Source organism: Callospermophilus lateralis, chromosome 3, assembly GCF_048772815.1.
Source record: "Callospermophilus lateralis isolate mCalLat2 chromosome 3, mCalLat2.hap1, whole genome shotgun sequence".
NCBI classification, from domain to species: Eukaryota; Metazoa; Chordata; class Mammalia; order Rodentia; family Sciuridae; genus Callospermophilus; species Callospermophilus lateralis.
The window spans coordinates 73,077,015-73,221,193 of record NC_135307.1 but is presented as its reverse complement, the minus strand read 5'-3'; the positions used below and the strand labels follow the sequence as shown (position 1 = coordinate 73,221,193).

General features: G+C 34.5%; 2 protein-coding genes across 3 annotated transcripts; one reads left to right on the top strand and one right to left on the bottom strand.

The window, feature by feature from the left end:
• Positions 1-46,389: 46,389 nt before the first annotated feature.
• Exoc5 (exocyst complex component 5) lies at positions 46,390-117,823 on the bottom strand. The gene is made up of 18 exons (XM_076850444.2): positions 117,564-117,823; positions 98,117-98,211; positions 96,913-97,060; positions 95,154-95,348; positions 82,450-82,514; positions 80,036-80,064; positions 79,212-79,321; positions 77,372-77,416; positions 77,140-77,280; positions 76,128-76,210; positions 74,961-75,170; positions 71,731-71,878; positions 60,830-60,938; positions 56,542-56,662; positions 55,257-55,343; positions 49,608-49,716; positions 49,195-49,410; positions 46,390-48,581 (listed from the first exon to the last, which is right to left on the bottom strand). The coding sequence occupies exons 1-18, from the start codon at positions 117,588-117,590 to the stop codon at positions 48,393-48,395; spliced, it is 2,127 nt and encodes a 708-aa protein (XP_076706559.1). The 5' UTR covers positions 117,591-117,823; the 3' UTR covers positions 46,390-48,392.
• Positions 117,824-117,928: 105 nt separating this feature from the next.
• Ap5m1 (adaptor related protein complex 5 subunit mu 1) lies at positions 117,929-137,118 on the top strand. Of its 2 annotated transcripts, XM_076850445.2 has the most exons (8): positions 117,930-118,319; positions 122,372-123,017; positions 127,409-127,636; positions 129,249-129,388; positions 129,887-129,972; positions 130,060-130,178; positions 133,337-133,433; positions 135,838-137,118. In XM_076850445.2, the coding sequence occupies exons 1-8, from the start codon at positions 118,246-118,248 to the stop codon at positions 135,918-135,920; spliced, it is 1,473 nt and encodes a 490-aa protein (XP_076706560.1). In that variant the 5' UTR covers positions 117,930-118,245; the 3' UTR covers positions 135,921-137,118. The 2 variants fall into 2 exon arrangements, with proteins under 2 accessions (XP_076706561.1, XP_076706560.1); XM_076850446.2 differs by lacking the exon at positions 133,337-133,433 and having other exon boundaries at positions 117,929-118,319.
• The last annotated feature ends 7,061 nt before the right edge of the window (positions 137,119-144,179 follow it).

The window sequence follows — 144,179 nt, the reverse complement described above, 5'->3', positions numbered from 1 at the left end:
CTAAAAAGATTCCTATATGTACAAGAAATAAAACCAAGAATCAGTAAGTGGGAGGGCATCAAATTTAAAATCTGCACAGCAAAGGAAACAATTATGAATGCGAAGAGAGAGCCTACAGATGAGAAAAAAATTCTTTGCTAGCAATTCTTTTTGACAATGGATTAATATTGAGAATATATAAAGAACCAAAAAGTGTAATACCAAAAGCCAAATAGCCCAATCAATAAATGGGCAAGTGAACTAAACAGACATTTCTCAAAAGAGGAAATACAAATGGCCAACAAATATATGAAAAAATGTTCAATGTGCTTAGCAATCAGGTAAGTACAAATCAAAACTACACTGAGATTTCATCTCTCTTTAATGAAAATGACTGTTATCTATAATACAAATAACAGTAACTGCTCTGAGGATGTGGAGGAATGTACGCTTACACATTGTTAGTGAGTTGGGAAATCACTAGGAATGGAACTACCATTGACGCAGCTATTGCTTTCTTGGTATTTATCCAAAAGAACTAAAATCAGCATACTACAGTGATACGTGAATACAGATGTTTATAGCACCTCATTTCACAATATCCAAGTTATAGAACCAGCCCAGGTGCCATTCAACAGATGAATTAGAGAAAATGTGGTAATATATATCTAATGAAGTTTTACCCAGCCATTAAGAAGAATGAAATGATGTCATTTGCCCCTAAATGAATAGTGCTAGAGAACATTGTGCTAAATGAAATAAGCCAGACCCAGAAAGTTAAGGGTTGACTAACAAAAGAGAGAGAGGGGGGTGGAAGGGAGGGGGAAAGAGGAAAGAGGAATTTAGAAAGGTGATCTCATCGCTGGGAGCAATGACACATTGCCAATAATCCCAGCAGCTCCAGAGGCTGAAGCAGATGGATAAGTTCAAAGCCAGTCTCAGCAACTTAGGGAGGCCCTAAGCAAGTTAATAAGAAACTGTCCCAAAATAAAAAATAAATTAAATTTTAAAAAATGGACTGGGATATGCTCAGTAGTTAAATGCCCCTGGGTTAAATCCTTGGTATAAAAATACAGGTGATCACATGAAAACAGAAGGGAAACCAATAGAGTAGAGAAAGGGGATCAAGAAAGAGGGAAGGAGAAGGTTCAGGGGAATGAGATTGATCAAATTTGCTCACTTTAGGTCTATTATGTGCACGCACAAATAGGCCATAATGAATCCCATTCTTATGTATAACTATAATGCACCAGTAATTCTTTTTTTTTATTTTAATTAATTTTTATTGTTGGTTGTTCAAAACACTACATAGTTCTTGATATATCATATTTCACACTTTAATTCAAGTGGGATATGAACTCCCATTTTTACCCCGTATACAGATTGCAGAATCACATCAGTTGCACATCCATTGATTTACATATTGCCATACTAGTGTCTGTTGTAGTCTGCTGCCTTTCCTATCCTCTACTATCCCCCCTCCCTCCCTCCCCTCCCCTCCCCTCTTCTCTCTCTCTACCCCCTCTACTGTAATTCATTTCTCCCCCTTATATTTTTCCCCCTTTCCCCTCACTTCCTCTTATATGTAATTTTGTATACCCCTGAGGGTCTCCTTCCATGTTCATGCAATTTCCCTTCTCTCTCCCTTTCCCTCCCACCTCTCATCCCTGTTTAATGTTAATCTTCTTCTCATGCTCTTCGTCCCTACTCTGTTCTTAGTTACTCTCCTTATATCAAAGAAGACATTTGGCATTTGTTTTTAAGGGATTGGCTAGCTTCACTTAGCATAATCTGCTCTAATGCTATCCATTTCCCTGCAAATTCTATGATTTTGTCATTTTTTAATGCAGAGTAATACTCCATTGTGTATAAATGCCACATTTTTTTTATCCATTCGTCTATTGAAGGGCATCTAGGTTGGTTCCACAGTCTTGCTATTGTGAATTGTGCTGCTATGAACATGGATGTAGCAGTGTCCCTATAGTATGCTCTTTTTAGGTCTTTAGGGAATAGACCAAGAAGGGGAATAGCTGGGTCAAATGGTGGTTCCATTCCGAGCTTTCCAAGAAATCTCCTTACTGCTTTCCAAATTGGCCGCACCAATTTGCAGTCCCACCAGCAATGTACAAGTGAACCCTTTTCCCCACACTTGTTGTTGTTTGACTTCATAATGGCTGCCAATCTTACTGGAGTGAGATGGTATTTTAGGGTGGTTTTGATTTGCATTTCTCTGACTGCTAGAGATGGTGAGCATTTTTTCATGTACTTATTGATTGATTGTATGTCCTCCTCTGAGAAATGTCTGTTCAGGTCCTTGGCCCATTTGTTGATTGGGTTATTTGTTATCTTATTGTCTAATTTTTTTAGTTCTTTATATATTCTGGATATTAGGGCTCTGTCTGAAGTGTGAGGAGTTAAGATTTGTTCCCAGGACGTAGGCTCCCTATTTACCTCTCTTATTGTTTCTTTTGCTGAGAAAAAACTTTTTAGTTTGAGTAAGTCCCATAGAGAAAGCAATCATGAAATTCATATGGAAAAATAAAAGACCCAGAATAGCAAAAACAATGCTAAGCAGGAAGTGTGAATCAGGCGGTATAGCTATACCAGACTTCAAACTATATTACAGAGCAATAATAACAAAAACAGCATGGTACTGGTACCAAAACAGGCGGGTGGACCAATGGTACAGAATAGAGGACACAGAGACCAATCCACAAAATTACAACTATCTTATATTTGATAAAGGGGCTAAAAGCATGCAATGGAGGAAGGATAGCATCTTCAACAAATGGTGCTGGGAAAACTGGAAATCCATAAGTAATTCTTTTTAAATGTGAAGACCAATATCCAGCAAGCTCAGGGCTATGGGTCTTCTGACTCTGGGGCTATGGGTGGCTGTGTGGAGAATGCCTATGGGAAGAGAGAAGGGCGGGTTCAAGGGGCAGGGCAGAATAAAGTACAGTAAAGTTGGAAAAATGTAATTCTACAGGTCATTAGAATTCTTACTTTTTAGTGGATTCTTGATTATTTGATCTAAATCGAGGTTAAATGGTGCCAAGTGATAGCTAAAATTTACTGTTCATTAACCATGTACTCTGCATTGTTTGAAATATTATACACACATTAATTTATTTCCTCACAGAAGCTCTGTGAGGTATATGCTAATTTCCCCACCTAAAAATGGGGAAAATAAACTAGGCGAGGTGGCGCACACCTGTAATCCCAGCTACTCAGGAGGCTGAGGAAAAAGTATCACAAGTTCAAAGCCAGCCTCAGCAAAAGTGAGGCACTAATTAACTCAGTGAGACCCTGTCTCCAAATAAAATACAAAAAATAGAGCTAGGGATGTGGCTCAGTGGTCAAGTGCCCCTGAGTTCAATCCCTGGCACTCCACCCCCCAAAAAAATAGGGAAAGTGAGGTACAGAGATGTTTAGTGACTTGTTCAAAGACCACACAGTCAGTAATGAAACAGATTTGAAACCCATACTGAACCACATTGGTGCTCCCTGACACGATGGGATGATGTAATTATACACAGCTACCCATAATCCATTCCTCTCCTTCACATTTTGCTCACTTTAGGCCTTCATTTTAGGAATATAATTGATGTTTTCTAAGGAAAAATTAAATATATATATATATTATTATTATTAATTATTATTATTATTGGTACCAGGGACTGAAGATTGAACCCAGGGGCACTTAACCACTGAGGCAGCCCTTTTAAATATTTTATTTAGAGACAGGCTCTTGCTGAATTGCTTACAGCCTCCCTAAATTACTGTGGCTGGCTTTGCACTCACAATCCTCCTGCCTCAGCCTCCTGAGTCACTAGCACTACAAGTGTGCCCTACTGCGCCCAGCTACACTATTCTCTTTTTCCTCACACAAGTGTGAAATTAGAAACCCATCGCCTTCCTCAGAAGTAAATAAAAGTCTACATTCCATGAATGTGCGTTCCTTTTTGATTTTCACTGGCTCTAAGTCTAGGATTTTCCCTAGTGACTCTGACTTAAAGAGATGCTCAATGATCTACCAGCTTAAGGTCTCTTCTATTAGTATGCAGGCAATGATGTCATTTTCTTGGAAGCATTAAAGTTCGAGCGTTTGGGAAAGTTTACTGTATACATCAATAAATAATAATAGTAATTGCATATTTATCCACCGGGCTACCTGGAATATAGTCGTGTGATTTTACTCAGCATTCAGGGAAATGCAAGGTTCTCATTTTCTCTCCTTTTTGGAAGGAAGCATACTGCTGAGATTATTAGAGAAAATGCAAATCTCCTGGCTATTTGGGAAGGCTCCAAAAGAATGTAAGTGAGCAGTTGTTACCAGCAGTGTTTGGATGAAAATGTAAAATCTTTGTCTTTAAAAGTGTTTATTTAACTGCAGAGAGTTTACACAGCTTGTGGAGAATTATAGTGGAAGAAATTACATTTTGCTTCTACCATCATCGGTCTTCTTCACCTGCCAATTGTTCCCACTTCAGTTTGCTGGGGCATTAGTGATACTTAAAATGATCAGAAAGAAATACCAACATTTTTTATTAAGATGGGGGAAGAATGCAAGTGGCTCAGAATAAAGAGTTTGCATCCCTCCCAGCCCCCACGCATTCGTAACAATTTCTTCTCAAACAAGTTTGCCTGTCAGATTCATGATCCACTTTCTACTCTCCTTGCTAATGAATAAGGAAGATCAAGTTCCTAGACCCACTGACCCCTTGGTGAGCACAGAGTTTTATTCCCTGTAAAGGCTCTCTAAATATTTGTTGAGTGAGTTTTTAAAAAATAAAGTATTGCATGCATTAGTGATCAGTTGGTGACTAATGAACCATTCATTAAAAGATTTGTTGAAGTTCTTTTGGGGAAAATCCTATTGGTGGCAGACATAAGAGAATGAATATTTAGGTTTCTTCATTACATTCTCTTGTCTCCTTCTCCCTAATTTTTCACTACTTCGAGCCAACCCAAAAAATTAGTACCACAGATGCTGCCGATTAACAGCAGGCTAGCCAAAGAGCACCAGAATCGCCCCTTCGTTCTGAGTGATCCAAATCAAAGTCATAATATCCCCTTTACCACTTTGTTTTGCTGTGAAGCCCAGGAAAGCATGTCTACTCCTTATCCTGTTGAGATAATAATGTGGCCAAAAGGAAGGACACCAATATAAAAAGGTGAGTACATTGGCAGTTCCTAAAACAGATCATAAGATTCACATGGGGGAAAACTAAAAAAAAGTTCATGGCTCACCCTTAAAAATATCCAAAGTGAGTCTTGTTGAGTCCTGGGAACTGATGCTATTAAGACCCTTCCCCAAGTGATTTTTGAAATCTGTCACACCTTGGCAACTATTTCTTCACATTGCAACTTGTGGTCTCTAAGGAACATTCAAGCACATGTGATATTTAGATTCCAAACATGAATGCAGGAGATATGGATGTGTTCTAAAGAATATATGTGGTTTCCTGTGGAGCAGATGCCTGGCTGACTAAAACTCTGATGATGGGATTCTTGATTTCATTCATCTTATGTTGATTGTTCTGCAGTGGCCTGGAAAATAACGGAGTTGTTTTGAAATAAGCACCTTTATACTCTATCAAGGTCAAACCTTTTACTTGATGTACTTAACTAACCATGTAAAATATTACATCAGCAAGCCTACGAGGCACTTAGAGATATATTCACATTTGCATAATGTCCTCTGTAAGTTAGTCTTTGGTCCTTAAGGGTGTTTAGAATAACTGCATGCAAGAATATACTTAATCCAATCTCATTTTAGCTTTTGCTCTTTTAAGATTTCAAAATTAATAAATCCTCCTGATACTCCAAATTACCATGAGCTTTTATAAGCATAACTTTGTAACTTTAACCCATTTATGAACATACCCCACAGGCAAATGTACTAATGAATAAGAAATAACATTAGAAGTTTAAAAGATGGTCTCTTTATGAAGTAATGTAAGAAAATCCTGTTAGCTGGATCAAGTACAAAAGTGCGATTTCTTAAAAAATAGAAAATCCGTCACAAAATTACATGTAATTACAATAACCAAAGGATAGAAAGTAAGAATAGTTGAAGTACCATGCATTATTTAACTTAGTACATGTTATCACTTGCTTGCATATGGATGAAAGCAGGAAAAAAAATAAATTGACACAAACTCCCGCCTGTAGCTAAAGAAATTGTGATATTTTGTACCTGACTTCCTTGTATGTGAATTCTTGACCAAACCTATCAACTCACCTGATAGGTAGGCTATGCTTCAAGCTCCTTCAGTCATTACCAACTGGCCCTCTCTCTTCTTTCACCTGTGTCTCACTGCCTACCTTATTCTAAGCTAGCTCTAGAATAAATCTGTGTTAGCAGTCTCCTTCGGAGCTGAGGGAAATATTAAAATTAGTTGGGTCTACAAAGTAGACCTCCTCCTTAGTCTGGACAACAAAATTAAGAGTCATTATCCTGTGTACACTTAGATGTAAATTTCTGTCTTCCAAATTATTTTGTAGTGATTTTATTCAATCTGTTGCCACTAAATGCTACATTGCAAAAAGTCCTATCATATATACCTCTAATTTACTGACTAGGATGGTGTGTTTGTGTGTGTGTGTATGTGTGTGTGTGTGTGTGTGTGTGTGTGTGTGTGTTTTTTCAGGACTGGGGATTGAACCCAGGGCTTTGCCCGTGCAAAGTAAGTATTCAGCCACTGCACTGCAGACTACATGCCCAGCCCTGAATTTTTATAACTTTTAAACCTTTAGATTATAACATCTATGGGTCACTATTTTACTCTGACTTGGGCCTCTCAAATGATATGGGCAATCTTGGATTCAATATGCATTAAGTAGAAAATCTACTTAGGACATGGGGAGCAAAGGGAATGGAGATGTTAAAGATAAACATGATTATAAATCAGGTGATCCTCCTGATTAGCGGAGGGAAGCTGAAGAGGGCAGCTTGTCCATTATGCTGATGAGTATAAGTGACTGTAATCAATCATAAACCTAAAGGAATTCAGAATTCATACCATAAGTCAGGAATGATGGGAGGATGAACTTGGCATCTCCGAGCATTGCCTCTGGGCCCTCCTAGTGGGGGCACCACGTGTGGACAGTCCCTGAAGAGCAGCGGTGGAGTGAACAGCTGCTCTGTTGGGTGGAATCAGGTTTAGGTATTACTACCATGGACAATCCCAGAGGGATTCTTGAACCGAGATTTCAGAAATATAGTCATTATTTCAGAATAACCAATTCACACCAGGGGTTGTTAGAAGCCAATATTATTAAGGAGAATCTCTAGATCTGTTCTTTGAAAACCACTTCCTTTTTTCCTGGCTAGCCTGCATACCTAGACATTGTCCTATGCTATGTGCACCTGAGTTGACCTCATCTTAATTTCCTTATGTTTTGTGTCTATGCTACATTTTTCTCTTAGGTTATTCAATACTTAAGACAAAGGGACCAACTACTCTATTTGGCCTCATATCTATGACTCAACTAGTCATTTTTCCTCCCTCATCATAGTCACCAGGGGATCATAGCCAATGGCTATCATGGCAGTTCAGTGACTTTCCAGTGGCCTCAGTTCTACTGGTCTGCCTGGTCTCAATCTCTTTTGGCTCTGCCCTACATGAGCCCAGTCTGGATATTGGGTTAGCCTGCTTTCTGTGACAAAATACCTGAGATGCTCAATTTATGAGAAATAAAAGTTTATTTTGGCCCATTTGGAATCAGAGATTTCATCCCACCATCACTGAGCCCTTTTGCTTTGGGGCAGCACAGTAGTACATCATTATGGGAGTGTGTGGCAGAGGAGGCCTGTTCATCTCATGGCAGCCAAGAAGCATAGGTTCCCATTTCCCCTTCAAGGTCACGCCCTCAAAGACCAACTTTCTTCCATTAGGACTTCCCTCCTAAAGTTTGCAGCACCTCCTAATAGTGTCATGGGCTGGGGACTAAGCCTTTAGCATATGGTACTTCAGGGGACACATGAGACTTGGGGGTACATCTTAGATCCAAATTATAGTAAATATGGTACCTGCAGATTTGAGTGAAAAAAAAAAATGGAGAAGATCTTAGCAAAGAACTATGAGAAAGACCACCCCCACCCCAACATATAATTTAGCCTTTTCCTTTCTTCCCAATTCCTCCCCACCCCATCCCCAGCTACTGCCTGCATCTCAGTCTTTAGGAATCTTCTGGGGTTGAAGCAATGCTTTCTGTAACTCTGACTCTCATAGGACCTTCTTCCAAGGTTTTTAACCCATGAATAGATAGGTAGTTCTTCTCATGATATGAGGCTAAGGTTTAGCATTCCTACCACTTACCACATTCAATTTGTTGTCTTAAAAAAAATTCAGTTTAAATTAAATAATCACATCTGGGCTGAGGCTTATTAATGTAAATATTCCCAATCTCCAGTCACCCTCCCTCCCCCAGCTACTTTCTAATTCTCTAATCATATTTTGGCCTTTTCCTAACCTGTCTGGGATCTCTGTGAAACAGAATTCAAGAAACGAGAAGACCAGAAATGGACCTGAGAGAAAGAGGAAAATGGACAAGAATCTTGCTAATGGGAATCTGGCTTCCATTACCTTCCTTTGCTGTTAAAAATCTAGGTGATAAGTAAGACCAAAAAGAAATTTTTTAAAAAATGATGAGCTATTTAATTGGTCTATACAATAAAGAACAGCACTAAAGGGGAGGAAAGGACAGAGAGAGAGAAAAGACAGTGCTAAATACAAAGAAGATTATTTTTGGAGAAGGGTTGGTAACTAGAAACAGATGCAAAGTAGGGAAGAGGTGAGAGGAAAGGGGGATTTTTGTCACATGTGAAACATACCCCTGAAATGTCCTTTAAGTGACACAGGAAAAAATCGGACTTCCCTTCATTTCTTGTGATGGCTGGACTTCTGAGAATGGAATTTGACAGAGAGACTGGGCTTCTAGGGCCTCAGTTTGTATTTAAGCTGAATAAAGAGGTAGGCCTTTGGTGGGAAGGTATTATCAAGAGACATCTGACATTCCACAGAGGAAGGCTCTCCAAACACAGGGAAGGTCAGGGACAAGGGCACAGAAGTGGGTCTGGCCACAGTGAACATCTGCTTTGGCCTAGAGATGTACTGCCAGCCCCACTGGCAAGCTCACTTCTTTTTTCCTATTAGGGATCTTTCAGAGCTCACTTTAAATGTTCATTTCTTACTTATCCAAAAGGAAAGACATAATTTTAAAAAGATCCTCTTTTCCTATCTGAATGTTCTCTAAGAGAGCTTGCAGCATTCTATGGCCATTCATGGCCCAGTGGTGGATCTACATGTGTTCTTTTTGACTAATCAATGTGCTGATTTTTTTTAAAAAAATTGCATTTTTTAAATGTATAGGGATATTTCATAATTAAAGAGTTAAAAATTGAAAGCATTTATTTCTGGTATGTTCACAAATAACTGAAATTCAAAGTGGTGGGAAAAGAACTGGGCTCAGTGGCATACACCTGTAACCCCAGGGGTTTGGGTGGCTGAGGCAGGAGAAGGGCAAGTTCAAAGTCAGCCTGAGCAAAAGCAACTCTGTGAAACCCTGTCTCAAAAAAAAAAAAAAAAAAAAATACAAAATAGGGCTGGGGATGTGGCTAAGTGCCTGAGTGCCCCTGAGTTCAATACACCCCACCAAAAAAAAAAAAAAAAGTGGTGAAAAAAGTGAAAGCGATCTTTTCTTGATCATCTCAGAATTGGAGAATGGCTTCTAAATTGGGAGACATCTAGGTTTTCATATTCACTACTCACTCAGTAAGGAACATTTAGAAAAAGATTGGTTCAAATTTAGAACTACTCTCATACATTTAATTTAAGAAAACTCTGGAAATAATTTATCAAATACTATTCAGTTTCATTTTTCTGATTTTACTATTGAGATGCATTGAGATGTGTGTGTGTGTGTATACACACACACATACATCCCTAGCCCTTTTTTTAAATTTATTTTGAAACAGGGTCTCAGTAAGTTGCTCAGGGCCTTGCTAAGTTACTGAGGCTGGCTTTGAACTGCGATCCTCCTGCCTTAGCCTCCTGAGCTGCTGGGATTACAGGAGATGCATTTCATATTTTTAAAAAAAATGGTCTACATATTTGCTTATAGTCATGCCATGTTTATTATTTTAATAAGTATGTCTTTCTATACATCAGAGAGCTTGAGATCTGATTCCAAAACAAGGGTCCTGACTCTGAACAAGAACTCATCAGTTTTCATGAGGATGTAATCCCTCCCTAGAAGTAGCTCTGGTTTAAGTATGCCAGATTTAGGGATAAACTCCTTTTTGGTCAGTGGAGAGGGTTGAAATTTTAATCAACTCTTTTCTAGCTCATAGAATCCCATATGGTGTGGGGTCATTTTGGACATGGGAATGCTTTGACACTGCACATCACTTTTATTTCTCCCCCCTGCCCCCCAAAGGAAACCCACAACATTGCCTGTTTGGGGAGCAGCTTTTGGTGGAAGCTGCTCCCAAGAGCCAGTTGATATCTGCTGGCAAAGCCACCCGAGCAAGTCACGCGTGAGTAGTCTTCTTGCTAATGTTTTGGCATGTCATGATTATGCACCGCTAAGTCTTTGTCAGGAATAAACCTGTTGCCAATGTTTGTTGTTCATGCCTGTTGTTATTAATTTTCTTTCTCCCCCACCCCTATAGCAATCAGGCAGTGTTGTAAATGGGAAGGAGAAAGTAAGGGAGCTGTCCTTCCCATGTGCTCACAAGACCAAAGGGCAGTGAGGAGCCGGAGAAGGGGAGAAAGCTGTTACAAACCACCTCTGAATGAGAAGATCATTGGCATGAATTCTAAGTCCAAATCTGTTGTCCTCTACCACGGCTGCATTGATATCACTAGGGGAGATGTATAAAGACCGATCTAGGCTCCTCTCCCATGTTTAAATATGTCTAGGGATTAACTGAAGCATCAAAAGAGTTTTAAATTTCCTGAGGTGATGCCGTTGTGGAATCAAGATGGAGAACCACTGTCTTGACTTAGTGAACCAGTCTGATTGGTGTCCACTCTTTAATCATTCCCTGTCTTCCCCTCAGGCTCACTGAATCGTCCCCTCTCAGATGTCTTAGGATCATATGACTTTAGAGCCAAACAGGGCCAGCAAGATCAGCTAGTCATTTCCTCCTAGAAGGCCAAGATGTGACACAAAGAGCACCAGATCTAAATCCAAGGATTACAGTCTCCTGCTTGTTAGATGAACTATGGCCAGTCATGACATATCTCCTAATCTCCTTTTTCTAAGTTACTGGGTTTTTGAGAAATCCCATTATGCCCATTATGAAGGTACTATCTCAGTTTCAGGCATATGGTAATGCACAGTAGCTTGGTATGCATTTTTTTTTTTGTTTTGTTTCTGTTTGTAAGGATCACTGCACCCCAAAGTGGTTAAATAATTTCACAGAGCCCTTTCTATCATATTTGATACTGTCAGCTGTTTTTTTTTTTTTTTTAACTTGGGTGTTGTTGGGTTTTAAAATCGGATCAATTGAAACACATCATTTTAACTCTACTCATTGGTTATTTTTTGTTCCCTTCACCATTACCATGTAAACACAGATACAAACTTAGTTTACGAGGACCTATAATAAAGAGAAATGCAGAAATATCAATGCTGTCTCAGGATTCTGAGGCTGGGACTGCTCACTAAATTCCAGGTTTGAAAACGTCCCACTTTAGAGTCCCAGACAATCTACCTACATCTCCTCTACTATCTCTTCCATCGACAAAATGGAAAAATTCCACCAGAGATTAATTCTTGCCTGCATGGCACTTTAAAGATTAAATTGCACTACATGAAAAAGCAAAGCATTAGCCATAGGGAGGAATAGGAAAATCACCAAGAGAAGAGGTAATAACAGGTGAATCAACCAGAAGGTAAGCATTTGCTAAAAATGAACTAGAACTTAGATTTTCTGTCTTGATCCCTGGAGTATCTGTAGTCTGCCTGATTGAGACTTAACTAAAATTAAAATTCCAGGCAAAGCTGTTATGTTTATGTGAAAGGGCCAGCCCATTTTAAAAATTAGAAAATCAAAGGTAAGTTCTTTGGTGAACATTGGGCTGTCTCTCGGTCTTCCATCTCTCAGTTTTTGATCTTCACATTTAAATATGTTATAGTTGACAGTGTCCTGAGTCATGTATGAATACAGATAAATGCCTACCTGTGGAAAGCGCTTTTTCTTAATCATCCAAAATGCTCCCAAGCCAATAAGTAGTTTAAAAACAGAAAGTACTAGCCAGGCATGGTGGCACACGACTATAATCCCAGTAACATGGGAGACTGAGACAGGAGGAACACAAGTCTGAGGCTAGCCACAGAAACTTAGTGAGATGCTGTCTCAAAAATAAAATAAAATAAAATAAAAGGGCTGGGAATTAAGCACTCCTGGGTTTAATCCCGAGTAAACACCCCCGCCCCCCCCCCATACACACACACACACACATACACACAAATGGAAAACCTGTCAGGTCCCATTCTAGACTTTTGTCCTTTGCTGCCACCCAAAAAGATCCCAAAGTTCCCCAAAGCGTATCCTATTTAGGTCAAATACTTGTTAAATCAAGTACATGTTTTCTGGAAAACTACAAAATCAGGTAGGACAATGTTCTTTACTGGTATTATAAATTGTCTTTCCTAAAATACCTTTTCTATCCTTTGAAGCAATGAAATGTCACATTTCCACAAGGCCTAAGCCTAACATTTTTCAAAACACATTTGCTGTTACACCCTACACTGGACAACTCTCTCCAATTTTGAAAAGTTTAAAAACAAAGTGGTAAAAAGCAAACTTGGACATGACAAAATGAATGATTGGCTACCGTGGTCTGCAAATGCCATTGCTAAACACCAGTGAGTGGGAAGGAGGGATGCTTGGAAGGGAAAGGGGAACCTGTGAGGTGGTTCCATCAGAAAGTAGGGAAGCCAAGGGCCGTCCCCACATTCCAGTTGCCCTGGGTCAAGCTAATGAAATGCGGGCCAACCATCTGGGAGATTCCTGGAATCACCTCAGCTTTCCTGGATTCCCACCCGCTGCAGGTCCCAGAATCCTCCCCTGTACATTTAAGCTGGAGTAGACAGCTGTCACCAGGTGGCACCACACTGTAGCCAGGACCTGGATGGATTTAGATGGCTCAGACCCCTGGAACTCCCAGATGGGTGGCGAATTGGGCAAACTCACTGTGGTCGCTTTATTAATCTTGTACTGTGACATCAGATTTTAAGGAAGTGGATTTTTTTGGCCATGCTTTTCCTATGATGAAAATGTTTTGTTCTGCCTCTCATTGTTCTCAACTCCATTCAGTATATTTTTGAGTTCGTTTATCTCAGAGCCCAGCAAATTGCAAATCCCTGAGAAGAGCAATCATGTTGTCTGTAGCTTGTCTACCCACAGAATCCAGTGTGATATGGACGAAGGGTGGACAGTCAACAATTCCTGGTTTCGTGGCATTGTTGAAGCTTTAATACAGAATGAATGTCTCAACATTGATTTTCTTAACTGCCTGGAAACAAACCTGTCTGGCCAAGTCAGCTCCTCACACACAGGAGGCTCCTGCATTTGGCTCTATCATTAGCCAGACCTTCAAGATACAAAAAGTATATTCCTTTACCCGCCCCCCACAAAAAAGGAACAACAAAAAAAAAAATCTTTGTTAAAAACATCTTTATGATTCCATTGCTTGGTTATAAACACAACTTTCTACTTTTTCTGGTTTTCTAGTTTTCCACATAGCTAATCATTAACCCTCTATTTTTCCTCCTGATGCTAAGTGAATAAGGAAATAGAAACCATGCATACACACACACACACACACACACACACACATACACACACACACAAAAAAAAAATACACACACCCTAGTAGTGTGTCCTTCCCAGGAGGAGCCACCAGCCTAAAAGTCTGGAATGTGCTTGGCTCTGCACCCATCACAGCAAGGCATTAGGAATATTGGATTTAGTGTTGTGCGTCCACAGATATAAAATTAGGCCGACAGAAGTCTGGACCTGGGCCTCGCTCCATACTGATCACTTGTAGAGCGCCGGTAGCCAAAAGGGTTTGGAACGGTTGTCTCTCTACAGATGCTGCCATTCATTTCTGTGGGAACAGGACCACTTACATCTAATTACAGTTTCTGCTTAAATTAACAGGACAGATATGACAGCAAAAACTTCTTCAGACTAAGTGGTGGGGAGACCTTTCGCTGACACAGCTTATGAAGTAGTTGGCTTGCAGCAAAGTAATGTCAATTTTTAAAAGTGATTTAGCATTCATATGATTCCATCCAGCAATTTGTGGCAGCCAGAGAAAAATATGTAGGGTGGGGGCTGGGGCCATGGAGTGAGCTCGTAGGCACATGTAGCATTCTAGAAAGAAGAACAGATTGTAGGACAGAGGAGACAATTGTAGAAAACTTTGGTTATTTTACACAGCACAATCACACAGCTCGTAGGTACTGGAACTGGCCCTGAACCCTGATGGCTGAATCTCAGAGCACTTTGTCACTTTCAACCTTGATTGCCTCCAAGGGATCCCACAACCCCTAACTCAGGTGGAAAACGTCACTACAGAAAAGATTCTGTGCTTAATACAGGTTTGATGGCAGTTCCACTGGCCTTCCTTCTAGCCAGTTGACTTATGCTCTGGGATCCAACATGAATTGACTCCTCAGGATCCTACAGATCCCTAAACTGGGTCACTGCATAACACACAGGATTTAGTCATTGTAAAAGTCTGCCTCCAGCCAGGAAATGGGGCTGGGCTGCCTTTGAGAAGGGACAGCCCAGAAGATGTGAAATTCAGGGTTCACAGAATTTGCCTCTGAGCTGCCATCTCATCTGTGTTTATACCGTGTTCCATCGCTCTTTCAGTTTACAAAACCTCTGCTGTCCATTCACCTGGCCTGTCAGTTTGACAGAGCTTATCAAATTCCAGCCCTTGCTCCATCTCTTCATGTGGATGGAGCAACGTAGTGAACAGCCACTTTGGCAGGCACATTCTGAAAGCCAAGGATGCCCACATCCTGCTCCTGTGAATCTGCCCTCACTTGGAGAGACCAACCCCGAGTCACAAACAGACACATGGTGGATCTGGGATGTTCGTTCTAGTTGGAGTCTATCAAAGTACAAAAGGGGAATCGGTCACATTATTGGTGAAAGTAGTCACTGAAAACAAAGTTTGAAAAAGTCACTGTAGGGTTTCATGGCAGATTATCCGTGGGTTCTGCATGTTTGGATTCAACCAGTTATGGACAAAAAACATTTGGAAAAAAAATATTGCATCTGTACTGAATATGTAGAGGGTTTTTTTTTTCTTATCATTTTTCCCCTACTAGTACATATAGAAACAATTTATACAGAATTTATTTACATTATATTAGGTATTATAAGTAATCTAGAGATAATTTGAAGTATTCAGAAGGATGTACGTGGGTTATATGCAAATACTATGCCAATTTGAATTTTGGTAACCATGGGGTTTTGGAACCAATCCCCCACAGATACTGAGGCACCATCACACAGATATAGATACTTTAGATTTATAGATAAAATATAAAATGGAGATATATATATAAATGTGTACATAGGTAAATGTATTTTTTGTTTTGAGGAACATTCCCCATTTAGAAGTTGTATTTTAAAAGGAACACTTAAAATTCCTCTTAATCACTCATTCTAATTCCCAATTTGAGGGCAGAGAATCCCCTTCTAAAGGTATAATTTTGAAGATTGGATCATAGGAGTTGGAATTGTGGAGTGATCATTTCTTATCTATAGCTAATTAGCCTTTTTATTATTTTTTTCAAATATATATATATATATTTTCACAGTCCAGAAAAACAACAAGATCAGGAGTCAGCAATCCATGACCCAAGAGCCAAAATGTGGCCCACTGCCTGTCTTTTAAATAAAGTTTTATTGGCATACAGCCATGAAGAATTGTTTACATATCATCTATAGCTACTTTTGCAGTACAACAGCTGAGCTGAGCAGTTGTGACCAAGAACTCTTGGTACCCCGCTAACACCACCAAAAAACTAATGTATTTACTCTCTGACCCTTTATCAAAAAAAAAAAAATGACAATCCCACTGTAGATAAATAATATGGCACAACTTGCAACAGATTTTAACCACCCAAAAGAAGTTTCTTGATAGGTCTATTTCAAGGCTGGCAGAAACACTGTGCCTGATGTGTAGAATTCAGGACAGACTCTTCCTAACTTTGTATACATATGCTGCAGTGAAATCATTGAGAACTCAATCTCAAATTCAAATACTATGACATTTTACCGGTTAACTCTCTCCAGCAAATACTCAAAGTGTTAAATAAAGTCATTCTCTTGTCCTTGTCTAAGACTAGCAAGGCCTGTTTGATTTTAATAATGAAAAAGAACTGAAAACAATTCCTAAGGTGAATTGAATATCTTCATGTTTTTGAGGGTGAAGAAAGAGGAGTTGGGGGGAAAACAGTGATAACAATTTATTTCTCTTTAAAGCAAAAAAATACTGCTTCCAACTAATTTCAATAATTGCTCATTTAAATAGCTTTTGTCTGGCTAATAATGAGACAGGTCTATAAGTTAGTGGTTTCTGCTTCTTCAAAATTTCTTCTACATCCGGAAATTAATTTTGAAACAAACATAATGAACAAAATAAAGCACATGTTTGCCTTTAAATTTGAGGAGGATAAAAAGGGGAAGCTTTCAAGCACATACTATGCCAGTGTTGAAGAAATTAATAAAGGAGGTGCTTGGCTCAAGACTATGAATAAAACCAGCTTTGAAGGCTAGAGCATATACAACTCTATCCTCTTTTGTGTCCAATTCTCATTTGTTCATTTTACTCTTCTTTTAACAGGTGATATTTATTAATGCTAGAGCATTGTTTGACCTACTCTTTTGTCATAGGAGTGAGGGAGCAGAATGAAACCAGTGTATCTCTATTAAGGAACTTAGTGAATATGGCTAACAGTCCTATCTGATGTTCCTTGCTTCAAGGTACAGGTGGGGAAGAAATTGGGCTGGGAATCACAAGCAGCTATTCAGGTCTCATCTCCACTACCGTTTTGCTGTGTGATCTGGGATCAGCCATTTGCCTACTCTGCACCTTAGCTTTCTTATCTGGAAAAAAGAAAAAAGAAAAAAAAAAAAAAAAAAAACATAGATCATGAAAGAAACCTAACACCTACCATGATGTAAAGCTGCAGCAACAAATTAGGTAGAGGATGAAGTTAAAGGTTTCATTTAACATTTTCTCCCAGGAGAGTGTTACCTGTTTTCAATTCACCAGACATAAATTGAGTGTCTTCCTATTTTGCGCAGCAGTTTCACTAGAGAAGACTCTGATTGGTTGGGACATACGGAGATTGGCATTTGGCTCCTGTCCCTCCCCAGCCCTGATGCTCAGATGGGGCTGGTTCAAGTTCTTATATTCTGTAGGAACACTGAGGCTTCAAGGAAAAACAATGGAGGTTGGGAAGAAGGGAGGCCACATCCCAGTAGCCTCCAATCCAGTCTCCCCCACTGGGCCAAAGAAAAAAGAGGCAATTATCTGGGTGAATTTCAGAATTATTGTCACTGTCTTGAAAATTCCAGACAGTCCCCAGACCCAGAATCATCTCTTTTGATATATGAGACAGAGTGAAAAAGTCACCAAGGTGGTGCCAACAGAAGTTGGCCAAAGGATGAGTTTGCTGGTTCATGTTTACTCAGTACGCAGCAGCTAGGTATCAAGTGTGCTCTGGTCCTTTGCTTGAGACCCCGTGACCATATTTCAGTCAATATTTTCAGCCCTCACTTATCAAATTTCGTGGGCAATGGTGACAGAAGAAAGGCTAAAATGAAGCAAAAGCCACAGATCACTGTCTCCTTGCTTTAAGCATGTTTGTTTTAGCATTCAAGCTTTGGAAAGGGCTGATTGCCACACAGTAGAATCTTGAATTCACATTTAACTAAAAAGGGATCTTAGTCTTGGAATTACAGAATCTTAGAGGTGAATTACATTTAGAAACCACCTCTGAATTTACAATTCCTGAATGTCTCTAGCCATATCAATTAGAGCCTGAGAAATAATCTTTTTGGACTTAAAAAAAAGGAAAATATTTTTCTCATGCCTCCCTAATGTGACTTCTCAGATATTAATATCAGAGTGGTGATCACAAGCAAAATAAAGAGAATATCTGTTACCAGCTCTTGGTTAAACAGTGCCATGTCACCCAGCTCCCCAGCACATTTTGAAAGCAAAAAGTGACACAGAACCCTACTTAGTGAATATGGCCAACAGTCCTTCAGATAGCCACTCCACTGGGTAAAGAAAAAGTGATAGAAATGGAAATTTTAGCCGTCAGCACACTGGTACTATCCTCCTTCAGGCCACCAATATGCGTTATGATCAAAGGAAAGGCAATTTAAATTTGTTGGGCAGAATTTTTTTTTCCCTTCAGCCTATGGGCAAGGCTGTTTTATTTGCTTGACCCTCTCTAGTCCTAAAACTATTTATGGTCAGATATTACCAAACGTGTGAAGAGCCACAGAACAAAATTACATTTCTTTTAACCAAGGGTAGGGGAAATAAGTTAATTTCATGCTATTTCTTGAGGTCAGATAACAAAATGCACATTTACCCAGGAAGAGAAATCCTAGGCTTTTCTTCCCAAAGTTATGAGTCCTGAAAGTAAAAGCAGCTGAATCCAGGAAGTTGATGAAGCAAAGCTCAGAGAGGACAGCTGCCCAGGAGCCTCTGCAGCCAGTCAGGATGCTTTCAGAGCACAGAGCCAGAGACTACAGCAACCAGCAACGTTATTGGCCATTAGGGCTCCTGCAGCCATCCTGTGTGTGGCTCCGAGACTGTGGCCTGCAGCTGCTGGACAGTAAAGGCTGCTGAGATGAGGCCAGCCCTCAGGACAGCACGCAGCATTGGGGACCCTTTGCATTCCCTTCCCCACATTTTAAACATCATTCCTTGCAGGAAAAGGGAAAGGGAGGAAAAGTGGGGTGAGATGGTTTATGACATCAAGAAGGAAGTAAACAACTGAAATCATCATGGGGTGCTGTTGAGACGTGGAGGAATTAATCCATTTCAGAGCTGGGAGATAGACCTGAGGGAATATGTAGTCAAACCATTTTTTACAGTTGTGGGAACAAAGATTCAGAGGGTTGACTTGCCCAGGACACAAAGCGAATTGGTGGCAAGGCAGGACTCAAACATGTGGCTCTGCCCATAGGTCAGTCCTCTTTCTACTAAATTGCATTGTCCCGAGTTCAGGAAGGAAAGAAGGGAAAGGCTTTCCACATAAATAATATTCCAATTAGAAACAAAATTTAATTAGGTGGACCGTTTCTGATCTCTGCTCTTTATATGGTTCCCTCATGTCTAAACCTCTGAATGGAATCCAAATTATGAATCTATTGATGGGAATATAAATTAGTATAGCCATAATGAAAAGCTGGAAGTTTCTCAAAAAATTAAAAAGAAAATTACCATACTATCCAGCAGTCCCACTTCTGGGAATTTACCCAAAAGGTTTTAAATGAGTATGTTCACAAGATACCTGAACATTCCCAAGTTCCTTGCAGCACACTTCAGAATAACCAAGTTATGGAATTATAGGTCATCAACAGATGAACGGTTAAAGAAAAGGTGTTATACACACCCAGTTGAATACAATCAGCCTTAAAAAAGATAATTTCTGTCACTTGTGAAAATATGGATGGAATTGGAGAAAATTTTGCTAGTAAGTCAGGCACAGGAAGAGAAATACCAAATATCCTCACTTATATTTGGAAGCTAAAACATGAACTTCTAGAAGCAGATAGTTGAATGGTGGTGACAAAGGCTAGGGGCTGGAGGGAATGGGGAGATGACAGTTGAAGGGTACAGAGTCTCTGGCAGCAAGAATAAGTTGGTTGTGTGTGTGTGTGTGTGTGTGTGTGTGTGTGTGTGAGAGAGACCTATTGTATAGCATTGAAAATATAGTTAATAATAATGTACATTTCAAAATTGATGAGGGTAAATTCTGAATTTTGCAGCCACAAAAATAAGTATTTGAAGTGATGGATGTGTTAATTAGTATGATTTAATTCCATAACATAATCATAATCATAACATCACTTTGTACCTCATAAATATGTACAATTATACTTACCCATTTATAGCAAAGATGAATTAAATTAACTAATTTTATAAACATGATTCATCAAATCCATCTGTCACATCCAAGGATCCAGGTAAACAGGACCCACAACTTGTCACTGCTTCTCTGGCATCCCAGCCATCCTCTTGGGAGTAGATTTGATTCCTGAACTGCAGAATTCCAGAGAATGCCTCACTTTTTGTCCTACTCTTGTCTTCCAAATAAAGCTCAATTCTCCAAGCGATGATGACAGTGAAGTTACTTAAGAGAACACCTGGAGATCATCTGTACTTCTCGGGAACCCAAGAGAGAACACAGGTGGCCACAGCTTGCAAGGTAGCTGACTTGGGAGATCAGTGAGCATCAGAATCTCCTGGGGGAATTGAGGAATACAGATGGCTGGACCCTTCTCCCAGAATTTATATCTTGGGAGTTCTAGAAGTGAGTCTATTTATTTATTTGCATTTTTAACAAGATCCCTAGAAGATTTTGATGCTGATAATCTGGGGAACCACACTTTGAGAATGGCCGTCTAGATCCAGACTAGGGAAGTCTCAGAGCAGAAAAGGACAAACAACCTCTATATTTCCTCTTGAATAGTTTTTATACATGAGATTCCATTACAGAATACTGAGCCAATACAGCTCTGGCTCAGAGTTGCCTTGGATTGATGCTTTAGGAGACTCACACATCCCCAGGGAGTTTTGGATCAAGAAAGAGTACTTGAAGGGCAGAGATGTTGGTGGATGTACCAGTAAGATGATGATCTCGAGAGGAAACTCTGGTCCTATATTCTCAAAAGCCACACGGCTTTCTCTGATTATCAGAGGCAGAAATGACTTACTCTAAAGCCTCCTACCCTCAAGGACAAAGGCCCCAACCCAACAATTAAAAAAAAAAAAAAAATCTGTCTAATGTCAGATTCTGAGGCACAGCATCCAATAAATGAGGTTCCCAGAGGCTGGTGAAGGTGACCTTTGAGCTATGGTCTCAGGCAGGCCAGAGGATGCTTTCAGCACATCCTGCTGAAGTGATGAGCAAACAAATAGGCCAACCCTTTTTCATGCTACACCAAAGAGCTTTACAGACCTTTGCTGTGGACTGGATGGATGAAGGAGGAGAACCCCTTGCACAGCATATGATAGTTGACAGAGCAATAACTTTTACATGTACTCACATTCCATAGCATTAGTATGGTTCCCATTTTACAGATGAGGAAATGAGATTTCCCCAAGGTCAAAGAACTGAGATCAAACCCAGGTCACACAAACTCAATGCACGATGCCACAGCGCCTCTCAGAGGCCATGGAGCAGAGGCACAGCAGCAGCAACCTGGAAAACGGTTCTGAGCAGGAGTCAGAACCACTAAGAAAACTAATTAAGATTCTTCATGCCAAGCAAAGCAGCAAAAGAGCAGGGCAAGGGGCAAGCTGTTTGGCCAGCAGATGGTGAAGAAGCAAACAGAAACAAGATAAAATTGGATTTAAAAAACAATTTACACAGTGATTTCACAATATCAGATTAAAACATTTCTTTGAGAGTATTCTTGAAAGATCTTACATAAATTATCCTGCAGGATCCTAAAGCAGACCCCTCCCTTGCCACTGTCCCATAGGCATATTTTAAGACTCAATTTTACTAAGGTTTTCATTTTAGGGTTATCCTGGAAGAACCATGACTCCTGGACCCTCAACAGCTTTGGAAAAGGTGGTCAAGTTCTGAAATCCAGTGATGTTGAGAATGCTTATTGAGACAGCTTTAAATATGTATTCATGAAGATGCACTTTTCGCATAAGCTCATTCTCCTCCTTGCTTCTTATCTCTCTTGTGTCCTGGGTCAGGGCCAGCCTTAGGCAAACACAGAAGTTTATTTTCAAAACCGCCCCCCACCCTCGTTCCTAATCTGCACTCCCCCCTCCCTGCCATGTTCCTATAACAACCCCAGGTATTTCTTCCCACCTCCCTTCCACAGAGGACTCAGATTTCTGTCCCTTCCAATCAAAATCTGCCCTCCAGAAAGGATATGATCAAATTTTTCACACTCTAGACCAGTGGATCCCAATATTCGGCTGCACATTAAAGTTGGCTTTCAGTTTTTTAAAAATATGTGAACGCCTGGGCCCCATCCTAGGCCAATTGAATCAGAATCTCTAATAGTGGAGCTCAATATCAATTATTTAGAAACAAAACACTTCTTCTAGTGATTCTAATGTGCAACCAGGGTTGGAAAATCACTGTGCCTACATTAATGGAAAGGTTTATGTTACCCTTTCTGAAAACATCTATATTTTATATCATAAAACAAAGCCTGGGATTTTTAGCCAGGTCATAAGATTGATGCAGCTTAGAGGAAGTGTTGGGGGAGAAGAAAAAACCCCTGTGTAGAGACTTCTCCTTGGAGAGGTGGGTATCCTAAGCTCTTCATCTTCCTTAGTGACCTTCGTGGGTCCAGCAATCAGAGGGTCCTTCAGACACCTGCATTTGACTTAAAATCATTCCAACTAATGATTTGCTTCTCAGATACCATGCTGACAGATTATTTTCCTTCTTACACCTGATTCCATGATTTTCAGCATTTATTTAAGGTATTAAGGTACCCTGATTTTTTTAATAGGGTAAGTGTCTGGGAGTGATTCCCAGGTCATCCTGTAGAAGAGATGGGTGAAAGATGGCTGTTTCTTTGTGGACAAGGATCATGGAGTGGCAGCTTGGTAGGATCACCAAGGATGCAGGACCTGGTTCTCAGCTTTATGGGCTCTGAGAATGAACAGGCCCTCATGCAATGACTCAGACTAATCATAACCAATGTACTCAGGTTTATTGAGATCTTTGCTAAATGGACTATTCTTGTTGACCAGCCTATATCTTAGTTCAGGAAATTAAATTAAGATCAGGAGCTTTCTGAGCAAGAATAAAGTTAGAGCAAAGGTATATACCCAAGAAGCGCTTCTTCTACAAAATGCTTTCAGAGATCCCATCTAGAGCTTCTAGAAAACCAGAGGTTCCTACATGTCAGTCATTCTCCCTTCAGCCCTTCCTCTTTGGCTTCAAAACAGAGGCCTGCTTCTGAGATTTAGACTTTGGGAGTGGCAGAAGATCAGGCCAAGAGGACATCTTTGTTGAAGGGATGTTGTCAAAGAGAGTCTTGTGTAGTCTCCTCAACCAGAACAGTGGTCCTCAAAATCTTCTCCATGTGCGAATCACCTGGGGGCTTTCAAAAAGCCTGACACCACTGGGCTTGGTGACACACATCTGTAATCCCAGCAACTCGGGAGGCTGAGGCAGGAGGATCACAAGTTCAAAGTCAGTCTCAGCAATTTAGCAAGGCCCCAAGAAACTTGGCAAAACCCTGTCTCAAAATAAAAAATAAAATGAGGTTGTGGATGTGGCTCAGTTGTTAAGCACCCCTGGGTTCAATCCCCAGAACACCCCGCACCAAAAAACAAACAAACAAACAAACAAACAAAAAACTAACACCTAAGCCACAGCCCAGACCAATTATATCAGAATTCCTGGGGGTAGGAGCCCATGGCATCAACATATCAGGGGTGCTAAAATACCGCAGAAATGTGTCAACAGTGACCTCACAGAAATGTGTTATCAGTGACCTCAGATTATTTTTTAAACTCTCCCAAGAGATTTTAATGAAAAGCCAAGTTTATAAACCATAGAACGATGTCCGTGAAAATTATCAGAATATCCACAGATTCCCTTCTTCCTACAAGGTCTAAAAGAAATCCCTCCTCTTCCTCCCCCCCCCGCCCCCATGTGTGTCATCCACTACTAGGAGGTTTCAAGAAGAGGAAAGTTTATATTTATATGTCAGACACTGAAGAGGCCTTTTATATACTTTGTCTCCTTGGTTCTGAACATGGGCTGCCCCATCCCAATCCACAGGGCTGAGCTTCTTAATATGTGTCAACCACAACCAGATGTCCTTAATTAGAAATTCAGAGATCGAGTGCTGGAATACGACGATTTTTAAAACTCCTCAAATGAGGTGATTCAAAACTGGGGCTGAGAACCACTGAGGCACATAAACCATCTGACACTTGCGACATCTTTTGTCACTTGTCATAATAATATTGCACCTCATACATGTCAGATTTCAGAGTGGACCAATCAACAATGCCTATGGCACTAATACATTTGAAATGTTAAAAAATACCCTGGAAATGTGATGCCAGTGAACTCGGTCTTGATACTGGCACTTTAAAATAAAGGACAAAATGTAACATGGTCCCATTTCCACCAAAGTAGATGATCTTTCAACATAAAGTTGAAAAAAGGGGAAAGAAAAGACAGCATCCTTGCCAGTATGACGCCTTCCCATTAAACAAATGTTAAAACCATTACTTTCAATACTCCCAGTGATCACCTGTTTTAACCCTGTTCTAATATGTGATTGGATTTTAATTGATACTATTTGTGTTGCTTGTTTTCTGGCAGACTAAAATAAAATAAAGCCAGTATTCAATATCTAATAAAGTACCATTTATTGAGCACTTACTATGTATCTGGTGACGTTTACTATAATTTTTTATTATAGCTTCTCTCATATAGGAAGAACATTCATTCATTATTTCAACAAGTATTGACTGCCTGCTGCGAAAGGAAGGAAGGAAGGAAGGAAGGAAGGAAGGAAGGAAGGAAGGAAGGAAGGAAGAAAAGGGCATTATTTGATATTGGTAAGTACACAGTTTGGAATGAGATGGCATGAATTTGAATGCCCTGTGAGCTATTGATCATATGCTTTTGGATAAGTGATTTAGTCCTTAACTTCAGAGTTGTATCCTCTATAAAATATGGATAATAATAAGATCATCATACACAAATAATTCACTGAAGCATTGGATGCAACCTCTGATAACTATTCAGTAAGAGGAACAAGCATCAAAGAGTATTATTGCTCCAATATGTACTATGTGCTAGGTGCTCTCATGAGCAAATTCATCCATCCATTTGTTTATTCATCTATTTAGTAAGTCTATCAGTCAATAAACCATTTTTTAATGCTGTGCTAGGCTGTGGGAGCTCACAGGTAAAAGGGAGACAGAGTAAACAAATAATGGAAACTAGAGGTAGTGAGAGCTGCAGTGCAGAGTGTGTGTGTGTATGTGTGTGTGTGTGTGTGTGTGTGTGTGTGTGTACCTGTGTGTGCAGGCAAAGGTTCTGCAGCACAGGAGACCTTTGAGTCACATCTTTTTATTTTCATTTTTTTCCTTTGGTGCTAGGGATGGAACCCAGAGCCTCCTGTATGCTAGGCAAGCACTGTAGCATTGAGCCACAGCCAATGATGTCAGAGTGGAAGACGAGGAGAGAAAGAACCTTCTACACAGAGGGAAAAAAATCATGTGACAAACCTGTGACAGCATAGGTTTCTAGGATGATGGCCATTGCTAACTGGAGAGGGAGTGTCTTGACTTTTCCCTGGATTTGACAGTCTAAGGAGCTGGGATTTAATTCTTGAGCCTGTAGACTTAGATCCACTTACTATACGTCTCAGAAAATCCTTGTTAAGATTTGATGTGTTACCAAGCAGTTCTTACGAATCAATTCAACAGAGCTGTAGGCAAGTAGTGTTTTCACTGCAGCAATCAGTCAATAATCTATGACCAAAACCTGTAAGCCCAAAGGCAAAAAGGAAATTTGAGTTTAATCACTGTTTTGCAATGGATATGCAGATGGGGTTTTCCTACTATCTTTCTATCACTTGGATTTGTTTTATTAGCCTTTTAATATCAAATGCATGACTCTGCAGCAAAAATGGGCTTTGGAAATGTTAACAGAAAGAGATATTATTAACATTAACCATTAGGGTTAGAATATATTCCAAATACAAAAGGATCCCATTGCTGGGGTTTCTAAAGGCAGAAAGCTCTGCTCACATGGCTATAAAACACAGGCCCAAACTGGAGCTCTTGGTGACACTCACCTCCTCACTCAGAGGCTGCAAGGCACATTTTTGATCACTTCTGTACACTCTTAGCAGAATGTCTCCTGGGAAGCATATTTGAGCCCTTAAATATGGATCCTTGCAGCACAATAAGGAAAAAATAATAAAGAGATCGAGAATGGCATTTATTTTCTTATAATACTTTCCTATGTTTTCCAAATTTTTTCTAATGACTTTTACTTCTTAGAATTTTTCAAAAAACTACATAATTTAAAATGCCAGGCAAGCACAGAGCAAGCTCTATATCACTTGGGCTTGGCATAATCCCGTCTCACTTCTCATAAACCCATTTCCCTTTATTTGGTGCAACTGTGGCAGAAACAGTACCCCCGATGCTCAAGTGCCTCAAAGGATATCCCTCTTTTGTCACTATAGTAAAATTCACCTGTTAACTTTCATTCCTGTGCTTTTTCTTTTCTTGGCTATATCTTGTTTTGGAGTTCATGATTCAACTAATTATATTTTAATAATGTGTGCTTTTAAGTCAAATTATTGTGCCAGCTGATAAAAATAATAGGCATACAATTCTGAACATTGATTTAGTCCTTAGAAAAGCTTCACTAGAAACCTCAGAGGCTTGAAAATAATTCACTAAAATTTTTCCAAAGTACTTATAACAAACTGTACAAAGCCAATAATGACAATAATTTAATCATTTACAAATACAACAGCTAATATTATATTTTGATAATTAAATTAGTATTAATATAATCTTACAGACTGCTACTTTTCTCAAGAAATTAAATTATAGGGGGAAAATGTCATCTCCTGGTCATACTCTTACACAGCAAAAAACCATTTTAATTGTAAATGTGCCTTTCAGAACCTTTAAATTTCAAAAAGATGAGAAGGATGGATCCTGTGTACTTACTAATCTGTAAATAGAGTACCAGGCCAAGAATCAATTCTGAAATGTGGCATCAATTGCACAGGCTTCCACTTAGTTTTAGTTGAATAAAAGCCCTACTAGATACGCAAATAACATCAAACTTGCCGGATTAAAGAGAGGCCCCTCATACTCTAAATCATGATTGTCAATCATCACCCAGGATTAAGGGATATATTTTAAAAACCTAAAAGCAAGCGCTTCCTTTTAACTTCTGCCTACTGCGCATTTTGGATTATCGCCCAGAAATAGTATTACTTGAAACAAGACTGCCTCCCTCCTACCATCTATGAGAAGTGCATTGTTACCATCTGCTGTCGCCTATTTGGAATAAAACTCAGCAAGGCATGCGGCTTAATGTTCAGAGCCCTTCAGCAGCCTGTGCTGTGTTTAGAACGCAGCTTCCCATTTAAATGGAGCTGATTTTCAGTTTAGTCAGTGTTTTCTCAACATTGCTGTCCTCCCCAGCAGAAAGAAGCAAATTAGTCTAAGAACTAAGACGGCCACAACATATTCACATTGTAAAGTGGAAACTTCCTTTAAACCCTGCAGTGACCAGCGAAGCTTTACTTGCAGACTCTCTAGGTTTATTCAGGTGAATAATTTCCCCATTTTGCATTTTCTCATTAGCATTACCCACTTGAGGCATCTACGTTAAGTTCACTATTACAAAACATTCTCTTAAGTGGCATATGTTGCAAATTAAACCTAAAAGATGTAATCATCAAAGGGCCTTAAAATATTTTATATGGAACAGGGAATTTTTAAAAGGAGTGTAATAGGCCTCACAAATTCATAGATTGTGTGAATTTGTATGAAAGAGAAGTTAGCGTGTGCAAATAATATTGCTAAAGTGTCCATAAGAAACTGATAACAGGTTTCTTCAGTTTGGAATAAGAGACTGAAAGTCTGAGGGGGAAAGACATTTACTTAGGTCTGTGTTATTTTGTGCTTTTTTAAACGTGAATGTATTCACATTTCTAAATATATTAAACATTTTTCAGCTATAACAAATAATGTGTTTATTTTAAATTGTGAAAAAAAAGAACTACTGGTTCCTTACATTAAAAAAAAAAATCACATTCCAGAACTAATCTTATCAAAAAATAACCTTTTAATAAGATTATTAAAACAAAGTGTTAATTTATGAAAAGTTCAGCATTCTATTAAAATGCTAACAAAACACTGAATTACAACCCAACAGGTTGCTCCATTAAATTCATTCATCCACTCCTGGCACAGACATTCCAAATTTGAACTTAATTAATATTCCTTCTTTTGGTTTCCATAGTTTCTTTTTAAACATGAGTACCAGCAGAAACTGGCAGTAACTTTACCCATATTCTCAATAATAACCCCCTCTGGCTGTCAATACATATGAAAAGGGAATTTTTTTTCCATACCCAAAAGAGCCGCCATTTTCATGTCTTTTGTTTAAAAATATGCTGATAACATTTCTTTTCCCCTGTTTTTTATTTGAGCATGCAGTTTGACATATTTAACCCTTTTTCCGCTTGTAGTTCACTTACTGCTCAGCTGAAAATGAATATTCAAGTATAGTATTATCATTCCTGGATTCAAACAAAAGCCTTCTATTTACCTTCACATAACCTCAAAACTACAAGGGTCTACACAAAATTAAGTGTCCTAAAAATTAAAAAATAATAAAAAATAATAAATCTTCTTGTAGGAACCAATGGTTTGTAAGTTTTAGTTAAATGCAGAGATTCTCATTTCTGTTCAGTTTTAACACACAAATGAAGATCTTCTAGGCCACTGTAAGCAACAAATAAATAAGAAACAACCTCCGTGTTATGGTTTGGATCCCAGAGTCTCATGTACTGAAGGCTTTTACATTCAGAGGTAGGGTCTTGGGAAAGTGATTGGATCCTGAGGATTCTGACCTCATCTGTGGATTAATCCAGTGATCACTGAATGAACTACTGGGAGATGATGGAGGCTGAGAGGTAGGACCTGGTTGAAGGGGCTGGGTTCTTGGGAGATGTCTCCTTGGGGCCCCTGGCCCCTCCCTGCCCCCAATTCCTGACTGCCATGAACTGAACAGCTTTCCCCTCTGCCACACCCTTCCACTATGATGTTTCTTCCTCAGAGGCAGCCAACTATGAACTGAAACCTCTGAAACCATCAGCCAAAAGAAACGTTTCCTCCTCTTAGTTGTTTTTCTCATGTGTTTGTCACAGTAATAAAAAGCTTACACATTCTATTTGAAAAAAAATGACATGCGGGCCCACTAAAGTGGTTGGATTAGGATACAACTAATTCACTATAGTCTAGTTTCTCAAAGGCAAGGCATTTTCTTCTAGTCCAGGGTGCATAGAATCACAGTCCTAGATGCAGTCTTGTCCCACTTCTGCCACACCTACTCCTATGTCTGTGCTTAGCCTTGATAGTCTGAAACCCTTCCATAAGTCACCACGTTTCCTGCAAAATGCTGGTAGGAAGTGGCAGCATACCAAACACCTCTGTATCCACTTCATTTTAATCTAGAATGTCCATGCCTTTTTATCCATGAAGCTGTTGCTAGTACTTTTCATCTAGCTTCTCCATCTCTGAGTACTGGCCTATTCCATTCTGCTGACTATGTCTGTTATAGTTTTTGATAAGGTTGAAAACCTTATTGAACTGGCATGAAAACCATTACCTCTGTGTTATATAAATCAGGCCTGGACCACACATCACATTGCCACTGAGGAGGTATGAGGAATGCTGGAAAGGGGGACTTCAACTTAGGATGAGGGAGTTGACATGGGTTGGAATTCTGTATTGCCATCATCTTAACCATGAAACTGTTATAATCTGGAAGATACAAATTTGCTAAGAACTTAAGAAGTATGTAAACAAAGGTCCTACTTGTGGTTACATCCAGGGGAGTTTAGGCAAGTATTTTAAGAGCTAATCAACAGAGGAAGAGCCCCTTTCAAATGGAAATTTATTTTACAAAGACTTAGGAAAATCATATTTTGAAAAATTCTCTAGTTGATAACTTCTTCAGACCTAACTCATTTTCTAATCAGATGGAGCCCCTCAGTGAGTAGGGCAAAAAGTAGTTTCTATGCCCACCTAACCTGGAAATTTTCTTTGAGCTTTCCAAACCTTTTAAAATCTATGCTCAATGCTGTTGTTAGAGGATTTTCTGTTGGCTGGAGCAAGAGTCAATGCTAGGGCTTTTAGGGATTTGTTTACATAGAGTTTCCAATGGGCCAAATATTCCTTTTCATCAAGAAGCAGAAAAGAAAGTATCTTGAGGGAGAAGAAAAGGAAAAGAGATAGACAAAGACAGGTTTTTAGGTTTTGGTTGTTTTTTTTAAGTTTGTTTAGAATAGGTATTGGATCCTTAGAGTTTGGAACAAGAGAATTACAGATGAGTAATAAACAAAGCACTTACCATATTTAGAGTTTTAAAAACAGAAACAAAGCCCACAGGATTTTAGATACCATAACAAAGATCACTGTAGTAGTTTAATCAGTTCATAATCCAAAATAGAGTTTCTGAAATCAAAACAAAGCCTGTCACAGATGTCTATCATGGGACACAGTAAGCAATAGGGATGAAAGAAAGATTATAGAATAAAGGACACAGACATGGGAGGCTTGTACAGTTGGGAATATTTGGGGAAGAGTCTACCAATCATGGTTGGCACTGAAGCAACTGTTTGGGGGGGGGGGGCTGTTTGTCATCCATGAAAAAGAACTTCATGGATCTTCACTGCTGTTTACCCCTGCCTTAGGGCCTTCAAAAGGGAAAATCCCCTACTCTTTTCTGTTTTAGTACCAAGTGAATTTGCGAGTTAGCCCTTAAATAAGTGATTGAGATACAGTTTTCTTCAAAGGATAGCAGGGAGGAAAAGAAAAAGTCAGAACTCTACTTTTTCTTCTTATTTCCTGAACAAGTCAAGCTGAAATACTGTGTCAAAATTCAGAGTCCTATTTTACATCACACTTTTTAACTCTCTAATTTATACTGAGGCCAAGCCATGTTATAGGGGGTGGGGATGGGTGGGTGTGTGGGATGACTATTTCTTTGAAATCCTGTCTTAAAATAATCCCAATTATTTATTATGTACCTAGGGATGAGCTACCAGGGACAGACATAACCTTGTAATTTGCATACTTCAAAGATTTTCTTGTTTTTCTGAAAAAAAAAAAACAACATGATAAAATTTTCAGTATACCTTGTGAATCTCTATCAGAATTGAACTTTTAGTCTGTTCCTATACTGTATCCCCATGGTACTCTCTGAACCCTTATTGGGATTCGACATTTATTATGTTCCAAACTATGTCCACTATACCCTGATTTTTAGTTCACCCTAAAGCATTTATCATTTCTTCTAATCTGCCCAGTGTTTTAATAAACAATTGTTCTAAGAAAGTCTGAGACGCATAACAGAGGGCTAACATGTTATATTTACTATTCTTATTATTGTCACAATTCTTGAACATAAGAATAGAAAATAGTGTTGTTTGCCAGAAAAATCTATGTGAATGAATAAAAGGGAGAAATAATTTTTTAAACTGATTCTGATATTTTATAGTCACTTGAATATTAAATTGTGAGAAACATATTGATATAGCATTTAATCATTTCTTAATGCATTATAAATTTATTTAGTGATTATATTGATTGGCTTTCAGCTACTAGATGCAAGTTCAATGATATCTGTGACTTTATCCATGTGCGTGGAGTAGTGCCTAGCACATAGTAGGTGCTTAATATTTCTTAAATTGAATGAATGAGAAAATAAAACCTTAAATTAGTAAACCTTTTACTAATTTACTAAACCTTAAATTAGTAAACCTTTTACTAATCTACCCTAGATTAGTAAAATCCCATGAGAAGTTTTGGAATGACTCTTCCCTGGAAACATGCTGCATTGACTCCTGAATTTTGGGCACTCTTCTGTGGAGACCAAAGAAGACAGACATCAAAGGGCTCCCTATGCACTAATATTGCTACCATTAGCTAGTTTGTTAGTTTTTAGGGGAAACAGTAAATTTAAAATGGGTCTGAATTGTCTTCATTGGTCATCTTTGAAGCTGGATAATGCTTTGAAATCTGGCGAATCAATAAAGCCAGCTTTGGACCAGGCTCTGGGGCTAGTGTAGCCCCAGAATTTCAACTGGCCCTTGAATTCTTACCTACAGGTTCAGCATGACAAAGAAAAGTCTCACTCACGGGGCTCTACATGTTGGTTCAGGTATTTGCAACCTCTTTTCATGCTATGAAAAGCCACATCATTATTGAACGTACTGCATAATTTAAACATGAAAAGTATTGATTTTTCAAGATTAAGAACAAGTGTCAGAAACTAGGCCAATCAAATTCCACAGCATGATCAATAGGCTTCCACTGCAAGAAGTAGATTATTGGGCCTTTTCAATTAAAAAAAATTTTTTTAAATGAAATAACCACTTTTTGGCAGGGGGTATTGTATAGTTTTGAGAAATTCCCTGTGGGGAAAATTATCAAGAGAGGCTCTTTTGTAACACAAAATGAACGTAAGAGTTTATCTGTTAGTCTTGGAGGAACTTGTAAATCATCAAAAATACAAAGCCAAATATTATCATTTGACCAACTGATTTTGCAAGAAATATGCCATTAGTGTTTAATAGTACAAGTGCCCATGTTCAATCCTGACTTTCCCTTTCCTTCCCAGGATGGATTTAGGATTTCTCCCTGCTTTAATTATTTTATCCATAAAATAGTAATTATAACAATAGTAGCTACCCCATAGTTCTTGTGTAGATTGAATATGAAATCATTAAAGTAGTATCTGGCACAGAGCAAGTGCTCAATGAGTGTTAGCTAGTATTATCAGTTCTATATCATAACAGAATGTTGTGATTGGCTGTGTTGGGCCACTGAAGCATTGAAGAACTGTTTTCCTAGGTATAGATTTAGTTAGGGATCTCAGTGCTTTTATATGGTGTTGTTAAAATGCAATAACTCGAGATTTAAGAATCTACTCTCCTTCTGGTCTCACCTTTAATCATTTTAAGGCAGCAAAATGAACCTTGAAATCAGGATTGAGAGTAGGGCAGAGAGTGCCTCTTTTAGACTGGATTTGGAGTACAAAAAATCTTGGAGAGTTTTATTAATGGACGTTAAATTGGCCTCAATATCTGGGGCCTGGGTCCCTGATACTGAATCTGGGGCTCATGCACCTGAGAAAAATCACTGCTAATGGCACAGTAAAGTATTTTTGGAGCTGTTCTTTGTTTCTAGCTCAAGCATCCATAAACATAGCATTATCAGTTGCTATGATCTTAGGTTTGGTGTTGGATTCAATATGTTGGATTGGAGTTATAATTGTAATATTTCTAAAATAACAACCACGTTTAGCCCAAGCAGATAAAAGCAAAAGTATACAGCACTAATATTTCTTCTTAAACTACATTGTGTGTTTCTATGTTTGGAGTATTTATAGCATGTATATGTTAGTTTAGAGATGAGAAAAGGATGGATTATAAACGTGTATTCATCCTTCTAACAAAAATTACTACAAGAGTCTTATCCTTTGAGGTCAAATGATGTTAATTATTTAACAAACACAAGCTGGAAGTTGTATTATATCCAGAAAGTTCTAGAAAATGTGGTTCTGGATTCTATCATTTTAAAAATAGCATCATTAATGGCAATGAATAAAAAAATGGAAGTAGTTACATTTTACTCAATAACTTTAATATAATGTTTTATTAGAATATATAACGAATTTTGAAATGTACAAATTGTAAATGTACTCTCAATTAATTATTAAAGTGAATACACTCACATAGTTGTTCTCAGGTCAAAAAATAAAACAACATATTAGAAGCTACTCTCTTGCCCTCCTCAGATGCTACCTTTCCTTCTCAAAGGTAAGAATAGAATTTCTGGGTATACATATGCAGTAGTAAAAAGAAAAGTTATCCAGATAGTAGTATTAACTATTCCCACTAGAAATATGAGTTCCACTTGCCTCACAATTGCCAACAGATGGAACTGTCAGGATTTCTTTTCCTCCTCCTTTTTTTTTTATTTTAATGGTATGAATTTTATTTATTTATTTATTACTAGAGTATTATAGTTATACGCGGTAGTTGGGTTCATTTGACAAAATCATACATGCAAGAAACTTGATTTCAGTCCCCATTCTTCTGTTTTCCTTCCCTCCTCCCTCTCTTTCTCTCCCTTCTATTCTACTGATCTTCTTTTCACTCCTTCAATTATTGATTTTTGATTGGTAGCTTCTACATATAAAGGTGAAATTCCCTTTGGCACTTTATATATGCATATAACATGATTTTGTTAAATTCATTCCATGTTTCATCCCCGTTCCCTTCTGTCCTCCCTCTCATTTTCCTCTATTCCACTGATATTTTCTATATATTTATGATATCTGTTCCTCATCCCCTCCCATTTTCTTTCCCTTATTTTGCTTTAGCTTCCACATGAGAGAAAACATTCAACCTTTGGTTTCCTGGGTCTGGCTTGGTGTTCTCCATTTCCATCCATATATTGGCAAATGCCATTATTTCCTTTTTCCCCATGACTGAGTAAAACTCCATTGTGTATGTATACCACATGTTCTTGATCCATTTGTCTATTGATGGGCATCTGGGATGATTCAATAATTTTTGCTATTGTGAATGGTGCTACTGTAAACACTGAAGTGGCTGTAATATGCTGATTTCAGTTCTTCTGGATAAATACCAAGGAGTGAGATAGCTGGGTCATATAGTAGTTGCAGGAATAGAATCCAGGGCCTCGGTACTCTGCCACTGAGCTACCCCTAGCCCCAGGACTTATGTGGGATGTGTAATGGTACTCATTGTGGGTTTTAACTCTGATGAGCTATGAGGTTGATCACCTTTTCATGTCTATTGGGTATTGAATATCCTCATTGTGGATCATGTTTTAGCTTTAAATTTTCTTTATTTGTGCCCATTTTATTGAATTGTTTTTCTCTTAATAATATGTAGAGGTTCTTCATATGCTTTGGATGCAAATCATTTGTCAATTACTGATATTATAAAGACTTTTTTCCCACTATTTTTTTAATTAAAGATATTTTTTCGGGGCTGGGGATGTGGCTCAAGTGGTAGCGCGCTCGCCTGGCATGCGTGCGGCCTGGGTTCAATCCTCAGCACCACATACAAACAAAAGATGTTGTATCCGCCGATAACTAAAAAATAAATATTAAAGTTCTCTCTCTCTCTCTCTCTCCCCTCTCTCACTCTCTTTAAAAGAAAAAAAAAAAGATATTTTTTCAATATCTTTAACAAAACTTTTCAAGAACTTTCATACCTCTAAATCCAGTTCCCCAATCTCTTGACCCCAGAGATTCAGGCTCTTTCTTCCTCACCTTCTCATTTCTAATTCCACAGTCCATGTATTTTCCGCCTTATTATCAATGAGAATAGGAACTTCCTTTTTTCCTCCTTCCAGATGAAAGCTTCTATCCAACCCATTGGATGAGCTGATTCCCACAGTCCCAAAGAATGGATTTCTTAAAGCTCAGGTAAGTCAACAAAATGACTAATGTTTAAGTGTAACTTAGACATTACATTTCAGTGTAACCCTATTTAAGGGTCTTTTCATGACCTGCAAAGATATTTTTGGAAACACCATAATGGAGTCATTTGTTTATGTTGCCTTCTAGAAGATTTATCATCTTTCACAATTGGGTGCATGATTCACCTAGAATTTATTTTTATGTATGACATTCAGGAGAGGGTCAAAATTCATTTGATATATATATGACAGTTGACCATTTATGCCCTTTTCCCTACTGCATTGTGTGTCATTTTTTAATCAAAAAGCAAGTGTCTGTATATTTGTGAGTCTATTTTCCTATCCTTTTATCAATGTCACACTATCTTTTCTTCCTCAAGAATATCCTATTATTGGTCTATTGCATTTCCATATAAATTTTAGAATCACCTTGTCAATTTCTACAACAAACTTGCTGATTTGGGTCAGGATTTTATTACATGTAGATATCACTTGTGGAGAACTGACTTACAATATTCAGTCCTTTGATTCATGAACATAGCCTTTCATTTAATTCCACTTAGTAATGTTTTAAAGTCTCAGGCATAGATGTCTTGCATGTATTTTGTTATCTTTCTTAGATTTTGATGTTTTTATAACTGCTTTTATGTTTTAAAATTTTACTTTCAAGTTGCTTGTTGCTGGTGTAAGGACATATGGCTAATCTCTTTTTAAAATATACTTACAAATATGTTGACGGACCTTTATTTTATTCATTTATTTATATGTGGTGCTGAGAAATGAACCGGAGTCTCACACATGCTAGGCAAGCACTCTACCACTGAGCCACAACGCTAGCCTCATGGCTAATCTTTCATACATTGCTTTTTATATTGCAACCTTGCTAAATTCATTTATTACTACAGTATTCTGTGAACTTTCTATGTACACATATCTACAAATAATGCGATTTTATTTTTGCTTTATGCCCTATTGCATTGGTGAAGATCTTAAATATAATGTTTAAAGAGAAGTGATAGCAAGTTTCCTAGCCTTGTTAGATTTTAGGGAGAAAGCTTTAAACATTTCACTATTATTTTCTCTATAAATCTTTATTTAGGGTTTTATTATACTTTGTGATAACTTTTAAAAATTTATTCTAGTTAGTTATTTATGACAGAAGAATGCAATTTAATTCATATTACACAAATACAGCACAAATTTTCATGTCTCTGGTTGTATACAAAGTAGAGTCACACAATTTGTGTCTTCATGTGTACTTAGGGTAATGATGTCCAACTCATTCCACTCTTTTTTACCCCGGTGCCCCCACATCTCCTCCCTCCTCTTTGCACTATTTAAAGTTTGTCTATTCTTCTTATGCTCCCCACCATTTCCATTATGAATCAGCATCCTTATATCAGAGAAGATATTCGGCATTTGTTTTTTGGGGATTGGTTTCTTTACTTAGCAAAAATATTCTCCAACTCTATCCATTAACTTCAAATGCCATGATTTCATTCTCTTTTAATGCTGAGTGATATTCCATTGTGCATATATACCAGTTTCTTTACCCATTCATCTACTGAAGGGTATTCTAGGTTAGATCCACATTTAGCTTCTGTGAATTGTGCTGCTATAAACATTGATGTGGCTGTGTCCCTGTAGTATGCTGTTTTTAAATCCTTTGGGTTTAGACCAAGGAGTTAGATAGCTGGGTTAAATGGTGGTTCCATTCCCACTTTTCCACGGATTCTCCATACTGCTTTTCAGATTGGTTGCACCAATTTGCAGTCCCACTGGCAATGTAAGAGTGTGCCCTTTTCCCCACATTCTTGCCAACACTTATTGTTGTCTGTATTCTTAATAGCTGCCATTCTGACTGGAGTGAGATGAAATCTTAAGAGTAGTTTTGATTTGCATTTCTCTAATTGCTAGAGATACTGAACATTTATTTCACTATTATTATGTTCTGTCACACACTTTTTAAAAAAGATACTCTTAAGGAATTCCTTTTGATTCCTAATTTGCTAAGTTTTAAAGAAAATCATCAATGGGTATTGAATTTCTTTAACAGTTTTATCCTATTGAAATAATTTCCCCTTAATTCAGTAAATATGGTAAATTCCATTGATTTTTAAATGATTAACCTTTTCTTGAAATAAATCTGATATATTTTCCTTTTTATGTATCATTGGGTTTGGATTGCTAATATTTGGTTTAGGATTTTTGCATCCAAGTTTATGAGAAAAGTTTTGTAATTTTCCTTTCTTGCAGTGTCTTTGTTAGTTTTTGGCATTAAGGTTATGTTGGTTGCATAAAGTGTGTTAGGGAATTCTCTCTACTATTCTTTGGAAGAGTTCCAATGAAATTAGTATCATTTCTCCCTATAATGTCTGGAGAAATTTTTATTGTATTTTTTCTCTTTTGCTTAAGTCTTGCCAAAACTTATCAGTTTTGTTTTTTTATCTGTTTTACTATCCTCTGATCTAATTTTTATAATTTTCTTCATTGATATTTAATTTAAAGCTTTCTTCTACCTTTTGGAAATAAATATTTAAGTAATTGTTTTCAACTTTCCTTGTTTTCTAATATACATGCTTAAGGCTTTAAATGTTTGTATGCATTACTTTAGCTGCGTCCCACATTTTGAGAAATTGTGTTAAGATTCTCTTCAAATATATTCTAATTTTCATTGTAATTTTTTGACTCCTGGGTTATTTAGAATTTCATTATTTAATTTTCAGATACATAAAACATTTTTAGTAAACTTTTGTTAATTCAACTGTAGTCATATCACACAGTGAGTTCAGTTTTTGAAAATTATTGAAACATTATGGTTTAGCACATGTCAATTTTGTAAAATTTTCATGTGCACTTGAAATGAATTATTCTGTGGTTGTTACATGTGACTTTCATTAAGTCTTATATAATCTCATCAAAAAATAAAGAATTAAAATATCTTGGAAGTCATATTTCTCTTTATTATTGAAACTTAAATATGCATTAAAATTTTATTAAATTTCAGAATTTTATTGAAATTTGTATCTATAATTTTCAGGGCTATTAAAACATTCAGTATTCTGTACATGCTATTTTGATCAAAGCCATTAGTAATCGAATAAAAATCACTTTTTTTGTTAATAAAATTCTTATAGAATTAGAAAACACCTGTAATATAAAGATGACAATGTATTTTTCCCCATTAGATTCAGAAATAAAATTACCTTCAAATTTTCTAATTCTTTGGTTAGCTAGTAAGCTACTTTAAACACTTTGTTGTGTTGAATTTCCAAATGATTAAAAAAAAAGATGCTTTCAAAATACTGTCTGAAATCCATTAAATCAAAGAAAACTAGTTTGTGGTATATCTAGCTATAATTTGTAATTACACATTCCACATATTTCTGCCAAGGAATACCTCTGTTGACTTTACTAAGATAAACATGTAACTTTGGGATTATAGTTAAAATATAATGGCAGAAATTGTGTTATAGATGTGCAGTACTTTTCCAGAAGGTAAAGCTCCACATCCTGGATGTTAAAGTGAAAGATTCTGGATTAGAATCTGGGAATGTAAAGTATTTCTAGAATATATGAACATTGTTCAGCTAGAAAGTGTGTTGTTTAGAATTCCCAGTTGACACTTTCTAAAAGATTGACTTCAAGGACAACTGGTATTACTACATTTGAGGCTACCCATTACATCCAGGCACAGAAATGCTAGGAAGCTTTTTTTAAGTAAAAAAAGTTAAAACAATTACACATTTATGAAATGATGTTACTAAAACCTCAAGATCAGTCCCCTATGTTTTAAACTATAGAAGAAATGATTTTTCTCCTGCCACAAGTTTTTAGTATTTCTGTCTTAAAAAAAAAAAAAAAAGTTTAGTTTTTTTTTTTTTTTTTTTGCATAACCTAAACCAAGTACTGGTGTAAGGGTAGATATTCTTTCAGCACTGATAGAGATTCCTCCTAAACCTATTTTTCCTACTCTATATAAGATAAAAATGTTAGCTATTCTTCAAGATAAGTTGGTTAGGAATTTTGGAATCATCTTCAATTTCTTCTTTTGCTCATCCTCCACCGTGAATAAAGCAAAAAGAGATTAAGTCCTACTTGTTTAATCTTTTAAATGTTCCCTGAATCCATGACCTCATTTTCAGTCTTGCACTATCCCCCAGGTTAGTCCTTCACCATCGACAACAAAGTAGTAGCTTGGTTTCTGCTCTCTCTAATCCACTGCATACATTCCTACCACTTGTCTTTTTCTAAAACACAAAATTTTTGTGTCATTAGCCTACTTAAGTCTTCAGAGCTTCCTATTGTCTTTTTAATAAGGCACAAATTAACTGACATACCTCTGAAGACTTAATAAATTACCTCAAACCAACTATTATTCAAGTTTTACTTGCCTTTTTTGATGGGCCACAAACCCTGAGTTCCACTTTCAACAGCAGTCTTCTCATTCAAGGGATAAAACAGTGACTAATATATAAAAGGGTGCTTCTGCCCCCTTCCCCTGTCCTACTTTGTGAAATGCTACATGTCTTTTTTCTTTCTTTCTTTCTTTTTTTGGTGGTGGTGCTGGGGATTGAACTCATGGCCTTATGCATGTTAGGCAAGCACTCTACCAATGAGTTACTTCCTCAGCCTGCCCACCCACACCTGCCTTTTTAAAGGCAGATGAAATCTAACTTCTTTTGTGAACTCAAAGAGGTACAAAATGATTAAAACATTGGCCCTGGAAGCCTGAGGATACGAGTTTGAATTCTGATTCTATCACCCTTCAAATCTATAATTTTGGTTAAGTTATTGAACTTGTCTGTCTCAATTTGACTCCTATTTCATATGAAGTTTATCTTAATATGATATTTAGCCCTCATATACGCCTTTGTCACATGAATTTTATCTTACTTATTTTTTATTTTTTGGTAGAACTGGGGATCAAACCCACGGTCTTGCTACGTCCCTGGCCCCAACATGTATTTTTTAACAAAGCCTACAAAAAAAAATCTACAGTTATTTTTTCCTTTCAATTTTATTAGCAAAAATATCTTACTGGTATTCAGTACTTAAAGGTCAGATTTCCATTCACATAGTTTCTGTTATAGCAATTAACAGTAGCAAGGAGATACTAAAAAAATTGTATGCGTTTTAATTTAATTCCTTCAAAATTTAACTTCGATGTCTTTGGCATAACACTTTGTATTCCTCAACTCAGCTTTACTAATTTGCTTGCTACTGTTGAAAAAAAAAAAAAAAGCAAAAAATAGTAGTTTCACAGTGACAAAATTGAGTAATTTTAAAATTTAGAACTTTGAATCTTTACATGAATTCTGCAATAGCCATTATCATTCCCCCAATTTGGTCCTAAAGCCAAACTTCAGTAGCTGAGCAGGATGAAGAGGAAAACCCAGTATGGATACTGAAGCTCAAGTACAATGAGAAAGGTATCACACAGGGATGGGAGTATCTTTATATATTTAAAATATGCATGTGGGCTGGGGCTGCAGCTCAGTGGTAGAGTGCTTGCCTCGCAGGTGTGAGGCCCTGGGTTCAATGCTCAGCACCACATAAAAATAAACAAATAAAGATATTGTGTCCATCTACAACTAAAAAAAATTTTAAAAAATATGCATGTGTATGAGTTACACACATAAAGCACTCTAGCTCCATCCAACAAGAAATGGGAGAAATAACATCTCAATCAAAATAAGCACATCTTACGTACAAAAATCTTGGCTTCTAATTATCAATTTCCATGAAAGGTGAAGGGATGATTCTAGAGCTGGGGCAAGACCAAATAAACTTGGAAAATCTTGTTGTGCCAAAGGTAAGACAGTGCTTTAAAAATGATGGGAACATGTCAAAAGAAAACTGGAGCAAACCAAAGAGGCTCCCACTGACCAAAGTTGGGATAATATGATACCCAGAAAAATAAATTATAAACCACTGAATAGAAAACCATGAATCCATACTGGTATCAATAAATTGAAATTTCAATTAGGAGGATATATACAATAGCTTCAAAGTACCTCCCCACAAAAAATTTACAAAGGGAAAAAAATAGTTTTACGGTGGAGAAGGCTGTAAACAAGTGATAACTTAAACAAGTCATCAAAATGAATACCATCAGAAATGGGGCAAACTGAAATCATGCACTACCTGATAGGATGCAATGAGAACACAGACTAGCATCTGCAATACTCCTGCCAAAGCACTAGTGAACTCTAATCATGGTCAAATAGAAACCCAAATGTGGGGACAAAATAACTTGCCCCAAATCAACAGGAGTGCCAAGGGTTACAGAATTCTAGGAAAGACTGAGGAACTGTTCTGGAGTAAAAGAGAATAAAGACACTACAACCTAAAGCAATATGACTTCTCAGCTGGATTCTAATAATACATTATTGGAATAACTTGTAAAACTTGAGTAAAGTCTGAGGATTATACAGTAGTCATATGTCAACATTAACTTCCTAATTTTGGTTGTATTTTGGTTACAGAGGAAAACTACTTCTTTTTGTAAATATAAAAGTATTGCTGGGTGATGCACATCACAGCAGCAACTTAACTCTCAAAGGGAAATTTTTTTTGTATGTATAGTATTGACAATCCTTCTGTAGTTTGTTTCAGAAGCTTTTCTTTAATAAGTAAAATACAGAAAACTAATCAATAGATTCTTATTATTCTTAAAGAGTTGATAAAGTAATTCAATGTGACATGCAACTATAAAAAACACAATTTTAATTATGAACTTTGATTCCATGTTTTAGTTTTGTGTCTTTAATTCTCCCAGAATTCTCATTTATGACTTTCATAATCTTACTTAAATTCACACACATCCCTACAATTATGAGACACAAGTTCATAGAGTGCTGTTCAATAGAGAATATTTTTAAAATTAAACAAAATGTATATATTACTATAAAAATGTCTCCCCCTTGTGGTAAAAACTGAAAATACATTCTACTGGAAGACACTAATAGGCACTTCGTATTTTTTCTTATAAATTATTTTCACATTATTTCATGTGAATCTCTTATGCTACCCTCTAAATAATATACTATATTTGCAAACAATATACTAGGAGGTAGTTTCAGGTGTTTTTTTTTTAGGTCAGCATTGTCCAGATTCAATTTGGATAATATCCTCTACAGCAAAAAGCTCTGATAGAATTGTCACAACAAAAGACCAGAGTTCAAAGGAATCAACGTAACCCACAGTATAAAGATTAACATGACAGGTAGACAAGAAGAGATGTCCTCATTCAAAGACAACTACCTATATGAGATTATAGGGACATAATTAAGGTTTCTTACCTCTTAAATTTTAATTTTAAAAATTTCAAAGTCCACCTTCAGAAATTAATTTCTTTGAACTGGTTCTATCCAATTTTCACTTAGCTTATTAATATAAAGATATACTGGGAAGAACATTTTCTTCATTTGAGATTTCCAATGGTGAAAACAAAGGAAGTCACTCATCTGAGTTATGAATTCAACGTAGCTCCCTCATTCCAGGTTCCTATTCCCATTCTTAACCTTCCATATTTCTTCCTATTAAGTCACCAGGCAATGATAATTCCATGTTTCACTGACCTTTCAGTGATTATAAAATAATGTAAGTGGTTTTTGAAAGTAAACTTAATTCCATTTTCAGACTTTTAAATTAAAAGTGGCTCAGTTGGATACTGTCTCTTAAACACAGTAATATAAATATTAGTATCTTGGCTAAAATGAATTATTGACAATTTTAATACATGTTGCACAGTACATATTAATATAGAAAAATACATGTTATCAGCAGCATAATGTTGACCATGTTCTAATCCATTCCACCTGCTCAAATATTAGTGCAAATAATTATATATTTGTAATGCATCACTGCTGTCTAGCGCAAATCTATGCCGTCTGAATAAATGACTTTCCTGAGGTTGTTTGCTATTTGGAGTATGATGTGATATATTCCTATTTAAATTGGCTTTGAATGGTGATGCAGACTGCAACCCTCTAAAACCACTTAGAAAACAAATAAGGTAGTATTTAATTACTTGTCTCCTTCCTACCCCCTCAACAGATATCTAATCATAAGAACTTAAGTTTCCTGGTACCCACCAAATAATAATGATAAAATATACAGAGCCTAGTTTAAAAATTAGTTTTGTTAAGCCCAGGGTTATCAGCCTAACTACTCCAATTCACCAATTAAAATTCTTAACCTCTAATGTGTCAAGTTTCTGTCCTATACATACTTGAAAAGTTATTTCCTCTCTAAATTTAGAAAGAGACATTATAGTAGCAACAAAGGGTAGAGTTAAAGCAATTTTTAAAAAACTTAACATATAATAATTTTGATTACCTAAAAATGACTTCTGATCGCTAAAACACTAAATATTTTTTTTGCCCTACATTAACCATTAAAAAACTACCAGTGCACTAAACAGCTAAGAGAAGTAGCAAGCTTATGACATTCAAAGTAGTCTGCTTTTAAACATAGTATACTGACTTCCTCTTATCTTTCAAGAAAAGCTGTTATTTTCTCTCATGTTTCAAAAAATGGTACAAAATACTTGGACTCTATATATTATAGAAATTGCTAAGCAAAAATACTGTCATGGTTATAAAAAATAATACTAAGGAAAACGTTGGGATAGACAGATTTCTGTTAGGTAAAAACTTAGGATTATATTAAAATTTCATGACTACTTTAAAAAACTCAATTGAAAAAGTATGACCACATGTTGAATATATAAAAAAAAAAAAAAAAACCGTAGTGGGCTGGGGTTGTAGCTCAGTGGTAGAGCATTTGCCTAGCATGTCTGAGGCACTGAGTTTGAACCTCAACACCACATACAAATAAATAAAATAAAGGTTAAATTCTTTAAAAAACAAAACTCAGTAGTAATTTAGATACTGATCTTGGATTCAATTTCATAATCTATACTTCAGAATGAGAGTCAAATACTGGATGAAGAGAAAATTAGATTAAGCAAAAATCATCATTAATAAATCACCATATTAAAGAACTTACTTAATATTCCATAAGAAAAATAATACATAGAACCTAACAGTAAAAAAGACTTAAGATTTAAATCTGAGCCTTTTAACAGTCTTAGACCTTGATAGTTTTTATGCCTCAAGTTTTTCACCTACCAAATGAAACAGTACCCAAATCCTAGGGTTATTTTGGAATCAAATATATACAAAAGATATAGCATTGTGCATAGGACTTAAGTCCAATAAATGTAGCAATAATTATCTTCATTATGCATTAAAATTTTTTAAATTGCTACACTCACTTCATGTAGAATTATTTAGTCTAACAATATGGGCTGGTCTTTTCTTCCAAAATAGACAATGTATCACAGATAAGCCTTCTCAAAGAGAGAGAAATAGTACAGGAACTGAAAATAGTTAATCTAATTGGATGAAAGCATCAACTGCTTTCTTTGTGTATGACAAATTCTCCATTAGAATCAGAATTCAGTATGCTTCTGGAAAATAAATATTCTGTGGGCAATGACAGAATACTTCTGCCTTAAAAACATGTTAATCTCTAGATGTGAGCTTCTATATAGTCACCAAAAAAATATGCCCTGAGTGAACCTTGCTGTCTCCAACATACAGTTCCACTAGGCATGCCTTATTTGTTTTAAGGACTTTGTGACATTACAGGAAGCAATATCACTTTATCTGGATAAAAATATTCACTCTCATAGGTGAGAGAAATGCATCATAAGGAATCAGTAAATTCTCCAATTGGAATCAATCTACTGATTGTTAATTAAAATTGTTTCACTGTGAGCAAAAAGGCTAGTAATCAAAAAGTAAGATATTTAGAAGTGAAAGAAGAAAAATGATTCAAAAAATAAATTAATCTGCTTTAAATTAAAATTTTACTTAATCTTTAAATTAACCTACTTTAGCAGCTTTTTTTTACAACAAAGAAGATCATAAGGACTTGCAATCATGATGATTGTCAAAATGAGACCAATAATTGTCTTGGAATGGTCAAACGATCACCTGTCTAAAGATCCATCTAGTTGCCAGCTTGGAAGGCTGAAGCAAGAGGACCAAGAGTTCAAAGCAGCCTCATCAATAGTGAGGCACTAAGCAACTCAGAGAAAACCTGTCTCTAAATAAAATACAAAAAAGGGCTGGGGATGTGGCTCAGTGGTTGAGTGCCCCTGAGTTCAATCTCCAGTACCCTCCTCCCACAAAAAAATAGAAAAAAAAAATTCATCTAGCTGTTGTAATTCTTCATAAGGACTCTTTACCCACTCTAGTTGACTGTCATTTGCAATATCATAATTTTACAGAGGCTAGACTTCCTACTTCTTCCTTAAATTTGTGTACTGTACTTTATAAAACATATGTTTAAAAAAACAATTTGCTGTGTTTTAGAGTATATTTTCAACTTTGATACATTACCTAGATAACACATACAGCTCATGTGAAACTGGAATACTGCAGGATTCCCCTCATTTAAGTGCTGGTAAAAGTTATTAAGTTTAATTATCTCTACCTAAAATTTTACTGTGTGTATATAAAAACATTTTATTTATTAATCATTTCTTCTGAGTCATAAATTTTGGACTATGATTATTTTGGTGATCATTATACATGAAAATACTTTAAAGATCAGAACACAAGGAACACACATTGCTTCACACAAAATCTTTTTTTTTCTTCTTCTTCTTCTTAGAGAAAGACCTTATGTTTAGGCTAAATTTCTAATCTTGGTTATATAGTCAAGTACTTTTCTGCTTTAAGAAAAAAAAAGGGGAGGGGGATTAGAAGACCTAAGCTATGAAAAATAAGGTATACCTTAAAATTTTAAATTAAAAAATAATTTATCAAATTCAGTATGGATGTCCTTAAAATATATAGTGAAATGAAATAAACAATCACAGGGAATTTGTTTATTGAGCATTAATGTTAACACTTCTAAATTAAGTATTCACTCATGAGTTTTGTCACTGTCCTCTCAATGGACATAATGGAAAATATTGCACAGAACTCAAGCAAGGAAATGATAATTAACAAAATATCTAAGCAACAAGTATATGCTTTACATTTTAAAAATTAATTCAAACAAAATAATCTGAAGTGCTTCTGACTCGGAAGTCTTAAAGTGTTATCTCGTGTTTTATTTGAGATTTTTTTTTCTTTTCTTTTTTCTTTTTTTACAAATTGACACTGTACAAAGAGTTCAAATGGCCAGTAAAACTACTGCCTTAAAAGTTGGCTTTAAGTAACAGAGGTATAATTGGAATTCACATCAGAGCTTTCTAAAATGGCAATAGTACAAGCATATGACTTTTTCTGGTATCCAAAACCTCTTTTGGCTCTCCCTTGGCTAAGGAATAGAAATCTGGAAAGCCTTTTAAAGTTACCACAATGTCCTAAAATGCTTTAATGAAAGTTGGCATACCGCATTTTCCTTGCTTACCTTGATAACACTGGGCTAAACAGAAAATGAAGAAAATTCAGTCAATAGTAACTTAAATAGTAGTTAGCTCTGGGCCTGGGAGGTTTGGTAAAGTTGACCATTCAAAATTAGGTTCTTAGAAGAAAAGCAGTTTTTCAAAATTAGGCCAAAAAGCCTATTTGAAAGAAAAAAAAATGTTAAGAATGAATTGAACATTAAAATTTATATGGTTCTAGAAGACTATAAACAACAGAATGGAAGCTGAAACACTACATATAATTAGAATGCATTCTCACAGAGCAAGTTTTAAGGCTTATAAAGTAATGGTCTAAATTTATGCTTGATCTTTAAAATTTTCTAAGTAACTTATTATGTCACCATATTAAGCCAATTTGAGTAATCATATCTAAGTAGGAATAACTTCAGAAATGCCTTGAAAAAGGACAATGAAAAAACCTAGAGACCTGAAAAGTAAACAGTATTTGTAAAGCTTGTCTCCAGACTTACAGTATATAATGTTATCTATCAACTCCCAATTCCTCTTAAAGTAGACTACTTGCATGTTTATCCCATCTTATTCAAGTTTAGCATTAGAGAGAAATCTTAAAGGATCGCAGTGTTTGCTAAACATTGTCAATATTTCTCATATGCACCATTTTCACTACATCTGACTTTTTTGCTTCCATTATAATATTAAAATAATGAATAAATATGGTCCTTTAGTTAAGGTCTTCAACCTTAAGTGAAATATAAAATAAGGTAGTTTTATTAATTTCTTGCTAGAATTGGCTTAAGATTTATTTACCAAAAAAGAAATAGTAAACTTTACTTTTACCCAGAAAGCAGATGTATTCTGATCCACTAGGTCTATGTAAAACATTTCATCATTTTAGTTTAGTTTATAACATTTTTCTTGGAATAGTACTGATGCTGTATCTTAGAAAACACTCCAATCAACCAACTATAGAAATTATGCTTAATTGTTAAACTTTCAAAAAAGGCAAAAGATTCTTTAGGAAAACCTAAAATAATTTGGTTAACAATTGCCAGTGCTGAAAAGGCCAATAAAAATTGGTGAATAAATAAATGTGGTTTTGTTGTATTTCACCCATTCTTAATGAAAAATGGGATGGTAAATTTTCAAGATGGAATATGTTAAAGAACCCGAACAGGAACACTGGTAAATTTTGTTTGCCTTCTGACACCAACATTTTCTAGGATGAAAACAGTGACATAGTTTTACAGAATTTGAAAGTTATAAAATAAAGAATGGAATTAAAATTCAACTTAACAAGAAAAAAAGCAAAATACAGCTAGGGGTGTCCAAATTTCAAATAAAACTTCAAAGGTCAGTATGGCTGCTGTTTTCTTCCAGTCATTTTTTCCATAAAATGTTGGCTGTGTCATAAGGAATCTCCTGTGCTTTCTATCAACCGAGGCCTGATGAAGTACAACACACTTTTGTTTGTGAATTCAACCTCAGCTGAAGTGTCGAGCAAGGCGGGCAGATCTATAGTCAGCACGAAGTTGTACGAAGGAGTGAAGTATGTTCTTGTCCAGATTAGCAAGTTGTTCTCCTGAGCAGACTTGCTTTAAATTATCTGGGGCAACTACCAGAAGATTGCAAAGTGCATGCAGAGTATCAAAAAGATGTAATACCATTGGAATCTGAATTGAGAGAAGGAAAAAAATAACAGTGACAAAACAATTTCCCATTTTATAATGAGTTTTGCAAATTCTTCTTATATACAGTTTTGTCAGGACTTAGGATTATGGAAGTTCAAAATATTAGATTTTTTAAGCCTCCTAAAGAGTTAAAATATTTCAGAAGTTACAAAAGCTCTACAAACTTGTGAAAGGATTTATATCAGTTTTCTCATACTATGTAATTTGAAAGACTACAACTAGTTATCAATAATATAGCACTTTTAAAAATAATTTAAATTTTTAAAATTTAGGGAAAAATGATCTGAGAGAGACATACATGAAAATAATATATATTATTTTCTTGATATGTAACAGAGACAGCATTAGTCATGGCTGTCAATAAGACCATTTGAACTATGCAACTGAAATATTACACTGTCTAAAATAAAACACACAAAAAAATATTAACATTGCAAATATGATTGGAACTATTTTCAGGCAGAAAGTGATGGATCTCATCTCATTACAATTCAACAAACATTATAAATTTCTTAATAATCATTACAATAAGATTTAAATGGCCTGACTTATGTTCCTAACCTTATTTACAAGTTTGGTATTTGTGTATACATACCTTGAAGTCTTTGGCACACTTTCTATATTCAGCTACATCACAAATTGCTAACATGCCACCCATACAACTGTAGGAATATTGTTGAAGATGCTCATAAATAAGTCGATGAAAACGTACACCGAGTTCCATTAAAACTGTATCCACATTTTTCCCATCCATGGAATTTTTAATCTTCTCCACTTGTTTTCTTACATACATACAGACTTTTACACAGGCCTGTAAAAGTTTTACTACACTTATTATGTAGTTTATGTGCATCAGTTTAATTAAGGAGAAAATACACATTGTTTTTCATTAATTTCTAAGTATAAAAGAAAAATACTTAAGGCGTAGTAAGACACGCTGATAAAAATGTTAAATAATTAACAAAACAGATACTTTTTATTAACAAATTGAACAGTTCTACTACTCACATTAGTATACTGTATCAAAACATTGTTTTCATCTTCTGGTTTAAAATCTGTTTTCTTTTGTTCTGCAGCCAAGATATGCTTCATTTGTCCAATCATACAATTTAATGTCCTAGAGAATTGAGAACACAACATATTTGATCCATTTAATTTATTCAATATTGACTTTTATTTGTTATCTGTACTAAATTTTTTCATATCACCATAAAACTATTTTGTAATTGGTAAAGTTTAGGTTTTAAAAAAAGCCAATCTAGGTCTTGATATCAAAAAGCTCATTATTTAACTGACTCCCTGCCCCAAACAGGGAAAAAAAATTCTTTGCCCAATGCTTTATGTAAGGAAGTCTTTAAGACCTTAGAAATCTGTCGCTGACTTATTTCCTCACTACTAGAGATCTTCAAAGGCAAAATGAGACAGAGAGAATGTTTAAGAAAGTGGAAAGATCAGTTTACGAATGACCAAGGTTTTGGAGAGCAAGTGAAGAACATGAGTCTCATAATCTAGGGATAATCAGGAAGATGAAGAAATTCTACTAAAGGTCCAACTGAGAAACGAGGGCATGAATTTCTAACAGTACTAGTGATATATTAATTATGTGATATTCTCCAACAGCAAATAGCCATCCAATTATACGAATAAAAGAGACCAGAATGATCCAGAATTTAGGGGCTGTGAGATAGTCATGGTTGAAGGAAGTAGACTTAGAGTAAATATAAGGCAGTAATTTAAGAGATGGACCATATGATTTGGGCACAATAATGAAAGAAGTAAAGTTAGGAAAAGGATAACAGAATGACCCAAAATGAAAAGATTAAAGGACAGAGGTCCTGCTGAGGTTAGAAAACAGGCATGAGGAGAATTAAGATGTTGGTAAAATAGGAGGTTTGAAGTTGGTATTATTGGTATTAAAAAAAAAGAAGAAGTAGGTGTAGAGTAGGGCATTTGGGTTTAAGGTTTTTATTACCAATGATAACAATCGAGTGAGGCATTTGAGTAGATGTTTAAGTGGAGAGGATTGATAAGATGAATGGTTTACACACAGAGACATAAAAAGAACCTGATTTAAGGTAAAAAGAAAAATTATGAGACAGATGCCCCAAATTCTCAGTAAATGTACAGCATTGAAATAAAAGACTGAAAAATGAAGCAACATGAAAGGAAAGATATGAGCTTCAAAGGCAAGAGATGTTCATTTAGGCCTAATGGATAGATACTGCTTTAAAATTATCATTAGGAATTCAAGGGAACGCTGAGCCTATATTTAGGGTCACACTTGAGAGACCTTCACAGACCACTATGCCTTTAATGCATTAAGTAATAAAAACACCAAGATTATGACTTATACGGAAAGACAAAAAGAGAATATTTCATGTATTGATAAGACAGGAAATATATATTTCATACACTTTTGAAAACTTAACATATATCTAACCTCCCCACTTTCCAAAAGTGCTTTTTTTTTTTTTTTTTTAAGGTATTCTGAGGCAAAGCAAGCAGAAACAAATTAATGTAAAGGGTTTAGGTTAGGAAAATACATACTTGTCAAAAGTAATGTTTGTAACATCTATAATATATATGTATACATATTATAATGATAGTGAATGAAGTTCTATTTATGTATAATCTGATGTGATCTTGACTAGAAACAAAAGATTATTTATATACTAACAAATTAAAGAAATAGGTAAATTCGTAGAAACATGTAACCTACTAAAAACAAATGATGAAGAAATTAGAAAATCTGAACAGACAGTAATGAAAAAGGAGATTAAACTGGCAGTCAAAGACCTCTCAACAAAGATAAGCCCATGACCAGATGGCTTCACTGGTGAATGTTACCAACCGTTTAAAGAATTAACACCAATCCTTCTCAAACTCTTCCAAAAAAATGGGAGCAATAAACACTTCCAAGCTCATTTTACAAGGCCAGCAAACTCTGATACAGAAGCTAGACAAAGACACTAGAGGAAAATTACAGGCCAATATCCCTGATGAACTTTGCTTAAAAAAAAAAAAAAAAAAGCCTAGCAAACTGAATTCAAAAGCACACTGAAAGAATCATACACCATGCTGAAAGAATCATACACCATGATCAAGCAGGATTTATCCCTGGGATGCAAGAATGAGTCAATATAAGCAAATCAATAGCTATGATATACCAAATAAACAGAATGAAGGGTAGACATTATGATAATTTGAAGAGATACAAAAAGCAGTTGGCAAAATTCAACATCATTTCATGACAAAAATTCTTAACAAACTTAAGTATAGAATGAATATACCTCAACATAATATAAGACATATATGATGAACCCATAGACAATATAATTGTTAACAGTGAAAATCTAGCTTTTCCCCTGAGATCAGAAAAAAAGAAAAGGATATCCACTTTTACCATTTCTATTCACTGTAGTAGTGGAAGTCCTAGCCTAAGCAATTTAGGCTAGAAAAAGAAATAAAAGACACCTAAACTGGAAAGGGAGAAGTGAAACTGCCTCTTCAGTGACATGTTACTATATACAGAAAACCCTAAAGACTCCATCAAAAAACTGCCAGAAACTGAATTCAGTAAAGTTACAAGATGCAAAGTCAATATACAAAAATCAGTTGTGTTTCTATACACTATTGATGAATTATCCAAAAAGGAAAATCCCATTTATAATAGTATTAAAAAGAATAAAATACTCAGGAATTAAGTTAACTACAGAAGTAAGACTTGTACTATGAAAACTATAAAACTTTCCTGAAAGAAAAAATAGATAAATAAATGAAAACACATGTCATGTTCATGGCTTGTAAGAATTAATATCATTAAAATGTCTATACTGTCCAAACTGATATATAGGTTCAATATATTTCCTATCAAAATTCCAGTGACACTTTTCAGAAATAGAAAAAAGAAAAACAACTCAAAAATTCATATGGAATCACAAAAATCCTGAATAGCCAAAGCCATCTTGAGCAAGAAGAAAACTAGAGACACCACACTTCCTGAATTCAACTCATCTTTGAGATAAGGGTGCCAAAGATGTACAACAGGGAAAGAACAGCCTCTTTGTTTTATGGTGCTGTAAAAACTGGTTGTCCACATACAGAAGAATAAAACTGGAACTTTATCTTCCCATATACACAAAATCAATTCAAAATGGAGACTTTAACATAAGACCTTAAGATGTAAAACTACCAGAAGAAAACATAGGCAAAAACTCCTTGACATTGGTTCTAGCAATGGTTTTTTGATAGGCCACCAGAAGCACAGACAATAAAGCAAAAATATATAAGTAAGAGTGCATCAAACTAAAGAGCTTCTTTTTAGCAAAGAAAATAACTAACATAGTGAAGACACAACCTACAGATAGGGGAAAATATATTCAAAGACATATATCTCGTAAAGGTATCCAGAATATATAAAGAATTCAAACAACTCAATAGGAGAAAAAAATCAAATAACACAAATTTTAAAAGGGCAAAGGACCTGAATAAATATTTTTCAAAAGAAGACATACAAATGGCCAAGAGATATATGAAATGTCTCAACATTACTAGTCATCAGAAAAATGAAAATAAAAAACACAATGAGATATCACTTTATACATGCCAGGATGGCTTAGACAAGAGATGCTAAGTGTTGGCTAGGATGTGGAGAAAATGAAACTTTGCATGCTAAAGTGAGAATGTAAACTGATACAGCCATCATGGAAAAATGGTATGGCAATTCCTCAGAAAATTAAAAGTAGAACTACTTTACTATATTATCCAGCAAACTCACTACTGGGTATATATTCAACAGAAATGAAATCAATATCTTGAAGACATATGTGCTCTCCCAGGTTAACTGTAGCATTATTCCCAACAGGTAAAATATGGAAACAACCTAAATTTCCAGTGAAAAATGAATGAACAAAGAAAATGTGTATACTTATACACACAGTACTAATGAGCCATAAAAAAATAAAGAAATCCTGCCATTTGTGACAACATGGATGAACCTGGAGGACATTAAACCAAATAAAATAAGTCAAATACAGAATGACAAACACTACATGATCTCATATGTGGAATTAAAAAAAAAAAATCAAACCCATAGAAGTACAGAGTAGAATGGTAGATAACAAGAACTGTGAGGGAGAGAGGGGTAGAGGAAATATGGAGTCAGGGTACAAAGTTTCAGTTGGGCAGAATTAATACGTTCTGGAGATCAAAGTACAGTATGGTGACTATAACTAATCATATTATTTTCATACTTTGCTGAAATAGTAGATCATATGCCTTTTCATTACAAGAAAAAAATGGTAACCATGTACTAATGGAAATGTTTAATTAGCTTTCTTGTGGTAATCATTTTTTTAAAAAAAATGGTTTTTTTAGCTGTAGTGGACACAATACCTTTATTTTATGTATTTTTATGTGGTGCCGAGGATTGAATCCAGTGCCTCAGCTCTATCACTAAGCCACAACCCCAACCCCTGTGGTAATCATTTTACAAAGTGCAAATATGTCAAAACTTATTATACACTTTACATGTAAACAAATTTTATCTGTCAATTAAACTTCAGTAAAGCTGGGAAAAACAGTAAGACAAATTTTCAAGATTCTTTTAAACCTATTCTCTTCAGTAAACTACTCTAAATGATTTTATAACACCTTTTCTTTTTCCAACTTTTTATTCTATTTTTTCTTCCCCTTTATTATCATATACTATATAGTCCATAGTTCTCAGTCTTAGTGTGAAGGTCAATTGCAAGTGAATTGCAAGGTGAGTTGCAAGTAATTTCTTATTACTCATAAAGTAAAAATGTTCGATATTTGCATAAGTTAGATTCTCAGTTATCTTTTAAATAAGGCTATTAAAAATCTATATTCAAATATGCTTTATTGAACAAGAGAAAGTAGAATTACAGAAATACAAACCTATACCCAAATCTTAGTACCATGGGTTTTAAAGAGTTCCAGGTCTACCATCATTATCTGTGTGGTTTTGAGCAAATTTATTAAAGTCTCCATTTCCTCATTTGTAAAATGGAAATAGTAGTTCCTACCTAATACATGAAATAATATAGGTAAAGGCCCTTATATTGTGTTTGGCATATAGCAAATGCTTGATAATCGGTAGATACTATCATCATCAATAAATATATGAACATCATCATCCCCAAAACAGATAGACTAATGTACCAATAAAAAATATAGGGAATTGAAAAGAAAAAAACCCAGACAGACCCCTTGGGCTCTGTACTATGAGCAGGTAATTATCTTCAACAAATATTAGAAGTACTTTTAGAAAATTACTGTATTTATTTAAAAGATTTCATACATAAGCCTGGAAGTTCTAAATAAATATAATACTATATATTACACACCATTTTTAATGGATTTTGTAGTTTGTGAGTATCTAGAGTGGAGACGGGGTGCTTACAAAAAATGTTTTTAATGGAATCTAGTTTAAAAGTATATCTAAATATACTTACTTTCAGAAATAAAATAACTTGGGAGTTCAATTAACATTCTAATAAGGTTAAAAGTTGTTCACAAAATAAAATCAAATGTTACAGCAAGATGGTGGAATTAAAAAAGTTTCTCTAAAAATTTTTTTTGCTGCTATAATATTTATGTAATTTTTAAAAATTCCAAAGAAAAACAGAAACTTGCCTATCAATGCCAGTATCCAATTTCATCTCCATTTGCTCAATTATTTCTTTTTTCTTCTGAAGGCATTCAGATAACTTAGGAGAAGAGCTATTGTATATTTAAAGGAGGAAAAAAACGCATTAATAGCCTAATTTCTAAGTTTTTCATATTCATATGTATACGATACCAACAGACATGATCATAAATCCAAGAAGTATAAAATAATTATTTAGATTCATATAAAAAAATTATTTACATTCATATACAGTTTATTACAGTAGTCACACAAGAAAACAATTATCCATTAAAAGGAAAGGAAGAAGAGTTAAATTTGCTATTCTCATCTCTGAGGAAACAGCCCTTAAGAATACAAATATGTTTAATTTTGGAACTGTATGGTTTAATTTATAATTAAATAGTTGGTAAAACACTCAGAAAATTCACAAGGTATCACTAGACTCTTAAGAATATAGTAAATCATTAACAACAATTTGGAGAGGAACAGCCAAACCAGTTGTATGTAGTGTCCCTAAAATAAAATAAGCAACAATAATAAAAAGCCCTGACAATTATATTTGCCTTCTGAATGCTGCCAAAATATTAAAAACACCTGAAATATTAAAGAATAAGCAACCCAAACACCATGTGAGTTTTTTGCTATGTGGCAACAGCTCTTTAAAAAGCAAATTCCCTTCAAAGTATGATTCATGGATCACAGTGACTTCATTCTTGAGATTGTTTCTGAGGCAGTCTTGGTATATCGATGTTTACAACAACATATCTAAAATTTTTCTTTTATAAGAATAGTTTCTCTTATCAATAATGGTACTACATAAAAATCGGTAAAACATATTCACATAATACATATTTCTTATTTCTCATATTCTTTAGAAGTTCATAAAATTGATATGAAGATATAAACCAGATATTAGTGTCTCATCAAAATTTGTCCTATTAATCTCATACATTTTTTTGTACATCTTTATATAACAAGCAGCTACAGGTGGATTGTGTCTATTAGACCCTTGGAAGGAGTAAATATGCTGAGTTGCATTAAGCTGTAGGGCCTCTTTAACATCAGATTTCAATTTTAGATTTAGGACAGATTAAGTCTTTTCAAATGCAACAAAATTTAATAGCACAGTAGAAAGAGAAAACAAGAATGCAAGGAAGAAGGAAAAGATCTTTTCATTTCACACCTCCATCCTATTTGATGCTTTCATGAACATATATTGTTTTTAAAATTTAATAAAACTATTCTAAATATCCTTTGAAATACCAATAAAAATATGACAACGTAACTTACCTTATTAGTGGCATAAGGTGATCATTAAACTGCTTGTCAAAAAGATGGAAAATAGTATTGGCCTGTTGCACAACATCCAAAAAATAGAGATTTGCATTCCTAGAATCTGAGGATGGAATTCCTAAAATTGAAAGACACAGATAAATGAAAATTATCTTTAAAAAAATTCATCTTAGCAACAGAAAAAAGATGTGGTTTTATATATACAATATGAATAAAAGTAACTGTTATTTTAATAAACTGGCAATGACTTTTACAAACAAAGGAAAACTAAGCTTGTTAATAGCTTAAAATTCACCCAAAGTTAAATTTTATGCCCAAATGACCATCATATTCGTGGTTTGCTTAGATAAACCTAAAAACAAATCAATCAACAATTCTTCTTGAGTTCTACCTTCTCCTTACTTTTCCTAGCTCTCTGGTGCCCCATGATTCACATGTGATATGAATATATTCCCGCCATTTTCTTTTCTTTTTGTTCTTTGGTGATATTGGGGATGGAAACCAGAGCCTTGTACATGCTAGACAAGTACGCTATCACATCCCTAGTCTTTTTTCTTTTCCTTTAATTTTGAGACAGGCTCTTACTAAGTTGCCTAGGTTTGCCTGGAACTTGCATCAGTTTCCTTAGCAGCTAGGATTACAGATGTGCACCACTGCACCCAGCTTTCCATAATTTAAAAAAAAAAAAAAATAACCAAGTTTCTTTATCTCTGATAATAGTTAAAATACTTTTTTTATTGATCTTCTTGTTCAAGGCTCTTTTTTTTAATTGTCTATCCTATATAATGTTGTCAGTAATGTGCCTAAAATTAACATTTCACTCGTTTTCTCTACTATTTCCGCAAAAATACTCAAAACCTCCAATCTCAGCAAATTCCTAATATTCAGAATGATAATCAAGCCAGTCCACTGATAAAGCAGCAGACAAAAAAGTCAGCTTGTCCTCTATGGATTTCAGTTTCCTCCTTTCTTTAAAGAATAACTGATGAATTTCAAGGTCCCTATTGTTTGTTCTTCTAGTAAACTTAAAAAGAAAATAGAGACTAAGAAAAATATCCAATATGAAGCTTAATATATAGAAGTCTTTATAGGACAATGATCTTTTCAGTTTTAATAATGAAAAATAAAAGTGTTTTTCTCCCTGACAAAAAACAAACAAAATCAATTGGTAAGAAAGCTACAGGCTCCGACACAAACTTTTAAGAGCCAAAAAAAAAACACCAACAACAGAAGTAGGAAATAGCCTTTATTATAAGACAAGAAAATTAAGGCAATATTGATGTATGTTTCCAATCCCTAAATTATTGAAGCTTTTAAGAAATATTGAATAATGAATGGAAAAACTGGAACACGCATATAGGTTGGTAGCAGTATATACTGGTAGGAAAAAAAATCTTCAGGAAAACAGTTTATATCAAAATTAAAAAGTAAAAAATTTTGTATCAAAATTTAGAAAAATGAATAAAAAAAACATGTTTTGATCCAGTAATTTCATGTTTGGGTTTTATGAAATAAAATAGTTCAATATTAGGAAAATGAACTCTGGAAGGTTAATTTCAGAATTATTATACTACAAAATGGAAACGATGCAAAATAAGATATAGTAACCTTATATGTGCTCCACAGAATTTTATGCAATCGTTAGAAATAATAGCAGTTGAGTATTAACTAGATGCATGAGAAACACTTATGCATATGAGGAATCTTCCCATTCTACAAGAAAATTTCCATTCCAAAAAAAGAATATTGCCATTAAAATGAAGATGCTAGGTTTCCATATTTGCTGAATAACAAATCCTTTATATAAGACAGATTCAAATTCATATTACTTTTTTCATTATTTTCTTTATTCTTCATCTTAGAGGTATTATTATCCCAACAAAAATTATTACATTGAGTCATTTGCAAGTGACAAGGGTTAAATATTTGATGCCAAGGGTCTATCATAATTAAGTTAAAAAATGCTTATATATAAAAAAAAAAGATAGGATAACAAAGATAAAGGCAAGGCCAGTAATGTAGTAGGTGTCTGAGAGGAAGAGTGAAGGGGTGGGTAAAGGAAGGTGATGCAGAATGAATTCTTAAAAAAATCATGTTATGTGCATATATAAATGTACTACAGGGAACTTCACCTTTATACATAGGTAAAACCAATCAAAGATAAATAAATAGACAAGTGAAAGGAAGTCTAGCAGAGGAAGGAATATGGGAGAAGGGAGAAAGGATGGGAAGGAAAAAGGGGGATGGATAAGGGGGGATCATGAACTGAAATCAAACTCCATGCACTTATGAGTTTGTCAGGATGAACCCAGCTACTATGTATAACTATAAAGCTGTAATTTAAAAAATGCTTTTTTTACATAAGAGTAACAACATGAAAAAATGGATAATGATAAAGCAGAGTGAACCCAAAGTGACTGAATTATGGCTAATTTTGGTTCATTGTTAAAAACTTTACAGAATGTCATTTTATACAGCCTATACAGATTTTCTGAGCACCTATGTAGTTTCTGGATGCTAAGGTACAACACTAGAAAAAAGAAAGGTTCCTAATGTTATCTCTACCTAGAATATTCTATCTTATTAGTATATGCTATCACTTCATTAAGCTCTCATCTTCTCAGAGATACCTTTTTAAATCACCCTTTCAGAAAAAAAAAACTTCAAATTATACTGTTCACCCTACCTTTCCATTACTATCTCTCTTACTCAGTTTCATTTTCCTTCATTGCACTTCCTAATCATTTTTCTATCTTTTCACAAGAATATAAACTCCATGGGTCTGGTAGTAATCATATAAGTGTTAAGTGAATAAATTCTGAAGTAGAGGCAAACACTAACATTTAAAACTTTCACTGTGATAAATGTTACTTTAAAAAGCTAATTCTATCTGGTTGTAGTGATACCCGCCTGCAATCCCATGACTTGGGAGGCTGAGGCAGGAAAATTGCAAAATGTGAGGATAGCCTGGGCAACTGAGTGAGACCCTGTTTCAAAATTTAAAAAATAAAATAAAGATAGGAATGTACAGCTCAATGGCCCCTGAGCTCAATCCCCAGTTTAAAGAACAGTTAATTCAATGATGAGACAATTCAATAAGCGAGACAGTAGTACTACTTCAGTTAAGGTGATCAATAAAGGCCTGAGAACGTGACCATCTTAGTTGAGATCAAATGGCTAAAGAGCCAGCCATGAGATGAGCTGAAGAAAAAAGTTTTTTGCGATGGGAAACACCAAGTTTCTCATTCCCATCCCTTAAATGTTAACTTAGGCAAGAGCCTAAGTTAGGAAAAAGAATGAAGACCAGAGTGTCTGGAGTAGTGTGGGGAAATGCAGTATGTGGAAAGGATGAATACATAAGAGGCAGATCAAAAGTCAGGCTTCTTAAAGAGTTTGTTATTGTTTTCCCTCTAAGAGTAATAAGCCACTAAAGGATCTTAAACAAGGAAATGATAATTAAACTGGCTATAATATAAAGTCAGTAACTTGGAAAGGCAAGAGTGAACACAGAAAACCAGTGATGACAAGTTGAACTAACGTGGCAACAGTGGAAATAGAAAAAAGTAAATGAACTTTTACTATTTTTTGGAAAGATACTGACAGGATTTGCTGATAGGTTGACTATCAGGGTTGATAAAAAGGAAGAATTAGGGCAACTCCTTGGTTTGGGACTTGAGCCACAGGTGAATGGCAATGCTTTTAAAGACGTGTGAGAAGAACAAGTTTAGGAGAAAGATAAAAAGAGTTTTGTTGTGGATATGCTAAATTTGAGACAACCATTGAAAATGTGGTGAGGTCAGGAGGGCAACTAGATTAATGAAGCTGTAATCCAGGGAAGAAGTCATTATTACACTATTTATACTAACCAGTAAGCTCAAAAGATGAAAAGTAAAAGAAAAAAGTTAATGTCAATCTATCCTCTTCCAGACTTATTTTTAAAATATTTTCCCTTCTAAACCTTACACCAATTTCCCAGTCAGAATGGTTCTCTTTTGTTTCTGTTCCTTGAAATTTTACAATATATAACAAAGCAATCTACTCTGCCATACATTGTAGTGACTTATGTGGCCTAGTACCTTACTTCACTGGATATAAACAATATGAGAGAACCATGTCTTTGCATGGTTTGCAGCACTTGGCAAATCCTTGCATTGTAGAAGCTCAAAATTCACTGCACTTAACCAAATTCAATGTACAGAGATGATTATACATGAAACAACATTATATATACAGTTTAAGCAGGATTAAAGGAATTTAGTAGAAAGTTTAATACAAATATACTCACCAGCAAGTCCTGTTTCCAAAGCATAATCAATATGCTCGATACATAAAAATTCCACCAGAATGGTAAAAATTCTAAAGGCATTCCTCGGTAAATCAGAAGGGTCAGAGAGCTTTTAAACAAAACAAAACAAAAATTACTCCTCAGTTCTATCTTTTAAAAAAGCCAACTCTTTTTTTTAGTGATTTTTTTTAAACTATCAAAGACACAGTATGATTCATATTCCACCTCCCAATGTCCACACACAATTGCAATGTACCCTTGATCTATACTTCTCCGGCCTTAGAGCAATGTTTTTTAAACTTGGATTGCAATGTACTAGTGAAATCCAATTGTACTTTTAAGAAATACATGCATATACACCTTATACCGTTTATATATGTGTGTGTGTGTGTGTGTGTGTGTATGCACACAAATAAAAAAACATATAGTGGGATAACATGTAAAATACATTTCTTGTTATAATGGGTCAAGGTCAAAGAGGTTTGAGAGTCATTGACTGAACAAGGGGTATTTAGTAACATTCAGAACAAAAAGGATTATTTTATTTATGGAAAATAAATTAATATATGCAGTATAAAATATGCATAAAATAATTCCATAATTTCCTGGTTTAATGAACCTTTAAAATTTAACCTCACTAACCCTCAATTTAAAATTTAACTTCACCAACTCTAAGTTTTTTCATTTGTAAGATGGGAATAATATTAATAGTACTCATTTTCTAGTTTTAAGGTTAGAATAAAACATGAAAAGTATTGTGTTTTTAACACAGCTAACATAGAGTAAGCTGAAATTTTTCATTTTCATGCTGCTCATAAATTAGTAAAAAAAACTAGTAGTTACTCTGACAAAATGAAATCTAACCTTTAAAAACTAGAAAAGTACTCTTAACTTCTTTTAACTGCTTTCTCAAATTATTTATAAATTCATTTCTAGCTTTGTCAAGCTGTTTCATGTGACCTCTCAGGGTAATGCTTATTGCAAGCTAAGCAGCCCTTCTCTGAAATGCTTGGACTAGAACTATTTGGGACTTGGGAATTTTTTGGGTTTTAGGGGAAAAAAGTGAGAGTGAGAGTGTGTGTGTGTGTATAAGAGAGACACACACAGACAGGTACATACATACGAGAGAAAGACACAGATACACACATCTTGGGAATAGAACTAGAAGTTTAAACATGAATATTTTTAGTGTGCCTGCATTTTAAAAATTTTTCTTATTTGTTCTTTATATATATGTGTGTGTGTGTGTGTGTGTGTGTGTGTGTATGTGTGTGTGTGTCATATATATATGACAACAGACTGTGTTTTGTCAATCTATACATATATTTTTGACATATTATACATATATGGAGTGTAACTTATTCTAATTAGGAACCCATTCTTATGGTTGTACATGATGTGAAATTATACTGGTTGCATACTCATCTATGAACATAGCAAAGTTATATCCTATTCATTCTACTGTCTTTCCTATTTCCATCCTCCCTCCCTTCCCTTCATTCCCCTTTATCTAATCTAATAAACTTCTATTCTTCTCCCCACACCCCTTATTGTGTGTTAGCATCCACTTATCAGAGAGAAAATTCAGACTTTAGTTTTGGGGATTGGCTTATTTCACTTAGCATGACAATCTCCAGATCCATCCATTTACCAACAAAAGTCATGAAGTCATTCTTTTTTTTTTTTTTTTTTTTTTAATATTTTTTAGTTGTAGATGGACACAATACCTTTATTTTTTTAATGTGGTGCTGAGAATTGAACCAAGTGCCTCACATGTGCCAGGCAAGAACTCTATCACTGAGCTACAACCCCAGCCCATGAAGTCATTCTTTTTCATGAGTGTGCCTTCATTTTGACTGAGACCTACCTGTCCTCTCAAAACAAGTATGGAATTTTTCACTGTGGTGTCATATTGGTACACAAAAATTGCAGATCTGGAGTATTTCAGATTTTTGTATTTTTAGATTAGGGATGCTGAACCCTAATATAAGGTCTTTTTAATAACTACCCCAACTTTTACCCCTCATTTGTCTTTCTACCTCCATGGTTAACTTCATACATAACGGTGAAAGACGAAATGCTTTACTCTTAAGAACAGGAAAAATGGAAAGTATTTGTTTTCCCCATCTCTATTCAAAATCATAGAAGTTGGGCCAGGGAATAAGGCAAAAGAACAAAATAAAAGTATCTATAACAGAAAAGTGTAAAATCGTCCTTATGTGCAGAAACATGATAGTCTATATAAAAACTTTAGTGCAGTCTATTAGAATTACAAAAGTAAGTTTAGTTAGGTTGCAGGGTGTAAGATGAATATATACTAACAACCAAGTTAAACCATAAATTTTAAGAACACCATTTATAGTACATTATGATCAAAATATATTAAATATATTAAATGGAACAGAGTAGTCCAGAAACAGACCCACAAATAAGTGGTCAACTAATTTTTGACAAAACGCTCAAAGCAATTCAGTGGAGAAAGAACAGTTTTTTTAATGAATAATGATGAAAAAACTGGATAATTTTAAAACTGAGCTGCAATCTATATTGTATATTTTGTATAAAAGTTAACTATGAACTGATTATTGACCTAAATGTAAAATCTCAAATTAAGAGTACTAAAAGAAAACCTAAGAAGTAATCTATATGACCTTTAGATAAAAATATGATATAAAAATACCACCCATAACAGAAAAATTAGATTTTATCAAAGTTAAAAATTTCTATCCTTTGAAATATTGTTGAGAAATTAAATGTACAAGCTACAAACTGAAAAGAAAAAAATCTCCAATCACATAGCTAATAAAGTGTAACAAGAATATAGAACTCCACGCCCCACCCCCCCAAAAAAACCCCAAATTGTATGAAAGATGAATGAACACTTCATCTAGGAGTAAATATGGAAGGCAAATATATACATGAAAAGATGTTCTACATTGATCATTTCATTAGGAAAATTAAAACTAAAACCATAAGATATCACTATATACACTATTTGATAGTTTCTTAAAAATATTCTATGATTCTGTCATATCACTATCAAATATTTTTGAGATCTATTCATGCTGATACAGGTAACTCCAGTTGATTCATTTAAATTGTTGTTTTTCTAGGGTATGAACAGTGCCAGTTTTCCAATTTCTCTTTTTCACTGAATTGCTTCTAATTTTTTGCCATGCAAACAATACTGTTATATTAGATATATCACTTGCACATATGAGCTTTTCTAAGGAATTCTCAAATTACTCTTCAAAATAACTATAGAAATTTTTACTCGCATTGGCAGTGTGTGACAATTCCTGTTGCCTCACTTTGTCACCAATATTTGGCGTCAGACTTATTAATTTATGTCAACTTAATGAAAATGAGATGGTATTTCTCCTAAGTTTCATTTCCCAATTAAAGAGACTGAATATCATATTAATATTTTACATTTCCTTTTCTGTAAATTGCTCATGTATATTCTTTGACTTGATTTCTATTGATTTGTATTTATATAAGTGCATAATTTATGACCCTCAATATAAATTCATACATTATACACATCAATATAAATAAAGTTCACACTGCCTCAATTCTTAATTCTACTACTTAAGAATCATGTCTGTTTCTTCATCTGTAAATAGGATTATTATAATGGTAATTATGATGATTAATTAAAAATACTCTCTCTCTCTCTCTCTCTCAAAGTGCTTAGACCAGTGTCTGGACCATGATCTGAAATCCAGGGGTAAGCAGTGCCCCATTGCCCCTAGTCCTAGACCAGTGCCTATGGATGGAGCCTCTGGACTGCCTTGGAGTCAGGAAGAAACCTGCAAACAGAGTTGTGTTCAGGCACATACCTCAACCTCAAGCAATAGAGGATGGAGACAGACTTCATCTGCTAGAGGGTAGGACAGGGAAATAAGCATAGGACTATGTCTTAGAACTCAGTAGTAGATCTACATGGTGAAACTCAACACTAGAAAGAATCCAGTGGCCTCTATTTCCAGGCAAAGTCCACAAATAGAACCTCTAAATCTACTCCATTTCCAGGTAGAACTGTAGACTGAGTGGCACAGCCTAATTTTGGACCATAAAATATCCAATCCACTATGGTAGTATTACAGCACCTAGCAGACCACAGCAGTGTGGGACTTCGTCCTGCATATAGGATGCACCAGTCTTTTTTTTTTTTTTAAGAGGGAGGTGAGAGAGAGAGAGAGACTGACAGAGAGAATTTTTAATATTTATTTTCCAGTTTTTGGCGGACACAACATCTTTGTTTGTACGTGGTGCTGAGGATCGAACCCGGGCCGCACGCATGCCAGGCGAGCGTGCTACCGCTTGAGCCACATCCCCAGCCCTAGGATGCACCAGTCTTAATGAACTGTGAACTCTGGATGAGATCCAACCTCACTGTAGCCACGATAGCTACAAGATTGCCTCCCCTGTCCTTGCCCTAACCCCAGGCAGCACAACACAGTCACTGTTTGGACCGAAGAAGAGGAAAGTGGGTTAAGTTGTGGCTTTAGGGTTAAAGGCCAGACATGGTGAGGCCCTGTGCCCGACCATGGTCCAACAATTTGGTGTACATCTGAGACTATCCTGATCCCAAATGTTGACTTTCAGGACCAGCAGGGATGGAGTACCTTTTTAAAGTACTCCCCTAGTTCACCCTTAAATAACACACCCATTGTGAATCTGGAACAAACTTGTGCTTCAGGTGCCCTCTAGTGCTAAAACAATGGTAGTAACCACAATCTCAGTAAAAAATAACATAGAGCCTGCTTAGATAGTCTAGAAGGAGGTATACAAACACAGACCAATTACAAAGATTAGACTAAATATCTGAACTTTCAATGTAGAGATAGTGCTGTATACATCAAAAACTTTCAAGGAATCTTGACCCCCCACAAACACACATACAATGAACAAAATAAGGCACCAGAAACCACCTCAGTGACTATGTATGATCTCTTAGATAAAACTAAAACAGATATTGTAAGAAAACTCAGCCAACTTCAAGAAAATACAAAGAAACAATTCAGTAATTTATCAGAGAAACTTAATAAATATGTTGAAATATTAAAAAAAAAAAAGAGCTGGGGTTGTGGCTTAGTGGTAGAGCGCTCGCCTAGCACATCTGAGGCACTGGGTTCAATCCTTGGTACCACATAAAAATAAATAAAATAAAGTCATTGTGTCCATCTACAACTAAAGAAAAATATTTTTAAAAAATTAATATCCTGGAGCTGAAAACTACAATAAATAGAATGAAAAATGTGATAGAAGACATCAATGATAAAATCACTAGCAAATCAATTAAAGCAAAGAGTCAGTGAACTCGAAACAGGCTATTTGAATATAATCAATCAAGAGAAAAAGAAGAATGAACAAAGCTTATAGGATAGCATTAAATGAAAACAATATTCAAGTTACTGGGGTTCAAGAGGACTCAAGAATGCCAAGAATATGGGGCAGGGGACGTGGCTCAAGCGGTAGCGCACTCGCCTGGCATGCGTGCGGCCTGGGTTCGATCCTCAGCACCACATACAAAAAAAGATGTTGTGTCCGCCGAAACTAAAAAACTAAAATAAATAAATATTTTAAAAATTCTTAAAAAAAAAAAAGAATGCCAAGAATAGAAAGCCTATTCAAAGAGAACTATCAGAAAATTCCCCAAACTCAGGGAAGTATACAAATATCCAGGTGTAAGAAGGTCAAAGGTCAACCATCACATTCAACCCCAAGTTACATTATAACCAAGCTTCCAAAGATTAAAAACAAAGGATTCTAAAAGCAGCAAGAAAAAAAAAAAATAACACATATAAGTCTTCCAGTCTGCCTGATATCAGACTTCTCTGCAGAAACCTAACATTTAAGATGGAAATAGGATGAGATATTCACAGTTAAAGGACAGGGGGGATTGTCAGCCAGGATTACTGCACTCAGCAAAACTGTGCTTTAGCAGTAAAGAGAGAGAAAAACCATTTCTAGACAAAAAGAGTTGAGAGAATTTATCACCATGACATCTCTATTACAAAAAATGCTGAAGGGAATTCTTCAAATTGAAGGAAAGCAATGCCAATAAGTAAGAAGAAAATGCTCTAATGTTTAAAACTCATTAGCAAGAGCAAATACACAAAGAAATTCAAAATGTTCTAATATTGTAAACTGGTGCATAAACCATTTATATCATTAGTATGAAATCTAAAAAACAAAACAAAAATGATAAAAGACACATTAAGGGGCTGGGAATACAGCTCAGTTGGTAGAGTGCTTGCCTTACATTTACAAAGCCCTGGGTTCAATCCCCAGCACCCAAAAAAAAAAAAAAAAAACCACACATTAATATGTTAAAAGATAAGCTGGGTGCAGTGGTACATGCCTGTAATCCCAGCGGCAGGTGAGACTGAGGCAGGAGGACTCCAAGATTGAAGCCATCCTCAGGGACTTAGCAAGGCCCTAAGCAACTTAGTGATACCCTGTCTCAAAATAAAAAATAAATAAATAAAATAAAAGGACTTAGGGTTGAGTGTCCCTGGGGTTCAATCTTTGGGACCAAAAGAAAAAAAAAATGTAATACAAAACGCAAAATAGGTCAAAAACTCAAAATATAGGAAGTATAGAGTTTTTAAATTACTATTTTTCTTTCTTTTCCTATCGTTACAATCAAAATTAAGTTCTCAGTTCAAAATAGCTTCTAATAATCAAAAGAGATTTTCATAAGCCTCACTGTAACCACAAAAGAAAAACCTGTAATCAGATACACTAAAAATAATATGCAAAGAATGCAAACATTTCACAACAAAGGAAGGCTATAAAAGAGGGAGAAAGAAAAAGACTATTGAAAAACTAGAAAACAAGTAATAAAATGGCAGTAATAGGACTTTACCTATTGATGATCATCTTAAATATAAATAGATTAAATTATCCAATTAAAAGAGTGAATGAATTAAAAAAATAAGACTTAACTATATAGTGTTTACAAAAAAATTCATTCATTTCTAAGAATGAACATAGTCTATAGATATCCCATACAAATGGGATCCAAAAGAAAGGTCATACTTAGATAAAGTAGACTTTAAATCAAAAGCAATTAAAACAAAGTCATTATATAATGGCTTCAATTCAGCAAAAGAAAATAGTAATTACAAATATATATGCACCCAGTATCAGAGTACCCAGATATATAAAGCAAATAGAAAAGGAGAGCTAGAATCCAATACAATAATAGTATAGACTTTAACACCCCCTTTTCAGCCAAGAACAGATCATCCAGACAGAAAATTAACACAGTAACAAATAGTAAACTGTACTCTAGACCAATGAACCTAATAGACATCTATAGAACATTCCACGCAAAAGCTACAGAATACATATTCTTTTTAAAAGTACATGGAACATTCTCCATGACAGATCATATGGTAGGCCAAAGAACAAGTCTCAACAAATTTTGAAAAACTAAAAAACACATTGAGTATTTTTTTTACAACTACAGTGTAATAAAACTAGAAAATAACAAGAAAGACTTTGGTAACTACTCAAATACATGAATATTAAATAACTGACTTCTGAATCACGAATTGATCCATAAAGAAATATAGAAAAAAATTTAAAAAACGTCTTGAGACAAATGACAATGGAAACGCCAATATTTATGGGACAGCAAAAGCAAAACAGGAATGTTTATAACAGTCAATGCCAATGTCAAAAAAGTAGGAAAATCTCAAAACAATTTATTCTTGAATCTCAAGGTACTAGAAAAACAGAACAAAACATACTCCAAATTAGTAGAAGATTTAGAAGGATGAGCAAAAATAAATAAAGTGCACACACACACACACAAATCAATAAAGAATCAGCAAAATGAAGAGTTAAAACAAAAACCTTAGCTACACTAAGAAAATGTCTGAATATAAATAAATCAGAGATAAAAATGGAGACACTGTAACTGACATCACAGACATACAAAGGATCTTAGAGATTATCACAAACAACTGTATACTAAGAGTCCATATTTTGTAAGAAACAGGTAAATTCCTGAACACATACATCTCACAAAGATTGAATCATGAAGAAATAGAAAAATCTTAACAGATCAATACTGAATAATGAGATTAAATCTGTAATAAAATGCCTCCCATAAAAGGAAAGTCCAGAGCCAGATGGTTTCAATTCTGAATTCTACCAAATATGTAAAAATATGAATATGAACATTGCCCAAATAATTCCAAATCCTAGAATTCTTCCAAACACATTATTTGAGGCCAGCAATATTTTGACACCAAGGCCAAACAAGGGCTACAACAACAATAAAAAAAAAGCTATAGGCCAATATCCCTGTTGAACACAGATGCAAAATCCTCAACAAAGTACTAGCCCTCTGAGTCCAACAGCATATCCAACAGATTATCCATCTAAGCAAGGGAATTCATCTAAGAGATGCTTTGACGCACATAAATCAGTAAATGTGACACAACACGTCAAGTGAATGAAGGATAAAAACTATATGATCATCTCAGTAGATGCAGAAAAAGCATTTGATAAAATCCAATATCTCTTCAAGATTAAAAACTCTGAACAAATTAGACAAGGTCAGAATATAATTCAACATCATAAAAGTAATATGTAAGAAGTCCACAGTTAATTTCATAATGAACAGGGAAAAGTTGAAAACTTTCTAACATCTGGAACAAAGCATGGATTCAGACTCACCATTTTTATTCAACACAGTAGTTAAGTTTGAAAAATTGAAAAATACAAATCCTCACAGTTCGCCAACAACATGGTCTTAAACTTAGTAAACCCAAAGAATCCACCAAAATATTATTAGAACAAATAAGCAAATTCAGCAGTCACAAGATTTAAAAAAAAAAAAAAGAAAGAAAAGAAAAAGATCAATAGCATTTCTATATGACCAACAGTAAATTCCCCAAAAAGAAAAGAACAAAGCAATCCCACTTATAATAAATGCAAAATAATAAATATCTGGGAATAAATGTAACCAAAAAGATGAAGGATATCTTTAATGAAAACTATAAAACACTGATGAAAGAAACTAAAGAGGACATACAAAAATGGAAAGATAGCCCATGTTCATAGACTGGAAGAATCAATATTGTTAAAAGGTCCATAGTACCCTACAAAACTACAGATTCAATATGATCCCCATCAGACTATCAATGACATTCTTCACAGCGCTAGAAAAAAACAATGTTAAAATTCTTATGGAACCACCAAAACTCCAAAGGACAAAAGCAAGCTTGAATAAAACGAAAAATTAGGACACATAACAGTACCTGATTTCAAAATATACTACCAAGTTTTATCAAAACAGCATGGTGTTGGCATAAGAGCAGACACAAAGACCAATGGAACCTAGAAGTAAACCCACACATAGCCAACTATCTTTGAATATGGTATTATGAGCACATGTTGGGGAAAGAATAAATCATTCAATAAATGGTGCTGGAAAAAATGGATACTCACATTTAAAAAAGAACATACACAAATCAACTCAAAATTAATTAAAGACTTAAGTGTAAGCCTGACACTATAACAATTCTAACTGAAAATACAGAGGAAATATTTCATGACATCTGAATGGGCAAAGATTTTTTTGGATTAGACCCTGAAAGCATAGGGATTAAAAAAAGGGACAAAAGAGGATTAATCAAACTAAATGGCTTCTACACAGCAAAAGAAATAATCAAGAGTGAAGAGACAACCTACAGGAGAAAATATTTGCAAATTATATATCTGATAAGAGGTTAATGTCTAGAACATATAAGGATCCAAAACAACAAAATGGCAAAAATAAATAAAATTAAAAATGGACAATAGGCCAAACAGACTTCTCTCAAAAGTTGTATAAATGGCTAACAGATATATGAAAAAATGCTGACCATCACTAATTATCAGAGAAATGCAAATAAAAATCACAATGAGATCACCTTTCTCAAATTAGAATAGTTATTATAAAAAAAATTACAAGTGTTGTCAATAATGTGGAGAAAAAGGAACCTATCATGCACATTATTAGTGGTAATAGAAATCAGTATAGCCATTATGGAAAACAGTAAGGAGGTTCCTTAAAAAATTAAAATTAGAATTGCCATATGATCCATTACCAAGTATACATACAAAGGAAATGAAATCATCATACTGAGGAGACATCTGCACTCCCATATTTCTTGAAGCATTATCCATAATGGCCAAGAAATGAAATCAATCTAAGTGTACATCAACTGATGAACAGATAAAGAAAAGGTAGTATATATAAACAGGGAAATAATATTCAGCCATAAAAGGATGAAATCCTGTCATTTGCAACCATGGGATAGAACTGAAAGACATTATGTTAAGTAAAATAAGCCAGGAATGATCTCATTCATCGGTGGAATCTAAAAAGGAGATCTCAAAGAAATTAAGAGTAGAACAGTGGTTACCACAAGTTGAGGGGGTGGTGAGGAGAAAGGCACGGGAAAAGGTTGGTCAACAGGTACTATGTATAGTTAGATAAAAGATAACCCATTTCTGGTGTTCTGTTGCATCCATTGCAATTATTAGGGTGACTACAGGTAATAAAAATAATCTTTCTACTTCAAAAAAAAATAGAAGAATGGTTTTTGAATGTTTTCATTACCAAAAGAAAGAAAGAAAGAAAGAAAGAAATATTTGAGGGGATATATATGCTTACCCTGATTTGAACATTCCTCAAAGTAGACATGTATCAAAATATCACATGGTACCCCATAAGTATGTACAATTTTTACATGTCAATTAAAAAAATTTTAAAAAGCAAAGAAAAAATAGTTGCTTCTAATCAGAGAATAGATTTTATCATTGTATCAACAAGGTAAAACTTAAAATAGATACACCAATCATGAGTAAAATAAATTTACAATCAATCTTACCCTATGACATCTTTCAAAGGCTTGTTTGGTTTCTTGTAAAAGATTAACCACCACTTCTTGGGATAGGAAAGTTTCCCCATGAGTATCAATACTTGGCCCCAGTGGTAAGTTGGTACGTTGTCTAATTCTTTCTTTCAAATCTTGAATACTAGTATGGACAAATGAAAAAAAGAACATGTGGATTTTAACTTCAAGTATTCTCAAACTTAGTATACATCATCAACAACAACAAAATCAATAACCGAAAAATCTAAATTCTAATTCCAAAAATTAGTTCTGTGAAAAATTTCATCTGAAAAATGAAACTTGAAATTAGGATCTCTAAAATCCTATTCAGCTTTACAATTCTAAATCAACCAGGAAGCAAGCTATTCCAAATAAGTAAATGTAAAAGATAAATAGTCCTGTTTAAAAATAAAACCTCCAAAATTTTAATGACTTTTAATATATTCAACCATTTAAAGATTTGACACATTTCTTCACTACATTAAACAGATCTGTTAAACATAATTTAGCTTCTCTTAGTGATCAAGGATTACCTGGAACATTTATTATATTGGGTATCTCTTTTTTTTTCATCCTAGACTATATATAGCTCCTGTGAACTTATTTTTTTTAAAAATGTCTTATGACTGTTCATCAGTTGTTCTCTACTGCCTTTCAGATCATGCCTCTTCTTCCTAGTTATACTTCTCTCTGGTCATTATTTAATACACAAACTGAGAAACATGAAAATGATATAGGTGTATAGAGTGTGGACTCTCCACTCTGATTGTATGGCAACCCAGATGTCATTCTGCCTTCTTCTAGAATCAATTAGGTTCGAGGTAGTTAAGGTATGGACAACTGAGATGCCACCTACTCAAGTCATTTTCTTCTAGTATGTGAAGAGCTGCAGGCTCTAAAATATTAATTTAATAGTTTTATTCTCAAATGATCCCCCAAACTTATCAATTCAGGACCAACTAAATTGTAAACTATTTGTTTTTTGTTCTCCACTCGCAACAATAACAATAACAAAAATGATGTGATTCTTAGTCAATGACCTAAAATAATTTACTCTGGGAAAAAGAGAAAAAAAGAAAAGTCAGGTATAGTGGCACCTGCTGTAATCTCAGTGTCTTGGAAGGCTGAGGCAAGACTATATCAAGTTTTAGGTCAGCCCAGGGAACTAAGCAAGACACTGTCTCAAAATAAAAAAGGCTGGAGATGTTGCTCAGTGGTAGAAGCACCGAATCCTCACCACTTGGGGAAAAAAATAAAACCAGAACTCTTGATATCACTGATATTGTTTTATATTAAAATATTTTCAAATGTTATTTTATTGGTTCTTCTTAGTTATACATGACAATAGAAGCCATTCTGATAAAATTATACAAGCATATTCTTATTCTACTTATGACCTCATCTTGTGGGTAGGCACAATGGTGGTGCTCACGGTATTTACATATATTTTCAGAGAATTATTTTAGATTTACTGTCTTTCCTATTCCTACCACCCACTTCCTTTTGTTCCCCTTTGTTTAATCTACAGAACTTCCCTTCTTCCACTCCCTCCTTTACTGTGGTTTAGCGTCTACATATCAGCAAAAACATTTGACCTTTGGTTTTTTGGGACTGGCTTATTTCTCTTAGCATGATAGTCTTCAGATCCACCCATTTACTAGCAAATGTCATAAAATCATTCTTTTTAATGGCCAAAGTATGTTCCATTATGTATATATACAATTTCTTTCTAATCTGTTGATGGGCATCTAAGTTAATTCCATAGCTTAACCAATATGTGGAAGTGTTGGGCCTACCTTTTCTTCTAGTAGATGCAGGGTTTCTGGTCTAATTCCTAGGTCTTTGATACACATTTTTTTGTCAAGTGTCTGTTTTACATATTTTAATCACGTTAGGTTTTTTTTCCCCCCCAAAACATGGTTCAAGAGCAGGATTTGGTCAGTAGTACAAACAATGTGGGTTAAAAGAGTTCTTTGGAGAAAATATTTGTGACAGTCAACATTTGTTAAGTTTGCCCAAATGTAATTATGTTCTTAAATATCTTCAGTTTTAGGAGATGAAAGACCTTTACAATGAAAGTATAGAATACTGAAGTAAGAAATTAGAGAAGACCTCAAAAGATGGAAAGATCTCCAATGTTCATGGAGAGGCAGAATTAATATTGTTAAATATGGCCATACTACCAAAAGCAATATACAGATTCAATGAAATCCCCATCAAAATACCAATGACATTCTTCACAGAACTAGAAAAACCAGTCCTAAAATTCATTTGGAAGAATAAAACAGTCAAAGTAGCCCAAACAATTTTAAGCTAAAAGAGCAATACTAGTGGCATCAAGATACCTGACTTCAAATTATACTACAGAGCTATAATAACAAAAACTGCAATGGTTTTGGCATAAAAACAGACACATAGATCAATGGTACAGAACAGAAGTCACAAAGACAAACCCACACATCCACGGTCATCTGATCCTTGACAAAGGTACTAAAAACATATATTGGAGAAAAGACAGACCTTTTTTAAAATATATATATATATTTTAGTTGTATATGGACACAATGCCTTTACTTGACTTATCTTTATGTGGTGCTGAGGATGGAACCCGGTGCATCATACACGCTAAGCAAGCGCTCTACCACTGAGCTACAACTCCAGCCCCAAAAGACAGCCTTTTTAATAAATGGTGCTGGAAAAACTTGTTATCCATATGTGGAAGAATAAAGCTAGACCCTTATCATTCACCCTGCACAAAAATCAACTCAAAATGGATCAAAGATCTATGAATTAGGCCAGAAACCAGGCAACTCTTAGAAGAAAACGTAGGTTAACGCCCTAGTACACAGGCACAGGCAATGACTTTCTCAAATAAGACGCATAAACCTCAGGAAATAATGCCAAGAGTTAATAAATGGAATAGCATCAAATGCAAAAAGCTTCTTCACAGCAAAGTAAACAATTAGGAATATGAAGAGAAAACCTACAGAATGGGAGAAAATCTTTGCTAGCCTCTCTTCTGACACAGGATTAATATCTAGAATGCATAAAAAACTCAAAAAGCCAAATAACCCAAACTCTAAACAACCTAAATGTCTACTCAACATGTATCATATATCCACATAATGCAATATTATTTAGCAATAAAAAGAAATGCTTATTGGCATCTGAAATGAAAAAAAAAGTCTTTAGTTTCAATATAATATTTAACTTTAAAAACTCACCCTCCTGTGCCAATGGATCTCTTTTGATGGTTTTTTGAATCATAATAGCGCTGTAGGATCATAGCACTTCTGCTTTTCAAATATCCAGTCTCCACCTCAATATAATTCTCCAAATAGGAAATGAAAATGGATTTGATAAGCTTAGACAAGAAAGTCTGTTTATCAGTACCTAAGTTAAACTCCATCAACTTGCTGGAAAGATTGGTGGTTCTTTTCAATGGAAAAGGGGGAGAAAAAGATTAATGTATATTTTAGGTATAACAACAATGTTAAGGAATATATATTTTACAATGTGATTTTTTTTTTTAACTTATATTAAACCACCGTTTCTTAAACCTTGGAAGAGTACTTAGAATGCAGAGTTAGGTAAAATGGAATCTTGCAAAGTAACATTATGGTTTTCAGAACTGTCAGAAACTCTAGAAAAAACTATGAGACAAATAACCAGTCTAGAAATGGCAATGGTGACAGAATGGATTCAGGAATGCTTTAATGTCATTCATCACAAGGTACCCAAAACAAAATACTGGGACGTCTACTCTCTCTGTTTACCCAGTTTTGTTTATGTCCATTTAATTTTCCTCTCATTTTTCATTTCCTATTGTTGAAGACAGTATTTTTGAGATGAAATTTGTTGTTATGGTAACTTTTAAAAACCTCCTTAAATAAAGAGACTAAAGGATGGCAACAGAGTTGGGAAAAGTCAAGGAAAATAAAGCTTCTGAAATAATGTCTTTAAGAGCAATACTACCATCACAAAAGCACAAGACAAACTCTCACATCAGACTTGAGGCTGAAATTATCATTTGTTAAGAATATGTCACTTCCTATTGTAAAGTTTAACTGCAGATAAATGTAATTATACTAATTCTTAGAGAAAAAAGTTAAGAAGTGAAATCGTTTACAATTAAAATCAGAAGCGAAATCCTTTAGGATTAGTTTAAAAACAGAAGGTTTTATGGTTCTTAGTACATCAGGATAAAGCAGAACATCTAATTCCTCAAAGTAATACGAATGCTGCTCTTGCACAAGTCTAGTCCACACAGCCAAGTATTTAATACTGTATACTGCTATCTGGTAGGCTATTATTAAAAAATACTGAATATTTCCCCTTTTTCCATTAAAAAAATAAAGTTGAATATTATTTTTTAATAAATAAAAAAGTACCTTGTATACAGATCATAGAGACTTTTGAGATATTGCTCTGCATCTGATTTCCTACATTCTTCTAACTGATCTTTCACAAAACTCTAAAAAAGAAAGTTAACATTCTATTAAACAATCATTAAATCATAAATTCTCAAAATATTTTTCCTCTAAAATTAGTTTTAAGTTCTGACTTAAGTCTAATCAACAAGGCAGTGCATAGAAATAGACCAAATCATAAAAAAAAATTTAAAGCAGGTTTCTAAATTTTACTGTTTCATATATTTGCCTATAAACAATCTATATAAATCTCGGGAATAAGTATTAAGAATTTAGAATACCTTTTTGAAACACCATTAGAGTCAATTCTTGAACAGCTTCTCAAACTGGTCTAACAAACAATAATGTCCTTTGAGAAATTAATAAGCATTTGTCTAAAATCAGATTCTTTGGTCAGTAAATGTGGGAAATGTTGCACTTTATACTCTTACTTCTAGAGAACCACAACACATGTTAGCAACTTTAAAGGCTACAAAGGTATAGTTAAAAAACAAACACTATTGAACAATGCTTAATACAGAGGTAAACATAGTTTAGAAAATATCTGAAAGTATAATGTTATGAAGAGTAAAGATTATAAATTAAGTTTCTGTTTTTCCTTTTTATGATATTACCACATCATAAAAAAAATCTATAGACTATACTTGTTATTATTAGTTGTGGTGAACACCAAAACCCAAATCAAAACAAAACATTAAGCTACCTTAATGCATTATATTACTACTACTATTGCTGTAACAAATTTGAAGAACATGCTGTGATAATACTAATTGATCATCATCTTTTCCTTCATGAATAACAAACCATTTTTTAAAAAGCATAATACTGACATTCCTTTCCCCTTAAGTAAATAGATTACTATTTCTAAGGTCATCATATAAGTAAACTAAATTAAAAATGAAATTTCAAAAATATTAAAAAAAATCACATAGTTTCTTAAGAATTATTTTATTTGTTACGATTTTAAAATTACCTGTAGTTTGATTTCAAATACATTTTGAATAAGTTTAGCCAGTACTGTTTCTGGATTACTAAAAATATCTCCAACTTGCTTGTTTACTCGTTGACAAAGTATCGCTGCATCTTCAAATATATCATTTCTCAAGTAGGCACCCTAAATAGAAGCATTTAACATAATATTTTTAATGGTTTTAAAATACAAATGAGCATAAAATAAAATTCAATAAAGTATATTGTTATGTTACCTCCTGGCACTGCTTTATATAAACATCAACACAGTGGGAATAGCCCTACAAAGAAGAAATACATTGTTAACATTGTTTGGGTTCCATTACAATAATTTCAATAAAAGAAGTGTTATAGTAATAAAGTTATGTTTTATGTCCTAGCAAATGGCTAACAGTTGTTGGAATTCAATCAAAGTAACTGTAAATGGGTGTGTTTCAATCAAAGTAACTTAATATGGGTATGCTTACCCCTTACTATGATGAAGCTGAACAGCTATTATAAAACTTTTTTGGACTTTAGATGAAAGAAGAAAGCTGAGGTAAGCTAAGTTCTTTTCAATCACACACACACACACACACACACACACACACACACACATTTTGGCAGTACTAGGGATTGAAACCAAGGCCTCACACATGCTAGGCAAGCACTCTACCACTGAGCCACATTCCCAGCCTGGTAATTTTTGCCTTATGACCATCTAGCCATCTCTTTCAACTCCAATACACATGTATTCACACATATGCACACACATGCGCGTGCGCACACACACACACACACACACACACTCAAGTACTTGAAAGAAAGTATGTGTGTATATACATATATGTGTATACTCTTCTATCTTAGTACATTAGAATAAAGCATAATATCCAGTTCCCCAAGTTAAGTAAAGTACTAAGAATGCTGCTTGCAGAATTCTAGTACAAAATCTAATATTAAAGATATCTTCTTTCCTCTCCTGGATTCAAATCTTTTCCTTTCCCTTGCAAGCATCAGATATGGCCATAAGCCATCGGTCTGGAAATCAAAGTAACTTAATATGGGTATGCTTCCATATTAAATAAAAGTGTATTTTAAAAACTTAACCTACCACAATAAAATGTGTTTAAAACAAATCAACACAATGAGATTTTTGCCTATTAATAAATTATACATTAAAACAAGTAAGGTAATAAATCATATGGTAGAAAAAGTAAGGTAATCAATATAAAGTATTCTATTGTCTTAAAAGTCATTCTCAAGTCAGGCACAGTAATGCATGCCTATAATCCCAGTGACTTGGAAGGCTGAAGTAGGAAGATTGCAAATTCAAAGCCAGATTCAGCAATTTAGCAAGAGAATTTGTCTCAAAATAAAAAGAACTGAGATGTACCTCAGTGGTAAAGTGCCCTTGAGTTTACTCTCCACAAGATCCTTCCCCACAAAACAACAACAACAAAAAAGCCACTCTCAGTACTCATTTAGATATTACAAAAATGAAAAGCCCAACAGATAGGTTATATTTTTAACATCTGATGCAATGAAGAAACAAAATGAAGGAAAAACTATTATTTAAGCACCTTTTTGCAGAGATACAGTCTCATGCTCTCTCTCCAATTCAAATTCCAGAAAGACAACTACATAAAACATTTCTTTATATTAACACTAAAACCTCGGTAGGTGGATTTCTTTTTCTATGTAATATGTCATCTACTCTTTGTTTCCTACATTCCATTACATATTCATGGTCATATTTTCTTGCTTTTGAATTAATTTCTTAACATGTTTGATTGAAAAGGATTTATTAAAAAACAAGAAGGTAAACTATAAGATATTCTTTATCAAACTATATGAAAACTTGATGTATTAATATTACTAAATATAAAATCCTTATTGAAATATTAAATTTTAATGTTTAACATTTTTATAGAGAAATATATAAAACATACAAATTAATGAAAATTATTACTTTTTTACATTTTGATGTAATTTATTTATACAACTAATAGGGGAACATCAGAAATAATAACACTGATTTTATAAACTCTTCAAAACCTTTAAGACTGATCTACATTTTAAATTTTTAATATTTACCTTAAAATGAAGTAAAACTGCTGCTACTTCCCTCATTCTGGAGATTTCACCTCTTCTTTGGGCACTGGTAAACTCCTGAATTAGTTGGCATTCTAAATCATGATATTTACCTAAAAATAAAAATAAAGTCATCTGGTTATCCTGAGGCTCTCAAAGTATCAAAATTATGTCAAGCATCTAAATTATTTACAAATATAATGTCTATGGATCTGCCTTCTTTTTGGAAGAATTACAAAAACAACATGACGTTTGAAAATACAGGTAGGTCTCTGAACTTTCAATGAACTGGCGTAACAAACAGGTAGCCAGGTTATTATAAATGGAACCTGAAAATAAACTGATTTTTTTCCAGAAACCTAGAATGACCTAGTCTAAACCATTGGCAAAAATCAAACTATTAAGGTAAGGAGATGAACAGTTATTGCAATACTCATCGTATCAGTGTTAAAAAGAAAAAAGAGCTATATTCACAGATATGTGTATGAACACAATCTCCAAAATATACTGTTAAACTAAAAATGCAAGGCCTAAAAGCCACCAACTATTTAAAAAAAATGTGTGTGCATGTAACTGTATATATATATGTATGTGTGTATATATAAATTATATATAAAATCTATACATAAATTATATAAAATTATATATAAAATAATTGGGAAGGGGGAAGTCTTATGCTGCTCGTATATCCACTCAGTATTCTTGAAGAATACCCAGGGATGGGGTAAGAGAATGGTATGTTTCACCTCTCCCCTTTTTCTATTTTCTTTTATACAATAGTTATTGTCTTTACTCCAAAAAAAGTTAATTTAATAGATTCCACTTACTTGCAATTTTTGATTTTACTTCTGAAAATCTGAAAGATAAAAAACAATGATGATTCATTAGTTGTGATAAACATACCATGCTAATATGTTAAAAAAAGGGGGAAATGAATGCAGGGGTACATGGGAACCTTCTGTATAATCTTTTCAAGTTTCTGAAAATATAAAACAATTATGAACAAAGGTTATTATAAAAAATAAAAAGATAAAGCCAGAGGGTAGACAGAATAATGACAGAAAGCACTCCTGGTAACAAAACTGAATGTAGGAAATTCAGATGGGGTATGTAATTATCATTTAGGAAACTCATACTGAAAATCAAGAGGCACTAACCCAGCCAGTCGAAAAACAAGTTATTGTTCCTATTCACATTCAATGGCATTTTAAAGTCACTAGATTATAATATTGATTGTAATAATAATTACAATAATCTGCTCCCTATTGGGATTTTTAAAATAAAGTTTTAAATTCTTATGTAAAAGAAAACACAATGATAAAATGATATATTAAGGATAAATTATATAAAAATCAATATACACTAAAGATGACTAATATAAGACTGCAGATACAGCTCAATTGGTAGAGTGCTTGCCTGGCATGCACAAGGCCCTGGGTTCAATCCCCAGCATCTCACACACACACACACACACACACACACACACACACACACACTCACTCTCTCTCTCTCTCTCTCTCACACACACACACACACACACACACACACACACAATTATTTTAAAACTAAAAAAAATAAAAAGAGCTTTATGAAGAATCCAGCAATGTGTCTAGGAGAACAACCATTCCATCTTTACAAATTCAAAAACTAAAATACCATTCACTAGAATCTCTAAATCTCTTAAGAGATTATCTAGCACAGAAAACTGACGTTGAGACTCTATGCAATTATTTGAAGAAAAAAAAAGAATGACTGGCAAAAGAGATGCCAAAGACAGACGGAGAAAGAAAGAAAAGTTTAGATAGTTATTAAAAAAAAAAAAAAAAAAGATAAAACCAAGTCATGGTAGTTGACAAAACACATATAAGGCTGTATTGATGTGTGTGGAAAAAAATAAGTCTGATTAAGCCTCTAAGGCTTCTTAGAGAGGTTAAAAGAAAACTGTAAGAGAAAGTTGGTATATAGCTCAGTAATGGAGGGCTTGCTTAGCATGTGTGAGGCCCTGGATTGTATCCCCAGCACTGAAACAATACAAAACAAACTATAAGAGGAGTATAAACTTGAGAGTTGGAGACAATGACAATGCAAATGTGTTCTGGAAGGAAAAAATACAATAAAGGGAGAGGAATGAGGGCTATAGCTAACTATTATATTGTACCTGTTTTGAGCTAAACATGTTACCCATTTAAGTAAATGGTCCAACTCTGAAATGGGATAAAGTTATAGAAGTTTTGGTGGATTATTTAAAAAATTATTACTGTTTATCTTTTATGATGATACAAAGTTGAGAATAAAATGAATGCATGAGTGGGATTCACTATGGCTGGAACATAATGGTCATATTTTAAGCACAGCAATATACCTATATTCTATCTGTACCTAAAACCTTCAAGTATCAACAAAAGAATAACAGATATATTATCTATTAAACAAAATTGTATTTCTTTCAGTCACATGGAGGAACTATTATTACCACATTTTATTAAAAAATTAGATATTTCACGGACTAATGAAAATCATGAAAAAAAAATTCCTTCTCAGAGGGCATTTTATTTTAGGATGAAATTTAAGTTAGTGATGACCCTGGGATTTGTATTTAAAATAAGAAGTCATACCCCATTTGAATCAAATGTGTGATATATGATATGTCAAGATCAATGCAATGTTTTGAGCAACGAATAAATTTCTGATGTTTAAAATAAATAAATAAATAAATAAATAAAACAAGGTTCAGAACCCAAAGTCTCTTGGAAGAATTTTATGGGTAAAGAGTTTAAATACCCTAAAATTATATATGATAATCTGTGTATATCTTAATTTTTTAAAGAAACTCTATATCTTTTACTAGCATTTCAAAGGTGCCCAAGACCCCAAAAAACTTAAGATCTTTCTTCTAGAATTAGAAAAAAGCAACTGAGTAGCCTTATGGTTGAACTCTTGTCTCTTATCACCCTGGTTCTCAAAATCCAAGATAGGGAAACTCAAAATTTTACTTCAGTCAACTTCAAAAATCTCCATCAATATTTTTTTAAAAGACAAGGGATTGAAAGTATACAATTAAATTTAGATATTAAAGTACACTATTTTTTCAATGAACTATTCTATACCATATCTTGTCTGAAGGAAACATGCAAAATAGTCTTGTTGACTTAGTGGGCAAAGAAAATCATCCAGGGACAAAACTTCCAATTTTTTCTATAAATTACACATTTCCAAATTAGTTCTTGAGAAATAAACTTGCCTATCAAAAGGTAACTCCTGGGCGATTAGGTGCAACTTCTGAATGATGTCTGCTGCCTCCTTTATCTATTAAAAATAAATAGAAGCAATAATTTTAAAACCCAAGCAATACTGTTATATTGTGTGCATGTACAAACATGTAACAACAAATCTCACCATTAGTTACAACTAAAATATACCAATAAAAATATGGAAAAAAATAATAACTCATGATATAAACACATCAATATATTTGGAAATAGTATTATCTTCCTATATATGTTCAAATCCCCTCCCTCAAATAATTTTCTTTAAAAACACACAACAAATAAAATTTTGTGACCAACAAGAATACATTTGGGGTATCACCACAATGAGCCAAAACCCAAAGATTTGTCTTTCTGGTACTAAAATTTTGATATATATTGTATGTATTTTTTTTCTTGATGCCATAACACCTTCCTAACGAAATCTGTTGTCCAAGTTTACTATAAAGAAGTTAAAATCATTGCTTGCTGAAAGCAAAGTGTAAATATCCTCTAAGTTTATACACCCAAAAAGGATAAAGATTTAAAAAATGATTCAGAACATATTGCTTCATATACATACTTTACTCTAAATGAATAAAACAGTAACAAAAATTCCTGTCATTTAGTAAGCATATAAATTTATAACACTTGTTCTAAAAGCAAAGATAAAAGTTTAACATAAAGTCACCTGAATGAAACATAGAAACATGTATAGTTTGTCAAGTTGTAAAATGAAGGCACTTAGGCAAGGGCCTCAAATGCAGATTCTGTGTTAATTTATACAACATTGTAAAGGGGAGTTATATCATGTTCACTTTTTCTTTAAATTTCAAAATACTACTAATTTTTAACCTGGCATAACTTTAATAACTGCTTTGTGATAATTCACTTTCCCATACATTAAAAGAGAGAGACAAAAAAACATGAAGGAAGAGCTAAAAACATTAGTATAAATTTTTCTAAGTATTTATGTGAAGACTAGCAAACTACTATGGATAACAACAGGGCTTGTTTCTACTTGTTACTCCAAATGATAGTGAATATAGGATTTCTGCTTCAATAGCTCTCCTCTACTATTCAGCAGGTCACTGTCATTTTCAGCCACCACTCACTCTACCCTGCTGAACATAGGTACAGGTATTACTACAGTATCACGCCTCACCATGCCATTTAGTTGCAGTAGCAGTCTATTATTTTCTCCTTTCCAGTATCCCTTCAGAAACAAAATAGCTGGTAAACAGCAAGCTCTGTTTCCATCAGGACTTAGTATTTGTTCTTTTAAGAGACATAAGCATGCTGTTTGCAAACTTCGCTTAATGTAGTATGTAATAGAAAGAGTGCTTGGTTTTACTGAATTCTCAAAGCTAATTATTTTATTAAAATTAGAGCATAAGTAATCCTTAAAATTGTAATGTATTATAGTTTAAATATGCAAAAGGTGTCAAAACCACTATCTAATAATATACTTACGTCTTATTGATTATAGAGTGAACTGAGAGACTACTCAGTTTTAAAGATAATCAGAGTCATCAAGCATTGTCTACTGAACAACAATAAGCTACAATTCTAAGATAAATGAGCGACATGCATGTAAGGACAAGGGTAAATATAAAAAAGTGCTTTTTAACTTTTACATTTTTATTGTTGTTTTGGTTTTTTTTTTCTTTTTAAAGATTTATAAAGTATAAGAAAATAAGAAACAAAGAAGTTAAAAGAAAAAGGGGGAGTGTCAGTGCAGGACTCCTGGCTACTGGTCCAAGCAGGTCCTCCAAGTGCCCGAGCAGGACCATCAGCATTAGCACCCATGCAGGACACCTGGCTGCAACCCACCTACAGGATCCAGTTGCCATTCCCGTGTGGACCCCCCATCTACCAATGTAGGACTTCCCCAATGGCCTTCATCTTGGGGCACTGCAACCACTGCCACAGTCCCCTACATGAAGTAGCCTGCACCTGGGGACACTGCACTGGGTCTGGTGACAGCCACCAGCCACAAGACTGCATGCCACAAAGCTGTATCTCTGAACACGCCTCTCAATGCCACCAACTGGCCCCACTCCACCAGACCCAACACCCCATTGCTAAAAGCAGCTGCCTACATCTTGGGACACCATTCTTGCCATCTTTAATTGGGGCAACCCCCAGCTTGGAACACGGGCTGGAGCTTAGAAACAATATCAAGGTACCCCAAAATTGTACCGCTAGCCCGGCACAGTTCCTGCAGCTAGTGGCCATTCGGTAGCTTGCAAAACTGGGTAGCAAAACCAGGTCCTGAACTGCCCAATATAAAACAATTCTCCAAAGGAGATTCTGGGTCCGATAAGTGGTATACCCTACCTCCAGGAGCTAGGCTCCTGACACCAACACTCCCACCCTAGTAATCTTCTACCATCCTGAGGGTAGAGATACAAGCAAACACAGACAACCCTATTAGATGAGAAGAGAAGCTGGAAAGATACTGATCTCCAACAAAAACAATCTTTGTATCTATCTTCGAAACTTTTTTCCTCTCTTTTCACATCCCCAACATTTGTGACACCAAATACTTTTCATGAATTAGGCTACTGAGGACTGGGATATCTGAATAGTACATTACAGTGATATTGTATATTCTTTTACCTCCTATTTTTACATTTTTATTTTTCTTAATATTTAAGTTTCTTTGTTTTTTGCACTCTACTGTCTTCCCACTTACTTGTCTACCAAAGACATCACATTCTGTCTCTTCTCCTGCTACTAACCAACCTCCTTAGATTCCTCTTGCACACTTTCTAAGATTTGATAACTATATCCTCACCTCCTACCCCCAGCATCTCATCTGACACCTCACCCCCAGTTCTTTGTCCAACATCAGAAACTGTAGGCCCTTTTTCAAACCTACTGTTTATAATATAGATGATAATTCAACTTACTATTTCTGTATATTGTAACAAAATCATAAACATATTAATAGCAGCTATTTGATTTAAGGCTGTATATTGTTTGTATTGGGATCTGTTTATATTATTCTCCCCATTAAAGGAGAGGTCCTAGAAACCTGCAGGGACACTGTTAGCCTATAAGGTAAAAACTGTAATGCTTTGGATCCCCAGTCCTAGAAGAGAACACACACGAACAACATGAAAAAACAAGGGAAGAAAGTGCCCCCACCAAACCAAGATATTACATTATTAGAATCCTTGGCCACCAAAACAGAAGAAATGACAGAGAAATGGAGTTCAGGATGCACATAATTAAAAAGTTCTGTGAATTAAAGGATGATACAAGAGAGCAAATACAGGCAGTAAAAGATCATTTTGATAAAGAGCTACAGAAGCAAATACAGGAAGCAAAAATTACTTCAGTAAGGAGACAGAGATTCTGGATAAAAAAAAAAACAAAAAAACAAATCCTTGAAATGAAAGGAACAATAAACCAAATTAAAAACTCAACAGAAAGCATCACCAACAGATTAGATCATTTGGAAGACAGGATCTCAGAAAATGAAGACAAAACACATAATCTTGAAAAGAATGTTGAACACACAGTGGAGATGGTAAGAAACCATGAGTAGAACATTAAAGAATTATGAGATAATTTCAGAATTTGGGCTAGAGGAAGGCATAGAATTCCAAACCAAATGAATGAACAATCTATTCAATGAAATAATATCAGAAAATTTTCCAAATACAAAGAATGAATTGGAAAATCAAATAAAAGGCTTACAGGAAACCAAATATACAAAATCACAACAGATTCACACCAAGGCACATTATAATGAACATGCCTAGCATACAGAAAAGGACAGAATTTAAAAAGCCACAAGAGAAAATAATCAGATTACATATAGGTAGAAACCAAATAGGTAGAAACCAAATAAGATTTTTCAACTCAGACCCTGAAAGTAGAAGATCCTGGAACAACATATACTAAGCTTTGAAGAAAAATGGATGCGAACCAAGAATCTTACATCCAGCAAAATTAATCTTTAGATTTGATGACAAAATAAAAACCTTCCATGATGAACAAAAGTTAAAAGAATTTACAACTAGAAAGCCTTCACTATAGAACATCCTTAGCAAAATATTCTATGAGGAGGAAATGAAAATAACAATGAAAATCAGCAAGGAGAGGTATTACACTAAAGGAAATAAATCAAAGGAGAAACCAAGTGAAGTTAAATACCAAAAATAAACAAATATGGGGGTTGTGCTCAGTGGCAGAGCTCTTGCCTAGAATGTTTGAGGCACTGGGTTCGATTCTCAGCACCACATATAAACCTAAATGTCAATGGCCTAAACTCAGCAATTAAAAGACATAGATTGGATTTTTAAAAAAGACTCAACAATATGCTGCCTCCAAGACACTCATCTCATAGAAAAAGACATCCACAGGCTGAAGGTGAAAGACTGGGAAAAAAACATACCACTCACATGGACTGCAGAAACAAGCAATTGTTCCATTCTCAGTTAATCAAAAGCAATAAAGATGGACTTTTCGTAATGCTTAAGGGAACCATACATCAACAAGGCATAACAATTATAAATATATGTACCCCAAACAATGGAGCATCTACATTCATCAAAGAAACTCTTCTTATGTTCAAGGGTCAAATAGACCTCAACACAATAATTCTGGGTGACTTTAACACACCTCTTCATCCCTGGATAGATCTGCCAAACAAAAGCTAAACAAAGAAACTACAGAACTCAATAATACAATCAATGACTTAGACTTAACAGACACATATACAATATTTCATCCATCAAAATACATTTTTCTTCTCATCAGCACTTGGATACTTCTCTAAAATAGACCATATGTTATAGTATAAAGCAACTCTTAGCAAATACAAAAAAAAAAAAAAAAAAAAAAACCAAAGCTACTACCCTGAATTCTATCAGATCATAATTGAATAAAATCAGAAGTCAATGACAAAATAAAAAATAGAAGCAACTCCAACACCTGGAGACTAAATAATATGTTACTGAGTAAACAATGGGTTGCAAAAGACATCAAAGAGGAGACTAAAAATTTCTTAGAGGTAATTGAGAACACTTATACAACATCGAAAACTCTGGAACACTATGAAGGCTGTTCATTACATGGAGTTTACTCCTTAAAAGAAAAAGCCAACAAATAAACACCCCATAATACTCCCATTTTTGTCATCAAAAAGAAATCTGGTAAATGAAGATTATTGCAAGATTTAAGAGCCATTAATAATGAGATGGTTATTATGGGACCTGCTCAATCGGGGATTCAATTGTCTGCTTTGCCAAAAACTTGGTATGTTTTAGTTATAGATATTAAAGATTGTTTTTTTTCAATTCCAATTCATCCTAAGGATAGTCCACATTTTGCATTTACTATCCCTGCACTGAATCATGAAGGTCCTGATCAGAGATATGAATGGAAAGTACTCCCTCAAGGCATGGCTAACAGCCCAACTATGTGTCAAATTTATGTTAACAAAGCAATCCAGCCACTTAGAAATCAAAATCCTGAACTACAAATATTTCACTATATGGATGATGTATTATTAGCACACAAAGCTAAAAACACATTGCTAGAATGTTATGCCACACTTACAAACTTATTAAAAAATTATAATCTAGAGATAGCAATAGATAAAGTACAACTAAATTTTCCAATTAATTATTTAGGAGTTCTATTATCCACAACCATGGTCCGTCCACCAAAAATTGAAATACGAGTAGATCAACTCAAATCACTTAATGACTTTCAAAAGTTATTAGGAGACATAAATTGGATAAGGCCTTATCTAGGCATACCAACAGGAGAGTTGGGACCTTTATTTGATATCCTAAAAGGTCCATCAGATCCAAATTCACCCCGAATGTTAACGCCAGAAGCAAGAAAGGCATTAAAAATCATTGAAACATATATGGAAAATATGCATTTGGATAGAATTGATATAAGTTTGCCTTTATTATTTATTGTACTACCAACAAAAAATATTCCTACAGGAGTATTTTGGCAAGAAGGTCCATTATTATGGATACATTTATCTTATTCTCCTAACACTATTCTTACTAGGTATCCTGAGGCTGTAGGACAATTAATACTCAAAGGAATAAAAGCAGCAAAGGGAGTGTTTGGAATTTCTCCCAATAAAATTATTACTCCATATACTATGAATCAAATTGATGAGTTAGCTAATGAGTTAAATACTTGGGCAATAATCATGTGCAAATCTAATGTTTCATTTGATAACCACTTACCATCTAATCCTTTATTGTCTTTTTGGTCATCGCATCCTGTAATTTTTCCAAAAATGACAAGAAAAACACCTATCGGGAATGCTCCAAATATATTCACTGATGGATCAAATAATGGTACAGCAGCAATAGTTACACCTGATCAAACTTTTACATTTTTAGTACCCAAACAATCAGCTCAAAAGGTAGAGCTTAAGGCAGTATTACAGGCTTTTGTGATGTTTAAAAATTCTGTATTTAATTTATTTTCCGATAGTCAGTATATAGTTAATGCTATAGTATCCCTTGAAGATGCTGGTAGGATTTCCCCTTCCTCTACTGTTTTCTTTTTGCTTTCCACTATACAAAGTCTAATCTGGGACAGAAAAGATCCATTCTTTATAGGACATATCAGGGCACATACAGGATTGCCTGGAGCCCTTAGTTTGGGCAATGATTTAGCAGATAAAACTACACATGACATACATATTTTCTCTACACTAGAAGAAGCTATAAATTTTCATAAAAAGTTCCATGTCAATGCTAATACTTTACAAAAGCGTTTTAAAATAACTAAGGAACAAGCTAGACAAATAATAAAACAATGTCAAAATTGTGTGACCTTTTTACCACAAGTTAATCCTGGAGTCAATCCTAAAGGATTGATACCTAACCATATTTGGCAGATGGACGTCACACACTTGCCAGAATTTGGAAAATTAAAATACTTGCATGTTACAGTTGATACTTCTTCTGGATTTTTGATGGGCTCCCTTCATGCCGGAGAAAAAACTAAAGATGTTATAGCTCATTGCTTACAAAATTTTGCCACTGTGGGCGTTCCAAAACAGTTAAAAACAGATAATGCCCCTGGTTATACTTCTACCTCTTTTAAACAATTTTGCTCATCATTTGGCATTACTCATATAACAGGAATCCCATACAATCCACAGGGACAAGGCATAGTTGAAAGAACTCATCAAACTATTAAAATGTACTTATTAAAGCAAAAAGAAGGAATTGGAAAAGGGTATATATTCCCCAAAGATAAACTTAAAATAACCCTTTTTACTCTAAACTTTTTAAATTTGGATTCATCAGGGCTTAGTGCTGGGGAAAGGCATATGTGTCCAAAAAATGTACACAAGCCCAAGGTACTTTGGAAGGATATTCTAACAGGACAATGGAAAGGTCCTGACCCAGTAATTGTCTGGAGTCGGGGGTCTGTTTGTGTGTTTCCACAGGGAGAACAGCAGCCAATTTGGATTCCAGAGAGATTAACTAAGGTCCTGACCCAGTGATTTCCTGGAGTTGGGGGTCTGTTTATGTGTTTCCACAGGGAGAACAGCAGCTGATTTGGATTCCAGACAGATTAACTAAAGCGATTTCTACAGACCAAAAAGAAGATGTGATATCCAGAACTCCAGTTTGGTTATTCTTACATCTGCGACAGAACCAGAATGCTTTTTTCAATATCTATTTTATTATTGCCCTTTCCCATATTTTGTTTTTTGAGCTCATACAGACCTAGGTTAATGTTTTGCTGATCAGTTCTATTTTTTGACTATAGAGTTTTTAAACATTGCAATGGAGATTTCACCTGTAAAAAGTTATAAGGCCTTTACTATTATGTTATGTGTCGTATGTATTATGTGTGCACACTTGTGTTTTGTGTTTGAATGTACGTATGTCCATATGTCATATATGATGAGCGCTCATGAAAAAATGGATCCAAATAATTTTTTTTTATTCACTTGATTTAAATTATTTAATTTAAATTGGGTAAACAGCTGTTGAGGATTGTTTTAAAATATGAACAAAAAAGGAGGTTAACAGATCTGTTTGTTTACTTTCACCTTTCCTTTTCTTTATATTTAATAATTCTCTTAAAGATAATGTAAATTGTTAAGAAAATTGTTTTCTTTTAGTGCCTTCTGGAATGTTACATAATTTTTTCTTTAGCCATTATTGCCAGAATTCCTATCTTCATCCCAGTGCATGAAGACAAAGATAAAACCAATCTACAGCTTCTGCAATAGCCATCACTGAACTGCTTACAGAACTTACCTGGATCACTTGTATGCATTGTGAACTCACCTATATGCATTGTGAACTATCTGTTAGTACAGCGACTTGTGGTAGTGTTGGGGTATTTTTGCTGATGATGTCATCAGTGGTACAATTTTTCCAAAAGGAGCCGTCAATTGGCTTGGTGTATCTTTCTCCCTTCTGCTTGTCATGATCGTTCAGCTAAAATTAGGGGGCCAACAGAGGTGAGGCAAAGAACCTCACCCCCCCCGCTGGTACGAAGACCTCTACACAGGTGTGGCTGTATACTGGACCGGTAATCAGTGACGGGAAAGATCCAATTACTATGGTACCAACCTAAGACAGGAGGCTGACGCCTTGAGGTCAGCTCATCCGATAACGGGTAAGGACCATATGTACTATTGGACAACCTAAGGCAGGCACGGTCTCTAAGCCACATGCTTGTTGTTTAAACAGAGAGGGGGAGATGTTGAGAGCCACAGCCGAAGGGGCTCCAGCAAACTTTCAGACTGCCAGCTGATGATTGGCTCACAGCGGCCCCAGCAACACCTAGCTGATTGGCTCCTCTGTGGAGATGCTCATTGAGCTGTTTCCCTGCCCTTTCAGACTACCAGCTGATGATTGGCTCACAGCAGCCCCAGCAACTTTTTTGTTTCCCACAAGCCACACACCCCCACAACCTCCTACTCCCACAATCCTCCTGCTCTTGAGGCCGATTGGCTGGGTCGCATGGGCGGAGCCAAAAAGTCCCCCAATGAGCAGCTCCGTGGTCTGAGAGGGCAGGGAAACAGCCCAATGAGCATCACCGCAGAGGAGCCAATCAGCTAGATGTTGCTAGATGTTGCTGGGGCTGCTGTGAGCCAATCATCAGCTGTAACAAAAATGGCATGGTATTAGCACCAAAATCAACTTGTAGACCAATGGTACAGAATAGAGGACACAGAGACAAACTTACACTTATCTTGGGCTAAGGCTGTAGCTCATTGGTAAAGTGCCTGCCTTGCATTTGTGAGGCACTGGGTTCGATCCTCAGCACCACATAAAAATAAAGATATTGTGTCCAACTACAACTAAAAAAAGCTTTTAAAAAATACTCTTATCTCATATTAGACAAGACACCAAAAACATATTGGATAGCCTATTCAAAATATGGTGCTGAGAAATCTGGAAATCCATATGCAACAAAATGAAATTAAGCCCCGATCTCTCACCATGCACAAAACTCAATTCAAAGTGAATCAAGGACCTAAGAATTAAACCAGAGACCATGAGCCTAAGATAAGAAAAAGTAGGCCCAAATCTTCATCATGTCGAATTAGGCCCCGACTTCCTTAATAAGACTCCTATAGTGCAAGAAATAAAATCAAGAATCAATAAATGGGATAGTCAAACTAAAAAGCTTCTTCTCAGCAAAAGAAACAATCAGTGAGGTAAATAAAGAGCCTACAGAATGGGAGAAAATTTTTATTACATGAACATCAGATAGAGCACTAATCTCTAGAATATATAAAGAACAAAAAAATTCCAACACCAAAAAAACAAATAATCCAATCAATAAAATAAATAGATAGCCCAATCAATAAATGGGCCAAGGACCTGAACAGACACTTCTCAGAAGATGACATACAATCAATCAACAAATATATGAAAAAATGTTCAACATCTCTTGTAATTAGAGAAACGCAAGTCAAAACTACCCTATGATTTCATTTCACTCCAGTAAGAATGGCAGCTTTTATTAAGAAGACAAATAATAAAGAGTGTAGGCGATGATATGGGTAGAAAGGCACACTCATATGTTGCTGGTGGGACTGCAAATTATCCAACAAATATGGATAGCAGTATGGAGATTCCTTAGAAAACTTGGAATGGAACCACCATTTGACCCAGCCATCCCACTCCTCAGTTTATACCCAAAGGACTTAAAAACAGCAAACTAAAGTGTAACAGCCACATCAACGTTTACAGCAGCACAATTCACAATAGCTAAATTGTGGAACCAACCTAGATACCCTTCAATAGATGAATGGATAAAGAAACTGTGGTATATATACACAATGGAATATTACTCAGCATTAAAAAATAAAATCACGGCATTTGCAGGTAAATAGATGAAGTTGGAGAATATTATGCTAGTGAAGTAAGCCAATCCCCCCCCCAAAAAAATGCCAAATGTTTTCTCTGATATGAGGATGCTGATCCATAATAGGGATGGGCAGGGGTAGCAGGGAAAAATAAAGGAACTTTAGATAGGGTAAAGGGGAGGGAGTGAAAGGGAGTGGACAGGGAGGTAAGAAAGATGGTGGAATTCAATAGACATCATTACCCCAAGTATATGTATGAAGACATGAATGGTGTAACTCTACAACCAGAGACAAGAAAAATTGTGCTCTATATGTGAACTATGAATTGAAATAAATAAATAAAAGATGAGAAAAAAACTTAAAAATTCTGTGAGTCTGTTTGCCCCTCCAATATTGCAGATGTCTATGTAACTAAGTGAATGAACTAGCAAGTATATAAAGACATTTTTCTTTCAATTAGGATGTGAAAAATTGAGAGACAGCAGTAACATCAAGAATTACCTAATTACCTGAGGGTAATTAAAAAATTTAAAGTAAAAAAGTTTAAAGTATAAACATAGAAATAATATAAATCATGTTAAAAATAAATAAAATCAATCTAAAAACGTGCTTTTCTCTAGATTTTAAATGACCACCTTCAGCTACATTCAAATAAATACACTAACTCACAGTAGGTCCGATTATCTGCATTTTGAATATAACAGGGCATAACTACACTACACCATCCATCAGATTTAATGCAAAGTAATATAAAGTACCCAGGGTTTAATTATATCCAATTTTTAATATGTAAACAGAATTGTTATTTGGTGGGGGTACCAGGGATTGAACTCAACCACTGAGCCACATCCCCAGCCCTATTTTGTATTTTATTTAGAGACAGGGTCTCACTGAATTGCTTAGCACCTCGCTGTTGCAGATGCTGGCTCTGAACTCACAATCCTCCTGTCTCAGCCTCCAGAGTTGCTGGGATTACAAGAATGAGCCACCATGCCTGGCCTGTAAACAGAATTTGGATAATATATTCTACAAGCAAGCACTTTCATAATATATGATAAATGTATATTTATAATTGGAAAACAAAAAGTAAAATATTCCATAAACTATCCAAAACTCACACCGGTGTTCCATTTCTACATATATTCTTATAAATAAAAACCACATATAAATACAAAAGATTCTGCGAGTATTTTTCAAATTCTTAAGTATCACATTTTTCTGGACATTAATTTTAGTAGTGTTAAATTCTACCACAAATACAATTCTTAAAAGTCATTCTTTAAAATAGTATCTTTCTTTGAGAAATTTTTTCTACCTTCAAAACCATTTTTCAAAAATCTCTAAAAATTATAAATTCTATAACCATACAGAATCTAACTTATACACACAAAAAATGTGTTGCTTAATTCAAAGTGATAATACTTAGCTTCAATAATACTTAGCTTTTAATATTATGTTATCTGATACTTCACAGAGTAAATGTAGAACAAGTCAGAAAGATTGTATTCAATATGAATGAGCATATATGATCTATAAAAATGTCCATTTTTCATGCATTTCAAATTTTTCCCCTCAAGAAAAGAAAGCAAGCTAAATTACCTTCTTTTAAGATTATACAATAGCCAATACCAGATACTCTAAGACTAGGATTAAATGATTATTGCTATAAAAGGGAATAATATATACGATTCAGATTTTTCAATTCTCCTTGATCCAAACTGCTTTTATTCTTTATAAGAGATCTTTATTCCAGCAATAAAAATTAGAAGTTCTGAATTCTTTTACAAAAGATATTTCAGTTTATCAACAATTTAGGTCAGATCACTCTACCACCACCCAATGACATATAACTATGTAAAGTCAAATATGATAAGGAAACACTAATGAACATAATTACCTCAGCTTTTCTAAACACATAAAATTTCACAAACGAAATCCAAGCAAACCAATTAAGAATATAAATATCAGCGTGGGAATACAGCTCAGTTGGTAAAGTGCTTGCCTTGCATGCACAGGGCTCTGGGTTCAATCCTCAGCACCACAAAAAATACACACACACACACACATATATATTTCAGAATAATAAAAACAAACTACTCAATGATTTGATCAATGGTTGTGCAACTGATGTGATTCTGCAATCTGTATATGGGGTAAAAATGGGAGTTCATATCCCACTTGAATCAAAGTGTGAAATATGATATATCAAGAACTATGTAATGTTTTGAACAACCTACAATAAAAATTTAAAAAATTTAAAAAAAAATGATTTGAAGTATGAATCTAAGAAGTACTAACTCTAGCTCATAATTAGAGCATTGTAACTAATGTGGTGATGTGCTTTTATCCTCTGATAGTGCTTACCTTTTCAGAATTTGTAAAAACATCAGATTTCAATTCTCCATCTAGAAACTCATTAAAATATTTCATCAATTTCTGAGCTTCCACTGCCCGTTGTCTAGGCGTGTTTACCCCCTCCAACTGGTCTCCAAGGTGACACACTTTGGTTGCTACATAGCTAATGTGCTCATCTAGTTCTTGGAAATGTTGGAAGGCAACCTAGGAAAAATGTGCATAAGCATAAAATACAATCAGAGAACTCACTTTATAAGTTAAGACATATCAAAACTAAACTACCAGCTAATGGCATAATGATAAGAGTATTTGCCTGGATAGTGCAATGTCCTAGGTTTGATCCCCACCACGGTAAATAAATAAATTTTTATTTATAAAAATAAAACCAAGAAAAATTAAATTAACAATAAATAATATAAATCATGTATTGATTATATAAATATAATTTACAATTTATGAACTTATTTATAAAAATAAAGCCAACAAAAACTAAATTATCGGGCTGGGGATGTGGCTCAAGCGGTAGCGTGCTCGCCTGGCATGCATGCGGCCCAGGTTCGATCCTCAGCACCACATACAAAGAAAGATGTTGTGTCCGCCGAAAACTAAAAAATAAATATTAAAAAATAAAAATAAAAAAAGAAAGAAAATTAATACAAACCCTTCTTTAAAAAAAAAACTAAATTATCGATCTCACCACTACTCTCTAACTTATGTAACTAAAGATAACAGAAAGTATGAAGTTTACAAAACCAATTCATACTCATTATCATGACATGATTTGAAAACCTTGTTTTTTTAAACCATGTTGCAAACTTTTACCCTTTTACTATTATAATAACCATATTTATTATAAATATACTAGTTAATTAACAAAAGCAAATCCACTTATTCATCCTGTTTAACAGAGCACCTGATATCATATAAAGCTATCAAGTAATGATTTTGAAAAAAAAAGAACCGAGTACAAAAGGGAACAGATGTTTGAAAAACCCCTCTTGAAAAGATTAAAAAATATGTCAGGGGTAAAAGATATTGGTTAAAAATAAAATATTTAGGGGCTGGGTTTTGAGGATTAAATAAATAAATACATGTAGTATACTTAGAATAGTTATCTAATACAGAGAAAGTCCTCAGTAAATGTTTAAAGCTTTTTTCCCTTGAATGTTAGCCTACAAATGAATAGTTCAGCTGGTAGATCACTTTCCTCGCATGCAGAAGGCCCTGGGTTCAATCTCCAGCACCAACAAAAATAAATAAATAAATATTTAACGCCTAACTTTAAATATTTAAAAAAGTGATACTAATATCTATAGTAAAATTGTCCTTTTCAGTTCTGAAAACATGAAAGACTACAGCAATTACTTTAAGGCAAAGGTAAATTACTTCCCAGAATGCTGATTCCCTTCTCCCCAGGGTACACTGATTGTCCTGTGGCAGATGAAAACTATGTGCAATGAATGTCTTTAAACTGCCCAAAGTAGAACTGTTGATAACTCAATGTGGTAGAGCAAGGGAGTACACTAAACTGTATACCACTCCATCTTGAAAAGGGAGTACCGTGATCCCAAACCAACATTCAGTAGCAGGCCAATGTCAAGAGTATATGATAACAATTCATGAATATTTTACCCAGTGGGACCACACAGGTAGAGAGAAACATCAACAGTTGTTATAATTCAACTTAACTTGTTTAAGAGCTTAGAGCTGAAAGGAAATAAAGATTTGGGGGCTATATAAATGATTCACTGTGTAGCTAAATGTTTACCTGATTGCTTTTCTGGAGTTCTTGTACCTTCTTGGCAAACTCCTTTGCTTCCTTCTGACACTGCTGCTCTAATTTCTCTACTTTCCTTTGAATCCTTTCATCCATTATCTGGAGTTCTTGAATATGATTTACAAATTCTTCTAATAATCTAATAGAGAAAATTAGAACATGAATCAATCTACTATTATCAATCAAGAGGAAATGACTGATTCATTTATAATTTTAAGGAAAATTTTAGAGTTTTTTGACAGGAATGATCATGTTAATTTTCTCTTAACATATCTTGGTAGGAATTTCTTCAATCTATAGATGGAGTCTTCCTGCAATGTCATAATTTCTTCTTTGCTTTATCTAGGTCACATAACTTTCCAAAAAACAAGACATTTGAAAATATAGCCAGTTTTTATTAACTTTTCAATGAGGTGAATGCAAACCTTACTCAGATCCCCATTAAGCTTTCAGAACAGAAACAAATTTTATAGCTTATTTACATCATCCAAGAAGGTAATTGCACAATACTATTATTCATTCCAGAGTTCAGTTACTTTGTTTCTCCAATTTACTTAAAAGAACATGTTGATCATGTTTTTATTTATAAATAAAACAATCCTTTCTAATTTATTACTAAATTAAAGAGAATATTAAATTTGTATTCTCAATAAAATTCCTTCCCTTATGAGAGTTAAAGTACTTCCCTAAAATAAAAGGAACATAAAAGTTTGAAAAACACAATTTCAATTTCTGATGTATCTTTTGGAGGCCAATTTTTTTGTTGTGGTGGTAGTGGTGGTACTACCGATTGAATCTAGAGACACTCTACCAATGAGTTATATCCCCCTCCTCTTTCTAATCTTTATTTTGAAATAGGATCTCACTAAGTTGCCCAGGCTGGCCTGGAACTTGCATTCCTCTTGACTCAGCCTCGCAAGGAGCTAGGATTACAGACATGCACCACCAGCATAACAAATTCTTTGTCAATAATGTTTTGAACAACCAACAATAAAAATTTAAAAAAAAAAATTAATAAAACAAAAAAAAAATTCTTTGTCAAAATGTATTATTTTTAGCAAACAATGGTAGGGGCATCTTTTAACTAATATCTTTTTATATAAGTGCTGAATGCCAAGAGTCATCTCTCTCTAAATACAAATTTGTAGTACTAGATTGAGGCTATGCAAAAAAGAAAAACACTTTTTTATTTCACCTCTTAGGATCAAAAGCTTCAGGTCCACCTCTAGAACCTCCGCCTGGGGTTCTCCATACAAGACGTTCAATATACTCATCTGCCACGAAAGGCTCCTGGTTTATAAAATAAATATGTTTTAATAAAGTTTCATAGAAAATGACAATATTACTTACACATACTAAAAAAGACTTCACTATGTTAGAACTTAAAATGGAATTGCATTAGTATTTGTCAATATTATAAAAATGCACCAAGTTCTTTTAATTAAGAAAAATCTTCAACAATTAGAATTGCTTAATGAAAATTAAAATATTAGAGCAATATTAACAATCAATTGGAACAACCCAACAGAAGATAAGCAAAGGACATAAACAGGCAATTTTATAGGCCAAAAAATGAAATATGCAACTTTACTAATAATCAATAAGGTCAAACATCACTTTTTTTAAACCTCACTTTTAACATTATACAATGCAGGAAAAGGTGAACTGAAATCAGTACTCTCATTATTATTAGAAATGTCAACAGGTATAATCTTTTTGGAGGACTATTAGTATTTGGTAATATTATCAGTGCTAAGAATGACAAGCAAGTTTGCTTTTAAAATTCTAAGGGAAAAGCATATATGAAAAAAATCTTTGGTAAGTTGTTCATTGTACATTATTATATGTAATACTAAAAAACTGTTTACATAAATATTCAACAAAGCCATTATTGGCAAACCTCTTGGAAGAAAAACTATACTCCTATTAAAATCATGTAAAATAACATTTAATGAAATAAGAAAAAAATCCTAACACAATATCTGATGAAAAAGCAGAATACTCAATATTTTAATAAACATGTATTATTTTTAGCAAAAAATATTAGAGCAGAAGGCACAGTCAAAAAGTAAACACTCTAATTTTTATTATTAGCAGACAACAATTTTTAGACTTTTCCACATTAACTTATACACTTTCACACTACCTTTTTCATGAAAATATCATATATTGTTTCCCCTTTAGCATATAACTTAAACTTGTAGCAGTAGATAGTATCTATAAAATTTTTCATTTTTAAAATATTTTTTTGGTTGTACATGGACACAATAGCTTTATTTTTATTTATTTCTTTTTATATGGTGCTGAGGATCAAACCTAGTGCCTCACGCATGCTATGCAAGTACTCTACTACTGAGTCACAACTCTAACCCCTAAATATTTCATTTTTAAATTGTACTTTAAATTTCATTGTTTTAAATAAAATGTTTTAAATAAAAACATTTTCACTGATAAGCATTCATTAAACAAAAAAATTTCCTATGCCAAGCATTCTGTCAGGCTTTAGAATAAAAAGATATATAAAACACAGAATGTACCCTGAGGAAACTAACTCATGGCCTAATTGGAGAAAGGAATATAAAGAATGAAATAATGAATGATAAATAAAATGTTTATAAACTTTAGTATTAATACCCCTAAGTGAATTATTAGCTCAATAGGGAGATTGGGGGTAGAAGCAAGTTGTTCATTAATTTCACAAACATTTACTAAACACAAGATGCTGGGCACTGAGAATACAGATATGAATTCAATAGCCAGGATACCCTACAAAGCCCTATGGAAATGATCTAAGTAGGAATGCCAACTAAACAAGCAATCACAGAAGTAACACAGAAGAAACTAGGATAAAAATCATGGCTAGAAAAGTGCTGGATGCTGTAACAGAATATAAAAGAGAAACAGAGGTAATGAGACTATGGGGAAGGACCAAAGAAGATTGGCCAGAAAAGGTGTTACGACAGGCAAACTCTGAGGAAGCCATGTTTAAACTGAGACATGAAGTAATGAGAAAAATCAGCCAGACAAACTTGGAACAAATAGTTTTCTAGAGCATTGAGAAAAAGGAAAAAGTAAGACAGTTCAACTCATTAGAGGAACTAAGAAGTAAACATAGACTAGATCACTGGTAAAATCTTGAGGGGGATCACAATTAAGATGAATAGATTACAATCATGTTCTTACCATCATCACACTGGAACTTGAGAGAATGGTTCACCAGTTTGATGTGATAAGAAGGAATAAGAAGATGAACTTCAGTTAGAATAAGAATAACCATCAGAATAAGATAGGAATGATATAAGAATAACCATTCACATCCATTGTCTTTTCCCCCCACTATGATGGTATTGGTGGTGTGTTAGAGTCTGTAAACAAGTCAAGATGGCACCTGGCATTTTGCCAGAGGGAGTGGTTTGTGAAGTAACGCCAGCGAGCCATTAAGTGTGGAGATTCCTTATTGGTTGACTGCTGTATCTAGTTTATGTTAATTAAGATAAGCTGTGTGTAGTGTATATGTATCCCTCCTGTCCTACAATAAAGGGCTCCCACTTCTGCTGTATCAATGTACACAAGTTGTTCGTCACCCCCTGGTTATTTTGCTGCAGCCAGACTGCGGCAGAGGTGTAACCCAGCATTATCTCATTTACTATTTTCAATAGGACCTGTAAGAAATGTCTTATTTTATCCCCACTTTATGATGAGGAAACTGAGATTTTGAGAGGTTAAATACTTGACCAAGAAAACCCACACTGTATGTTGCAAACATATGGTAAGATTTAAAAATCACCGTGCTCTAGTATTATTGGGTAAATTAAATGGCAAATTTGGTAAACTATAATTAGCTAATTGCACCTAGAAAGCTAGGTCAGTGAGAATAAGTGGTGAAGCTAAAATGATGGAAACTGCCATATGAAGGCATATACACATTACTGATTTTGCCTTTAACATTTTCTACTTAACATTAATCAATATTAATCATATGTGAAATCCATAATGCAAACCAGTAATTTTTCAGACATCTGATAAAGTGTTACATTCTGTTAGAAAACCATATTACCTTTATGACTATTCATATCATCAATCAGTAGAAAAATAGGCAACAACCCCCCCAAAAAACAGAAATCAATATAAGATACCAAAATTTTTAAGAAAAGGTTTTTAAAATTTACTATAAAAGCCTTTTTTCAGAGTTGTCAAATAATTGAAAATGAATAGTCATATTAATCCAGTTATCTCAAAAGAATTTCATTATAGGAAAACTATCTGTTACGGTTTAGATGTGAAGTGTCCCCCAAAAGCTCACATGTGAGACAATGCAAGAAGGTTTGGAGGAGAAATGATTGGGGAACTTCCTGAACCTAATCAGTTAATCAATTCCTGATGGGATTAACTGAGTTGTGGCTGGAGGGGGTGGCGCTGGAGAAAGTGGTCCATTAGGGGTGTAGCTATGGGGTAAATATTTTGGATCTGGAGAGTAAAATCTCTCTCGGCTTCCAGATCACCATGTGAGCTGCTTCCCTCAAGCCACACTCTTCCATCATGAGATTCAGCCTCACCTGGAGCCCCTGGGGAATGCAGCTGGGCTTCTATGAACTAAGACCTCTGAAACAGTGAGCTTTTATATAAACTTTTCCTCCTCTAATATTGTTCTTGTTGGTTGTTGTAGTCACAGCAGTGAAAAAGCTGACCAAAACACTATCTGATATAATCAAGACATAACCTGTAAACAAAATTACTGGCTACTTTAAAAATAAAAATTCAGTTTATCTGTAAGTATTGACATGCTTAAAAATGATAAGAATGAATTAATAAGATTAATTAATAAGAATGAATTAGATATCTATCCAAAATAAAATTTTTGATATCCTAAATTAAAATGACTTTATTTAGGAAACATAATCATTTAGATAATCACACTTCTTGCTTATCTTACTTCTCCTGAAGTCAAAAATTTGATGTGTGTCTAACAATCTTTATTTTGCATATATAAAAGAAGTATTAACTCAGGATAAAGGAATTTATGTTTAAAGCTACTCAGAACTTTAGAAAGTAAGCTAATCAAAAAATTTCAGAAAAACCTGTCTGGGCACACACCTGTAATGTCAGCAACACTGGAGGCTGAGGCAGGAGAATTACAAGTTTGAGGCCTGCCATAGCTAATTTGAGATTCTGTCTCAAATTTAAAAATAAAAAGAACTGGGGATATAGCTCAGTGGTAGAGTACTCCGAAGATAAATCCCCAGTACACACACACAAAAAATTAATTTTAGAAAACCTTAACAGCACATAAAACACAGTGATGATAAAATGATAATGATACCTCAAAATTTTAAGTGCTTACTATGTGCTGGGCATGTGCTTAGTACTTACACACTATATAGCATTCAATACCATGATAAGTAGTAAGTCCTACTAATACTGATTATTTTATAACTGTGATACAAAAAAGTAATTTAATACAAACCACTGTGACTTACCAGATTCCAAGGCCCAAATCTTAACTATAGGCAAAATGAAGAGCTTTTTCTTTAAAAGAAGCTAAACTACTTTAGGAAGTAGTCAGTTCTTCCAAAAGTCCACAATACTCCCATTAAAAAACTTCCTATAATAATCATGCTCTTGGGGCTGGGGATGTGGCTCAAGCGGTATCGCGCTCGCCTGGCATGCGCGGGGCACTGGGTTCGATCCTCAGCACCACAGAAAAATAAATATGTCGTTCCACCGAAAAATAAAAAATAAATATTAAAAAATTTTCTCTCTTTTTCTCTCTCTCAAAAAAAATCATGCTCTTTTGCCCTATCTTTTCCTGGTTATAATTTTTTGTATCAATACTTAATAATTTTACCCAGGGGCACTTTACCACTGAGCTATATCCCCAAACCTTTTTATGTGTTATTTCTTTTTTAATTTTGTTTTTAGTTGTACATGGACACAATACCTTTACTTTATGTATGTATGTATGTATGTATGTATTTATTTTTATGCAGTGCTGAGGATAGAAACCTCCTACGTGCTAGGCAAGCACTCCACCCTGAGCTACCACTGCAGCCCTTATATTTTATTTTGAAACAGGATCTCACTAAATTAAGTTCTCATTAAGTTGCTGAGGCTGGCTTCTAACTTGTAATCCTCCTACCTCAGCTTCCCAAGTTGCTGGTATTATAGGCATGTGCCATTGAGTCTAGCTAATCTAAGTTCTTATGTATTATTAATTTTATATTATTGAGTAGTTACAGTTCAATTAAACAAATTTATACTGTTCATCAATTTTGTGTCAGTTTTATAAATGATATACACCCCAAAACTTATAAATCAACAAATGTTACTGACAGCAAAAAATAACATTTTTATCATAAATACTTTGAAGTCTCTTGAATAAAGTATTTCTTCATTCAATAAATGTTAAGAGTCTATTATATGTCAGAGACTATTCTAGATACCTGGGAAATGGTAGAGAAGGACAGAAAATTTCTGCTCCTAGTGGAAGATAGCCACAAACGAACAGAAAAATGATAAGGCAATAAGAACCATGAAGAAAACTAAAAGGGACACAGAATGATGGATAATCATGGAATTATTTTTGCTAGAAGTATCAAGAAAAAAATTTATAGGAAAATAAATTTTGAACAAAAAGCTTGTATGCAGCTAAGAAAGAATCCATCAAGGGAAGAATACACCATACACAGGAGTATGCAAGAAATGACAAACAGCCTGTGTGATTAAAACTGAGTGATTGAAGGGGAGAAGAGGTGTGAATGACATCAAGAGCTAGGGTCCAGAGTTTGTACTAAGATCTTAGGATATACTATGATATATTCTCTGTTGTTAAATGAAGAAAAGTCCACATTATGAAGAGAAAGAATCCTGAAATATGTTGGCAAATATACACAGTAATGATTTTTCTATTCTTTCTCCCAAAAGGAGTTATAATCATTTACTCTAGTACACCAGGGAATGGGAAAATGAACATTTTGAGGTATGCTGGATTCAGTGGCCAAGTGGATAATAATACTTGATTGACCTAAAGCATCATGGATCTTGTTTGAGTGAGGACACATGGATACTAAGTAATAAGTAGATACCTGACCAAGGTTGAACAGTCCATTGGTCCAACAGGCCCATGACCCACCTAGAGACCATTTCTCAATCTCCAAATGTATAACAGAAATAGATATATTGGATGGCTGATGCAACTCTAACAGTGTGTACTTGGTCTATACAGTAAGAGTTATTATAGTGAGGAAGCCAAAGTCAAAGTCCATAACACTGTCTCTCTCCAGCAAAAGTAGTTAATTAAATTGTCCTGCAGAAATTAATGCTACCCTTAAGGATTTAATGCACAAATTAACACATTTTCCTTAAAGGACCAGAGAATAAATACTTTTAAGATTGTGGACCACACTGTTGCAATCATTAATCTCTGCCATGGTGGTATAAATGCAATCATAGTCATTACATAAACAAACACGCATGAATATGTCCCATTACCACTTTACAAGGAAAGAGGTTCCTGGGAAGATAGTGGAATAGGAAACAAGAAAAATATGTTTCCATATATAGATAAGAAATATACTGTCAGAATCTGTCTGGTGCTATTTTAGAACTCTGGAGGAGACTATTGAAGGCTTATAATTTCCCAAGAGAAAGTTTAGACAGCAAAATATGGTTAATTTCTGTCAGTTTGGCTTCTTGGCACAGTAGCAATTGCCCAAGCTCCGCCTCTAGGCCCTTGGGAGATAGCTGTGCATTTACTGCTAAACAACCCACACTCAGTTGCAGAAGCCAGAGTGGACACAAAAAACCATCCAATCTCTGACTATAGCTTCTGATCAAAGAGGTACACAAGAGCTTGTGGCCATTATTTTTGTTACACCTCTGCACACTTCTGCAAGCCCTTCTCCCGCGGGATGGAGTGACTTCCAGAGGATTTAAATGGCTGGCACTCTTTTAAAAATTCCTTTATTTTTCTCTTTCTCTCCTTTATGGAGTCAGACATAGTCACAAGGCAGCCATGGGCTGTGTGTGTAAGCTGTGGGCATTTTGAGCACATGAGCGGACTGGGCTGACGTTGCTGCTCTGTTTGGGCTGTGCACGTAGGTGTCCTTTTGACTCGCTCTGCCTTTTGATCCCACACAGCACCTGAGATGGGTGTGACTTGCCAAGATGTCAATCATTCTACTGACCACAAAAAAATCATTCTACTGACCACAAAGCTAGACCCAACCCCCTGAAACCTGACCCTCTGCCTTATTTGGAAAGAACATTCCATCAAACCCTCCCTTTGTATGCCCCCCATGCAAGCTCTCTCTTTCCAACAGACCCCTAAGGTCGAGAGCTGTCACTGGACCCTAAGAAAAAGGTACTCTCTGTGTCTGTGTGTAATTATTTCATGCCAACCCAAACTGACCTGGAGTGACCCTGAATGATTTAGTCATGTTGCAGCAAGACATTAAGGACCAAGACATTCAAAAACAACTACACTTACAGGGGAAATTAGAAAATGTTCCCAGGGAAAAATACATGAAGAGAAAATCTAAGAAGACCTTAAGTTTTTATCTCAGGCTGACCTTCACAAGCTACAATAATTAAAACAAACAAACACAACTATGTAACAAGGACTAGCAAAACTGGGAAAGGTGAGGACTGTTATTTCCAGAGTTATTAGACTATTAGATTCAAATGTCCAGTTTTAAACAAAATAATCACAAGGCATACAAAGTAATAGAAAAACAAGGCCTTTTCAAAGAAAAAGATATCAACAGATACTGTCCTTGAGAAAGACCCAAACTCTGAAACAATTGTCTTAAAGATATTCAAGGAAATGAGGACAAATGTGAAGAAAGTCAAAAAATGATACATAAACAAAATCCCAATAGATTAACAAAAACAAAAACTAAAAAGAAATCCTGAGGCTAAAGAGTATAACTGAAATGAAAAATTAAGTAGAGGGACCCAAAGCCAGATTTCAGCAAGCAAAGGAAAGAATCAGGGAACCTGAAGATAGTACAATGGAAATTACTGAGTCTGAGAAACAAAAAGAAAAAAAGACTGAAGAAAAGTGAACAGACCCCATCAAGTGGACCTATATACACATTGTGGAAGTTTCAGGAGAAAAAATGAAGAACGGGGTCAAGAAAATATTTGAAGCAATAATGGCTGAGATTTCTCAACTAAAAGACATTAATATAAACACACAACAAGTTTAATGAACTATGTAAGATGCAATCATAGAGATCCACATCAAGACAGATTACAATCAATCTTTCAAAAGAAAAAAGGTGGCACACACCTGTAATTCCAGCAACTTAGGAGGCTGAGAAGTAGGATAATAAGGCCAGCCTCAGCAATTTAGTGAGTGCCTAAGCAACTTGGGAAGAGCCTGTCTCAAAAGAAAATTTTAAAAAAGGCTAGGATGTAGCTCAGTGGTAAAGTGCCTCTTGGTTCAATCCCTAATACCAAAAAAAAAAAAAAAAAAAGAAGAAGAAGAAGAAGAAGAAGAACACCACTCAGGAAAGCAGCATAAAAGAAGTGACTTGTCATATTATTTATTTATTTTATATATGTGTATATATATATATATATACACACACACACACACATACATACATACATACATACATATCTCCCTATTAGGGATCCTCTATAAAATTATCAGCAGGTTTCTCTTCAGAAACATTCAAGGCTAGAGGGTTAATAAATTCAAAGTGCTAAAAGAAAATAAGAAAGTGAACCATGAATCCTATATTCACAAAAATCATATTTCAAAAGCAAGGGAGAAATTAAGGTATTCGCAGGAAAAAAAAAGCTGAGAAAATTCATTATCATTAGACCTACCTTACAAGACATATTCAAGGAAATAGTACAGGGTAAAATCAATGTACACTATACAGTAACTCAAAGCCATATCATGAAATAAAGATCTTAATGAAGGGAAATAAACAGGCAATTATAAAAGCTAATATTGTAACAATGGTTTTTAACTATACTTTCCCCCCTACATTATTTAAGAGAATAACTCTTAAAAATTATTAGTCTAAAAGCTAGTAGTACTGTAACTTTGTTTTCTAACTCCAGATTTTGTACATGATTTAAAATGATAATGTATTTTTAAAAACTATCAGTTTGTGCAATGGAGCATACAATGTATAAAGATGAAACTTAGTGCTATCAACAAGCAAAAGAATTGGAATGGAGTAGAAGAGCAGTTTCACAAGTTATTAAAGTTAAGCTGTTATAAATTCAAGTTAGAGTGTTATAAATTAAGTTATGGTATTAGAGTGTTATAATACAATCCCCATGGTAACAACAAAAGGAAATAAGAAAGGAATTTAAATGTTCACTACAAAATAAAATAAAATAAAGAAAGAACTAAACACAAAGGAACAAAGTAATGCAAGAAATAAAGTATAAACATTTGGCTTCTTGGCACAGCAACTGCCCAAGCTCCATCTCCATGCCCTTGGGAGACAGTTGTGCATTTACTGCTAAACAACCCACACTCAGTTGCAGAAGCCAGAGTGGACACAAAAAACACTATCCAATCTCTGACTACAGCTTCTGATCAAAGAGGTACACAGAGCCTGGTGGCCATCATTTTTGTTACACCTCTGCACACTTCTGCAAGCCCTTCTCCCATGGGATGTAATGCACCCAATAAGAGACCATCCAAATATATGGCCAACTATCAGAACTAAATGGACATACAGTCCTAGAACAACAAAGACTTCAAAACCTAACTCTCAAGAATGGATAGAACAAGAGACAGACAAAAAATAAGAAAATAGAAGACTTAACATAGTAAAATAACTAGATCTATGTTGAAGATATAGCTGAAGCAGCAGTTCAGAGGCCGTACTCTATAAAGTTGAAACACTTATCTTCCAAGATACAGTGTAAATTCTCACCTTAAAAACCTTTATATGATGTTGTGTCCCCTACAGGAAAAACACATGAGTCAGAAACAAGGAGTAAAAGCAGAAATGGCCTTACTTATCATGATGCCTAACTTGTGCATACTCCCCCTGCAACTTTTGAAGTCTGTAGTGAAAGAGATGTTGGTCAACCAAGGGGGAACATTTTTGTGTAGCCACATATAAAAGTCCCTTTAACCTAAAACTACCAATACTTCCTGGTCACAGTGGTCACTTATATCGAGGGAATAAAAGGTAAAAAGAATGACTATCTTTGGTAAGGACAACTGACCTTGAACATCATGAGGCAATGCTACTATTACATAGCAGGGGCAAAGAACAGTATGTCTGGCACACAAGAGATCTTGGGAGATCAACTCCACAATCAACTCTTGAAAATACACAGATAAACACTGCAACTAGCTGAAGGTAAGGTACAATTAGAATGGATAGTGCAGGAGGGAGACAGTATCAACTTCAACCCTGAGGGCAGTTATAGGACTGGGAGCCATAATTCATTCCACTAATATTCTAATTTTCCTCTAAGATGAAACCCAACTTACTTACTATAGTTAAGTAAAAACAAAAATTACCAAAACTGATACAAACTATGCACTAAGATACTATCACATTAAATTGGCCTTTACATACTAGGTTACTGCGATGATGTGTCAAACTGTTTTTACTTCTTTGTAAATGTTACCAACTGTAAGATGAAACATGGTGTTTGTGGTCATTCCCATTGAAAATCTCTTGGACATCAATTCTTTGGACAAGAACATAAATTCCTAATTTAATATAGTTCTTGAGAAAATTTCAACTAACTTTTTATATTTTCCTATAGTTATTCCCCAAAATACATCCAAAACAATGTGTTAGAACCACCCACAAACTCAAAGAACCTACAATATTTTCACCAGTCAAGGAAAAAGAATAAAACTTAGAAAATTTCAGAGAGGTGTTCTGTATCCCATTAAACCAAATGAACCATGGGTTCTAGTACTATCTATAAGGTATTTCCCTTTATTAGGAATATTGTTAAAAACTCTTCAGTTTGAAACTTCCTATGCAATTCCTACATTACCAAGTTCATATATATATATATATATATATATATATATATATATATATATATATATATATACACACACACACACACACATATATATGTCATCAGGTTCTTATCTTGCTCTGTCTACCTCAATTTTTCTGTACCCTAATATAAACAGTCACACTTCCATCAGCCTATTCCAGTATACTCTTCAAATACATGCTATTCCTGCTTCGTAGCCTATGATCACAAAACTCACCCTACAGAATACCTTTTCTCCTTCAACAAATCCAAACACCACTTGCTATTGGCTTGAGTATATTCACCCAAAAGCATGTATTAAAAACTAATGTGTTGTGACTCATAACAGGTCCAGGGTAGTGGGTGGAGGATCACCAGATTGGACAGCAGGGGAATGGAGAAGTAAGGACAGATGGGAATAGAAAAGACAGTGGAATGAATCAGACATAACTTTCCTATGCGAACATGAATACAGAACCAGTGTAACTCCACATCATGTACAACCACAAGAATGGGAAGTTATACTACCTGTATGTATATCAAAATACATTATATGGTCATGTATAACTAAAAAAATAAAATAAATTAATTCCACAACGTAAGTGTTGGGGGTTCCAGCTCAATGGGAGATGTTTAGGTCACAAAAATTTCATAACTAGATTAATGCCAATTAAAAAGTGCTGAGACTGAGTTCTTTGCATCAAGGGTATCCTCACTCTCCCCCTGTCCCCTCCACCTCTTGCTTTCTACCATGGGATGCTATAGCTAAAAGACCCCCTAGAACCCAAATGATTCTAGCACCTTGATATTGAATTCCTCGACCCCCCCCCAAACTATGTGAAATAAATTTATTTTCCTTATAAATAACCCATTCTGTAGTGTTCTGGCAATAATACAAAAGAGACAAGGATACCACTGTACCATTACTCCAAGCCTGGTTCAGTTCTTCCTTAAAGAGTTCCTTCTCTACATCATCTCTACTGATTTCTCCCCACTATGAACTTTCAAAGTTCATATCCCTATGCAGAGCAATATATCCCTTATTGTCACTTATTGTTTTATAATAATTTATGTAAGTTTCACACTTTTCTCCACACTTTAATTGAAAATCAGGGCAAGCTGTCCTAGGTTCTCTTCCTTTCCAACTATGATGAAGAGACCAATGCTGCGCAAAACAAAATACTAACCAGCTGGGGATACGGCTGAATCCCTTGAAAAAATTCTTGAAACATCATGCCTTGATTCACATATCCAAAACCAAAAAGCCAAGACCACCACCCATAACCCAAAAATAAAAAATAGGCATTACATAGTGCTATTAAGCTGAGATTCTAACAGAAACCATATAGGAGTCTAATAATTCTAGAACTGAAAATAAATAAATCTGTCCTCTCCTTTTAGACATATTTGATTTGATAATGAGATTCTTTGTGTTTCCTATAAATCAATAAATAAATTATAATTATTGACTTGATTTTTTTAAATAAAACACTACTAAATCTTTTGTCTCAAGCCAGCAAAACTGATATTAAATTTTCCATGGAAATAGAAAGATAAAGCATATTGAAACTAAAACAACTTGGAAAAGTATCTGGGAAAACTACCTGCAACAGGACAAGATGAATAATTTTACTCTTTTTAAAATTAAAGGCTGAGCCGTCCATGGTGGCACAAGTCTGAAAGTAATCCCAGCAGCTCTGAAGACTCAGATAGGAAGATCTCAAATTCAAAGCCAGCTTCAGCAAAAGCAAGGTTCTAAGCAGCTCAGTGAGACCCTGTCTCTAAAAATACAAAATAGGGATGGAGATATGACTCAGGGGTTGAGTGCACCTGAGTTCAATCCCCGTGTCCCTGACCCAAAACAATAAATAAAATAAAGGCTATTTTAAAATGTGACCCTGAAAGAAATGTTGATTCTTTAAACTGAGAAAATTAGCCAATAAGTCTTCATATTATTAGAATTATTTTGAAGATGATCTCAATATGTACTTTAGAATATTCTTCTTTCATTCTCTGAAGTAAAATATTTTTCCCAGAGAAAATATCTAATTTCTGACAATAAATATCTGATTTCTATGACTCAGAGACAATGGTATGTTATAGTACCTTGCATAAGATTCAGCAAATAACAGAATTAAATTTCAAAATTTTTTTTTATAGAGAGAGAGAGAGAGAATGAATTTTTTTTTCTTTTTTCTTTTTTTTTTTTTGTAGATGAACACAACACAATGCCTTTATTTTTATGTGGTGCTGAGAATCAAACCCAGGTCCTGCCTGTGCTAGGCGAATGCTCTACCGCTGAGCCACAATCCCAGCCCAAATTTCAAAATTTTTAAAGCAAGAATGGCCTTTAGTTATCATCTTATTTTTAACATTTGAAGAAAATAAAGCAATGCAATTTGTCAAAGTACTAAACCAGCATTCTAACACAAAGTTTTTCTCACTCTACTATGATGTATTTTAAAATAAAAACTATGAATGATTATTTAGATCTGGGAATGAATGACATCTCTCAGTTCTATCTCCCAGTAGTTGTGTGGTTCTGGGCAAATTAACATCTTTATGTTCCAGTTTTCTTATTTGTAAAGTGGGGAAAATTAAGTTTTTTAGCTCAGAAGGTTAATTTGAAGATTTCCTGAAGCTGATAAAGTGCTTAGAAGTGGTTACTGAAAATGTCTAATAAAATCTACCATTAGTATTTCAAAAATCAAATGTATTTGCAAATTAAGACATTAAATATATTTACATGCACTTAATAATGCCTCTGGGATGAAATTAAACAAGTGAATTCAAGGAACAAATTTCTTTGGATGTTCCTGTACAATCCATTTTATTGTATCCAGAGTAAGCAAGTGTGTATGTGTGTTGTGTATGTATGCATGTACATATGTGTATGTACCTATATGCATATATATAAAACTATTCTCTCTTTTCATATTGCAATTCCAAGAAAAGAAAACAGCATCTGAAAAGTTAGGTCAGGTTTTCAAAATACTTTTTACATAAACTTTTTTTTTTTTTTTTTTTTTTTTTTGGTACCAGGGATTGAACGCAGGAGTACCTAACCACTAAGCCACATTCCCAGCCCTACTTAGTATTTTATTTAGACAGGGTCTCACTGAGTTGCTTAGCACCTCACTGTTGCTGAGGCTGGCTCTGAACTCATGATTCTCCTGTCTCAGCTTCCCTGCTAGGATTATAGGCCTACGCTCAGCTTACATAAATTTTTAACAATAAAAACTTAAAAAAAAAATAACATGCCACTTAACTAGCTAGAATTTTCAATTAATTTGTGTGTTTTTATTTGTTTACAGAGTACTATATAAAACTGCAATCCACTATTAAGAGAACAGGGCAAATCAATTTTAAATCTAACAAATACATACACACACACACACACACACACACACATCTATCCAATTTCCTGAGAACCCCAAGGAGTCAGTATTTTTACATTAATCACACACAAGTGCAGTCTAAAATCATCCTCAATTTAAGGACTGTTCTTCCAGAAGTTCAGTTCCAAGTTGATTTGACTAGAGAACTCAAGGCATAACACTTAAACATAAACCCATTACTCTTAATCATCTACCTCTGCTTCTACCATTCTTAATATTAAAAGTGGTTGAAGCCTATTAATGATGTAGCCTCTGTTCCAATTATTTATTGCTATGTAACAACTATCCCCATACTTAGTGACAAAAAAACAATAATATTTTGTTAACAAATCTGCAATTTGGGCAGGGCTCAGTAAGGAAACATAGTCTCTACTCCATGTGACATCAGCTGAGGCTGCTCAACTTGGGATGGCAAAATTGGTATTTATTGTCAGCTGGGAGTTCAGCCAGAGTTGAGGGCCAAGGGCCTTGGTTCTTTGAAAGGGCTGCTTTGGCTTTTACTTGGAACAGCTGCTAGATTTCAAAAGAGTATTAAAAGAGAACCAGGATACTACCTTGGAAAACACTATGTAGTATCACTTCTACTGGCCAGGTTCAAGAAATAAATACCCTTCTTCTCTAGGAGATGAGTGTCAGTCACACTGTAGGATTGCAGATCTTGTTGTGGGCATCCAGTCTCGTTTTGTAATTCTCTCCTAGCATAATCTCCTATCTTTTGAATCGTTTTCTTCTCAGTCTGCACTGAAAGACTTTTCCTCTCTGATATATGTCATTTTCTTAATCCACCTAATTTGAAAGTGACTACTACTTAATTTTAAAAATTAAATTGAGAATGTTTTAATTGAGATTCATCTAAGTGAAATAACTCTCTAGGTAGAAACTATTTTTCCCTACTTTACAAACCAAAAACTGAGGCACAAAGATGTTAGTTAACTTGCCCAGGACCACATAACATAACTACTAAAAAGTAGAACTAAGAGATGTCATTCATTCCCAGGTCTAAATAACCATCCAATTAAAATAGTAATTCCTAAACTCCTAACTAGCTATACCCTCTTTTCGAGTAACCAATTCATATTTACAATTGCCTTCTGGACTTTTTCACCAAAATACTTTAGTAAAAACTCAAATTTAAAAAAAAAAAAAAAATATATATGTATATATATATATATATATATATATATATATATATATAAATATATATATATACATATATATTTTTTTTAAATGAATACATTATTCCTTACCCCTGAAGGGTTCTTCCAATTTCTGTGTCATCATCAACCACCTATTTTCCAAAGTTCATAAACTTGGAATTAACTCCTCATTAACTGAACTCTTTTGATTCTTCCTCCAGCACATCTTTCCAGATTTCTTGGCTTCTGTGTTTCCATTAAATTATGCTAAAATTTTCCCTGCCTTGATTAATCAATCAACAGACAATTGTGAAATAATTACCAAATGACAAGAACTAAGGCAGATTGCCCATGACCCCTGTTTTCTTAGCTAAAAATCTCTTATCCATTGAAGGCCATTCTTCACATGAACATTAAAATTCCCTGCCTCCCCCGACATCCCCTTTTTAAAAAAGCATATCAGGTCAGGCACAGCGGCACACACCTATAATCCCAGCACTCTGGTAGGTTGAGACAGGAAGATTACAAATTCAGGCCTGCATCAGCAATTTAGGGTGATCCTATTTCAAAATAAAAAGTGCTGGAAGGGTTAGGGATGTAGGTCAGTGGTAAACTGCCCCTGGGTTCAATCCCTAGTACTGAAGAAAAGGAGATGGGTGCGGGGAGGGGAGTCAGCTCAGCCCCTTAAATATGGTCTACAAAAAGCTTTCTCAAACCTTCCTCAAATCCCCATGGTCTCAATTTCAATATCTTACTATGAACCACCAGCCACAACACTCCCTATTTCTAAACCATGCACAGACACACCTTGTCTCATCTCAATATTCCCTAAACACACACCCCATTACAAATTGGAGTTACCATCTGTGTCTGCCCTGAAATGTCATTACTATATGAAAGCATTCCTAATCATCCCAGGAAAAGATCCTGGACTCCACTGTACCATATTAACACATTTTTCTACCCCCAACTATAATTTTAACTCACCATCTTTTTTCTTTTCTACTCTTTTCTTTTTTGTTGGAGTGGGGGGTGGGGGTGGGAGTTGTACTAGGGATTGAACCCAGAGGTACTTTACCACTGAGCTACATCTCAGTCTTTTTTTTTTTTTTTTTTTTTTTTTTAATTTGTTATGTTGAGACAGGATCCCTCTAAGTTGTTCAGGGCCTTGATAAATTGTTGAGGCTGTTCTAGAACTTGCAATCCTCCTGTCTCAGCCTCCCAAGTTGCTGGGATCATCTTTTATCTCTAATCCCTGGAGATGGTGAGTTAAGGTAAAATGCTCAAAAAATATTTGCAAAATGAATAAATAGATGAATTAATATTTCTAGGGCATGCCCTTTGAGACATACAGCCTCATTAATCTTGATACTGTGAATTGAACTTAACAGGTAATGACCATAGTTCTAACAAAAATTCCTCCCATAAAGGTAGCCTGCCCAGAGACAAGACTCTAGAAGAAGGATATGAGAGAAAATTAGCAAATGAGAAGAGAGAAAGTATACTCAGTAGTGCAATAAAAGAGGAACATCTGCAACAACAGAAAAAGAATTTACCACTCCAGTCATTATTTATGTGTAGAATACATAATGAATCCAAACCACAGAGGAATCTTGTTCAGAAAGTTCATCCTGAGGTGATCATTTAAATACACTACAGATGATACCTTCAGAAAGATCTGTCAACAAGGGTTGAAACTGGGAGATTTCTATGATATACATTATAACAATAAATGAATCATCTATTAATAAATCATTTCTGCCAACTGAGGAAATATCCTGCAGTTTGATTTTGTTGCATAACATTGTCTTTGTTTAAAAGGGAAAAGTCAGAGATTTTTTTTAAAAGCACAGTTAACAGTTTAATGTTGTTTCCTTTTATAATCTCTTCAATGTGGAAAATGAAAGCACAATTCTATTTAACAGTACATGAAAACCAGGATGCATAAAAACAAAATATCCTTGACTACATCCTGCCCTGTTTTCCACAGTTCCCCAGCTGTGACTAAGAAAGGGAAGCAGGAGAAAAAGACACTCCCTGATTTATTCTGCAACCTAGATCAATGGTAGTAACAGCAGGAAATGGTAAAATTGACTGAGGGTTTTTTCTTTCTTCTCCCTCTAAAATCTTAAGAGGTCAACTTTTCACTTGAGAATGAAAACTTCCTCAACAGCAGAGTCCACTGTAGAGCTAGACTCATAGGCATCCAGGAAAAGATAAATATACTTCTTAATTACATTTAACTAATAATTATAACTATTATTACAACATGCCTTTGATTTTGATGATGCAACAGCTACATATATCCAGGGAAAAGTCACTTGAGTAAAGACCTATAAATATATTTAAGTTTGGTCTAAGAACCCTGGGTCAGAGGTTCTGTCTCTGTCCCCACCACTTAATCTCACCAGTTACCATGTAACTGGAGACAATAAGATAAGGTAAACCCTAATTTGGCTTAACTACTTTACTAAATGGCAAGACCCTAGAGAACAAAATATATATTTCACCACAACCCCGTTTTTTCCCCCTGGGGAAGAAGGTAGTACTCAAATATATTTTCAAGTAAGTTACAGAACTCATGTGGTCACTCATCTAAAGAAAAGATATATTTAAAATATGATCCAAGACACAACTGAGAATGTCAAGGAGGATGCATTAATTCAAAAGTGTCTTATGAACTGTACGACAATATAACAGACTTTTGTTAACAGATGGTTTGTCACAAAATACATTAATTAAAAATTTCAAACACCTTCACAAAATTTTGTAAGATGTGCAAAAGAAAACAAGGAACTACAGAACTACCTAGTATTCTGCCCAGGTACACAGTAAAAGTTGTCTCCTTGCTCTGGTGTCAAAAAGCAGATGGCACAATTTTATAATTGGACAAACTGATGTAATGTATCCTCCAACAATTAAATTTGAGAAGGCACAATTAATACTTCTTAAATCTCATCTAATTATAATGCTTCACTCAAAATTTGCTGTTTTATTACAATTCATTATAACATTATGTCATCCCCCTCAAAAAAAGCGTTATCTGTACAAGGGACGACTGAAGGCCAAGACATAATACTCACAAAAGTAATAATGAAAAGTTCCAATTGTAACAAAAACTGTGTCATCTAAATTTTAAGCCACACAAACTGCTGAATCTCAGGCAGAAAAGGGATACAATTTTCCCTGATGAGAAATTCTCAATTGTGAATGGCAGTGTGCTCTACTGCTTATACTTCTGTAACTCAATAAAGAATAATCACACCAAATAAGGGTCTTTCCTTTCTTTTCACTCATATCTCCGCTTTCTTTCACACAAGGAAATATTTTATACGTTTCATTGTTTCGTGGTTCAGTTGCGGCTTTCCTATCCTTTCAAACAAGACAAAAAGTTAAATTTTCAGGCTTAGGAGACTGAATATATTCAAGGAAATACATTAGAATGCACACTGTCAAGCGCTCATTCACGATGCTCCAGCTCGTAGTTAGGTGGTTTTTATAACACCCTTAAATTTCCTAAGATTCCAACACATGATCATTTCAGTTTTGATTCCCTTCAATTGTAGGCTAAACAGGCCTTTACTGTCCTAAAAAAAAAAAAAAAAAAGACTCACAGCTTTACCAAATGTTAAGAGTAAGCACATGAGTGCCACTTCTGGTATTACTAATGGCGCAATGAGACGCCCCCAAGAGTCACAGTCTCAGGTGGTCCCCTTGGAATACTGTCACGAAGAGCCACGCGACAAGACAAGGCTCGCCCCACCTGGAGCTGCCGGCTCCTCTACTCGCCTCCGGAGTCAGCCCTTCCCACGACTTATTCCGAATGGACATCGTCCCTCACTAGAAGGGACCTCCGAGACGCCCCTCAGACCCCGCGGACCAAGCCAACCCTCTCCTGGGACAACCGGCTACGCTAGCGACCGACCGGCCCCCCGCGGCCCCAAGCCTCCCCTCCCCCACCGCACGCTCCGCCCGTCCGCCGCCGAAGCTGCCACCCCACCCTGGCTTTCGCACCTTCCTTCCCAGGGCTTCCTCCGGGCGGCGGGAGAACGCCCGCTTCTCCGCCCGCCCACCTCGCGGCCCGCACCCCCGGGCCTGCCACTCCCCGAAGAGACGCGGGACCCACCTCGAACAGCTCGGCCGTCGTGGCCATCCCGGCCGGCTGAGAGGCTCGCCCCGCGCTGGATGCCGTCTCCTCTTCACATGCTGCGCCTCAGCGGCGCCGCGCACAGGTCCCTGCTTGGCTGGTCAGCTCCAACTCCGAGCCGCCGCGGGCTTCCCCAGTCCTTACAGAACCCAGGCTGAGCGAAAGAACGGCCATGAAGCGGAGCCGCAGACGCCTGTCAGCTGCCTCCCGACGCCGCCCGCGCCGCTCCCATTGTCACCGCCTTATACGCCGGAAGTGGAGCTGCGCGCGCCCGAAAGGAATCGGGAGGGGCAGGCGAGGGAAGCTAGCGGCTGGCGAACCGAAGAGAGGCTGGGTGCTTGGGCAAGTGAGGAACCTTGATCCTTGCGGGCCACCATCCCGGAAGTGGAAATTAGAGGAAGAAAATATTGGGTTTGCTGGGGATAAGTTTCTCAAGATTCTAGGTGCGGATTTTTAGAACTTTTTGTGGTATGTTTTGACCAGGATAGAATCAGAGGTTTTTTTCGCCTCCCTTGAAAGAGCCAGCATCTCTAGTGAGTTCGTGTGTGGCGCGGGGCGAATCTCGGGACTTCAGTTAAGAATCCCGCGGAGAAAGCCGGCCTGCGCTGTTCCTTGGTGGCGTCTTTGGTAAGGAGCTGAGCTTATGCTTTAGTGGCTTACTATGGCCCAGCGGGCAGTGTGGCTTATACGCCACGAACCAGGAACTCCACTTTGTGGCACCGTGAGATTCTCCAGGTAAATGCAAATCTGAATCCCCAGGAATGATCAATCGAAGATTCATTGATGTAGCATTGTTTTGTGATGCATTGTATCCCCGGTCTGCCACGAATGATCTTGGTCAAGTTACTTAACCTCTGTTTTGCCTATTAAGTGAATATTTTATACTGTTGTAAAAATAAAACGAATTGTTGCCTGGCAGATAATTACATGCTTTTTCTAGTATAAGTATTATTGCATCTTAAAATTAACTCCATCTGCTTAGGATTGATACAGAGATGATAAAGGAAAAAACAATATAAACACGTTTTTTAAAGTTTCGACTCTCATTGATAAAATCAAGGACATTTTAACTCATTATAAAAAATCCTTGCTAAGCAGTATGACTTATTTTCATCTTATTTTGTGTCATTGCTAAACACATTGGTAGTTCCCGGTTGATGAAGAAAAGGAAGTATGAAAAATTGCATTCATTTTTTTCTTAGATCGTGTAAGCGATCTGGTCCCACTTTTACAACTCTCCATATTTTATCAAGATAGTTTTATGAAGAGAACTGTATACAATAATTCTTGTAAAATGTTAGGGAAAGTAATCTGTTTCACCTTTTATTCTCGGTGACCACTTAGAGTTCTTTTTTGCTATTTATTCATTCTTCCGTCTATAGTGACATAGCCTGATGGAAATGAAATTGAGCCAGATAAAGAAGGATGTAATTTTAAAGTAATTGGCAATGTAGATAAGACATTGCTTTTGCAGCCTAAAACAATTTTTGTTACTGAGGGCATCAGAGTTGGAGTTTACCATTTTCTTTCAGAACACTTGGCTTACATTTATTGTTGTTGGACCTCAAACACAAGAAATTAGTATTATTCTTTGGTCCATGGTTCATCAGCCTCATTATTCATCCAGGATATCTTCATTTTACTAATATATTCCCTTTGGTTACCTGTTTCTAACTGCCATTCTCCTGTTCCAGAAGGTAACTCTTACATGTTCTGTATTATCTTTTTGTTTATATGTATTTGTCAAATTATATAATTAATTGTGCTTTAGATTTCCTTTTGTTGCATTTGTCAGACTTCCCAGTGCTCTTAGAAACATCATATTACTTTGGTTCATTTAGAGCTGCGCTAAACTTCATGTGTTTAGTGTCTCTAATGTACCCTAGATCTAGGCTGTTGCTTCTACTTGCTCTGTAGTACTCCATGGTTTACCTCCACATTTTACCTATCTCCTTTCCCTAGTGATAATCTACAAAGTGGCTTCCAATTCATAGCCATCTGAACAATTCTCAAGTAGACATCATCAAACAGGTCCATAGTGCATACATATGCTGATTTTGAATAAATATTTCCAAATAATTAATTTGCTTCTCAAAATGCTAATTGCACCCCTCAAGACTCACCAGTGATTAGTGAGGGTTCCTATATCTGTTCTTTCCTGACACTTATTCTAATTGATTGACATTTCTCTGTGTAGCAATAATGGTTAGTCTTTTGGGTTTCCTCTTCTGTGAATAGCCTCATATATATCCCCTGTCCTTTTTTCCTTTGAAAGTTACTGTTTTTTTCTGTTGATTTGTAGGAGTTTGCTATGTATTCTTGATACTAATTCATGTCATTGTTAGTATAGATTTTTAAATTTATCTTTTGTCAATTTAATGTTGTTCTTGGTTAAACAGATCACTAATTTTAATACAATTGGAGTAGTAAGCTCCTCAGGAATTTTTAGAACTATTTCTCTACCTTTATTTCCCAAAGATATCATTCCACATTATCTCCTCTGAATTTTGCAATTTTTTTTTTTAAAGAGAGAGTGAGAGAGAGGCAGAGAGGGAGAGAGAGAGAGAGAATTTGAATATTTATTTATTTATTTTTTTAGTTCTCGGCGGACACAACATCTTTGTTTGTATGTGGTGCTGAGGATCGAACCCGGGCCACACGCATGCCAGGCGAGCGCACTACCGCTTGAGCCACATCCCCAGCCCTGCAATTTTATCTCTTATATTTAGAAGTTTAATCCATCTGTAGAACATCTTTAGAGATGGCAGGAATCCCATTTTATTTCTTTCTTATCATGGACCAGTTTTCCTAACATCTTCAAAGCAGTATATCTTTTATTTGTTGAGTGATGAAATTACTAATAATAGTTATTATGTTCCCCCATAAAAACATTGGTCTATCTCAGTTCTTTTTGTCTTTCTTGTACCAGTACCATACTGTTTTTATGTCTGTGGCTTTGTAGTGTATTTTAATATAGAAGTGAAAGTTTTTACTTCTTAAGAAAATATGTTCCTTGAAGAAGTCATGCAAAAAATGTTTTCTTAGTGTGCTCAGAATACTATTTTAGAAGAAACCTCAGATATATTTGATTGAGCTTCTCAACAACTCCATGGAAGCAGCAAAGTGACCAAATAATACATCTATGACTTTAGTTCTCTGTTATTTGAATGAGTTGGTAACGTTTTATTATTCAGATTCCTGATCTGTTGGGATTACTGTTAGGACTAAAGAGATATGCTTTGGCATATTATTAATTAGTACAACAAAGGATAATAACTATTGTTTAAGATTTAATAAGAAAAGTGATTTTTCCTCTATCTAACCATTTATTTCCCACAGCAAAAATTAGTTTTGATTCTGGAAAGGTTTGCTGTCCAGATAATAATTGTATCAGCTGAAGTCTGGCTTCAGTTGCTAATGTATCCCTAATTTTAGGGCCAATTAAGTCATGTTTTACAAATAGCTCAGAATAAATTTGAAATGACAGGTCAAGTAACCCAACAAATATTTATTGAACACATAGAGAGACATGTATAAGATCCCATATTAACCATCTTTACATTCAGTCATGAAATTTTTACACTTAAAAACTTTGTCCTCTAGGTAGACAGAGAATAAGATGCATCACAAATGATATGCTGGCTGAATCTTCCCCTTCCTCAGTCAAGAAAATACATTATAATTTTAAAAAGTGAGGTTTGTTCATAAATGGTTAACTTTGAATGTAACCTTATTTTTCTTTTAAAAATTATTAGCAACATCAGAATTTTATTAGTGGAAAAAACTTTTATGTAAGTATGTTTTTGACTCTTGATTAAAAACTGCTGATTTTTGTCATCCTTTTATTTTTCTTGCTGGATTGAAGCCAGGGCCTCACACTAGCATGTGATCTTCCAGTGAGCTACACCCCCAGCCTCCCATTTATTTTATAAATAAGAAAATAGGCATAGGAAATTTAGATGATTTACTTAAAAGTCAGTAGCTAACAGACAGCTTCATTCTAGACTTTGAAGTGGAGCAGGAAAGAACAGGGAAAAATACATTTTTTTTAAACTAAGAAAATATGACTAACAGATTTCTATAAATGAGCAAAAACATCTTTTGTTCTGTTTCCTGAAAGAAGGAAAAAGGAAATAAATTACTAACTTACCATTTAACCCAGACATGCAAATCATAAAGGAATATTCAGACTTCTTTTTTTAATAGTGTTTTCCAGAGCCATAGAGTTAAACTATTATTAATAAAACAATATTCCATATTTTTAAAAAGTTTAGCAAGTAGACTCAGTGTGTTATTCACTATAGACTAAGTAGAATAGAACATTTCTTTAATCATATCATCTTAACTAGTGAATCCAAAATTTCAGAGGGTAAATTGAATCACTTCTTTAGTCCTACTCCTCTAGGATGGAATAAAAAAAAAAAATTCTATGAATGCCTAGAATGGTCTAGGTATATACTCTGTCTACCAAGAAGGAATCTGAGTGCCTGACAAATTTTTGAATTAGAATTGGTGTACTTTACCTATTTAAAAAATTAAATAACTAAGCATTTTCAGTAATAGATAACACTTTATCATTTGGAACAACCTCAAATATAAAACAGCTATTCTGATAGGAATTTAACATATGTTTTGGGGATTTTGGCTTTTATGGGTATGTATATTCGTTATTTTATGTTTTATTGTTATTCCTGTTTGCCTTGTGTTTTAGGGTTTTTTTCTTAATTCCTCCATTTTTATTTTATTTGAAAGAATCATTTATAATGTTTCTTGTTTTCCTAATGCAGACGTTATCCAACCGTTGAAAAGAGAGCCAAAGTATTCAATGGAGCAAGTTATGTGCCTATTCCTGAAGATGGTCCCTTTCTTAAAGCACTCCTTTTTGAACTTAGATTATTGGATGATGATAAGGACTTCGTAGAGCGTCGTGATGGTTGTACACACATCAATAAAACAACCATCTATAGACTTTCAGTAGGAGGTGAAGAACTCTGGCCAGTGGTTGCTTTTCTGAAGAATGGCATGATATATGCTAGTGTTCCACTTGTTGAACAAACTCTCTCCCCTCATCCACCATTAATTAGCATCAGTGGAATTTCACAAGGCTTGGAACTTCTTTTTGGTATACAGGATTTTCTTTATTCTAGTCAAAAAAATGATACTGAGCTAAATACAAAATTGAGCCAGTTGCCTAATTTGCTTCTTCAGGCTTGTCCATTTGGTACTTTATTAAATGCCAACTTACAGAATTCATTGGATAATATTAATTTTGCTTCTGTGTCTCAGCCACAGAAACAGCCAGCTTGGAAAGCTGGAACATACAAAGGAAAACCACAGGTTTCTATTTCTATTACTGAAAAGGTAAAATCCATGCAATATGATAAACAGGATATAGCAGATACATGGCAAGTTGTTGGAGCAGTCATTTGCAAGGTGAGATTTTCTTGGGTATTTGCTTTATCATACCATTTAACATACATGGAGAAAGTAAAATTCTATTACTTGTATTTTACATTGTTAAGTGATATCTTTGTTTTTTTTAATCTTTAGGGTATAATTAGATGATAGACATATGAAATTTGATGTCATCTATTTGCATTTCTTACCAGTTATTTTAGTTACTTGTAACTATGTGATGAATTGCCCCATTATTATCCTCATAGTTCCCATGGGTCATAACTTCAGGAGTAGATTAGCTGGGAACTTCTGTTTTGTTTTGTTTTGTGGTGTTGGGGATTAGCTGGGAACTTCTAATGTAGAGGAAGTCAAGAGATAAGAGTCGAGATTTTGGTTTGGTCTATAGTCATTTGAAAGCTGGAACATGCATGACTCACTCATATGGCTGGCAAATTAGTGCTGGTTATTGGAAGGAGGCTTCATTTCCTTTACATGTGAACCTTTAAACAGGCTGCTTAAGTGTCCTCACAATTTGGGGACTGGCTCCCCTTGAATCAAATGATATGAAAGAAAAAGATTGAATCAGAAGATAATTATTTTTATTACTTAGACTGGAAGATCACATGGTATCACTTCCACTATTTTCTGTTTGTTTAAAAGCAAGTCACTAAGTCTGATCATAAGAGGTATGGGATTTGTTCCACTTTTTGGAACAAAGAATTTGTGAACATATTTTAAAAATTACCCTATTTTCCATTTTCTCTAACACATGAAATTGACTAATTCTCTGATATGATAGCTAAAATCATTTTGAAGTGCTCTTTTTTTATTTAAACAAGTAACTGATCAGTATCAGATTCTGTGGTTTAAAGTTAGAACTTTAAGAAAGAATGGAAATATTAATAGAGTTAGCAAGTGGTTAATGCCATGTTGAATAATGACCAAAAATAAAAATCCTCCAAGTAAACTCAGTATGTATTAATAATTTTCTTAGATGTCTTTATTTTTCCATCATCCTTTAATGTTAAGTGGCTAGGTAGATCCTGTGGATAAAAGTAGATTTCAAGAACAGAGAATCAGAATAGTCCTGACAGGGAAATTGGGTATTTCTTTTCAGTTCCATTTTAATCATAATGAAAGTAGCTCAGGAGAGTAAGACAGAGGGATTGCAAGTTCCAGATCATCCTCAGCAACTTAGTGAGGCCCTCAGCAACTTAGTGAGCAAGACCCTGTCTCAGAGTGAAAAATAAAAAGACTGGAGATGTAGCTCAGTAGTAAAAGTGTCCCTGGGTTAAATCCCTAGGACCATTAAAAAAAAAAAGTGAAAACTTTTGTCTATGTTAAATGTACTTCTATCAAGGTCAAAATATATTCATTCTATTAGAAAGAACTATTGTAAATAGTCCTAAAATCATGGACTATGTCATTCATAAATCTTAAAGTAGTCAAAAATCTTTTTTTCGGGCTGGGAATGTGGCTCAAGCGGTAGCGCGCTCGCCTGGCATGCGTGCGGCCCTGGTTCGATCCTCAGCACCACATACAAACAAAGATGTTGTGTCCACCAAATACTAAAAAATAAATATTAAAATTTTTTTTTTTAAAATCTTTTTTTTTTCTTTTTTTTGGTAAGTTTGGTATAATGAAAATAGGATAATTCACCATTTCTGTTTTTTTCGAACTGTTTAAATAAACAAGGAATAAATTGTTTATAATGAAATGCTAATTAATATAATAATATTTAAATGTCTCCACTGATTGATAAGCTGACCCTAGTAGATTGCTTATGGGGAAGTTTAAAGAAATATTTAAAAGAAGATTTTTATTATGAAGTCCATGATAAATGGAAATAACTATCCTCGTTTTATCTTAGTCTAGTAGAAAACCTGATGCACTGAAAGCCTGTAGTTCTAATTCTTAATTAAAACTAATTAAATTCTAATTCTGAAGTTCTAATTCTTACTCTGCCACTATTTTTCTATGTATCTTCAGAAACGTCACAGAGCTTTGTGAATCATTTGTCATTTTTAAAATGAGACAAGCACTTAGATGCCTTCTGCCTTCTGTTTTTAAAACATGCATTTTTAAAATTCACATTTATGTAAGCCTGACTGATTTAAAGGGTAGTACACACATCCCTTTTAGAATGGACATCCTCATCCTATAGTAAATGACTGATAATCTGGTCTTTTAAGTGCTTGAAGAGTGGATAATTCATTGGAGGTTTTTATAAGATGCTGGTTCTCTGACCTCTTTAAGGATAATTATCCTGCTACAGGATAATTTAATAATCAAAAACTGGACATAATTTTAATAGTACTTATTATCAAATTTTTTTATTATCTTCATAAACATCCATCAAAAACCACAACTACTTTTTATTCTTATTAGCTTACATATAGAGAATAAAGAAGCAGATAATTTCAAAGTGGAAACACTGTAGAGACTGAGTTGTAGCTCAGTGGTAGAGCACTTGCCTAGCATGCATGAGGCCCTGGATTCAAGCCCCAGCACTGAAGAAGGAAAAAAAATTGAAACAGTAACATATTTTTAAGCATTTTAGTAAGATTATTTAGCATTTCTGTTTTTAATTGAGTTTGACATAATTGTAATTGTTACCAAAAGACCTTTATAAGGCACTCATTCTATCTAATACTATTCATAATGCCTGCTTTCTCTCTTAAGTATAATATTTAAATATAACAGGTACATTAATGAATTCACATATTGTTAGGTATAGCATTAGAAAAGAAATATATTAGTATTTTGTAAAGTAGGGTCAATAATTAGAAAAAGATAAACTCATAAACATTTTTTAGTATTTTCTATGCATAGTAGTGGGGTTGGCACTAGAGATAAAAATATTATTTTCAAAGAACTAGCTTCAAAGGGGGAACAAAGAGGTACAGAGAAATACCTATTGTCGGTAGATAATTAATGCATGGTGCAGATGGTGTATATGATAGTGCATTTGGAACTAAGCATTTTGCCTGCTGAGTTCCACTAACTCTCAAAATATTGTGTACATCTAGCCAAAAAAATATATTAATATGGCCTTTCCCCCCGCCCCCATACCAGGGATTGAACCCAGGGGCACTTAATGCTGAGCTACATCCCTTAGCCCTTTTTATTTTTTACTTTGGGACAGAATCTCAGTAAGTTGTTTAGGGCCTCCCTAAGTTGCTGAGGCTGGCTTTGAACTTATGATCCTTTTGCGTTAGTTTCCAGAGGCTCTGGGTTAATAGGTATGTGCTGTGCTACTGTGCCTGGCTCAATGTGGTTTAATTGGCCAGTGTGTACTATAAGATATCTAGAAATAAAGATATTAGTGCTTATTCAAGTATGAGAGGAGCTTGGGAAATACAAGTCTTCCTCTTGTTGCAACCTTCCAGAAAGAGTAACAGTTTCATTCTGGAGACTAGAATAAGTAGAGAAACCAGAATTCACAGAGAAGTCTTAGAAGCTGCCATGTTACAATCTGTTAGAACCACAAAGTGGAATTCATGAAAAGATCTGTGAATGTGCTACGTCTGGTGTTCAGGGAGAGGCCTGTGAAACTGTCATATCTGGTTTCCACGACCTCCTAAGAATAATGGCTTTCCTTTCCCTTCTTCTGTGTGTCTCATTACTAACTCCCACTGATAGTCTAACCAAAGTCATGTATGGAAGAAGGTTCTAGGCATCTACATGGCAGAGGTGGGCTGTAGACGTGATGATTCAGAATGTAAGGCATCATACAAAATATGAAATGAGCTAGACATGAAGAGTTAAAGTTTATAGTAAGAAAAAAACATTTTAACTGAAGGAAACAGCACATGCAATGGTACATATGAAGGTATGACAATATGAATTATTCAGGGAAATGCAAGAATCCTCTATGTCTGCAACAGAGTTCATAGGGTGGAAAATGATTAAAGAGTTAGACAGGGACTAAACAATGAAACATTTTGAGCATGGATACAATATAATAAAAATTATGGTTCATTAAGATAGCTCTGACATTGATGGAAGATGGATTGATGACAGGAAAACAAATGGATACATTTTTAGAGGTATAACAAATTGAAGCCCTGAACAAATAAAATTACAAAAGGAATGTAGAGTAGTGAATAGATTAAACATTTTTCCCCATACCAGGAAAGGCATCCAGGGCTTTGTGCATGATGTTAAGCAAGTATTCTACATCCCCATCCTTTTAACATTTCTTTCTCAGAGATATAGTGATAAGCAGAGGGATATATGAAGGCTCTCTTGGTACCTGACTGTAGCATCTTGCAAGTATCAGAAAACAGAAAGCAAATAGATTAGTTCCTGCAGAAAAAAAAGTTAGTTCAGTTGGGGGAAATTACTTTGATAAATTCAGAAAAGCCTCAAATAGAAGGTGTATGTTTTCAATATCTTGGTAATATCCATTTCTGCTTGTATTACAGTGTGATTTAGAAGGAATCATGCCAAATGTCACCATCAGCTTGAACCTCCCCACCAATGGATCTCCACTTCAAGATATTCTAGTTCATCCTTGTGTGACTTCTCTTGATTCTGCCATTCTGACCTCTAGCAGCATTGATGCAATGGATGATTCTGCATTTAGTGGGCCTTATAAATTTCCATTCACTCCACCTTTAGAGTCATTCAATTTATGCTACTATACTTCCCAGGTAAATAATCTTGGAAATGTTTGAGACTTTCCTGGTCTTTATAAATATTATTGATAAGCAATCATTTGTACACTTGGTCCAAACAAGAATTTTTCAGAAGTTATTTACCAGACAATAATTGAGAGATGAAGATGAAGATTCATTTCTTCAAATAGACTACCTGTTAATCTCTGGTGTCTGTAACAACATTAAAAAGCTTTCAAAGTCAACAATTTTTTACTTTTTTAGTAAGTTCTAATTAGTTATGCATGACAGTAGAATGCATTTTGACACAACATATATAAATAGAATATAACTTCTCATTCTTCTGGTAGTACATAATGTGGAATTACAATGGTCATGTAGTCATATATGCACATATATGTCCAATGAATAATGTCCAATTCATTCTACTGTTCTTCTTACCTCCATCCCCCCCGCCATTTACTCCCCCCTGCTTAATCCCTAGCTCCCTCATCTTTATTGTGAATTAGCATTCACATCTCAATACATTCAGCCTTTGGTTTGGGGGGATTGGCTTAACTTTGCGTAACGTGATATTCTCCAACTCCATCCATTTACCTGCAAATGCCATAATTACATTCTTCTTGTAAGAAGCCACATTTTCTTTATCCATTCTTCTGTTGACGGGGAAATTTTTTTTTTTATTATTCCTAAGAGGAAGTCCACACTCACAGAATAGATTTGGATATGATTTAGTCATGTTTTACATGTAACTGATAAATGGCAGAACTTTAATTTAAACCCAGATTTTCCAGAATCCCAAAGTCCAACCTGTTTTTTACTATAATGTGCCATTTGTTTCTGCCTTAGTTATCAATCAGTATGTTAGTAGACCTTAGTTAGGAAAAATTATTTTGAGAAGACTATTGTCAGTCTTTATTGTCATTCAAGAAAAGAGGTAGACCCAGACCATATTGGATATGAAAAATTAAAATCACTTTATACTAAAAGTCCACATTGTCTTATCTCTGCTTCTGTCTCCTCTTTCAACTTTCTATGCTTGCATAAGATTTTAAAGCTCTAAGATCCACATTATATAAGCAGAGTCTCTATGTCTTACTTCTGATGTACTAATAGGAATGATTGGCTTACCCCAGTCTACAAATTTTTTCCCCTTTAGTCAGTTATTGATGACCAGTCAAGCTACTTCTGAGTTACTCCTGAGTTGAGGAACGTGGGAAGAATGCAGTTACAGAATACAGATGGAACATCAGGAACTGTGGGCAGGGCAGCAGTTATCAGTATGTCTAGTACATGTTCTGTGCTCTAGATCAAATAATTTGGAGAGGAGAATATGGAAGAGCAAGAGGAGGAAGAATAAATTGTACCCCTTTATAAGGCATCTTTTCTCGTCTGGGAACAGAAAGGGATAGAAGAATCTCTGTCCTTTTATAGACCCATTATTGCTATTGTCAAAACAGTTGGAGTAACTCACTATGTATCATAGACAGATCTGTATATAATGATTAGGTTTGTATATGTGTGTGTATATATGCACATTCACATAATGTAATGTGTATAATATACACAAGAAGTCCCTCCCCCATTACCATTAGTATTTTAGACCAATTAACCTGAGAATTTCATAAAAATTTATGTTTGTTTTCAGGTCCCTGTACCACCAATTTTGGGTTTCTACCAAATGAAAGAAGAAGAAATACAACTAAAAATAAAAGTTAATTTAAAACTTCATGAAAGTGTGAAAAATAATTTTGAATTCTGTGAAGCTCATATACCTTTTTACAATAGGTAGGGATAAATAACATGATGTTGTGATGTCTGCCTTCTGTAGTAGATTCCCACTGTCCCCTAATTGTGTTTAGCAAATTGTATCTGCTTTTTACCTTATTTTTTCAAGAACTAAATAATTTTGTTACTCAAATGAATGCTGATTCTGAACCAAAACATAATCATAAAAATAGATACCTTTAAATGTGTCTTTACTTTTGTAGTTAAACTTGTTAGTAAATTATAAAGAAACCAGTTAACCTCCGTGAAGATTATTTACTACTGGCTTTATTTCTAGCAATTTCACTGTACTTTGCATATAAGTCAATAGCAATGAAATGTATATCATAAGTGTTTATGCAGTTTCTAGTATTTTCTGAGGTACTTATTCTGTTTTATTCTACAAATTTTAATTCATATCTGCCTTTTTGCTGTCTTTGTATTAAGTAACAGTAACAAGATTTGATTTAAAGCTGTTATATTTGTGATCATTTTTTTTTCTATTTTCTCTTTGTAAAGAGGTCCAATTACACAATTAGAATACAAAGTTAGTTTTGGCCAGCTTGAAGTATTTCGAGAGAAAAGCTTACTGATCTGGATTATTGGTGAGCAAGATTTTGTTTGTTGATCTTTTTTCCCTTTCATTTGCTATAGGCTTTTCTTTTTTTAAAATAGTTGATTTGTGTTTTTAGGCCAGAAGTTCCCCAAATCAATGGAAATTAGTCTTTCTGGAACTATAACCTTTGGAGCCAAGAGTCATGACAAACAACCATTTGACCAGATTTGTATTGGAGATACAGCATATGTAAAGGTAAACATATTTGCATGGTTCACTACATCAGAACTTCTTCCTTTGTTTCTAAATTGCATTTACCTGATTGATTTTTAATGTTTTACAGCAAATTGTTTTTAATTCTGTGCTTTTTGACTGCCTAAGTGCTTTTTTAGATACTGTTTTATTCTTTTTGGTTAGTACTAGTCATTTTTCTATTTTGATTAATATAAATTTTAAGGGAGAACATTAAATGTACTTAAATACCCCAACTTAACTAAGATCATTAAATACATCTAAATAACCCAACTTAAACTACCCAGCATTTAATCATCAAATTAAAAATTTATTTATGAAAAATGTCAAATGTAGTCTTTACTCTCTATGGATTTTTCAATAATACACATCAATTGACTGCTTTTGGTGTTTGAAGGAAGAAGTGAGCCTTTCTGGCCAAGGTGGTCAAGGGAAAGTAAAGTTAAAGCAAACTCTGAGGCCTAGTTAAGCATGAATAAGGAGACTTGAAGATTGACTGTATTTATTTAATTTAAAAAGACTTAAAGGGGTGAAGAATAAGCAAGACACACTTAGGATCAAGTGCTAAAAAGTGTCATACTGTATAAGACTGACTGCATAATTTAGGTTTGAAATGTAGAAGGTGTGACTCTTTTATAAAAACTTTGGATTTTTTTTAATAGAGGAGTGGTTTGTACAAAGTGATACTTTGTGAATATTAATCTGCAATTTATGTGAAGGAAATAAGTGAGAAAAAATAAGAACATCAAAAATATTTTATAGCTACATTAATGTGGCACATGAAAGGTACCAAGTTGATGTTGAACTAGTGTTGTATCAGTAGAAAGAAAAAGAATGGGCTACTCTAAGCTATACTGATTGTAAAATCTCAGTCACTAATATAGAGACAAGAAAAAAATAACAAGTCAAAAGATGGTGTTATGGGCTGGGACTGTGTCTCAGTGGTAGCTCACTTGCCTGGTATGTGTGAGGCACTGGGTTCAATTCTCAGCACCACGTATAAATAAATTTAAAAAATAAATAAAGATCTATCAACAACTAAGAAAAATTTTTTTTAAAAAAAAGATGATGTTATTCAAAAAAGTATGTCATTTAAACCAGACTTGACCCTTCAAGAGGGCAGTGACTATATGAATTTCATTTATCCATTGTTTTATCCCTAAGACCTAATCCATTATCTACCAATAAATATTTCTGAATGGGTGAATATACATGAATTAAAGTATTGATATTGAAAACATTGGGAAAGAGTGAGCTTTATATATATATGATACTGGATAATAGCAACATATCTTAATTCAAGTGTCCAGTGAATAGCTAAAAACCTAAAACTTGATTTCTCAAGGAAAAGCTCAGCTGCATGTAAGGATTTAGGAGTTACCTACAGAGAAGAAATAGTTGAAGTAATGGAAATGATTAAGATCAGAAAAAAATAAGAAAAATGGTAAAGATTCAGAAAAACCATTGAAGAAAATTAATGGGGTGATTAAAAAGGTAACAAGAAAGTAAAATGCTATCAAAGGAGATTGAAATCTGACCATAAAGGCAATTAGAGGAATTGGTGATGAAATCACAAATATATTGGCAATAATTTGGGTTTTTTCCCCCATGTTGTCTTCAACTACATCTATTAGCATTATTTCAAAGATTATTTTAAAAGGTCCTAATTTTTCAGAAAAAAATATGTGGGGTATTACCACATCGCATGTTCTTCAAAGGTAGATATTATCATTTTTCTGTTAATTTACATCACTTAACCACTTTCCATTTCATATTTATTTTCAGTGAATGAACTGAATGTGTTTTATGTTATCTTAGTCATGTGGAAGTCACCTTGTCATACATAACTTCCAGCATTCAGAATTACACTGAACAAGCAAGCATAAACCCCATACTATCAAAAATTATTTGAGGGGCTGGGGTTGTGGCTCAGTGGTAGAGGGCTCGCCTCACAGGTGAGAGGCCCTGGGATCGATCCTCAGCACCACATAAATAAATTATTAAAATAGAGATATTGTGTTCAATTACAACTAAAAAATACATATAAAAATTATTTGAGTTGCAGCAGGAATAATATGTTAAGATTTAAAAATAACATCCTATGTATGTGATCAATAAGTTTAGCAATTAAAGAAGAAAGTTGAAAAATGGGAGAAATTTACAGAGAAGAAAGGGAAAAAAATCAATATAAGGTAGAGCTTTTGCCTATCACACATGAGATCCTGGGTTTGATCCCCAGCACTGCCAAAAATAAAAGCATAGAAAAGATAACATGGTATTGCAAAATCAGGATCATTTAACAGCAGAGATGAAGAGAACCACAGCAAAAGGAGACTAGAACTATGTAAGATATAAACCTTTTCCTGTGAATGTGATTTTGATTCAGGCATCATATCTTCAAAGAAGCTACTGCCTCACTCTATTATAGTACAGTATAATAATTGGCATTTACAGTGATAACCTCACATTATCAATGAAAGTAGGAACTATTGATTACATTTTGTAAGTTTTTTTATGTGAGGGAAGGGAAAATTTCTAAGCTCAATTCTGTAAGAGTTAAATTTCAGTTTCTTAGAAAATTAAGTAGTGCAGCCCATTCTCTCCAAAGACCAGATAAGCTAATGTTTCTGTTTTAGTAATTACATTCTTATTTCACTAAAAGGTATATATATTCCCACCTATAAAAGAATTATGATGTAAAATATATCACAATCACATAGCCCTTGGGATAGAAGAGAGTATGTAGTTTACTAGACAACCTAGCAGAAGGAACATCTGCTTTTGTAGTCAGCCAAGTCTGAGGTCAGATGCCAATTCTGCTGCTTACATATTGGGATATTAATTGCTTTCATCTCAGAACCTCAGTTCCCTTATTTGTAAAATGATACTGTATGGATTAGAGTCCATTTTGGTGAAGTGCCTGGTTTGTGTTAAGCACTTTATAATGGAAGCCTTACAAAGAAATGGCTCCAGAGCAAAGGAAAGAGAGTATGTGTGTACATATTTAAACATATGTATACTCATAATTGAAGTTTAATACTTTATGATTTTTATTTTATGAACTGTGTGAGATGAATTTTTTAAAGTTATATCAAGAGAAAAAAATGTGATCATCATTTTTACCAACTAATCACTTCAATTTAGTACATTTCTCTTCCTAGCTTCATTTTAGCATCTTAGATTACACACTCACCGGATGTTATGCAGATCAACATTCAGTTCAAGTTTTTGCATCAGGAAAACCAAAAATAAGTTCATGTAAGTTGTACAGATTCAAACTAACTTAATGAGATTTAAATGGTGGTGTGTTGTTATTACCTAAGGCAAAATTAAAATATTACAGAATTTAGAAATTGGAGAATAATCCCAATTTGTAAAAATTTTGACTTTATCCACCCCAGCATAACACTTTGTGAACTTTGTATGTCCCTCAGTCTTTTCCAGTTTAAAATAGGATCTGGAATAGCAAGGATTAAGATGGGATGGGCTTTAGTATAAAATTAGATTTGCTTTGTTCTGGTTATAATAAACTCTTATTTAAAGGTGGTTCACAAGGTTACATACTTTGGTATTGGACAAACAAGGATTCAAGCTATGGCTCCAACATTTTATTGACTGTGTTGCTTCAGTGAACTTTCTGAAGTTTTCGTTTCCTTATCTTTAAAGTGGAAATAAATTACCTTAGAATTGTTATGAGGTTTAAGTAAGATTATACTGATTAAGCACTTAACATATAATATAGATTCAATAGATGGTAAGTATGATTATTACTTAAAAACTTAAGTAATTTTTAGCAAATATTATAATCAATAAACACTATTTCCCACCTTCTCTAGTCTACCACTAGGCAAGTTGTAAAGATGATTTCCTGTCTTCAATGGATTTACTGGTTGTGAAATATATATATGTATATATATCTTATACATACATATATGTATACGTTATATGAAAACATAGCTAGACAAAAAGAAATTTATAAATGAATTCAAAATTATTTCATTCAGATCAAATACACATGGCTGATATAGAAAAGTAGCTAGAATGAGGTATAATTAGATAAAGTTAAAGAGAACCTTTTGCCTTATAGATTGAGGAGAATAAAGCTTTCATATGTATATATTTAGATAACAATGATGCTAATTTATAAAAATTTTTCTGTATTTAAGTAAATATTTTTTAAACTAAGAATTAAGGTTCCTAAAATAAAAAGAATAAGATAAGACTTTGTATTTGAATATTTCAAAAGAATTAAAGAACTTGGAACTATGGAATCTAAGCAATTTCTTGTGAATTTCAGAAACATATTCTATCTAGTAAAACCAGAAAAAGCTCATTTCTCACCTCCCTGGGGTTTCCCTCATTTTTTCATCAGTTTTGTTATTGTTGTTTGTATTTTTTAAATGAATTCATAGAAGAGTATTCATAGTGCATTTATGTTTTATGAAAGCATAATATTGGACAACCAGTACAAACAGATCGATGTTTTAAAATAGTTATGAGAAATATATTGTCTTTTAATAATTAGAACATTTTAAGTATTTTGTCAGTATTAACTAAACATGTATTTTTCAGAGAGCATAATACAGAATAAGTTTCACTAATACACCTGCTTATTAATGCAAAATATTGAAAGAGCTCATTTTAAATGGATCATTACAACTAGTCTTTATTTCCTAACTCTGGTTATTTCAGACAGTGACAGCCAATTTGTGCAGCCATGTGAAACCTTTATTTTGCCATCATCTTGACAATAAAGTCTATATTCACAATTAACAGCTTTGTTCTGAAAATAGTATAGTAATAATGCTAATTTCATTAATAGCTAATATTTTTTATTTACTAGGTGCTCAGCATAGTTTCTATTTTATGTGTACTAACTCATTACTCCTCACAGCATCCTATATAGAGTTATCTCCATTTTACAGATAAGGACACTGATGAAACAGAGGGTCACGTAGCTAGTAATGATGGCAGAACTGAGGATCAAACTATTCTTTGCATTATTAAGAAGAAAGGTAGAAAAGGCTGAATTAAATAATTAGTGATACACATAAACACAATAATAATAATTTGCCTGAGACTAAATCCAAAAAGCATTACTATCTCAATTCCACATATCAGCAAAGTTTAGTTCAAAGAGATTGCCATTTGACTAAAGTTGCAAAGCTATTTACATTTGATCAGAGCTATAATGAAAACCCAGAAAAGCCACTTTTTTTTTATCATGTTGCTAGAAAGTTGATTGTTGGTTTACATCTTTGACACTTTGAATGAATAAAGAATAAGATGACCAGAATCAGGACAGTGGTAAAGAAGATAGAGAAGGGAAACCAACAAAAAAAATAAATGTTTTACAATTAATGATTCATAAGAAATAGTATTTAGGAGAAATGTGAGGAAAAAATTTACAGACTTGGCATCAATAAGAGATATTTTATATAAGCTCAAAGATGGATTGTTCAAAGATTTAAAGAGCTTACATTTTTTAAGTGGTAAAAATTAATAATAAAGCCTTGATAAAATAAAATTAAAATGAATATTTCAAAGGATTGCCATGAAATGATTGCACTGAACAATGTCAAAAAATCATGACTTTGCTCTCCTGTTTTTTTGCTAAGATGAAATAGTTTATTTATTTATTTTTTTTTTTTTCCTTTTTTAGACCGGAAACTAGTGTCTTCTGATTATTACATCTGGAATTCTAAAGCCCCTGCTCCAGTAACCTATGGATCATTATTACTGTGATTTTTTTAATATTTAAATGGGATTTATACAATAGTAACACAGCATAAATGAAATCATAGTTTTTATATCTATTGTGTATTCATATAACCTGTAAGTGAAAAAAATCTGAAGGATTTTAATTATAAAATATTCATACTTGACATTTTTTAATCTGATATAGTTTGAAAGAATGTCATAATATATTATGATATTTTTGTCATATAACATTATTATAATATATTGCATATTATGTTATATATCATAGCATTAATATATAATTATATTATAGTATATCATTATTGTTATATAATATTATTGTTTAAAGGCTAATATCTCCTGTGTTTGTTACCCTTTCATTTTCTGTCACTGTGATTCAGAATACAGAGAATTCGTGATTCACTCTGACTTATTGAAGACTCATCCTAGGTCAACATGCCGTACATGTTCCTTCCCACCCCTATGGCAGATAACTGCTAATCGATCACAACCCTCTTCCTACTGTGAGCCTTTCTGGGTAAGAAAGAGCTTAGGCTTCTCAGTGCAGAGCTTCAGGCAGCCATTCCAATGGTCTGTACCTGACATGCAACATAACTATTTGTTCTTTCAAACCTAAGTACTAAGCCAGGCATGGTGGGACTCACCTGTAATCCCAAAGACTTGAGAGACTGAGGCAAGAGGATCATGAGTTTGAGTCCAGTCTTGGCAATCTAGAGCAACTCTGTCTTAAAATAAAACAGAATGGGGATGTAGCTCAGTAGTAGAGTGTCCCTGGGTTCGATCCCCAGTACAAAAAAAAAATACTTATCTCCCAGCACATTGTGCTGGTATAGAATATCAGCAACCAAATTAGAAACAACTATAAATCTCTTAAAAAATCAGCCAATGTAGACAAAGGAGACTTGCTTAAATAGTAATCTGTTCTTAATCAGAACTATCCCATTGACTAATAAAGAATCTGCATAATTCTGTTTATCCCTTTTCTAGAGTTTATTTTTAAGTAAGCTTGTTAATCTGCCATAATAACATTTTGCTTAGGATGTCTATAGGCATATTTTAAAAAATAAAGATGGGTGGGATACCTGCAGAATAATGTAATGTTTTGCAATTATATAATGTCTTCAGCCAATTTCTGAAGATAAAGGTAGATATAACATTGCTTTTTCCTTATTTTACTAAATTAAAATCCATTAATGAATAAATTCATGTAAAAACTCAAAAACCTTTCTGTGGGTAGAGTATTATTTACTCTTAGTCTTACATAATAGTGTATTTTCTTTAAATTTGTCTTTCTCATTTTCTTATAAATTTTTTTATTTTTTCAGAAACCATTAGCCATATTCTTTATTCTCTACCTGTTTCTATAATTAGATGTCACATTCTGTTTTCAGAGCAGTTCATTGTCAAGTTGGACTCCAAGTGACCAAGAAAAAAGTAATCTCAAGATCCTAAGAACTTAGTTCATGTCAAAGTTCTTTTACAGAATAGAATTTAAAAGCATTATAAAAAATATGCATTACAGATTAATATTCAATTCAACTATATTCTGGGTTCTGTTTTTTAATGAATCTTCTCAGAAAAGGCTTAGAAAAAGCTGCTAACTCCTCAAAAGAGAGCTATAATAATTTGAAGGGATAGTGCATATGAACTTAGGATTTGAAGTTTGATTTTTTAATTAAGGTCAATCCTACTCATTATAAACCCTCATTTTCTGCAAAGCATTATCATACATAAAGTTCTATGTTCAAAATTATCCCAAGTAACAAAGAAGAATAACTGTCTGACCAGGACTTTAACTTATTATTATAGCTTAATCATAGATAATCAGTAGTAAAAACTTTCCTTTTGAAAGAACATTTCCCCATAAGTTATTTATGTCTCTTCAACTCAAGGCTTAATGTTGTACTTGTGTTAATAGAGCCATTTGGAAATTTCGATTATTCAAATGCTTATTAGCAAAGTACACTAAGGTAGGCAAGAGGCATTTATCTAGTGAGTAGGCAGAGATTCAACATAATAATTCCTTAAGCAAAACTTTCTTCGTGAACAAATTAGAAAAACCAATAGACTTTGATTTGACATTTATAGAAAACTAAGGAAAATCTGAGGAGTACTGGAGAAGTATAGAGATGATGGAGAACCCCATGCCATCTGTTGCCATTCCATTCCAGCAAGACTACAGAACTAAACCAACTCATGTTTTCATCCCTTCAAGATCAGCTGGGCACACTATGATGCTTTTGATTTTGTCTAGGAACCTGTCACTTCAGGATAATTTCTGAAGACAAAGTCTGTTTCCCGTTTGGTAGGTGACCTGTTTAATGTTTTCCCTGTGTCTGGGAACTCCTTAGTGTAATTAGCGACCTTTGAACTCCACAACTAATCCTGAGCTATTTTGTATTCCTTACTCATCTTTAAGGCTGGACCTTTCTTTTCTTCAGAGTCCGCTGCCACAATTAAAGAAGAAACAGCTGCATTTCAAAGGGATTCCGATTCCAGAAGCTTAATCGTGATTGACATGTTCTTATTCTAAGCTATAAGACACTCTAAGAGTCCTTTCTTGGGTTAAAACTTCAATCATTTTCTAAAAAATTATCTCACTACGGATTTTATTCATTTTCTTTGATAACTATTCTTTGCATTTTTTAACTCGAAAGATGCTTTGCATTTGCAGTGAATATGAGCAACTACTTCTAGTGAAAGATTTGGATGGTGTCAGTCCTGCTCTAGATGGAAAATTTCTAAATTCCCTTTTAGTGCCAAAATATGATTACGAAATCTGATGTCTATCATATGGGTAATTATTCTTCCCTAAATCCCAAAGGCAAAAGGAAAAATAGCTAAATTTCTGAAAATGGACTCCAGAAAAGATGATTCGTGATTTTGGTAAAAACTTTTCTTACTAAACAATATTTTAAAACTTTTTATAAAGTAAGCAATATTGAAGTTAGGCAATATCCTGGTGGTATTTCATACTTTTAAAATAATCAACTCAAGTTTGAAGTAAATAGGCTCATCAGGAATTCTTATGAGAATGTTTTTTTTATTTTTATTAAACTTTCTGCCTAATAAAATATTTAAAGTTTTTCATGACAACTCAATACTTCCACTATATTTAAATTATTATAGTTTTATACATTGTGTGATTTAAGATTTTTAACAGCAGACATTGTGCATAGTAAAAAAGTGTTAATGTTTGTCTTCTCATTTTGGTTTTAGTATTTTTAATACTTCATATATATTCATAGATTTCTCTGTTACCACTGGGAAGTAGGTAGGTGGAATTATCCAAAACCTTCAGGGACTGCTGCCACAGCAGAATAGTTGTTCCTAAGACAAAGGTCAAAAAAGGGATGTTAATAAACAGTCCTCAGGTTTAAGGGACTTTTTTAGGATTACATCTTAAATTCCAACAAATCAGATTTAGGAGTTACTGAAAGTGAAATTGATCCATCCCTCATCCAAACTTTGCAATACTTTCCTGTTCTGACATCATTTAGATAGTTAGCTGTATTATCAGATTAGAAACCATTGTACCAGGCTGCTGAAAGGAAAAGGAGGCAAAAAGCTAAACATGGGATGAATTCTGAACCTTTTAACCTGGCTGAAGTACGTTGGTCCCTGTTATGCAAATACCTTCAATCCTCTGCTAAGTTCAGTGGAAATAATTTTCTTGAATGACAGGTTTATTCAGCAAGGATTCAGTTGGTGATTAATCCCCCTTTGATCTAGGGTATTTCACTTAACTACCAGTTACCTCGTTCTGACAAAGTGCAACTGAGATTAGGGAGATCACTAGAACACTACCAGGGTGTGCGTTTATTCTCTATAACCTTTTAAAGCAAGGGCCAAGAATGCAATTTATTTTCAGTATTTGAAGATGTAAAGTCCTGTCTGCTAAGTTAGAAAGTCAATTGAATACCAAATGAAGTTTATTTCTTACGTAATAGAACAAACATTTCTTTTTGCTTTACCTAACAATGATATTAGGAAGCATAGGCTTTGAAGAAAGAAGAAACAAAGAATACATTCCAAGTATAGTTTTTTATTTTGTTTCATGTATTAAGAGTGTATACTTACTGGCCCTGAGATAACTTAAAAATCAAAGGAGTGGCTACAACTGCAGTTGGGAAAATGCTTCTTTTTCCTTAAACTGCATAGTTTCTCACCCCTCCCATCACCTCTACCACCACTAGAAAATGTCATGGTATGTGGTGAAGAAATCCAGTCGGGGAAAACATGTTGTAATACATAGATCCATCTTAAGACTGCTGATTTGAAAGCTATCCTTCCTTTAGGAGAGTTTGTTATATTCCCATTTAAAAAATAGCATTCATTTTCAGAATGATTTTTTCAAAAAGAAAGGTAAATAATATTGCCAAAATACTATATATTAATTATTTTAAATGTTTTCTGCCTTTTTCTCATTTTTCTGGACACCTCTTCTCTCATAAATGTAAACTTTGAAATATTCTCTGAAATTTGACAAAAAAGTGTCAGATTTTTCATGCTATGTTTCTCAATTCACTTTTTTAAATTATTATTAACACTAGTATTTTTTTGCAAGATGTTAAATTAGAGTATTTATTGAAGTACATTACAAGACCTTTAAATGTATTTATGTATTTTGTAACAAATTTATTTTTAAGGATTAAATTTTTACTAATGATAAATTTTGTTTTTATAAATAAATCAGTTTTAGAAATATTTTATAATTGCTCATCATCCTGATAGCAATTTGCAATACAAGTTGTGTTCAAACCGCTTCTTAACACTTTTTTTTTTTTTTTTTTGGTTTAAACCTTTTTGTGCTCTTTATAAATTGAAATGATGCAAGAAAAAAAACTATATCTAAGTTTATGCCAAACCAACCTTCTATAGTTTCAATTTAATAATCAATTTCTAAATACCTTTTGGTAGCAAGTTATTGAATCACAACAAAATTGGGGATCAGAAAAAATAATAAGATGGCATTAGGAATACAGGATCCCATGGCTTTGTTTCTGAGAAACAATAGTTTTTAATATTAACTATTTCATGCTCTAAGTATCTAGTTAATAAAATGTTGCAGTGTATTTTAAAATATGCCTTCATAGAATATATTTATGTACACATATATGTATGAGTGTATGTATTTATATAATGCATTCAATGCTAGTGTGTCTGAGTTGGCAGGTTTCCCTGTGAAACATTTCAATGTTATGTCAGAAGAAGAAACATATTTTAAAGTAAAATATCTAAATATCTTCCTAAACACAATTTTAGTTAATTAATGAAGGGATTTCATTAATTAACTAATATTTCATTAAAATGAAAATTGTCAAGGATCTCATGAGATTAGTCTTACAAATTGGTTAAAACTCTTAAGAGCTAAAAGCTTTTCAACTAGATTCTAATTTTCCTCATCAACTGTTTTATAGAGTTAATATTATTGTCCACATATTGCTTGGAGCAAAAAAATTGGCATGAGTATCTCTCTGGTGTCCTGCCTTGTAAGCAGGTTACTTTGGAATCCAGGTTGATTTCTCTAAGGACCTGGCTAATCTATGTAATTGACGTCAGTGTAGTGGCAGAACACATGCACAAGCATTTACAGATTGATGAATGTGCACGAATGGAAACTACCTGCTGCCATTTTTCCAGTAGGAAGTGAAAATCTGCATGTTGAATAATGCATTAAACATTTAAATGCTGGGGCTGTGGCTCAGGCTCAGTGATAGAGCGCTTGCCTAGCATTCGTGAAGCACTGGGTTCAAGCCTTAGAACCATGTAAAAATAAAACAAAGCCATTCTGTCCATCTACAACTAAAAAAAAAATTTTTTTTAATTTTAAAGTCAAACTGTATGCTTCCTTTATATGACCTTCTTTTAAATGATGGTTTCTCTAAAAAATTATTTAGTAAATACATAATGATGAAATGTTCAAATTATTATTATCCCTCTTAAAATGTTTACCTTTTCCTTCAAGGGACTTGAGTGCCCTCTGCAGGTTATAAAGAGATAATTAATGACTATATCTATTTTTGAGCCTGTGATTTTTTTTTTCCCTTTCAAAATTGCAGAGCCCATTATGTCTAATCTCAAAGCAAGCATGATCCAATTTATATTGTTAACCCTTAATTTGTCAGTGATTGAAGGAGGAGTTTCTTTTCTGTACATGTTTTGTTGTGTTTAGTGTAAATGTGATTCTTGTGAGCTTTCCATGTCACTTAACTAGGGTCCTATAAAAATTTGATGATAACACATATTCTCTCACAGAAAGAAGATTGGGAAAACATTTAGGTACTTTGAAATGTTTTAAAGATTTTTGAGGCTAGTTTATTTCTTGTTGCATTTGGAATAGTGTACATTGGAATAAGCCTTGCTTTGTCCACATGCATCATGTAAAATTATGTGAGACTTCAGTTTCTTGATTGGGTTTATGAGTGATGATTGTGTCAGGCTTAAAAAAAAACATCTTATTTTTTTAAAAGGATTGAACAGATAGCACTTCAATATTATTGTTGGTATTATTGTCCACCAACTAGAAAGAATATTTATATTTGAAGAGCAAAAAGCAACATTTTCATTGCCATAGTGTGGAAATACATGAGTCATTCATGTCTGTGAAACCCATACTTTCTCAATGGGAGTAGCAGATTTGTTTCTAAAGGACATAGAAATTCATTTGTATACGAAACTAGAACTGGAGTGCTGGTGGCACTTCTGATTCAATTAACTTACTTGGTGAAGCTGCCAGGGAAACTAAATATGATGAGAACAAGAGGAATGACTGGATCAAATTAATAGAAATAGATCTTTTTGCAAGCATCATAATGATTCTGATCATCAACCTTGAAAAGTAAATTAGAACAAGCAAATTACTGTTGAAAAATTCTTTTAGCACTCTGCTGTTGCTACACAGCTAGTCATGGCTCAGCCTGGGGCAGGGAAAAAATGCACTCAGTTTTGGTTGACAAAGGAAACATTATTAAAGTGAGTGTTTACATTGTGTTTATTGAAGTGTTCAAAGAATATTTGTGGCATCTTCAAGCAACCTGCTGCTCTCCAGACTATTATAGTGCATGAGTAATAATAAAAATGAGTCACTTGTACACTTTAAATAAGTGCCTTAAACTTGTTTTTCAGCTATCTCCAAAATATTTTAAGTTTCAAACTAAATAGTGCTTTCTCTTCTAAAGATTTTTTTTTAATTTTTTAAATTTTTTTTTTTTTAGTTTTCAAAGGACACAACATCTTTGTATGTGGTGCAGAGGATCGAACCTGGGTTGCACGCATGCCAGGGAGCGAGCTACCACTTGAGCCATATCCCCAGCCCTTCTAAAGATTTTTTTTCTCTAGAAATTGAACCAATTTTTTAAAAACATTCATTTCTTTGAATTTTTCTTGAATATACCTTCCAGTTACTTCTACATCCTTTGTGTAACTTTCCTCCCAGGATCTATAATGCATAAGAAATAATTCTATTCCTTAATATGCTAAGAATCACAAAAACTAAAAGCAATTGTGAAATTACTGACTAGTGTCCAATTGAGTATATAATATGTGCATTAAAAAAATATCTGATTAGGGTCAGATATCTTGAGAGCTACAATTACCTTAATCTACCTCAAAAAGATTAAATTGAGAATGGAAATGATAGTTACTAACAAGCTTGCCCATCTGACATTTAAAAGTTTTTTTTTAAAAAAAAAAAAAATATGTATATATATATATTTTTTTTTTTTTTTTTTTTTTTTTTTTAGTTTTCGGTGGACATAACATCTTTATTTTTATGTGGTGCTGAGGATCAAACCCGGGCCGCACGCATGCTAGGCGAGCATGCTACCACTTGAGGCACATCCCCAGCCCTTAAAAGTTTAATGGATCTTTATTATTTATACTGGGAAAATAGGAAAGTAATTAAAAACCTAGAAAGAATTTTAGTTTTTATCTTTCTAAAGAGATCCATTGAAATCATTTTTATATTTTAGAAATAGTAGAAGCATGGTACTTAACAGGAATTAAAATACTTTATTTTTATTGACCAGCAGCCCCCAGTACAAAAAAAAATTAATCTCAGGTATTATTAAATATAAGTTAAGTGTTCTGAATTCCCTTATGAACTAATTTTTGAGAAACTATTTTCTTATATTCACCACAGGACAAGTTGTCAGTCTTCTTTATTTCAAAATCATTTAAGAAAAATCTTTTTTGAATCTAAAAGTACATGCCAGTCCCCTGCTTTTGCTAAGGCAAAAACCAGTTGAAGTGGTCAACAATGTTTATACCTTCTTAACTGAT

Coding starts and splice junctions, on each gene's coding strand:
- Exoc5 (XM_076850444.2), bottom strand. CDS start 117,590: ATGGCCACGACGGCCGAGCTGTTCGAG. Junction 76,211..77,139: donor TATTTGAAATCAAACTACAG/GTAATTTTAAAA, acceptor TTTCTTTTTTAG/AGTTTTGTGAAAGATCAGTT. Junction 48,582..49,194: donor AGTGTGCCAAAGACTTCAAG/GTATGTATACAC, acceptor CTCTCAATTCAG/ATTCCAATGGTATTACATCT.
- Ap5m1 (XM_076850445.2), top strand. CDS start 118,246: ATGGCCCAGCGGGCAGTGTGGCTTATACGCCACGAACCAGGAACTCCA. Junction 123,018..127,408: donor TTGGAGCAGTCATTTGCAAG/GTGAGATTTTCT, acceptor CTTGTATTACAG/TGTGATTTAGAAGGAATCAT. Junction 129,389..129,886: donor CATATACCTTTTTACAATAG/GTAGGGATAAAT, acceptor CTCTTTGTAAAG/AGGTCCAATTACACAATTAG.